Source organism: Theobroma cacao, chromosome 1, assembly GCF_053813885.1.
Source record: "Theobroma cacao isolate CCN51 chromosome 1, ASM5381388v1, whole genome shotgun sequence".
In the NCBI taxonomy this organism is placed as follows: Eukaryota; Viridiplantae; Streptophyta; class Magnoliopsida; order Malvales; family Malvaceae; genus Theobroma; species Theobroma cacao.
This window is the reverse complement of record NC_142639.1, coordinates 7,709,911-7,847,648: the sequence shown is the minus strand read 5'-3', so window position 1 is coordinate 7,847,648 and position 137,738 is coordinate 7,709,911. Positions and strand designations below refer to the sequence as shown.

General features: G+C 32.4%; 14 protein-coding genes across 23 annotated transcripts; 6 read left to right on the top strand and 8 right to left on the bottom strand.

The window, feature by feature from the left end:
- The first annotated feature begins 3,083 nt into the window (after positions 1–3,083).
- Positions 3,084–26,048, top strand: LOC18611913 (ubinuclein-1-like). Of its 2 annotated transcripts, none has more exons than XM_007048409.3 (11): positions 3,084–3,604; positions 8,148–8,218; positions 10,755–11,346; positions 12,995–13,094; positions 13,196–13,305; positions 13,448–13,534; positions 16,945–17,049; positions 17,523–17,663; positions 17,752–17,799; positions 19,388–19,489; positions 25,114–25,370. In XM_007048409.3, exons 1-11 carry the CDS (start codon positions 3,395–3,397, stop codon positions 25,174–25,176), a joined length of 1,629 nt encoding a protein of 542 aa, XP_007048471.2. In that variant the 5' UTR covers positions 3,084–3,394; the 3' UTR covers positions 25,177–25,370. The 2 variants fall into 2 exon arrangements, with proteins under 2 accessions (XP_007048471.2, XP_007048469.2); XM_007048407.3 differs by having other exon boundaries at positions 3,086–3,604; positions 25,109–26,048.
- Positions 26,049–26,800: 752 nt separating this feature from the next.
- LOC18611912 (RNA polymerase II transcriptional coactivator KIWI-like) lies at positions 26,801–29,028 on the top strand. The gene is made up of 4 exons (XM_007048405.3): positions 26,801–27,064; positions 27,252–27,357; positions 28,553–28,575; positions 28,656–29,028. The coding sequence occupies exons 1-4, from the start codon at positions 26,927–26,929 to the stop codon at positions 28,713–28,715; spliced, it is 327 nt and encodes a 108-aa protein (XP_007048467.3). The 5' UTR covers positions 26,801–26,926; the 3' UTR covers positions 28,716–29,028.
- Positions 29,029–29,778: 750 nt separating this feature from the next.
- Positions 29,779–33,128, bottom strand: AUG1 (HAUS augmin-like complex subunit). The gene is made up of 6 exons (XM_007048404.3): positions 32,701–33,128; positions 32,461–32,593; positions 32,225–32,359; positions 32,015–32,138; positions 30,887–31,024; positions 29,779–30,181 (listed from the first exon to the last, which is right to left on the bottom strand). The coding sequence occupies exons 1-6, from the start codon at positions 32,966–32,968 to the stop codon at positions 30,074–30,076; spliced, it is 906 nt and encodes a 301-aa protein (XP_007048466.3). The 5' UTR covers positions 32,969–33,128; the 3' UTR covers positions 29,779–30,073.
- Positions 33,129–39,191: 6,063 nt separating this feature from the next.
- LOC18611910 (GATA transcription factor 9-like) lies at positions 39,192–39,860 on the bottom strand. The gene has a single exon (XM_007048403.3). The coding sequence runs from the start codon at positions 39,858–39,860 to the stop codon at positions 39,192–39,194; it is 669 nt and encodes a 222-aa protein (XP_007048465.3).
- Positions 39,861–47,221: 7,361 nt separating this feature from the next.
- Positions 47,222–48,470, bottom strand: LOC148764494 (S-adenosyl-L-methionine-dependent methyltransferases superfamily protein). Its single transcript, XM_088809964.1, has 2 exons — positions 48,231–48,470; positions 47,222–47,929 (listed from the first exon to the last, which is right to left on the bottom strand). Exons 1-2 carry the CDS (start codon positions 48,378–48,380, stop codon positions 47,297–47,299), a joined length of 783 nt encoding a protein of 260 aa, XP_088666090.1. The 5' UTR covers positions 48,381–48,470; the 3' UTR covers positions 47,222–47,296.
- Positions 48,471–52,023: 3,553 nt separating this feature from the next.
- Positions 52,024–55,306, bottom strand: LOC18611908 (BTB/POZ domain protein, putative (DUF177)). Its single transcript, XM_007048401.3, has 3 exons — positions 55,173–55,306; positions 53,818–54,565; positions 52,024–52,662 (listed from the first exon to the last, which is right to left on the bottom strand). Exons 2-3 carry the CDS (start codon positions 54,375–54,377, stop codon positions 52,248–52,250), a joined length of 975 nt encoding a protein of 324 aa, XP_007048463.3. The 5' UTR covers positions 54,378–54,565; positions 55,173–55,306; the 3' UTR covers positions 52,024–52,247.
- A 50-nt stretch (positions 55,307–55,356) lies between these two features.
- On the top strand, positions 55,357–64,992 carry LOC18611907 (glucose-inhibited division family A protein). Of its 2 annotated transcripts, XM_007048399.3 has the most exons (13): positions 55,357–55,693; positions 55,787–55,938; positions 56,044–56,135; positions 56,572–56,685; positions 58,070–58,400; positions 58,859–59,038; positions 60,103–60,183; positions 60,741–60,959; positions 61,124–61,266; positions 62,840–63,006; positions 63,513–63,730; positions 63,908–64,000; positions 64,388–64,992. In XM_007048399.3, the coding sequence occupies exons 1-13, from the start codon at positions 55,501–55,503 to the stop codon at positions 64,580–64,582; spliced, it is 2,178 nt and encodes a 725-aa protein (XP_007048461.3). In that variant the 5' UTR covers positions 55,357–55,500; the 3' UTR covers positions 64,583–64,992. The 2 variants fall into 2 exon arrangements, with proteins under 2 accessions (XP_007048461.3, XP_007048462.3); XM_007048400.3 differs by lacking the exon at positions 60,103–60,183.
- Positions 64,993–66,482: 1,490 nt separating this feature from the next.
- Positions 66,483–67,067, top strand: LOC18611906 (Putative membrane lipoprotein). The gene has a single exon (XM_007048398.3). It carries the CDS (start codon positions 66,483–66,485, stop codon positions 67,044–67,046), a length of 564 nt encoding a protein of 187 aa, XP_007048460.3. The 3' UTR covers positions 67,047–67,067.
- A 7,006-nt stretch (positions 67,068–74,073) lies between these two features.
- Positions 74,074–84,441, bottom strand: LOC18611905 (uncharacterized). Its single transcript, XM_018129079.2, has 11 exons — positions 84,267–84,441; positions 81,505–83,283; positions 79,779–79,896; positions 79,612–79,697; positions 79,065–79,297; positions 77,517–77,603; positions 77,325–77,424; positions 77,024–77,225; positions 76,885–76,928; positions 76,231–76,436; positions 74,074–74,542 (listed from the first exon to the last, which is right to left on the bottom strand). The coding sequence occupies exons 1-10, from the start codon at positions 84,303–84,305 to the stop codon at positions 76,266–76,268; spliced, it is 2,859 nt and encodes a 952-aa protein (XP_017984568.2). The 5' UTR covers positions 84,306–84,441; the 3' UTR covers positions 74,074–74,542; positions 76,231–76,265.
- Positions 84,442–86,313: 1,872 nt separating this feature from the next.
- RGLG3 (Copine (Calcium-dependent phospholipid-binding protein) family) lies at positions 86,314–96,033 on the bottom strand. 7 transcript variants are annotated; one of them, XM_088807900.1, is made up of 12 exons: positions 95,871–96,033; positions 94,430–94,627; positions 90,898–90,982; positions 90,644–90,784; positions 90,453–90,566; positions 89,010–89,107; positions 88,830–88,909; positions 88,649–88,754; positions 88,254–88,381; positions 88,005–88,170; positions 87,839–87,895; positions 86,314–86,673 (listed from the first exon to the last, which is right to left on the bottom strand). In XM_088807900.1, exons 1-12 carry the CDS (start codon positions 95,898–95,900, stop codon positions 86,590–86,592), a joined length of 1,287 nt encoding a protein of 428 aa, XP_088664026.1. In that variant the 5' UTR covers positions 95,901–96,033; the 3' UTR covers positions 86,314–86,589. The 7 variants fall into 7 exon arrangements, with proteins under 7 accessions (XP_088664026.1, XP_088664030.1, XP_017969349.2 ...); XM_088807904.1 differs by having other exon boundaries at positions 94,430–94,605; positions 95,871–96,025; XM_018113860.2 differs by having other exon boundaries at positions 94,430–94,506; positions 95,871–96,020.
- Positions 96,034–96,759: 726 nt separating this feature from the next.
- Positions 96,760–103,320, bottom strand: LOC18611903 (uncharacterized). Its single transcript, XM_018114255.2, has 8 exons — positions 102,987–103,320; positions 102,574–102,682; positions 101,711–101,826; positions 100,601–100,720; positions 100,344–100,433; positions 99,518–99,666; positions 97,250–97,478; positions 96,760–97,109 (listed from the first exon to the last, which is right to left on the bottom strand). Exons 1-8 carry the CDS (start codon positions 103,206–103,208, stop codon positions 96,957–96,959), a joined length of 1,188 nt encoding a protein of 395 aa, XP_017969744.1. The 5' UTR covers positions 103,209–103,320; the 3' UTR covers positions 96,760–96,956.
- A 13,327-nt stretch (positions 103,321–116,647) lies between these two features.
- Positions 116,648–124,206, top strand: LOC18611902 (UDP-Glycosyltransferase superfamily protein). 2 transcript variants are annotated; one of them, XM_018129921.2, is made up of 17 exons: positions 116,648–116,977; positions 117,650–117,753; positions 118,000–118,033; positions 118,663–118,718; positions 118,808–118,948; positions 120,380–120,528; positions 120,608–120,697; positions 120,798–120,864; positions 120,945–121,008; positions 121,100–121,214; positions 121,689–121,855; positions 121,934–122,044; positions 122,128–122,189; positions 122,314–122,366; positions 122,482–122,557; positions 123,349–123,471; positions 123,736–124,206. In XM_018129921.2, the coding sequence occupies exons 2-17, from the start codon at positions 117,661–117,663 to the stop codon at positions 123,757–123,759; spliced, it is 1,425 nt and encodes a 474-aa protein (XP_017985410.2). In that variant the 5' UTR covers positions 116,648–116,977; positions 117,650–117,660; the 3' UTR covers positions 123,760–124,206. The 2 variants fall into 2 exon arrangements, with proteins under 2 accessions (XP_017985410.2, XP_017985409.2); XM_018129920.2 differs by having other exon boundaries at positions 116,650–116,977; positions 117,641–117,753.
- A 3,569-nt stretch (positions 124,207–127,775) lies between these two features.
- LOC18611901 (gibberellin 20 oxidase 1-B-like) lies at positions 127,776–130,098 on the top strand. Its single transcript, XM_007048384.3, has 3 exons — positions 127,776–128,478; positions 128,684–129,005; positions 129,652–130,098. Exons 1-3 carry the CDS (start codon positions 127,820–127,822, stop codon positions 129,922–129,924), a joined length of 1,254 nt encoding a protein of 417 aa, XP_007048446.3. The 5' UTR covers positions 127,776–127,819; the 3' UTR covers positions 129,925–130,098.
- A 5,898-nt stretch (positions 130,099–135,996) lies between these two features.
- Positions 135,997–136,662, bottom strand: NF-YB7 (nuclear factor Y, subunit B7). Its single transcript, XM_018120582.2, has one exon. The coding sequence runs from the start codon at positions 136,660–136,662 to the stop codon at positions 135,997–135,999; it is 666 nt and encodes a 221-aa protein (XP_017976071.2).
- Between the last annotated feature and the right edge of the window lie 1,076 nt (positions 136,663–137,738).

Below are 137,738 nucleotides of genomic sequence, written 5' to 3'. Positions count from 1 at the left end.
TTTTATGCAACAAATAATCGAATAAACAATAATTGAGAGAGTACAAAATAAATAAATTAGAAAAAAAAAACAAAATAATTACAGATGTGAAAGAAGAGTGAAACTGTGAAAGTATGGGATACTAAAATCAAATAGTATTAAAAACCAAATGAAGAAGTAAAAAATAAATAAATAAAGACACAAGAAAATTCAAAGCAAAAAGGTTAGCAAAATGCAATGTAATTTTTTAATTTTTGATGATATCAAATTGTTGATTTGTTTTTTTTTTTTTATCATTTACCGTTTCAATAGTCTTTCATGTTTGATCCTAGCATTATACTTGTGTTTTTTGTTTTTTATAATTTTTTATTAAATATATAATAAAAGAGGAAATCATTAAAAAAATGGGACTACTTTATTTTTTAAAATTTATTTATTTTTGACTGCACGGCTAAACCTCCCTATCAAGGCATTAGGTAAAGGTCGGCTCTAGGGTAAGACGGGCAAAACCCTTACTTTAGATTTCAAATTTTAATAGGTTTCATAATTTATAATAATATAATTAATTTATATTAAAATATATAAAAATTAAAATAATTAATAAAATATTTACTTATCCTCTTATACTTAATAATTATCTATTTTCTCTCACTTCTCACTTTCTTTTTAATTCTGAACTATTTATTTTATTTTTAAAAAAAAATCAAATAATTAATAAAATCACATATTTTCTCAAACTTTTTATTATGTGCTTAATAAATTTTAATTTTTTTTATCACTTCTCAATTTTCACAATTATATTAGTTATCAACTATTTCTCTTATACTCAATCAACTAATAATAATGGCTATTTTAATAAAAATATTTTATTTTCTTAATTTCAAAAAGAAACTTTAATTAAATATATTAGACCCTTGAAATTATTGAGTCACCCCTACATAAATGATTTGCGTTGGAGCGCAGATGTGGAAGTGAAAAAGAATGACCAACCATTTGAAAGCGCTCTCCTTATTTCTCTCCACGCCTCTCAAATTAATCATAGGCTTCAACCACTCAACATGCGAAGTGATGATGTTTTGATCATAAAAAGTTTTGGGAGAGCTCATGTCATGTACAACTCAAGAGAAGATCGCTTATGTTCCATCATCATCATCATCATGTTAATTATCTCTACCCATATGGTGAGAGGAGCTGCCAAAGGAGGAAGATGGTCATTCATCAAGTGTCATATTGATTGCATGCCAATGTGCATGACTCTAAAGAATGCAAAACTTTCTGAATGCAGGATTGCCTGCAAGGGAGGATGTGAACAGTTGCAAGGTAGAGGCGTTGTGCAAGCCAACGGTTGGCCTTTGCCCCAGATTAATCGTGTCCCCTTTCATAAATTATGATTTCTTTTATGTCTAAATCTATTTATCTTTGCAAGATCGAGTGTATAGTGCAATTTAATTAATTTTTTTTATTTTTAAATTTTTTGCTTGTGTCATATTATTCATTGTAAAAGAATTAAATTAAATGTTTCAATCTTATATCGAGTAGATAAAAAGATCTTGAAAAATTTATAAACGTAAACTTTACACATCTTATCAAGTTAAATTTTTTTAAAAAAAATAATGATCACGTGACATTTACACTTGTAAATTTAAAAGATTAAAAGCTTATGTGCCGTTGGTTTAATTTTCTATCGTGAATTTTTACACTGCTGTGATTACTTTTGTATTTAGTTTTGAGTTTCTCCTTCTTGAGTTCAGCTTTGATCCCAACGTTGACTTGGGATTGTTTATTGCTTCTTCACATGATGCATGTACCTATTTATCAACTAATGGTAAGAAAAAGGTTACACTTTATCCATTTCTTTATTTTCTGATGTGGCTCTTATCCATTTGAAAAAGAAAATCTAAGCCATTGGTAAAAGATAAGGAAAACAAGTAAGTCAGTTCATATTTCTCTTATTAGATATTAATTCCTTAAAATCACAATAAGTGTCTCTGATATTTAAGTATCATAAAAGGAATTCTAATAAGCAGTTAGGACTGACAACAATATTGAAGGTAGAGAAGTCTAGGCTAATTCTTAAACATTATACTAAAACCCCAAGAAATAAAATTAACATTTAGAATTATTATTCAAACTAATAAGAATCTATTAAAGGGAAAATTTTAAAGAAAGAAAAAAAAAATGAAGGAGAGGAAGAAAATTTTTTTGTTTTTTAATTTAATATAAAAGATAGAAAATAGAGAAAAAGAAAGATGTTAGAGATAAAATTAGAAATAAAATGATTAATTTAAGTTAAAAAAATTTGTTCCTCTCACTTTTGAAAAGAATAAATTCCAAAGAAGAAAAAATGTGCAAGTTTATCCAATTTTCTTTTATTTTCTATCGAATTAAGAAATAATAATATTTTTTCTGCTTTCTTTCCTTCCCATTTCAATAGATAAGGGTATCTTTTATTTTCAAACTACTTCAACCCAAATCTTATTATTTGATAAGATATCCAGACCAAATAAATAAATATATGATTAATTTTTCAAAAAAAATAAATACCTGATTAAATTTTTAAATTGTTATCTAAACTAGAATATATCATTAAATATCTAATTAAAATAAATTTTATGTATATTATTAATTAAAATTAAATTAATAAATAAAAGTTAATTCATAAAAAAATTAAAAGGTAAAATCATATTTAAAATAATTAATGAATTTTAATAAGTAATGTATTAATTATAAAAAATTTATAAACAAAAAAATAAAAATAAAATTTAATATTAAAAATTATTATTTAGAATCAAATTTAGATATAATGAATAATCCTACTCAATTTGTGATGAATAGCAACTTTAGTATTCAAACCTCTATAGGTACTCTAAACCGTCGGATACTGCAGGGAATCTCATTAAAAGATATCCACTGGCAACTTCCCAAAAAAATAATGAAAAAAAATAAAAGAAAAAAGAGAATAAAATAAATGAGAAATTGTCCAGTGCGGTGCGGACATGTTGTATTGGTTTTAAAATCCAAATAAATACTTAAAAAGGTAAAGGTCAGAAACCGCTGGTGGGCAGACCCTATTAATTACAAAATATTAGGACCTAAAGTGAAGCAACTTCAACTCACGGTCCGCGGCTAAAATGGGAAGTAACTGAATCTGAAAGGTGCAAAACGGAGCGTCAAAAAGGAAAAGACATCACAATTACACAGAGGCAAGAGAGGACCGATTCAAAAATCAAAACCAGCGAAATGCATATTCAAATCATATTCAATGGATTTCTTTGAATCACGTGACTACAACAGCTTAAACCCTTCTCCTCCCCGCGAAAGATCACAGCAAATTTCTTTTGATTATCGATGGCGTTAAATTGAACCCGAATGCTATAGCTATAGAAATCGTGAATTATTCGAGTGTCGATCCCTTATGGAGGAGGCTGATAAAAGCATTGGTGTTGATGGGGAAAGCTCTTCGAGGGTTTCGGCTGCTTCACCATCCTGGTTGTTTGCTAGCAGGCAAAGATTCAACATTGAGCTGAGGCCTGGCGAGACCACCATAGTTTCTTGGAAGAGGCTGGTCAAAGATGCTCAAAACACGTCTCCTCCTTCGACTACCCGAAAGACTGAGGATTCTCTGGTCAGGATTTTTGCTCCAAACCTATTTCTCTAATTTGCCTGCTTCTTCTTCTATATGTTTTTTTTTTTTTAGAGTTGCAGTTTGGGACGTTTTTTTTTTTTCTTTAATTAAAGTTAACATTTCTGGAGTGGAATGCGAATAATAATTTTGATAGTGTTGTTGTTGTATATTTTAATGGGGTCTTATTTATAATTGCGATTTATGTGATACTATTTTAATAATTTTGGGTCTGCTTATTTCCATTTTATGGATAAACTATATGGCTATGCTTGGAGCAACATGTTTTTGGGAAATTTATGGTTGTTTCGAAATTGAAACTACTTTGAAGCCCATCAAAATTTGGATTTCATAAAACTCCTTATTGTTTGGCATTCATAAAAGGAAGCTATATAAATTTCTATGTTTCAGTAATGGAATCTGATGTAAATACTAATTGCAGCTCATTGGGTCTAAGTATTGGCTTCTGCGTCAGAGGAAAAGATGTAAACATCCCTAATTGTCCACAATTTACCAGCTAGATGCTAAACATTTATACCTAATAGGTTGATAGATTTTATTACTTGTTTTCTTGTGCTTAGATGCCTATGAAAATATCACCTAGGATATTTTACCTTGTTAATGGCACTGTACTCGTATTAGCTCATATTTTTAAACATAATCAGATTAATATTGTATTCATTGTGGTTAGCTTTTTGAAGTAGAAAAGAATAATTTAGTTGCCTTTAGCCTGAATATTTATTGGAATATAACTGGTCTCTGTTTTCTTATCATGTTTGTAAAGTTGGGTGTTTGGAAACCATAAAGGATCAGGCTAGGTTATCCATTTTTAGCTATTGTACGTGATAAGCTCCAGTCAGTGCATGATCCTATCTTCTCAATCTCATATTTAGGCCTGCTTCTATCACAAGCAATAAGTGTTAATTAATACTTGATCTTGGGTCCTTGAACATAAAATAAGGGAACAAGCAATATCCTTAAACTTGTTTCATGCACATAAGAGATTGGACAAGTGATTTAATGACCACTTCTTCCAGTGTAAGTCACCTAGTAACTACAGCTTCACATGTTTTATATTGCGTGGACTTCTTAACACCCATTCTAAAATTTGAACTCTTATTTTTTTCCCTTTGGTGTTGTCTGTTACTAGTTTAACTAGACAATTGCAGTCTAGATGATTTGGGATGAAAGGATTGTTCAACAAATTAAAAGCCAAGCCGGGACTTGAGTTTGATCTTTTATCACATGCTTTAGACTGCCAAAGAGAGTTAGTCTCAAAGGCTGGTGTGAACCTTGGACTTTTACTGGTCCAAAAAATAACTATTAATTGTGCCAGCGGACTACAAGGTCTTAGAATTTGGGCACTTAGGTTCATCTGGTAGTTTTTTTATACTTTCCTTACAATTATTCACTTTTAGGAGCCCTTAAAGATAAGAAATTGATCTCTAATTTAATTTACCCTCCACATGCTTTGACAATTTGGTCAAGATATAACCCCATTTTTGCCAGTTGGTCGTTTTATCTTGATTATCTCAATATTGCTTGGTAACTTGGTGTCTAGGTTGATGTTGGAGTTGACATAACTAAATCATGGTGCTTTAGAATGCTTACCATTAACAAAGGTGAATGAGGATCTTAGTCTGAAAATGCTGTATTAGAAATTGTTTATGAAGAGAAGAAAGGAAATGTTTGTTTTAGCTAAGATAATATTTTCTCCTTTAGTAATTGTTATCAGAGCCTGTGTATGTGGCCTGATATCAGTAAGTTAAACTTCTAAAATGCTTATCATCTCTTAATTTTTTAAAATATACATTTAAACGTATACATAAGTATAATAAACATTCCCTCCTATTGTACATGTATACCTGTGTACCCAGACACTTTCATGCATGTTTATTTTGTTTATATGTGAGTGTGTCGGCAGGCTTGTAGGTGAATAAACCAGTCAAGCCTACCATCACTGTACTGGAGTTGAATGGAGTGACAAGTGATGGGGGATGTGGGGTTATTTCTCATCAATTTCTGCATTTGATAGAGTTATAATGTCAGATATTCTATCAGTATTTGGTTGGCACTAACATTAATTGTTTTATGTGCTATAAGTATGTTCTTTTTTTGTTTGATGCACATGCATGAGTTAATGTCTGGTAAAGATCTCTGTTAAATTTTAATTTCATTTAAGATAAACTTTATCTTTCGAACATTATACTTCCATTTGACCTTGTGCTAGTTTTGTCAGTTTTCACGAAGATACTGATACTTTTTCAATTTGGTTTACAGTGATCTTTCTAAAGGTGCACAAAATGTTTGTGGTGTACTTATTGTTCTGTTAATAACCATAGTTAGAAACAAGTGTAAAAAAAAAGAGTTGTATATTGTTAACACCAACTTAAACCCTGTGTAATATGCAAAAAGCGCAGAGATATGAAGTCTTTTAAGTTGAGAAAAATACTTATTTTTAATAAATAATTGGCGGCTGTGGGCTTTAATATGCTTTCCGTTGAGTTTCCAAAATTTTTACTTATGCGAGTTATTGACCCATAATAACCTTTGCTTATCATGTGAATTTCATTTTTACTGCCTCTGAGGCTTAAGCATGTCTACAGCTTTCTTTTAAAAATCCTGTGTTTTGAAGATTATAATGGTTTTATTTTTTCCAGGTTTTTGCCCATGTTTTGAGTTGTTGTATTTGTCCTCAAACTCAAGCTCCCTTGAGTTATTGTAGAATTTTTGACAAAATTTCTTGAATTATGGGTAATTATTTGTGGAGCAATTAGCTAAACATTATACCACCTTTTCATTTGTTGCAATGAAGCAAACAAATGAAAGTTGATTTCTTTATGTTATGTAGGATATAAGATGAGAAGGAAGTGACAATGTCTAACCCTCATATTGATGGTGGACGCTTTTAGTGTGTGTGTGTATGTATTAGGAAAGAAGAGATGGATGCATTCAAGGTTGTCTCTTAAGCTTGTCTTTTTCTTTATTTTGGGTTGTTAGCCAACAGAGGGGTGCTTGATTAAGGAAAGGATGTTGATACCGTCAGGTCTTCTTTCTTTCTGTCTATTTTGACTTACAATATTTGCTTTTCTTTGCTTGGTGTAAGTTGTAACCATTGGCTGTTGTGTACCCATTGAAGTTTTGTTCCAAATGAAGCAATAAATATACTTTTAAAGATATATCGGGGATCTAATTCCTTTATTAAGCTCGTAATATCTTGGACATGAATTCAAAATTGCAAAGGTGGTAGCTCTCTGAGAATTGGCTGTTATCTTGTATTTTGTTTTGTTATTATTATTATTATTGTTTGATTGATTTGTTATCCTGGACTGTTTCTGTTATGATCGATTTACTTTCCAATATAGTCTCTTAAAGGAGTTAAAAGAATTTTGGTTCTGTTTGGTTGATACTTTTGCTATTTGCCTTTTTCTTTTTAAAGAAGTGCTATAAAGAAAAAGCAATAGGTAAAAAGCAATTTCATAATTGATTTAAAATGGATAAATAATTAAAATATAACACTAATTATAACATAATAAATCTATATGGAAGTAGAATCATGTATTTAGTCATCTAAAAATATTACATGTTTTGTTTAAAATCCATCAAAATTTTATTTAGTTTTGTATCCGAACATGCTTTTTTGCTTTTTGAAGCAAACAAGCAGATATAAAAAGCGCCAACCAAATGAAGCCTAAGTCTCCTTCTCTTTTATACTTTTTTAATCGTGATTCCATTTGCTAAGGAATTAAAGCAATTAGTTTTTTTCTTTTTTTGGTGTATGTGTGTTCAGTGTTCAGAAAAATTTCGAAAACAACCCAGAGATTGAAGTCTAATTTGCAATGTCTATGGTTTCTGGTTGAATCAAGATTTACTGTAGACAAAAAAAATAGAGGGTACACTGCCTGCCACTTTCATATAACTTAACATTTCACCGAGTTGTTTGAAGTAGTACTTTAATTGAAGTATTTGCTGTTTTTTCGGAATTTATAGAGCTAGATGCTTTCCCATAATATTTGAGATTGTTGATATAATCAGCTGTATGGATGAGATTTTTCTGTTGAAATCATATAGAAAAGGAAATTTGCTGGGTCAGAACTCTATCTCATTTCCTTGTCCATCTTTTCCTTTTTGGAAGTCCCAATTTTTTTGTCCTTCAAATAGACATGATTTATTCTTAATTTTGCTTTTATATCCCTTGTTCTTTTATAAATTACAATTAAAGACAATAAATTTAGTAATTATTGAGGATAAAGAAGTAACCTTATCAAAGTCAGATGCATTTATTTCTGTTTCTTAATCGATTTTGTTAGTGGGCTTTTGGCCCTTGCCTTTGTACCAAAGTTTAATAGCTCATCCTGCTAATTGTAGGTCAAACAGTTTCTTATGATTCAATTGGGCTTCCATTTCTTGTTTGTGCTTTTGCTAGTTTGATTATATCTTTGCAATTGTACTTTTCATTACATTGCAGGTGGTTTTCATCTATTCTTAAGATATCAGAAGTAGTTAAATCATCACTAAAAGTGTTCATTTGTCTGTTGTTATGCAGGATGAGTGTCTTCAAGATGACAAGTCAACAATTAAACAGAACGGGTTACTTGTAAATTCTGTGGAATGCATGTGAGTCTTTTCCCCCCTATTTAAATTGTTCTTCTTTATATGCTTTTTGTGTCATGGCTGTTGGGATGATGCAGAAAAATGACAGTTTTTGGGATTTTCTAAACAAAGTGTATTTGATAAATGATACACCATTTATTAAAGTTTTTTGTTAATCAGTCCAAATGCTTTCAAAGAGAATACTTAGTATTATTTGTTTCCTTTGCCATAATTAAGAAGCCATTTCTTTTGGTTTCCACCATTCAAAGTTTATGTCTTGTAATGTCAAGACAAAATGGCTGTTAATGTTTCCTTCTTTATGTTATTTAACATTTGACAACATGTGCAAGAATATGCTCCCATTAAAGTCTAAAGCAAGCCTAAGTTCTTCCACAGCCTATCAAAATATCGTGGAATTGGAGTTAAAGGAATGATTTCTGATTTTTTATTTTTACTATGTTGGTTGTGCCAAATATCCTAATTTAAATTTTTTTTTTGGGGAAATACACCATTTTTCGTATGAATGTGTGATTGTTTGGAGTTTCACATCTATGGAAAGGGTTGAAGGGCTTTGTAAGCTGGGATTTATGAGTTGTAAAAGTGCGAAACAACAGCATTGAGGATTCTTTTTTTTCCATTGCCTACCACTCCGGGCTTCAATAGTTTATTGCACCTACCTGTTTGGGTTTGCAAAATCTATTACTATATATTCGTAAATTTGTAACTGAAATATTCATAAATTTGTCTTTACTGCAACACTGCCTAGGAATATTAGGAGGAGAAGTGAATTTAATTTTTGGTAATCCAAATGCAAAGTGGAATTGACCTAGTCATATACTAATGGTTTATGGCCTAATTCACTCTACTCCCAACTTTCTCTAAGTATTTTAGTTTCTCTATTGTTTAGCGGACAGCAAAACTCAGAGATCAGCTATTTCATCATCATTCTGGTATTCAACAATTTAGGTCACACAATACAGTAAACAAAACCCGTTTTAATATTTGGGGAACCTATGTCTAAGAAGTGAAGATTGCAGATTTCATTACTTTCTGGGAAATAAGGCTTTTCAAGGTTGTAACTGGACACTTCATTTTATCTACTGCTCAATGCCCTTTTGCTTGAAAGAACTCTTTTGTCCTATTCTAACTAGGAATAAAATCTTCTTTAAGTGCTAGTTGATCCTGAATATGGAAAAATAATTAAAGCAAAAGGAGGTTGAAGATGGGATTGATAAAACGGACACTGATGAAGTACCTGATGAGGACAGTGATGAATTAGACTGGTGGTGGCCCTGCCTATTTTTGATACCAGGTTGCATGTAAAACGAAAGAAATCACACTGCTCAAGAGATCAGCCCACCCTAGATATAGAAACCAAATAAACTCACTCCTCTAAGGAATTCACACCAAAAAAAAGAGTTTCCTCTCTAAAGCACAGAGCTTTGAATTTTTCTCGCACTCAAGTCTGAATTTTCAGCACAATGAATGGAAAATAAATACCAGCTATGCAACAACCCTTCAGGAATGGGTGATGATCAAAATATAAATGTTACAAAATAGCCAAGTAGAACTCGTTCTAGGCATTAGAAATGGAAAAAAGACACCTAAAAAGCTGAATTCTGCCTTAAGCAGCTTATTTTGGTTAAACAGTCATAACCCCAAGGAAACTCCAACTCATGAATGGTTTGATGATTTAGAAACTAGACTTATCAAGCTTTCCAAGTATGTAGGGCTTGGATTTTTTGGCCTTTAGATTGGTACAGTTTTGAGATTGAATTTAAGCCCAATCCTGCATCCGAATGGCTTGATTTGAAGCATGGAATTCCAAATTCTCTGTGCTGTTTTCTTCAATGTGGATGCTCTCATGTCAAAATTTAAATGTCTAGACTTAGAATTAGGAGCCAAGGCCATGGAATGGAAAGGTGCCTTAGCATTTTATGGAGCTAGGTAAAAACCAACAATTTAAATATTCCCTAGGAAGATGCAACTGACTCACATGCCCACTTGGTACCCAATATAAGGGAGATGTCATTCTATAAAATGTATTGTTTTAAATGAATATCTTGTTAACAATTACTTTTAAGAACTTGAAGTGTATATCTCTATTCATGTGGGGGAGTCTTAAACTCGAAGTTTCCATGGACCTTCCTTCTCAAAACCTTGTTTCCAATACTTACTAGAGAAGATACTTTAATGCTTAAGCTGTTGGACAAAGCTGTAACAACATATTTCCATGAATTTGTTGTTGTTGTTGCCATTTGTTATATGCTTAGGTCTTAGTCACCGAATACATTTTGATCTTTTTAGGAGTAATATTTTACAGTCAAAGAAAACTAAGGATTGTTACCACTGTAGGTAGAAGGAGAATGAGAGTACCAAGGGGGTGGAGGTGGGCATTGGAGTTAATTAATTTACCATTGCTTATGAAGAGCATAACTTTAATTTTTTCAATTAAACCATGAGCTATTAAAATCATAACTTTAGTTTTTTCAGTTATACTGTGAGTGTTAAATCGATTGTGGATTTGACACCTTTTTAATGATTTATTGTTTTGGTCCAGAAACAAACCTGAATTGTCAGTGGCTCAACAATCAAGAAAACGAAGTAAAAATATGGCCAAAGCTCAAGGAGAGAAAGTTGATGATTATGTACCCAGTAAACATGCAAAAGTGGAACTGGGGAGGCTAAATTTTGCTGCAACAGATGCATTGCCTGAAGAGCAATCTTCTGCTTTCTTGCAGAACTTAGCTGCTAATAGTGAACAGGACCAGAAATTGCATAACCTGTTGAGTTCTCCTGTAAGATCTTCTATTAAGAAACCTGCTGACATTGGAACTGCATCTGAGAATTCTTCATACACAGGAATCTCAAATAATGATGCTTCTATATCTCCTCTAAATTTAAAGGATGCTGGTAAGTGTAGGAGTGTAGCCATCCACTCTAGGGATATTGGAAATAATTCAAACTCTGGAGCAACACATCAGAAGCATCTGGAAAAACATTCTTGTAAACAACTTGAGTCACCAGTGAGAAAATTGATGACTGATATTGATGAGGTGGGAATTCCCAACAAAGTAGAGCAGAGGGAGACGAGGGGATCTTGTGGTGAACTTCCGGATCTTAATCTTCCTGTTTATCCTGTGCAACCAGAGGTAAGCAATTCTATCTCCAACTTTCAAGAAGAATATATGTGGACTTCTTTTGTATTGCCAATTGTCAGTTTGTCATAATGAGCCATCATGAGTAATTCAATTTTGAGGCCATTCCTTGTGTGAGGTGTTTCTGTTTTTATTAACTGTTCATATTTATAGTTCATACTTAAATTATTATACATTTAGCTATATTTTTAGGTTAGAGTCCTTTAAACTCATTCCATGATTAGCTGAAATACTTTTTGTAAAGATGATTTGTTTATATCCTGCCATGGTCTATGATACTGGATGGTTATGGCATTGCTTTGAGAGTTGATGCAACTGGAGGAGGTACTGGTGCTCAACTTTTGCTCAATAAATTTGAATTTGCCAGCAGTACTACATTGTGGGGAAATCATGCTTGATTGAGTTGACATAATGAGCTTGGTGCTTAAAACTTGACTTGATTGAGTTCTATTTTCTATACTTGTACTTGACTGCAGGAGATACTTGATCTAAGCTTGACTCAATGAATATTGACTGAAAATTTAGCTGGATCAAGTTAAAGCACAAGTTTGGAATAAAACCTCCATCAGCATGTAAAATTATAGATTGAGTATGAAATAGATTATTAAAAGTCAGCTACTTGAGTGGGCTTGTTAGCTGCTCAATAAAATCTTAGCAAACTCAAACTTAATTGGGACCAATAGTAGTTCAGTTGACTATGAGCAGCTACCAATTTTAGTCTGTGTAGATCGCAAGGAGATTAACTTACACTCTTAGAAATGTAGATAATTTTTTGTGGTTTCTTTTGATGATAAGCTCAAACAACCAAAGTTTATCCTCAACTTTTGGGGCATATCTCTAATCAGATCATACATTATGGTATTTGTCATTTTGTTTTGCTAGCAGACATCAAATGGAAACATCCATGACGTTGAATGGTTCTGATACGTGACTAAAGTAAATTGGCATGACCTAAGATACATGACTCATGGAAAAAGAAATAAAAAAGTTATAATTAGGGAAAAATTACTCATGCATGATAGATGTTCGTCTTCTTTCTTTTAATTACTAATGGGGGAAAAGGTAACTTTTTAAGTTGGAGCAGCTAAAAATTGATTTGTATCAGATCTTGGCTGTTCAGTGTTTTACAGTTTCTTCAATCCTTCTAGTTGTTAATTGTAAACAAGAACAAGACATCAAAGTATTGGCTATTTAATTAAGGAGTCAAAAGTTAGTGTGTATGAACTCTTGCATCGAAAAGATTCCTACACAAACAAACTAATAATGTTTTAATTAAAATTGTCACAAACATTGGTAGAACCCATGGATGGAAGACTTTCCGAGTTTAAAAATTGTTAAGCATGTAGTGTTAGACTTTTTTGCAAGAAGGGGGCACATTGTAAAGTCTTGCAGGGGCCAAAATTAATTTTTCTTCCTTAATTGTGGTGAGAAACAATGCCTACAAACTAACTTCAAAACATTAATGGGGGGTGGGCAGGGCCCTAGCTAAGCTCCTCTTGTCTATGATCTCTCTAACACATAAAGGCATGTAAATGTGACTTCTTATCCTGGTAAATGTGTTTTTCATCTTTGCAGTTTGATGGCTGTATAATGATTTGAATGCTTAGACTAATTAAGGTGATCTTATATCCAAAATTGCCAGAAAAGTCTCTCTGTGCATTCAAAGGATGTCTCTAATTTGAGGCCAAAAGGAACAATGCTTGAAAGGGCCATCAGAGAGTTGGAGAAAGTTGTTGCAGAATGTGAGTTATGTCGATACTTTAGGATATTTAATTTCTTGCTACAAAGAATTTTCATATATGTGCTATATAACTGGCTGGTGTCTGTCCAATATTCTTGACAGCGAGACTTGCAACTATGGACGTTCAGGATGTGGATGCTTCAGCTGCTGCTATCAAAAGAAGGTTGCCTCGTGAAGTGAAGCAGAAGCTTGCTAAAGTTGCCAGACTAGCAGTAAGAAAATTATATATTATCTGTATTGTTTGAGTAATTCCTTTTTTTTTTCTTAAGGGGGGGTGGGGTTGGGCACTTGTAGATCTTTAGTTTCATTTAAAAGTTATGATTAGTTTCTAAGCCATTTCCATGATAATTGCAGCAGTCAAGCCAAGGGAGAATATCAGAGGAGTTAATCAACAGGCTTATGAACATTCTTGGGCATTCGGTGCAGTTGAGAACACTGAAGGTATGCACTCAGTCACATAGAGCTGGAATATGCCCAGGAGCAAATTGCTTCAAAATGCAAAAAGTAACACTTTAGGAATGCCTTGAGAGCATATGTGCTTGATTATGTGTATGCATATACCTATTTTCTTTCTTTTTTTTATTGGATGTATTATTTACCTATTTTCTATATACTGGTATTTCGATATTGCTGTGTCTGTGCACTTGCATTATTATTTATTAGTTCTTTTCTTTAAAATGTTCTTATTGTGTCACACTATTTATTTATTCTATATATGAGCAAATCTTTCCAATTTAACTGTGAATTCAAGCTATGTGCCTTTGTGCTAAGGTGCAATGCAATCTAGTAAAATCAAACTCCTCTAGACTAGATGCCTTTATTGAGACAGCTTGCTTTTTGTCATTAAGTGTTTGCCTTGAAAGGCTAAAGTCACAAAAAAGTCATGCCTTAGTTGGTTCTTTTCTATAGTTGGGCTTTTGTTTGGAAAGTTTAGATCTTATTGGGCTACAATTTTTGAGCCAATAAAGCTTTTGAGCTGCTTTAATTTGATGTATAGTCAACCCAATTACTTCATAGGTGCATGATAAGATAATTGCATAAAGAAGTTATGTTTAGTAATAATAATACAAACATACATACATGCATGCATGCATACATACATACATCTATTTCTCTTTTGAGGGTTTAATATAGATCTCATATTAAATTGATAGATTTGCTTATGATTTAGAGCAAACTTATTGGAGAATCTCTAAAGAAATCTTGGAACGGAAAGAGTCTGTAATCCTTATATAATAATAAAAAATACATGTTTCTCTTTTGAGGGGTTTAATATAGATCTCATATCAAATTGATAGATTTGCGTATGATTTAGAGCAGACTTATTGGAGAATCCCTAAAGAAATCTTGAAACAAAAAGAGTCTGTAATTCTTATATTATGGACATGCATGGAGTAGTCATTTGTGTGAGATCTCACAAAGGTATGACTCAATGTTTCCCAAATTTCCACTGAGTATCAGCTTTGAGCCCTTATCTTTTTGCCTTAGTGATGAATGAACTTAGTGGGCATTTTCAAGTGTTGTACCTTAGTCTATGTTTTTGCTGATGATATAGTGCTAGTGGATGAAGACGAAGAAAGAGTTACTGCAAAACGTGATCAGGGAGATAAACTTTTGGAACCTAGGGGTTCTGGGCTCAGTCAATAAAAAGAGTGTTCTTTTAGTGTAAATTTCATCCAGATAGTAGTAGAAATGGTGGATTTATTGCAAAATGAGCAATATCTGCATCTTGGCTCAATTATTCAAATATATGGAGATATTAATACAGATCTCACTCAAAGGAACCAATCAGGGTGGATAAAATGTAGAAGTGTATTGCTAGTTTTGTGTGACAGCAAAACTCCCTTGAAACTTAGGTAAAAACTTAGAAGTTGGCGATAAGATTAGCAATGTTGTATGAGACTGGGTGTTGGGCTAAGATGGTTCTTGAGAATAAATATAACAAACTAACCAGTATAACAGTATGATAACATAACAAACTAACCAGTATAACAGTATGATGAGAATAAATAAATAAAAAGAGTTAAATATTATTTATATATAATTTTTTAATGTTGAAAAAAAGTTTTGGATGTCTTGCATAATTGATGAATGTGATTTTTATGGTGTTATGATAGAAAATTGTTGAAGATGGGTCATGATGGAGAATATTACATGATGATCCAAACAACAGAAAATACTTGACAGTTTATCCCGACAATAGAAAATATTAGATTTTCCAGTAAAATATTTTACATAGAAAAAAATTTTCTTTCAGTAAGTTATTTTTCAGTTACCAACCAGAGCTTGAAAATTTGGCACTGAATTTTTCAGTGTTTGACTAATTAATTAATTTTATCAAACAACACCTAAGTATCAACATAAGCAGAGAATGAGCGTGGTTAAGATGAAAATGTGATGTTGGATGTGTGGGTATACAAGGAAAGATAAGATTGTAACTGAGTGCATTTGGGAAAAGTGTAGGTCTTAGCCACTCAAGACAAAAGGAGGGAAACATGTTTAAGGTGGTTTGGGTACATAGAGTAGAGACTCATAAAGCTCCCATGAAAAGTGTGATTATGTATAGAATATCCATGTAAGAAAAGGAAAGTGAGACCAAAGAGGACTCAGATGAAAATCATAAAAATTGAAAAGACCTCAATTTTTGCTTACTTTATTGAGGATATGGTTTTATGTGGAATAATATTGCATTATGATCCATGTAGGTTATCCCCCATAATAGTTGGAAAAGGTTTTGTGTTTGTTATATATATATATATATTTTTGAAAGTTTTGTGTTTGTTATATATGCATATATCAAATTATAATTATTGTATCTTGTTGTGTTTGTATCTAAACTTTTCAAAAATTGCTGGTCATCGTGTCAGTACTTGCAACTTGTATTCTTAATCATGTGCCTTAGGTTCTTTTTTGTTTTCTTTAATTTTCTGATCTTTTTATGAGTGTTTTATTCAACAAAGAAGGATGATACATGCATGTGTCTTTGTCAAGAACAAGGAAAGTGTAATGTTGTCTGTGTATAACTTTTTATTGGTGATAGAAGTGGAGGGAACTTACAGCTAGAGTTTTATGATGCCTTTTACTAATGCTTGATCTTTATAAGTGTCAACCTTTTTTAGCTGATTAAAGAAATTGTATAGTACAAGTTTTCAGGTACAGTAAATATAATTCGTTTTTTATGCCCATTTATTAATCTTTTAAGAATTTGTACTTGCTTCCTGGTGAGAGCCCTTTTCTTTTTTTTTTTTTTTCCTTTTGCATCTTGTGCTTTCTACTATAATATGGTCTGAGCACTTTTAGTGCACCTTGTGCCTTTGGTTATTATAAATTAAGTGAAAAAAGAAAGTACTAGCAGTAGTACTAGTAGTAATTATGATTGAGATTAGAATAGCATATGATATTCTTGGGACAAATATTGAAATGTGACATAGAAGTGTTATCTTTAATACGGAATATTTGTAAGGTGTTGACTTTTAAGGACCTTTTTTGAAAGAAGTTTTATAAATAACTAGCCTTTAAGCTTAGAAGTTATGGATCCCTCTTTTTTAATTTGACTTTATTCCTTGCCGTAACATTTCTGTACCTTTGACACGCTAAAATTTGGAAATAAATTCTGATTTTGGCCAAAGATGAATGCAATTAGGATTGCTTCTGAATTTCATGTTTAAGTACTGTTATCGGTGATTGATTTCAAAGTTTTCTGGATAGTTGCATTCTTTCTCTTTCTTCCTCTCCGATAGTTAAGATGGTTGCATTTTCACTCACTTTTTTAAGTGCTTTATGTTGTTAATTATGTTCTCAGATATTAATTTTCTTCTTTAACCCTGCCCCAATCAATTGTTTGGATGCAGAGGAACTTAAGAGAGATGGTTTTACTGGGACTCTCAGCTAAGCGAGAAAAAGCTGATAGATTTCGACAGATTAAAATGGAGGTCACTGAAATGATCAAATTGCAGGTTTCCTCTAAAATCACTTTGAGCAATGCCTTATAGGTTTAGATGCTTTGGAGTCCTAGGTTCTAATATGGTTCAGATCAAATATGTTTGTCTTTTCTAACTGTATAGGTTATTAGTTTTAACCAAGCTGTGCTTTAAGCAGTCCTCTCTTTGATGCCTTGGATCATATTGGTGTTTCAATAATTTTACACCCTTTTGTTATCATCATTGATACTCAATATCAACCATAATGACAAATATGGTTATTATCACTTCTATCAACATCATCATACAACATTATTTCTCTCAAGAAGCAGCACTTAGCAAAATGTAGACTAAAAACCTCCTATTGTGCTGTGAGAATAATGTGTTTTCTTATGTTATGAAAGGCATTTTTAAGATGCAATAGATTATTTGGTATATTTGCAAATTCAGTGGCAAGTGATGAAAACATGTGTTAGTTCTTTGCTTTATGAACATGCATAACTTTCCAGGCATCTAAGCAAAGAGATGTAGCAACTGATGATTATCAGGAAGTGCTTAATTCTGAAGAACAAGTAGTCCTTAAAGAACAATACAGCATGGATAATGCCATGGAGGATAAAATTTGTGATCTCTATGACTTATATGTTCAGGTGCTTTTGTCAACCAACTATTCATGTTCTCTGCAATATTAAATAGTTTTATTACTTTACTAAGTTCTTTACATTATTAAAATTCTAGGGGATGGATGAAGACAAAGGTCCACAAATCAGAAAGTTATATGTTGAGGTACTCATTGTGCCTATGCATTTTCTTTTGGTTGCTTGTTCCAAGTTATTTGCTTGTCTTTTGCACCTTAGCTTTTCATGGTGCTGAAATGTAAGCATGAAGTGTAGCATTAACAATTATGACCTAATGTGTGAAGCATTGGTCTCAACTCTCAATGCTTGTGGCTTAGGTGTCATTCTTTCACTTTATTCTCTTCTTCAGTTTAAATACTTTAGTTCCCTTGATCTGCCAAATTTGTAACTACTGACAGAATAGGGGTTAGGATAATGGATGACAACATTGTAGTTTGATACTTACACCATGGTGACAACCAAGTAGTTAGATGGTTAGATATAGTTGCCAATCTGAAGAACTATGAATTATCCCAGAAAACATCATATCAAGCAAAGCTGTATTTAAGGTGCATGACTATCTTTGCAGTATGAGGAGTGTGATGTATATCCTAAAAGTATGGAAAGGCACCATGCATGAAAAAAAATGTAAAAGATGTAGAAGAATCAAAAGAGTTAAGAAGGCAGACCATTAGAGGCAAACAGAAGGAATTTATATGTGTGGCATACACATGCATGTGCACAAGGAGGGAAGCCAGGATTGAAAGTTTGAGGCCTAGTGCTTCTTAAGTTAAGAAAGATTGATGTAATGTTAAAAAACTGTTCATATTTAAAAATATGTATATATATATATATATATTATGATTTTAACTTTTTTATAAAAGTTATTATCAAATAACTTTTTTTTTTTTTTCTGTAACTTCATTTTAACAAAGTTTAATGTTTTCTTTTGTTTCTTGATGTCGGTAATGAATTTTTTGCATGTATCATCATATGTCATTAAGATATCCTTGTGTAAAATTTTCTGATCGAAGGCTTGGAGATTCTTCAAGTTTAGATTTCATGAGTGTGTCTTCAACTCATTTGGTTCTACTGACTTTGACTAGTAATTTTAATTTGTTTGTTTCTGCCTGCTTCATTTCATCATTAATATAATATTGTACGTTTGTCCCTGCCTGCTTCATCACATTGAAGGGGATCAATAATACTTTTATATCTTGAAATATGGGTGTAATTGCAATGTGTGCATATGAACTTTGAATTGAAGCAATGTGCCTCTTGATTTTGGTGGATTTTTAAGATCTGTTAAATTGCATCTGAAAATTCTGATAAAAGTTAATTACATTTTCTTGCTCCAGCTATAATTGGATAGGTAATGAGTCATTTCTTTATCTCTTTCAAGGGTCCACCTGCCCATTTGTTGATTACCAGTTACGTAAGCAGTTAATGGAAGTTTCCATCAACATTATATCAAATTTAGTATTGTGATGGGGATTTTGAAATGCCCTATATGTTAGGGGGAATATTGCTTCAGTTAGTTATTTGGCCATAACTTAAGATTGACCTCATAATTCAGGGGGTAGCAGATAATTGGCCACATCAACAAGTTTGGCCTTTTTCTCATGCTTGCTCTTTAGACAGGAATTTAAGTATTTTTGTTGTAATTTTTGGCAACCTACCTAGCTGGACCTTTATATAATTGCATTGTTTTCCTTTATTGGATGGTTTTATTGATACTCCATATGGATGCCATCCAGCTTTCAGAACTGTGGCCAAATGGAATCATGGACAACCATGGGATTAAAACTGCAATTCGTAGGGCAAAGGAACGCAGAAGGGCATTGTGTGATAATGATAAGGTATGCACGTGTCTTGTAGTTATAGCTTAATATAAATCTTTGGTTTAATCCTGCTTTAAAATATGGTATCATTAGATATTTAAAAGAGGAGATGATGATCACACGCATTGATTTAGTTTATTTAGTTCAAAACTGTTATTTAGGAAGAGAAAACTCAGCATATTTTATTCATAATACATCATCTATATATACAGCCTAAACATCTCTAAAATAGAAAAAGAATAAAGAAAATAAAGAAAATAAAATCCTTATAATTATGGTGGTTCCCAATCCCTATAATTATGATGATTTCTAATTCCTATAATTACGTTTATTAATAAAAGAATATTTACACATTCCTATTCTATAACACTCCCCTTCAAGTTGTAGCATAGATGTTAATCATGCCTAGCTTGCTACGATTATTATCAAATCGAGGTCCATTCAACGCTTTTGTGAAGATATCTTCTAGTTGGTCTTCAATTTTAACATATCCTGTAGAGATGAACTTCTGTTGAATCTTTTCACGAACAAAATGACAATCAATTTCAATATGCTTAGTTCGTTCATGAAACACGGGATTGGAGGCAATATGGAGCGCAGCTTGATTATCACACCACAACTTTTCCGGCAAAGAAGACTTAAGACCAACTTCACTTAATAGCTGATACATCCATACTACCTCACACACAGTTTGTGCCATAGCTCTGTATTCTGATTCTGCACTAGACTGAGATACTACATTCTGCTTCTTACTTTTCCATGAGACCAGATTTCCTCCAACAAAAACACAATATCCTGTAGTGGATCTCCTATCGCTCTTGGAACCTGCCCAATCTGCATCTGGAAAACATTCGATATTAGTGTGTCCATGATTTCCATAAAATAGACCACATCCTGAAGCCTCCTTCAAATAACATAGGATTTGTTCCAAAGCTGCCCAATGGTTAATTGTTGGAGTAGACATAAACTGACTTACAACATTAACAGAGTATGCAATATCAGGAAGAGTCACTGTAAGATAATTCAATTTTCCAACCAGCCTTCTATACTTTTCAGGGTCTTCAAACAATTCACCATCTTTTGTAAGTTGCAAATTAGGAGTCATTAGTGCATTACACGACTTTGCACCCAATTTTTCTGTCTCAGTCAATAAGTCAAGAATATATTTTCTTTGAGACAAGAATGTACCTTTCTTACTCCTTGTCACCTCAACACCCAAAAAATACTTCAACAACCCCAAATCTTTTGTTTGAAACTGGGGATGAAGAAAGGATTTGAGAGATGAAATACTTACAGTGTCACTCCTAGTAATGACAATATCATCAACATACACTACTAGTAAGATTATGCCTGCCTCAGACTGTTTATAAAACACTGAGTGATCACACTTACTCTTCTTCATCCCAAACTCTTGAACTGCCTCACTGAATTTGCCAAACCAAGCACGAGGGCTTGTTTCAGGCCATACAAGGATTTTCAAAGATGACAAACTTACCCATACTCCCCCTGAGCACCAAACCTAGGTGGTTGCTCCATATACACTTCCTCTTGGAGGTCACCATGTAAAAAAGCATTCTTGATATCTAATTGATGTAAAGGCCAATCATAGGTAGCCGCCATAGAGATGAATAAACGAACAGTGGTAAGTTTAGCTACTGGAGAGAAAGTATCAGAATAATCAACACCATAAGTCTGGGCATACCCTTTAGTAACAAGACGGGCTTTAAGGCGAGCCACTGATCCATCAGAATTTACCTTTACAGCAAACACCCATTTGCACCCAATAGCTTTCTTCCCAGTAGGCAAATCTACCAAATCCCAAGTACCATTGCCATCTAAAGCCACCATCTCCTCTACCATAGCAGCACGCTAGCCAGGATGGGACAAGGCTTCATGAACAGTTTTAGGAATTGAAATAGAATCTAAGGATGCAACAAACGAACTAGAAGAAAAAGACAAGTGATAATAAGAAACAAAGGATGAAATAGGATAAGTACACTGACGTTAACCTTTGCGAAGAGCAATAGGGAGATGAAGACTAGGGTCATGATCACTGGAGGCTGGATCTGACGGCGAAGGGATTGGTAAAAGGCATGTGGTTTGAGCCTCTGGTCGTCTGGAATAGACATGGACAATAGGTGGCCAAGTAGGTGCAAGATCAGGTGCAATAATATCTATGGTACTAACAAGATGGGTTACAGTATAAACTAGTAGATCATCTTCCTCCCCGTAACTATCATAACTAGAAGATGAGAAAAAGAAATGAGTATTTTCAAGGAAAGTGACATTTGCGGAGACAAGATATCGGTTAAGAGTAGGAGAATAACATCTGTAACCTTTTTGAAGACGAGAATACCCAAGGAAAATACACTTGAGAGATTTTGGATCTAATTTGGTGACCTGGAGACGAACATCACGAACAAAACATGTACTACCAAATATCCTAGGTTCAATAGAAAACAAAGACTTGGAAGGAAAGAGAACAGTATAGGGAATATCATCGTGAAGGACAGAGGAAGGCATCTGATTAATTAGAAAACAAGCTGTGGAGACAGCATGAGCCCAAAACTGTTGAGGAACTTTCATCTGAAAAAGAAGTGCTCGGGCTACCTCAAGGAGATGTCTATTTTTTCTCTTGGCAAGTCCATTTTGAGAGGGTGTATCAATACAAGAAGATTGATGGAGCATGCCATTCTGAATCATATAGGACTGAAATTTATTGGAAAAATATTCTTTGGCATTATCACTTCGCTATGTGCTCACAGAAACATTAAATTGTGTTTTTATTTCAGCACAAAAGGCACAAAAAATAGAGAATAACTCAAGAATGATTTTTCATTAAGTATAGCCAAGTGACACGAGAATAGTCATCAACAAAAGTAACAAAGTATTTACAACCAGATTTAGACACAATAGGACAAGAACCCCAAACATCAGAATGGACTAACTCAAAAGTGGACATAGCCCGTTTATTGACTCTAGACACTGAAGAGAGACGATGATATTTGTCAAACTGACATGACTCACAATCCAACGAAGATACATTTTGAAATTGAGGACGTAATTTTTTTAAGGAAGATAGAGAAGGATGTCCCAACCGACAATGCACCTCAAAGGGGGTCAATACACTTGAACAAGCAAGGGATCTCGGCACCTGTGTGTCAAGGTAGTAGAGTCCTCCAAACTCATGACCTCTACCAATAATCCGCTTCGTTGTAAGATCTTGAAATAGACAAAAATCGGGAAAGAATGAGATACAACAATTCAAGGCACGAGTGAGTTTACTAAGAAACATTAGATTAAATGAAAACTTAGGTAGATTTAAGACATTGGACAATGAAATTGATGAAGTTGGATTAATAGTTCCAGAACCAAGAACACAAGAGGTTGATCCATCGGCTAAAGTAACATTAGAAGAGGTTGTATGTGATTGGAAAATGGAAAATAGATTCGAATTACCTGTCATATGATCTAAGGCATCAGAATCAATGATCCATTTGGATGATGAGGAAATAAGACATGTAGTGGAGTTACCTGACTCAGCAATAGCCGTGATAGGAGAAGTAATGGATTTTAATGATTCTTGATACTGAGAGAATTGAGCAAATTCATCTGCAGAAACTAGAATAGTCTTATTAGAAGATGAAGTATTAACACCTACAACATTTGCTGATTGACCTCACTGAGACTTATTTTGGAGTTTCTTACCAAAACACTTTGTATGGCCCGGCTCATGACAATAATAGCACACAATTCCTCTTGACGCTTGACTACGACTATCAACATCTTGGTTACGATTGCCCGTTCCCCCTCCTCTGTTACCACTTCTATTATTCTGACAACTTACAAGAGCACTGTTATTAGTTTGAGCCAACGTGAGCTAGAGCTTTCTGTACGAAGTACTCTTGTAAAGGTGTCATATAGAGAGGAGATCTTGGAACCAGAAAAAATCTGAGATTTGACAGTCAAGCTCTGGAGGGAGACCTGCAAGAAAACTCATAATCGCCATTTGCTTCCGTTGAGCATGCTGAACCTTCACATCAGGACTAAAAGGCAACAGAACATTAAGCTCCTTATAAATTCTTTTAAAATCCATAAAATAGGTTGTGAGAGACCTATCTTGTTTCTCTGCACGATAAAATGCTTTACATACCTCATAAATACGAGAGATATTCCCTTTACCAGAATATAAAAAATCTAAATAATCCATCAACTCTTTAACAAACTCACAATGATTAATCAGGTTAATAATCTCACTATTAATGGAATTTCGAATCTGCAGGAACAGTCGTGCATCTTCCCTCATCCAGGTTTGCCTTGTATTATCAATAGGAGAATCATTAGTAATATGATCATCCTTATCCATTTGTTAACAAATGGAGGTTTCAATGAAGGGATATATTGGGGCAGGTTATGGCTCATACCAGACTTGTTTTTGGTCACTAAGTCAGGACTTCTGTTGTAGGTACTTATATTGTTAAAGGGCGTTTATGTTAATGGTTTCAAATTTCTTTATTGTGAATATAAAGGACATAGGGACTGTTTAACTAAAATTTTGAATAATTTTGAATAATAATGGACTCAATTCTGCACTTGAGCTTTAATCAATAGTTGCTAGTCATCAGGCAGCGCCTGCTTGTGCAGGAGTGAAGTGGGCCAACATAAACATTTCATGTATTTTTCTTCATTTATTCTGAATTTAGTATGTATTTAAATGTTTCTTAGTTTCTTAAAAGGTTATATATTAGACAAATCATTAGTTGCATGTTTTCCTTTGTTACTGTTGCCTATGGCAAGGGCTGCATTCTGATATGGAGAAGCAGCACCATAGAAACATATTTGATGCATTTTTAGGACCTGCAACATTTAATGTGTCATCCTGAGTGGAAGTTTCAATTTAGAATTTATGAAATGATTTAATGCTGGTTCTACCATCTGACTCAAATTTAAAAAACTAAAGAACCAAATCTTTCTGACGACTGAGGATCTATTCCAAGTTTCTCTCTTGTCTCCATTGAACCATAAAAAACAAAAGTGAAAAGGATTTCTCTCTTGTTTCCTCTTCTTTCTGTACAAGAACTGCTTTGAATAGTCCGTTATATTGATTTCTATTTATCAGTATCTGCTCAAGATGCCCCTAATACTCTATTGAGTCAATTCAGTACAAATATTATTTGTTTAAGTGATGCATCAAATACCTATAAATAAATTTCCAAAATTATTGCAGTAATGACCATGGAACTTTGTGAAGCACATGCATGTGATGGACTTCAGTATGCAATATTTAGTGCTCTGAATCTGTAGCCCTGATATAGCCAACAGACCTTATGTTGGAATATTTTGTTGTACATTGATATTGGACAACAATGCATCACTGCGCAGTATGCCATTGAAGTGTATAATTAAGATCTTGCAGAGAGTTTATGTAACCATGAGAATCATGATGCTGCGGTCTATTTATGATTTGATTTGCAGCATTTTCAGTTCCAACAGTTGCTTATACTGGCAGATTTGAGGCTTCTTACTTGTTAGTAACATAGAATGTAGTTCATAAACATTTCTTTTGATCTGAAGCTGAAAACTATTTTTGCTTTTCTTAGCTATGGTTTTAAATGTTTGGGCATATTTATTGTTAAGGTCAGAGAGAAGGACAGGAGAAAGAAGCCTGCACAGAAACTGGAGGTTGGTGTTCGAGGGGAAGCTAGTTCAATCTCTCAATTGCAGGCTGTGCAAGAGAAGCAGACTTCTGAGCCTAGTAGTCATGTTTTGGCATTGCCTTGTAGGATGATTTCCTGTACAGAAACCATGGATGAGCACCTTGCTGCACCTCTGGAGATTTCCAGCATATCACTGAAAGGTTCTAGCATGGATATTTCTAAACAAGAGGAGATTGAGAAAATGACAATCCCAATGTTGAAAGAGCAAACGAAGCAGCAGCAGCGGGAATTGGAGAACAGAGTGAAGAAATTATCCTTGAAACCGGAAAAGGAATCTCGCAAATCTCATAAGCGGGCTATTGGACACCCAGATACGGCGAAGTACGAACTGGCTGCCCCCCCAAGCTGTGGACGTCCCCTCTGACTTTTCTTGTCTTAACTGGAAGTTTACAACTTGGAGATGTGAGGCGATGTAAAGTGCAAATTTGTTTGTATAATTCTAGGGAATCAGCTGATTTTAGATGCTTCTTTGTTGGTCAGTTGTGTTTCTGCTCTTGGCATTAGGGTCATTTCACAATAGAGTAGATAAGTAGCATTACTACTGCTATAGTTTAGAGTTGCCCTTTGATAGCGATAGCAAAATGCTGTATTTTTTCTTTTTTCTTCTTGGAGAAAAAAATTTGAGGGCATTCAAACATTGCCGAGGAAGGATTCTTGAATTTGTCACAAATAATGAATTTATTTTATCTTGGAAAATACAGAAATTTTGTTAATATTTTGGGGTTAGGTGATTTTTCTCATTCTGGACTAAAGTCACAGATGTCAGGAACTGCTCCATGTGAGTAGTTTTCTATGTTGTGGGATTTTTGACACTCCAAAGTCATCTCAGGGCAAAGCTGCTTCAAGTTTTCATCAGGAAATTCTTCTTCCAAACGCTTTCTCAGTTTGCCTTTGAACTGTTCTGCGTATTGATATGACAATGCATGGTACATCAGTTGTTTTAACCTTACATCCGGCGCGTAGGAAATTTTGAAAAGAGTGTTATCTATTTTATTAGTTTAATTTTTCAAAAAAGGGGTAATGACTTTGCCATAAAAGAAAAATAAGTTATTTTACTCTCATATCAAGCATGTAAAATATTTTTTAAAAAGTGTTGAATATTTTATTAATTTAAATTTTTTAGAAAATATAATGAATTTATATAAAATGATAAAGTTGTATCAAAACGAATTTGATTTTAATTTGATATACGTCAGTTAAATTTTTCAGTTAATGTTTGTTTGAAAGAAAATTTTCAACCAATCTTAATATAAAATCATATTTTTATAATTCAGAAAAAGGACATGAGACATTTGGATAAAATAAATAAATAAATAAATTATTACTTTTTATTTTACAAATTGAATGTTAACTTTTGAAAAATTTAAAAATATTCACTCTGCATTGTTTTTCTACGAATTCTTTATATTAAAAACGGTAAGTTATTAAATATATATATATATATATTAAAAATATTATAACCATAGAAATTGAAAATTTTGTTATTATAAACTTAAATGAAGGTTTGTTACAGTATGGAATGTTTAATTTGAAAATAAGGGAGTATTTTTTTAATATATTTTAATTGGCTTTTGATTTATGTAAATGGTGAAATACCGACCTTTTGGTCTTGAGCATCTTTAGCCGAGTTTAAAAGCAAAGCAAAAGGCGGTCCTCAGTGTTTCGTCGAGGCTCGGGAGGGAGTTACTGAGATAAAACCAAGCTTGCGATTTGCGTAGAAGGAAGCGAGTTGGAGAGAATGTCTTATAGAGGGAAGAGAAAGGATGGAGAGGATCACGCTTCCGACGAGAACGACGACCACGCGCCTCCCAAGAAATCTTTCAAGACTACTGCTGCCGCCAACTCTGACGATCCCGACGGAATCGTTGTGTGCGAGGTCTCTCTCCACATTCTCTCGCTGTTTCTCATCTTATTTTCTATATTTTGTCTTTATTTTTCCAGACACATGCAATTCTAGGGTTTTGTGCCTTAGGGTTTTTGTTTTTTGTTTATAGTTTCTTATGAAAAATGTTAATGAAATGTGGGATTATTTTTTTTGGGGGGGGGGGGGGGGGGTGATGTAGATATCCAAGAACAGAAGAGTTACGGTGAGGAACTGGCAGGGCAAAATTTGGGTTGATATTCGTGAATTCTATGTGAAGGATGGCAAACAAATGCCTGGCAAAAAAGGTACCTTTTCTGTTTAATTTCCAAAGTGTATGATTTCAAGTCTTTGTTAGTTCTGTTTTTTTTATTTTTAGTTGTTTGACTTAACTTACCCAATCTCTAATATGTACAACAAGGGTGTTTTAACTGAGAAAGAGAGTTTCATTTTTGTGTTGTTGTTGGATTCAGACCTGCTTTCCTGCTACCTTGATATTTTGGGTTTGCTTGAGAGTTCAAGTTGTTGCATCGTATTTGCTGTTCATGTGATAGGCCTTTTTGTTTCAGTAAAATATTGCACCTAGGGGAAATGCTAAGCGATATTAGGAAGTTTGGTTTGTTGTTACTTTCAATTAGGTCAGACCTTTTTCCAATTGTCAATTGGTTTAGGTTGGATTACAAACATGGTATCACGGTACAATTTGTTATTTGTTGCTTATACTCTTCTGTTCTTTGTTCACATTATAGGCCTTTTTAAATGTTTTTAATGCTCTACTAAAGTTCACCATCTGTTAAAGCTCAATGTTTCCTTCGCTTTCATCTTCAACAAATCTTGTGCATGAATATTGTTTTTTGTTCAAGAGAGTTATTATTATCCTCTTTTTACTTTAAAAGAATAGCTATAATAAAGAAATTAAAAGTTAAAGAAAACAAAGGGTCACTTATGTTAGAGGCACTTTATAAGGCCTTTTGCCTTAACAAAAGTTTGCGTAGGCAAAGAAGGTGTGTGTTTGATTGAAGGTGACTCACCCAAAGTGGTAAGAGGCATTAAGTTGATTTGCTTTATGCCTGAGTAACAAGGCACATACGTTGCTAGTGCTGCCTGCCCCATATTACACATGGTATTCTATATTGAGATTAATGTACTTTTTTTTTTAATGTTTATTTGGTTAATGAGTTGTTGCTTCCTACTCGTTGAATTTCAACCAACATAAATAGACTTTTAAAAGTTGGAAAATCCCAGTTATGTGTATCCTTTATGGAAAAAACTTTTATTTCAAGAAGTTATAAATTGTTGATGAATTTTACGGTGGGGTAGTTTGACATCTCTCTCTGTGTCCATGCTTATCCTAGTGCCACACTGATAAACATGTTGATGCATAAAAGAATTTGAGTTTGTATTTTAGATTCTGGAGCTTAGAGTTAACAATTTTTATTCCCATTTTTGGTTTCCTTCCTCATTGTCAATAGTTATGACTAACACCTTTTTATGCTCTTCTAGGTATCGCTCTAAATCTGGATCAGGTAAGCATCACAAAGTTTATGCTTTCTATTATGATGATCATGGAGACATTTGACTTATCTTGATTGTGGTGTTGTTTCAGTGGAATCTTCTACGGGATCATGTCGAGGAAATTGACAAGGCACTTGCTGAGAACTCGTAGGGCATTAGTAGACATGGCTTACCATGTGCAGAAGATTATGGGAGTCTAAGGTGTCAGGGTTTCTTTTTATGCTGGAAAGTGAAGTTGCTGGAGGCCGAGGTTTTGCATTTTTGCGAGGGGTCTATCTGGACTTGTTTCTGAAGTTGCTAAACTTAAAAGAATTTCATGAGGCGGGCCTTCCTTTTGTGTAATTAGTTGTGTTGCTGTAGCTATTAGACTAATATATGCGTTATCTTGATGTTGGATGATATTAACATGGTCAGTAAATGGAGACATGGAGGAAATAGATTGGCCTCTATAGTTTTCAGTTGAAGATTCTGCCAATTTTCATGAATTTTTAACCCTAGCAGCACGAATTAAATCAAGGACACTGGTTATTTAGGCTTGAAAGATATTAGTCTGCTACCCAGAAAAAGAAGAGTAAAACTGCAATTCAGAAAAGAAAGGGAAAAGAAGAAAAAGAAAGAAACGAGTCAGTTTCGGCATTTCCTATACCAAATGTTGCTCCTTTTTTATTTTATTAGGAAAAACGTATTACTGAAAACAAGGGTTTCTACCAAAAAGATTCGAAATCCCTCTGATTTCGATATTTGAGTTCATATGCCATTGTATTTACAATTGAAGCAGGCATTTTGAGAGGATCATACACAATACCAAATCCGACGCAAGTTTAACCGTCCAAATTGGTGTAAAATCCACGAAACGATGCCAAATGGCAAATGGCATGCTTCCCCTAACCAACAACTCAAAAAATGAATCAATGGAAGAATCTTGCCTGCTTGCCCTTTCAAAGAGAAATAGAAACAGGAGAGACAATTCTATTGGCCTCGGCAAAGACATACAGAATGGCTAACCAAATTAAATTAAACTGTAGACGTTAATGAAAAGTGGCAAGAGCAGGAGGTAGACAGTTCTTGAACACCTTAAGCTCCTTTAGTTTGCTCGTGGTTTTAAAGAAAAAAAGAAAAGAAAAGGAAGATCTAAATACAGATTGAGAGCAATTTTTGCAAATTTGTGTGGGGTTCACATTGGAACAAGCATACACATGCACAAATAGAAAACATATACCAACTTGAAACTGGTACATCACATTAGAACTTGAATCTCATGGTAGTTTTGCTTGATGAAAGAGTTGCAGCACAAAGAAACATATCAATATACGACGCTGTCTGCATTGATAGAACATTACTATACACACTAAAAAAATAAGGAGAAAAAAAACCAAAATTCAATAAGAACTCAGCATCTTTCTTCTTTTGGCTTCAATCACCTGGGAAAACTCACCCTTTTAGAAGTTCTCCAATAATAATAAAATAAGATATGAAGAAGCAAGACAGCGAAAAACTATATCAAGGCAATCAATCTGATGTAGTAAGGGCTGAATGCAACACATCTTCAAGATATTTTTCAGCACCAGCATACTGCCTTTTCTTGTCCTCAATTGCTAAAGCGGCCAAAGCTTTATCCTGCACGGACAAAAAATGGTAATTAACGCACTTGTTAGAGGACCTTGCCTCATGATTAGTACAAACATTACTAGAACACCATAGAAAGAGTTTTAATTCCAAGACAAGTATCAAAGAGAATCATCCCCATTTGAAGGACAAGGATATGGAAACTATGCCCTAAACCAATAACAGACAAGACAACGAAGACAATAAAATTGAACTTAAACAGAGACCAGCTGAATGATAAGCATGTGGAATACAAATTACTATCTACATTATGATTTGTCGACAAGGATACAAGTGCTACATGACATGAAGTGCCAAGTAGAATATCCCCAAAATGTTAAAACACATTGGAAAAAGGATGTCTAATGTATGTGTTTTTCAATATTAAATGTATACATTAATTATTCATCAGCTATTCATTTGCTTATATTGAAACCATAAATGATATTGAGAAAGCAATATGCATGTGAAGTTTCATTGAAGATATGCATAGCAACCTCATAAATCTCAAACTACCTTTTAAATAAATTAAATTACCCTTCTAACTTTCCACAAGACATGATGGGCAACCCAATTGGACAAGAGGGTCCTCTACCCAAGTGTTTGATATAGGAAATAAATACTAAGTGTAATGTAGTAGAAATTTCAATTTGCATGGAAAAAACATGAACCCCAAAGCACGAAAATGCTTGAATGTTAATTATAATAAAATATTACAGGAGGCAGGTCCTGGTAGCTCCTCAAAGTATCTAGGATGGGCTTGGTCTTCTTCTCTAAATCCTTTCTGTGCTCATCCATTTCAACCAACACCCCATGGTTAATCTCCGGTGTGTAGCCCACACGATTCAATAATGCCTGTCAAACAAGATTAAGCATAAATGAAATGCAAAAAATCTTCAAGCAAGAAAAGTGCAGGTGATGATTTGGTCACCAAATGCTTGATACCAACAATGAGGGAAACGAAAGAGACTAGCAGTGTCCTTGTAGTTCTATGTCTAGTACTTTATTATTTAAATTCTATTACATGCACAAGTGAAACACCAACGAAGATGATTCATCTACTCAAATGATCTAATGGTAAATTTGCAGCGACTATCAACTTGAAATTCTAAAAGCAATCATTGACCATACACTGGAGGAGAAGAACACCTATCTTGCTTTTGGTATTAACAGGTAGGAGTGAGAACAAATATCTTGGTGGATAATGAACAATTTTACAGGATGCTGGAGATAATAGCTGAATACCTTCACCTATTTGGAAGAAACTAAGATCCTATAAAGCTCAGCAAATATTGTCTGAGTGCAGAAGTTTATAGATTGCAAAATGGTGCATATTTAACAGCTATACTGATGAGAAACTATGGCAAAATAAGGTTCAAGTTTGGACAAATAATACGAAGTAATCAAACAAACTATGGTCTGGCTCTAGCTTCTTGATAACAGGTCACACTAAGTTCATCTTCTGCTTCTACTTGAAGCCAAAAGCCCAAACCCTAAGAAAAAAAATTTCAAATGAACAACCACTTGAAAATCTATTTGGAAAAAGAGCTAACATGATAAAATAAGAAGAACAAACACTCTTAACAAGTCCGAATGCCCATCCATATTTCTATATGCCATTGAATAACTTTTGTGCTGCCAGTCAACTACAATATGAACCATGAATATACCAGTAAATTTCAACAACTTATCGTGCTGGCAGCTTGCCTTTTCATCCATTTGTATCCTTCTTCACTGGTATATAGCAAGGTCATCTCACAAAAAACAACAGCTTAAATTTCTGTAACTAGTTCTGCAACTTAATTTTACCCTCAAAATGATAATAATAATACAAAGGAATCATACCTTGTAGTTGTTATACTGTTGTATATACTGTCGCTCCTTTGATGCCATAACTCCTAAGTTCGTCTTCCAATTTTCCATTTGAGCCTCACAGGGAGACACATCATCTTCTAGTTGCGCTAACGTCCTACACCACAAAAGCCAGTTCTTCTCTAATAACCACCACTAGATTCAAACCTAGAACTAACGGGTGGCAAATGTACACAATTTTACCTTTTCAGATAGGTTAGCCTTGCAATCGCCTTTCTAGTATACTCAAGAAGAGTTTTGGACTCTTTGTGCACTTTGGCCCTCTTCTCCTCTACCCCAGTTTTTCTCAAAGAAATATCACCCATTGCTACAAGAAAACTAAATTTGATATTTTTTCTCAATTAAATTCCGAATATAAGGCAAGGAAATCAACATCAAATATGGAAATATTAGAAAAGGTATGCTTAAGGAAATCCTACCTACTAAGTTCAGTGTCTCTAATATTCAACAAATTAGCTACATTAGCCAGAACTTGCGCCGACGCAACCACATTTGACGGTAAACTCTCCTGCGCTAATCCCACATTCTCCAATATCTCTCTAATCCGTGCCGCTACAAAAGAAATTTTCATTTTAACAAGAATAAGACAAAATTATTTAAATTAGAGAAATTTAATTCAAAAAAACTAATGATTTTCTCAGCATGAAAAAGGGTGGGACCTTGAGAACGGTACTCGGCTGCTTTCTGGCGAAAATCGTTGGCAACAATGTTGGCAGCTTGAGTCTTGGCCTGGGAGACGGTAGCCAGATTGTACAAATAGGCAATGCTTCGCGGGGTGTATTCGAAATCAGGGACGTCTTTGCCGGCAGCATCAAACTGAGTCGCGAGCCACGCCTTAACTTCCGCAATTCGAGAGGCGTCTGATCCTCCGCCCTTTGTTGCGTCTGTTGCCACCGGATCACCCACTCCGGAGATCATTTCATTCATTTTTTTTTTTGCAGTGAGTCGACTCGTGAGTTGGAAGCGAGTACAAGTGATTCCGATTTTAAATTATAAGAGATTTCGGTAATATGTCGTAAACGGAAGAGACAACGTTCCTTTTAAAGGCTAAGCTCGCCTGCTTTCACCTTGACTTTTTTTTTTTTTTTCTTCAAGCACTGTTTCGTGTTCACTATCACGAATAGGAACTTAAGCCAACTCCGTGCGACTAATTCATGTTTATATACTTAACATGTATCCATCCTTATTGATTTGGTATCCATAATACTCACTCAATTATGTAATACATCACTAATATAATATTCGTGATACTCATTTTTATCTAATCATGCAATACTTATCATTGGTTGAAATTTAAAACCTCAACTTATGCGCCTTTAAGTAAATAAATCTATAAATCACAAGATTATATTTTTAATTTAAAAAATATATCTAATAAGTGATGAAAGATACAAATTTATATATCCAAGATCTATTTTATACCTTAAATATGTAGGATTCGTGACATTCATTATCTAGTTAAGATTTAAAAGTGAAAAATCAAATCAAATACTATTTTTCAATTTTTAAAATTACTTGCTCTGTTTGATTTTATTATTCATGTCCCAAAAATATACTATTTTTTAACATACATTACTCTTATTTTAAAATTTTTTTCATAATTTGTTTTTTTACTTTTTGACATAAAACAACCAAAAAAGGTATTTCATGAAAAATTTTAAAATTTTGATATAAATATGTTATGAAATAAATTTTAAGAGAATAACTATAGAGAAATATATAAAAAAAAAAGTATTTAGAGAGAGGGAAAGTATTTAGAGGAGTAGGAAGATTTTATTTAAATGTGTATTTATAAATAAAGTGAAGAGGTCTATTTATAAACTAATAATCCCTTATTTAGATTGAACTTATAAGATGAAGATAAAAATAAGAGATTAGATGAATTGATTAAATTTTAATCTTCATTTAATATAATTTACATTCAAATCAAGATATACTTAGTATAAATAGATATTCATAAAAATATTTATAATACTCTCTTTTGAATATTCATTGTATTAAGAATATATCTCATTAAAACTTTTTTACAAAAACCTCATAGGTAAAATTCGAGTGAAAGAAAAAAAATATATAATTTTTTTTAAAAATACGTTTTTAAAATATTATCTCATTAAATTTTAACACTATGAGCTATGGTTGGTCGTAGACTTTTTGATTTAAGAATAGAAGTTCTTCCTGTGAGTATGAGATTGATTTTTCATGCGTATTTGTTTGTTGACCAATTCTCCTTTTAATAACGAAAACGATTTTTACTGACAGTTATCGGACCATTAATGATAGTAGAAACCGTTAATAAACTTAACAAATTGTGAAAAATATGAGTTGATGGTGAAAATTGAGTGGCATAAAAACATAAACGAAAATAAAGACATGAAAAGCAGACTCGAACATCATGTTTGCATGGTATCACCAAAAAATAAAAGGAAAAACATACAGCACAAACCAAATACAGTAATTGCAATAAATATGAATAAATCAAGAAATGCCACTCTATAGTCAGCTGCTCTCAGCTCTCGTGATGGCTGCCCAAAAGAATACCGAGATGTTAGATAACAAAAATAAGTTGGGGAAAATAGCAACGCAAAGATAATTTGGGTGATGAATAAATGGAGGTAAGAGTAAAAAAAATCATGTGATTAATTAGTGAAGGCAAATAAAAATTCAAAACAACAAATGTAATTTGAAATTACAACAAAAGTAAATCACCATCAACGACAAATATGTTATACGCATTTATAAGAATACTGCAGACGAAGGTAATGTCTATGGGTAAAACGTTTTATATGTTCATCACAAACAGATTGTCATTTATGGTTTGTTAACATTAACAATAAAAAGTTCTGTAACCATGCTTGGTAACATTAACTTGACAGTTAATGATATTTAGCATGTAATCTTGTAATTTTAGAATGAATAAATATTATTCATGAGCATTACATCATGATTCCATAAAAAAGAAAATGTTGATATATGTTCTAAATCAACAACAGTAATGGGGAAAAAAACCATAAATAGAGTCTAATTTTTTATAACATACTGCTAAACAAACGTAGGAAAACCAAAAATACAAAACTTGATTGCATGTGCAGGGAGAAACTTCCAGAGAAAAGCATGAACTGGATTTTAGAATTGGTTGGCATCAACGTAAAAGGAAATTCAGCACATATTTATCTAGCGATTGTACCAAAAATGAAAAATATCCTATAACTATTGAACTATGGGACAAAAAAATTAAGATTGAAAAGTTATCCATACAATCAACTATGAACAGTCAATTTTTGGACATCATTATGAGGTAAAAAAAACCAAGGTGATTTATTTAATAAAAGTATGCCGACAAAATAAAAATATAAGTACACATTATAATCATATTATAAATTATAATAATCAATCCTCCGTATAAACCAACATAAAAATAGATAAAATTAAGAGAAAATGGTAAGAAATAACTCTACTCATAAGCTCATTTCAAAAATAGCTTTCAATATAAAGTTAACTATTTTTACCTAATTTTAATCATGAAATTATAAAAATATCCTTAAAATTATTTCAAACAAATTAAATACTCTCAAATTTTCTCTCCCGCCATTCATTTGCTTTGCTCCTTATTCTTTTGTGCTCTCCATTTACCAACATCACTATCTCTCTCTATCTCTCGTCATCTCGTTATCAATCTACATATCAAAAAGTATGACATGAAAGATAATAATATATTTTTGGATTTATTAGTTTACATTCATAAAACCGAAATGAATGAATGATCGAGAAACGAAACTGTAAAAAAATGAAAACATGAAAAGAAGGACCCACAAAAAGAAAAACTTTAAGAAAAACCCATAAAAATACAAAACAAAAAATAAGAACCAAATATATATATAAATAAGTAAAGACAATGCATGCTTGTAATATAGTGTAAAATAAAAATAAAAATACATATTTCTACATTCAAGATGCCAAAAAATGGAAGCAAATACATAACTAGAGAAGCAAACAACAAAGAGAATGAAAACATAAAATAAACCTGCAAAGAAGGAAACCAAAAAAACAAATAAAAAAAGTACAAAAGCCAAAAAGAAACAAAGAGAAGAGAAAAATAAGAATGAAGAGCAAAAGTAAATGGGTGGGAAAAGGAAGAGTAGATTTTTTGGAATCATGTGGGGAAAAAGACAAAATTATCTCCTAATTTTCTTCAAAACCCAAAACGTCCTCAATTAACACATGACGCCATAATATAACCCTGATGGGGCTTCATTCCTAAAGACCCAACTAGATAAGTCACTTCAGCTAGAAAAATGCATGGCTCGAGGCATGCACGGTGTCCAAAATCAACCTCTAAAAATTTATACTTGAAAGAGCTGCAAAGTGGGCACATGGACTAAAACCATTGACATGCCTGCCCGCTTAACCTGACTCAACGCCAAAACCCACTTGAAACCCAGTGCATGGACCCTTTTTGAGAACACCACATGTCAGTCAAGTGTCAAGCGAGGAGTCTTGCTAAGTGTCAAGCCAAGAGCCCTTCCGGGTTTCTTTTAATATATAGTTATATATGATATGAGATTAGTTATATCCATTTTTCTTTTTGTTGAGATTTTCATTTGACTTGGTCTCTTATGTAGCCAAGAACAAATATGAACATTATATAAAAACAACGTTTTAAAAAAAGTAACAAACTTCGTGACTACTTGCACTTCAAACTTGTTCACGAGTGCGTGGATGGGTATTTATACCAATCTTTTCAAATCCTTTTTATTTTCTCCAATTTGGATTTTGATTAGATCCCTAACTATCATTGATGGATGCTACATTTAAGGTTAAGCATTGGTCGGCCAAAACTGCATGGTCAATCAATTATTGGACATCGATTGTGAAGCTGGTTAAGGGTAGTGGTTATTACAGTTATTCGGCTCGATCGTTGATGAAGAATCATTCTCTTTGAAATTGATCGAATAATCGACAGATTTTTTTTTCTTAATAATCAATTTAGGTTTAAAGCTTTGGTGATCTTAGCTCTACTTTGAGCTTCCTGCAAAACGGTAGCCATATTTGGAAAAAACATGTAACCTTTAACAAAGCATAGAACATTAAATCTAAGTCACCATTATCAAATAGATAAACACTTAGCTTCTCAGTTGGGTAATCATAAGCCATAACTAATTTTCTCATTTTAGTGTATTAGTAGCCTTGCATGGCTCATAATGCAATAATGTAAACACTTGTAATGTAATGAAAAATTATTAACAAAACTCTTATATTTTCTTATGCTCTCTATTTGTCCTATTAAACTAGTGTTATGCTCTATGTTTGCCCTTGTTCTACATGTTCATAATAAAAGGCTTCACTTGCAGCTATTATACAAACTAATATCATGTTGACATTTTTCAGATAAACTTAAAACGCAAGCAATAAGGTTTTCATTCAGGTAGTTTGTAGTTATAACACCCTATGGTCATATGGATGGGAAGTTCATTCAAAAATGCGATATTTGATAAGCATGTGCAAGTAGATCAAGAAAGGCTTAAGAGTTTATACTAAGAGTGCTGCTTCTGTTGCGATTTAGAAAGGGAGAGTTTTACGCAATGCATTTGTTCCGAAGAGATTATTTCGACAACAAAGCTATGCTTGTTATCTAGTTTTGCAAAAACAAGTCAACAAAAACCATTCAACTATTCAACAACATACAACCTCTGTAGCAAAAATCATAAAAAAAAAAAATCCAAACCAAAAATCACCAACCGACCTTGTAACTGTCATAACTGATTGATTGTGATTGGTCACAATTTGGTCGATTCTCCAATAACTTAGATCGGTCGATTCTCCAATAACTTAGGTCGATTCCCCATAATTTCGATCAGTGGCAACTGGTTCCACCACTTTGGTCTGCTTGGTCAGCTACGGCCTTCTCCATGATCGAAATTGACCACCTCTATGACCGAAACCACCGAAACCGACCACACACCGACCATCTTCACAACTAAAATCAAAACCAAAACCGACCCGAGATACTTTGGTTGTTTTTTGTAATAAAAAATCTCAAACAGAGGAAAAAATTAAAAATGTTGTACAAAATTTGCACAACTAATGAACACATTTAAAGAAATATTTAAATATCACATAAAATATTGAATTAGGCATTGAAATCAGAAAAATGTATTCATCTATTCAATTCCTTTCTGTTTAATATTTTCTTGTGAATGTTGGAATGTTTCGTTATATCAAAAGTTGGACTTGCAGTAGGCCAATACTCAAGCACTAATCTCCCCGATTTATATCGCACCCCACAAGCGTTGCATAGCATTTTAAGCCTCGATGGCCCCATCCTCCATTGTGGAGTAGGCCCCAATGGCCCCATCCTCCATTGGGGAGTGTTCTCGCTCAGACAGTGACTACAGTGACTGCATTTTCGCCTCATATTTCTACAATTCCACCCTTCACCAACAACTGCCACTTATTTATCATCAACTACATGTTCGCTCATGTTCGTTCTACATGTTCATAACAAAGGCTGCACTTGCAACTATTATACAAACTAATATCATGTTGACATTATTTAGATGAACTTAAAACACAAGCAAAAGGGTTTGTATAGTTATAGTACCTTACAAGCTATAGTCACATAGATGGGAAAAGGCGATATTTGATGAGCAGGTGCAAGTAGGTCAACAAAAGTGAAGAAAAAAAAACTTAAAGGTACCACTAAGTGTGCTGCTTCTGTTACAATTCAAAAGGGAGAGTTTTACACAATGCATTTCCTCCAAGGAGATTATTTCGACAACAGAACCTAGTTTTGTAGGAGCATGTCAACAAAAACTATTCAACATGTAACCTCGGCAGCAAAAACCATAAAAAACATCCAACCCAAAAATTGCCAACCGACTTTATAATCGTCGTAACCGACCGATTGTGATTGGTCACGATTTGGTCGATTCTCCAATAACTTAGGTCTGTTCCTCATAACTTCGATCAATGGATATTGGTTTGCTTGGTTAGTTACAACCTCCTCCACAACCAAAACCAAAACTGTTATGCCACAAAATTAAAATTTTTATACAAAATTTACACAATTAACAAACACACTTAAACAAATATTTAATTATCATACAAAATATTGAATCACATATCAAAATAAAAAAAGAAAAAATATATTTATCTATTCAAATCCTTTCCTCTTTAATATTTTCTTATGAAAGTTGGAATGTTTCGTGATATCAAAAGTTGGACTTGCAGCAGGTCGATACTCAGGCATTAACCTCCCTGATTTATATCGCACCCCACAAGCGTTGCACAGCGTCTTAGGCCCCGATGGCCCCATCCTCCATTGTGGAGTGTTCTCGCTCAGACAATGACTGCACGTTCGCCTCACATTTCTACAATTCCACTCTTCACCAACAACAATCGCTTCTTTATCATCAGCTACTAATGCAAAGTCCCTCGTCTCCCACACACGCTTGCCCCCACGCTTCCTCCGCTTCTTCTTGGTGAAAGTAATACTTTGTTCAAATACTGATCTTGGCCTTTTGCTTTCCCAACCACTGTAATCATCGTCTATATCTTCAGTCGTCTTCTGTTCCGGCACCTCGTAGGAGTTTGGTGAAACGTAAGAGAAGTTAATTTCATGTTCCGGAGTTAGGCAAAAGCCATCGAGAGAGATGATTTCATCAGTAAAATCAGGGAGCCAGTCTAAATCCTCCAAGGGGTCTTGTGGCACACAAAGCTTAGTACTCTCCAAGCTGGAAAATTCTTCAATCTCATCAGCTGACAGTGACAGGACGGTATTGTTATTATTACTATCACTACAATTGATGTTTTCAACAGCCATTGAACTGCAAGAAACAAAGCAAAAGGCAAAACAAAAGCAAATTACGAAGCACTGGGAGAGAGTACGAAAGCAAACCATACGACACAAGTAATTGATTGCTGTGTTATTTGTATTTAAAGAGGAAGAGAAGAAGCCACAAAAGGAAATGCAATTAATACTGAATTATTTTCCTATAAGTTTGACGGGTAATTTTGCTTAGTGATTAAGTTATTACTTGGAGACGTTTACGTAAGACTGCCGGATAGGTGCAAATCTGGTTGAATACGAATAGGATTCGGACTTCTTATACGACAGCGTTTTCAATAAAGTTTTCACTATAAGGTGCCTCTAACATATATTATATTCTCTGCCTACACCAATGACAATTAGGGATTAATTGCTAAAGTCCACTCGAATTTGATTTCACGGACATTAAGGAGTTTAATAAAATAAAAGTTCAATTTTAGTTGGTCACTCCAAAACCAGTTCGGACTTGGTTTATATAATATTAATTTGGTGTGTGTCCAACATAAAATTAATTAATGATTTCTTACTACAAAAGAGATTAATTTCAAGCCTTAATTTTAATTCTCTTAAATTTTGGCTATTTTTCATACATATATTTTGAATGGAAAAACATGCACATAACTAAAAAGACGTGTCTGATCTTAAAGGAATTATCAAAAAATTAAACTTTGAAAATTTTAATTTAAGGATTTAAATTCATATTTTAAACAAAAGTAAAAGTTTATAAAATGCACAATTTAATTCGCTCTATCTAATTCATAATTCAATGAATTTTTACATATAGACAAAAAAAATCGAAAGACATAATTTTCTCCTTTGTATATGAAAAATAAATAGAGACTTTTACGAAATAATTTACTTTATAGTTTAAGCATATAATCAGCACACAACATAAAATAACATTGGATTATAACTTTTTCAGAATTTATTACAATATTGAGAAGGAAAATAATATATTAAGAATTAGTATTATAGCATTAATTATTGAAAAAAAATTGAGTTTCTAACATAAAAAAAAAGAAGAAGATGGGGATTAAGAAATTTGAAAAAGGATAATGTCTTATTATTGATCTTTTTAAAAAGTTAATAATAGACAATTAATTTGGAAAATGATAAATATAAAAAATTTAATTTTTGATACACGTGGCAATCAATCATTGGATGAAACACGTATATTTGAATTAATTTTGACTATTTTAAGTATTATTTTAAAACTAATGATTAATTTGACGGGTGTTGAAAGATCTGGTAAAATATTTAATGTTTGGTACACGTGGCAATTAGTCAATGGATGAGACACGTATACTTGAATTACTTTTTATGTTTTCAAAGTATATTAATATTTTCGACAAAAACGCGTGGATGTAGCTGTAAACAGGAAACCATACACCTTCTCTTTTCCTACTTCGGTTTTCTTCAATTCTTTCTCTTCCTTCTGAAAAGGACAAAAAAAAATCTTCCTCTTTTCTCATAAATTTTTAGACATATTTTTGTACAAATTTTTTTGAAAGAAGGTGATTCGAATTCATATTTTTTTTAAATAGAAAAATCATATTCTAATTAATAAATAAAATATTCGAGTATTGTACAAAATTTTTAATATTTAATAAATAATTAATTCAAACTTTTATTACATAAAAATTAAAATTTTAGTAAAATTTAATAATAGGTAATAAATATTTTTTTAATTATTTTTAAATTAATATAATTATGTAAAATAATTTTTTATGTTAAACTGAACATATAAACAAAATAATTAGTATATTCTAGATTCATATATATTTTTTAAAATTACATGAGTAATTTTAAACAACTCATACTTAATCTTAAAGATTACTACTTTATCTAAAAAATGAAAAAAACTAAGATTCAAATCTTTATTTGTTTGTTGCATTCGAGTATTTGATTTATTGGTTGATACATGATAAAAAAATATAATTTAAATCCTTTTTTTAAATATAAAAAAAATCCCTATTTCTTTCTTAAATTTTTTGGAAAAGAAAATCTCTTTTCAAGTAATCGTGAACTATGCTTGAACACCATAATTTCATGTAAATTAAAGCTGTAGATCTCACATTTGAGTATTTATTCACTACAACCCAACTAAATCAAAGTCATAAATCAATTATTATTTTTTATGCTGGAAGTTGCTGTAAGGTCCAACTACCCTATAAAAGTTTTATTAATAATGAAAATAAAAGGTACATATAGGAGATGGACATATGACCTTACCACTGAATTTACATGAACACAAAGTAATTTAAGATTAAGTCATAAAGAAGGTTTTACCTTACGTGCTTACTTATTGGATGCTATCATAATGATAAAAACTCCCTTTTTACATGATTCTATAACATAAGAAAAAAAATAGTAAAAATAAATTAGGAGTATTACTTTTTTATATTTATTTAAAATGAACATATGATAAATTTAATTTATTTAACATTCCTCTAAGCTCACTTTGTACGTGTAACAATACGTGGAGACCTTGGTGTATGTATCCACGGTTAGACAAAAAGTCAACTGCTTGGTTTCTTTCTTTACGAATGTGTGAAATCCGGAAGAACATATCTTGCAGACACTTTCTGATTGATTATAGCAAATACCGTATTTGATGGGATACTTTTTGGTCATGCAGGTTCATTTGAACAATAACCTTAGCATTCATTTCTATTCTCAAGATATATAAGTAAGTCTCTGTGTAATGCCATTAGTTTTGCTTGTAATGAATTATTTGAATCAAAATTTTCAAAAAATAAAAAATAAAAGTATTTGTATGATTTCTAAAAACATCTCGTCCAACAATTTTTTGAAAATGCTCTTTTGAACTGCCATCAACATTCAGCTTAAATTCATTTGTCAATGGTTTAATCCTACATATAATTTGTTGTGAGACCTGTCTTTGTTGGGTGTAATTAAAACCCCAATGAGCTGCAATATCTAAGTCTCCCTTCCATTGCCACCTATGTAAAAGGTTACCTTGAAAAAGTTACCTTAATAGTTTCAAAACTCTCCATGTAATTTTATCAAGATACATGCCAAGTCCTCTACGTTTCTCATCATTTCTTTCAACTCAGAAAAACCAGCAAATAAGTAGTGGCAACAATATACGAATGTGACTTTGTCTAGTGTAATCTCCGGAGTAGTATCATGAGTATAGAACATGAATAACATTTGAAGGATTAGTAACATAGATTTGAAAGAATTTTACAAAATAATTATCAAACTCTCCTATAGGACATGCAATAAAGATTCCTCTTATTGGCAACAAAGACATTTAGATGCTAAATGGAAGCCTTTGCTTTTCATTTGTAATTTTTTTATTTAGCATAATACTTAAAAAAAATTTATATTATATAATTTTTTTTTATTTTTTTATTACATTCAATCAAATTTTTATACTTTTTATTTTAGGTTGAATAGGTTTTTATGATTTTATTAATTAAAATGTCACTTGTTATTTTATATCACATAGTATTAGCGAGGGATATCGACATGTTATAATGAATTATGATATTATATGTTGATATGATATAATAATATGATTACATGATATTTTTCATTTTTCACGTTAATTTCACTTTAATAGCATATGATATAAACCGGTAGTCAATTGTTAATTATAAAAACTTATTTGATATAAAATAAAAAAAATAAATTTGATCAAAGATAATAAAAAAATAAAACTTATTTTTTTAAATAATTAAAAAACTTTTTAAAATATTATAAATACATATATTAAATGATAATATATTAGAGGGCCAATTGAGGTAAAAGAAGTGGGAATAACACTATCTTAAAAGCGATAAAACTGATAAAAACATTACAGTAGAGCTTTTGATTTGAATTATTGTAGATTTATTATTTCTTACATTTAAATTTTGAGTAAATGACACCGATTATACCCTAATTTAAGGGGCACTGTCGTTTTTATCTCAAACTATAAATATTATTTGCAATCAAGGCCCTCGCCATTAAAATTACCACAAGTCTTTTAGAATTTGTCACATAGAAATACCTCGAAGATGATTTTAAATCGTTAGCTTCCATTTTATTTTTGTGATTTCAATTTTTCTCATATAACATTTTATAATTTTTTTATTCTCAATTAGTATTTTATGATATATATACACATTTCATTTAACACTTTGTGAATAATTTTCGTTCTCTCAAAAGATTAGGTTATTAATTTTTCTTATTAAAATTACAAAAAAAATCCTTAACTTTGGCCTCGCATCCAAGTAAAGATCTGCTTGCTAGAGAAGCAAAATTGAGTACAAAGTATGCTCTCTTTGTTTAAAAATTCAAAAGTACTTTAATTATTATACATCATTGATTTGCATGTTCCTTTAGTCAAATTAAAGAAGTAGAACATTATACTTATTTAGAGAGTTCAATTTAAAATTTTCTTACTTCAAAATTGTACATGATAAATAAAGAAATTCTTTTTTTTTATTTGAGGAAGATAAATAAAAAGGTTAATGGTAAATTATTATATTTAATTTAATGGATTTTACACTGAAATATATAAATCCCAGAGTTTTTTAACTCCATAATATGTGTATGAGAGATAAGTAATAATTAAACCACTTCTTTTGTTCGTTTTTGACAACAATTATAAGCAAAAATTTTAATTAAAATCAAATAATTAATATATTTTTATCTCTATATAAATATTACACATTATATTCATGAAAGAAACTAATTAAACAAACCAACGTAATAGATAGTCTTTGTGTAAAATTGACTTCTCTTTAGACAATCCAAATTTATATCCTCTTTCTTTTGTATAGGTTGGTTAATATTATATAATTTATAATAAAAAGGACATCAAATACATTAAATTTGAAATAAAAAAGTAATCACTATTTAGTTTGAAATGAAAAATGATATTATTCCCGTTCTCATTTTCTTTGTCCATCATTCTTTTTCTTTTTAAATGTTTAAAAGTTATGTCATTGTTACTTTTTTTGAACACCTAACACATTTATTATGTTTTATATTTCGAATTATTTTCATATATATTTTTTATAGTTTTTTGGCATAAGAAACCCTAAAACATCAATTATATAAAACATTAAAATTTTAATATAAAATACACTATAAATAATGATTTTTTTATTAATTTCTATAAAAATCAAATGAGCACTATCGAAATGAGAAGGAAGGAATACTAGATAGTAGAATATAAGATAAATCTAATGATAAAATCTTAAATTATTTTAATGGCACGAGGATAGCAATAATATCCTTTTTTTATTTAATAATTATAAGATTATTAAGTGTCGTTTGACATTATGATTAGAGTTAACTTTAATTGCAAAAATTTCAATTGTGATGATTTTATTGTGAATCGCAGACATAAATTATGATTGCAATTTCTTACTATCAGAATTAAGAACAGTAACAACCAAGATTATGACACTTGGGAGGTCTCTAATGTGTTAAGGTTGGGGCTTAGGTTCTTAGTTTCATCAATGTACTGTCTTTGTAAACGTTTTGGAATAGTAGGAAGCTGATTTTGTTAGCATCATAATGTTTGTTACTATAGTTAGGATCTGGCATCTTTTTTATTGGTTTGGCTGGTTGCGATGTCTCGTCTGTTCCGGAGCATCGGCACCTTCTCCTTTTTGGTGTTTTGATCAGTCACAATTTTTGTGAGTGGCAGTTTCGAGGTTCTTGTACAGGTTCTCTCCCCAAACCGGTTTGAATGCCACGACAGTTTTTGGTCAATTAAGTGAAAGCCTTCATACGACATCCCAAGTTTGAGATTAATAAAATCACTTTAAAAAAAAAAAACAATTCTAAACTATATCAAGTAAAAGAATATGTTTACTCCATATATATATATATATATATATATATCAATTAGTACTTTGTGGATAACTTTTTTTCAATTAACACTTTGTTGATAAGTTTTATTATTAGACTATTAATTTTTCTTAATAAAATTACAAAAAAAATCTTTAACATTTTAGAAATCTTCTAATCTTGCTTGTGAAATTTTAAAATTCCATGTACAGTGTTAAATAATTCTTCGTACCAAAAGAATACTATTTATTAAGTAAATAAAATGCTAAAATAAATTAAAGAAAATAGATTCATATTAATACCACACCTTATAAGTATAATACTAACTGATTGCCACGCATTACTGCAGATATAATTTTCATTAAATAAATTTAAAAGATTATCAATATAATTTAACTTTTAAAGTAGTTATACTTTGTTGCATGCAACCAACGTACGTATATTCATTTTTTATTAATATAAATTCAGAAATTTTTATATTTTAAAATCATTCCCCAAACTTACCAATGGTAAAACTAGACTCATGATCATCTTAATACATCTATAACATATATAAAAGATCTAACACTGCTTCTAGATTTGACGCATCACCATAAGGGAGTGGGGATTCGGTGAATAAGAGTTCATGATAGGTAAAAAAGAACTTACAACTAAAATGATCTAAGAAGAGAAGAATCATGTTAAGCCCGCTGACCAATGGGGATCGGAATAGATTGAATTCTAAGGTCTCATGTATTTTTACTAATGCCACTCTTTCTATTTATTATTATAATTTTGAAGAAAACCTCTCTCTCTTGTACTTATTAATCGAAAAGGCAACAGCGGCTGCATCTTCTCGTGATTACCGAAGCAACCGACTTGCACCTTATTTTGTTTTTAAGTTTCGGTGATAATTTTACGTGAATTTATTAATATTTAGAATAAATTATTTATCACAAAAAAATATATTTTGTCGAACACATAATTTCTATTATTAGTCAATCATTGATATTTTTATTAATCTCATAACGAAATAACATTTTTAAGATAATTATTCTTTATTAATTAAAAATTATCATTATATAAAATAATTTTTTTTGTATAATTTCTTTTTGTCCCAACCCAAGCATTCTCTCTCCTTCTCCCACTCAATCCATTGTGGACGGCGGGGATGGACGGCATGGAAAGCATCCATCTGACATTCCTCGAATGGATCTAATAGCAAAAACATTAAATCGGACGTTTCTCAACCAGTTCCGATCGCAAGAAACTTGGATCTGGCACTCCGTAGCCAGCTTTGGCATTGTTACGGCACTGGGGAGCATTGGCGAGTGTGGAATTGCACTGGAGGGGCATGATCCAACGCTCTCGCGACAGGACCTAGTTGAGGACCACTAAATTTGACCACAAGGCCAGTCAACTTGAGAGAAAAGAAAAAGTGAAAAAGAATGGAGAAAAAATAAAAATATTTTAAATATTTCACATTTACTTATTAATGTCGGTAGACTATATATATATTAATGAATCAGGGTGAAATTATTATCAAAATTTAAAGAGACAAAATATTTTATTTTTTATGAAAAAAACTATTTATTCTAGGGTACAAATGTTAAGCTACATATTACAGTCTCGAAGAAAATTTAGAGTTTGACTTTTCCTGCAAGCATGAAAGCCTTGTAAGCTACTGATCTAACCAAATTAGAGCCACCCCAGGCACTCTCAAACTCCTTAACAACCATTTGAGACAGCAAATCCACACCCCGATTTTTTGCTGTAACCACTGCAGACCAAGATCGCAACATCCCCAGAAATCCCTCAAACGACAGTTTCTTGGGTATGTCCAATGCCAGTGGTTGCCCCTCGGAACCTAAACCAACGCTCTCAAATGGGAAGGGCAGTGTCCTATAGCCATCAAATATGTACTGGATGTTGGGGTTCCAAAAAGGAAGAGTCGTGTCGTGAAAGCGCTTCATCACAGGATCAAAAGTAGGGCTAACGGCGATGTCGTTGTAGCCCCAGACAGCGAGCACACCGCCTGGCTTCCGTAAAAGCCTCGTGACAAGAGAGTAGAACTTTGGCAGATCAAACCAGTGCACGGCTTGAGCCACAGTCACCAAATCAACTGAATTTTCACCTCCGATTGAAGCTAGTAGTTCATCATTGGAGATTGATAATGAAGTATTAAGATATTTGACTCGTGGGTGCGGTATCGCGTGTTTTAATTGGGCTTCACTCACATCAGTCCCAATCACATGCTCATAGTGCTCAGCAACCTGAAAAATTAGACAATACATACTCATCAAAGAATTTACAGAACCTTCTCGGACTCATTTGGACAGTAATTTTTTTGGATACTTTGACTTCCTCTGTTATAACCCAATTGTGGGCTTTCACCTAGAAGTAAAATCAGAGGATGAAAATTGTGCAAGGTTAATATGACCCTTTGTAATTATCACCGTTAAATCATATGATTCATAATCCATCCACTCATTATCTTGTAGAGGATTATGGCACAATAAAGTGGAAAATGACAGATGGTATTTGGAATATGAATACAAGAGAGGGAAAACTCACACCAATAGCAGCTTGGCCATTGCCGGTGCCAGCATCCCAAGCCAGATGATGGTGAAGAGTGCGAGCTGCTAGCATCGAATACCATTCGCTTGGATAATTTGGCCTAGCATCCAAGTAAAGATCTGCTTGCTCGTCAAACAATCCTGCCATTTTCTCAGTTCTGCTGCTTTTGGACTTTTCGCTTGTTCTGCTGCTTCTAAACTTTTTGCCTTTCTTTTTTTGATAGTGTTAGGTAAGAAATGAATGTCTTCCCAGTGAAATTTATAGACGAACTTTATTCTTGCTTGTCAAATAAAAATTTATTTTCAAGTAGCAGCGGAAGCTTCGTATCACGAGTCATGCCAATATTCGTGTATTCGTGTGGTGTAAAGTATTAATAATTATATAAATAAATATATATATAATATGATTAATTAATCGTATTAAAATTTTAAATATATATATAGATATCTTTAATAAACATATAATATAACACAATACAGTTAACACATTTATTAAACGTGTTGAGTTTATTTTTTATGTGATACGACACGATTAAAATTTATACGATTTATGATCTGTTTACACGATTTATATGATTCATACATGATTGATAAGATTAAAATAAAACATGTATAAGTAAAATATGATTATATTATTCAAATTTATCACAAAATTATAAATATCATAATATTTACCAAATATAATAAAATTTAAATCAATAAATCTTAATCATCTTAAAAATATTAGTATTTATATGAATCAGTAAATGAATCTTACTCGTGTACTAAATGTGTTTACAAGACATATGAACACAATCAATTAAATGGGTAATAAATGATAATAAACGAGTCATAGATTATACGACTACACGATAATACAATTAACTATATGTATCTTAGACAGATTAAGCGAGTTTGACATAGTTAAAACATGATTAATTCGTATTTTAATTATATCGACACGATTAATACATTAAACACAATTAACCTAAACTCAAACCTGCTTAAACCCTTGTTGTGTTATCATGTCATATATAAAATTGTTAAGATTAGCCATGTACTTTCATAGGAAAAGAATAGTATATAGTAGAATATAAGAGAAATGTTTTAGAATTATGTGATCTTTACTTTTTGAACGCCTAACACTTTTATTATTATGAGCCCTTTTTTTTATGGTTGAAAAAGTCAGTGTAATGAGCAAAATTGGGTGAGGAAAAATGTCATAATAGAAAAAAAATAAATGAATTTAACTTTATAAGCAAAGGAAAAGAATAGTATATAGTAGAATATAAGAGAAATGTTTTAGAATTATGTGGTCTTTACTTTTCTGAACACCTAACACTTTTATTATTTTTATATTTCAAACCATTTTCATAGTTTTTTAATTTTTTTATATTGAAATCATAAAACATCAATTATATAAAAAATAAAATTTTAATATAAAATACACTATAATTATTTTTTAATTTTTTTTTAAAAAAATCAAATGATAAATATAGAAAATGAGAGGAAAAGGATAGCATATAGTAGAATATATGATAAACGTATGTCAAATAATGATATTTTCTTTTTGAAAGTCAAGTCAAATAATGATATAATATATTAAATTATTTTAATGGCACGAGAATAACAATATATATCTTATGTTTATTTAATAATTGATACTTGATAAGATTATTGAGTGTTAATTATGATGAATTTATTATTGATCGTAAACGCAGACAGAAATTATGATGACCATTGCTTTCAATTACAATTAAGGATAATAACAACGATCCTAAACTATACCAAGTAAAAAGCTATCTTTAATAAAAAATCAAACTACAATTTATTTAAAGGAAAATGAAAACGAAATGAACTTTTTTAAGTTAGATGGGACGAGCTTAAATCATCTCGCTTATACGTGTTCATTATCCAAAAAAAATTAGTTAAATAATGAATTAGACAAACTGAATTCAGTTAGATCACTTATGTTGGTGTTCGTTTCTTGTATGTTCTTAATAATTTAATAACACAACTTTTATATTTTTTATTTGTTTATTCCAAGATAATTTAATTTACCAATTATGAATTCTATTGAAGTGTAAATTTTTAATTTCAATGGTTGAGAGGACTTATTTGAGGTCATGGAACAATTACATGCACTCCACCCATTGTAGGTAGGCTTAGTTCTCGTGATATTTTATTGTCAATCATTGTTCAACAGAATTAATTAGAGCATCTCAAATTCTTTATTTTCAGATTTAAGTCTTCAATTGATTGCTTTTATTCTTTTATTTAGTTACTTTTATTTTTTAAAAAATTGTCAAAAAAATAAAACGTAACAGCAAGAAACAACGTAAATGTTTGATTAAAAAGGAGCAAACGGTTAAAATATAACTTTTATTGAAAAAATAATAATTCTATGCAAAGTAAATTCATATATGTTGTTTTTGGGTTTGTAAATCATGGATTTTGTTTAATTCTTCAAAGATAATGGTATTTATTTTTATATTCAAAACCTATGTTGCTTACAAAAGTATAAAGCAAGCAATATTTAACATGTACGAGTATTTAACTGGTAGTCCTTAGGATAATTGGATATGAGTTTGAATAGTAAGTCAAAATTTTAATCAAATATATATAGGATTTGGATATCTATTATCTAGTTTGAGTTAAAATATCTAAAAAATAACAAGTAATATTTCGCAATTTTATAAAGTAAATTACAAATTTGCCCTATATTTTAGAATATTCACATGATTCCTTCGAGTAAGGGTGGACCTATATTCATAGGAGTGGTGTCACAAGACACCATTCATTTACAAAAAAAATATTTACTCGTTATATAAGTTATCTAGAATTTTATGTACTTAATATACTAATGAACTCACTAATTATTTTCCAATTTTGTAAGGGGTGGGATCAAAAACTCCAAATCAAAGTAGATTTATTAAAAAGTAATTAATATATTAATATTTAAATATTATATAAAAAGAAAAAAATTTCTTATATAATTTAAGATTTTAGTAAAAATGTCAAAATCTAAACTACTCTCCCTTTTAAAAAAAATTCAAATTTTATGCTTGAGACCTCCTTTGTGTTGGTTCTTGGTTATGTTTTTTACTTTTTCATAACTCATATACGTTTCAATTGTAAGTAATTTTCAACTTAAATTAAGTTTTTAAATACTTCATGTCTATTTTTTTGATTAATTTGATAGTTTGGATTCATAATTATAATCTTGCTAAAAAAATATAATTATGAGTCATTTATTTATTTATTTTGTAGATATATTGTTTGATTATTTGATATTTGTATTTAATTTTATGTGTTTGTAGATGTTTATATTTAATTTTGATCAATAAATAGAAAATTGTTATATTATTAGTTGTTGAATCTATTAATTTGTTATGTAAGATCATATTTTATTTAATTTTAATATTTTAGTTTATGCTAATGAGTAGCAATTTTTAACAATTTTTTATAATTTTGGATAAATAAGTCATGAAAAGATAATTTAAAAAAAAAAAAATTGTCTTACAAGACTTAGATTTTGAACGGCAATAAAATTCTACTAATGATATTACTTAATAATCTTTTAAGTAAAATTGTGTTGAATTTGATTTAAGTATTCTTCAACAGATCTGAATTGGAATTTTTTTTTTAAATAATTATTATTATTTTAATTATAACTTCACTTAAAAAAATTTCTGATTCCGCCCTTATCTCGAAGAACTACTCTAAGCTCCCACATTCTGAGCCAATGTCCCAAGGGACTGATCTAAGCTCAAAAACAGGAGAAACAGTTTCAAGCATACACAAGAAAAACACCATGCAACATTGAAACTAGTTGAATCAAATATGATTCGTGAAAATTGCTCTCGAACCATCCTCAGGTTTAGGTTATTAAACATTGTTCAAGTGCTAAAATACAAACAGCTTCTAAGTTCTTATGGTTCTATGTGACTAGTGAGAATCACATTAAACATAAAGAAGAAAGAAAAAGAAACGCTGCACAAAAATGCTGTTCCAAAGGGAGTCTGCATTACACCAACTAGGATAATTTTTGCTGAATTTGTTTCCCTAAATTTCCAAGCGGGCCATAACCTTTCTCTTTTACCTCTTCGCTACAGTTACAACTACTAGTGTTCAAATTTGTGCCACATTTAAGACATATACCCTTGCATCTTGGATCACAAACTGCATTAATCGTAATTTCCAAATGCACCATGTCTCTTATGTGCTTTGAAATATCAATTTCTTTTTCTTCAGGCGGAAAATAAAGCCGATCGTCCCAATCGATTGATGCATCATCATCTTCCTCCACCTCTTGGTTACTTCCATAAACAGATTTAAACCCTTCCTCAAAGGTTGCACCCATGTCAATGATTTCAGGCTCTTCAATGGGCTCTTCACTTAGCAGAACTGAGAAGTTGGAGAATATGCCCTCAGCAGCAGGCTCACCACACCTAAAACATAAAGTTCAATGCAGAGTCAATTAGATTGAGGAGGAAAAAAGTAAATAGAGGTAAAATTTATGCAGTTGAACAATAACAAAAGAGTGCCTCAGGCCAATGACACGTCACACAGATTTCTTTCTGAATATGACCAGTGGATGTAATTCGCAAAACATGAAACAAAGGGACATTTGAGGGATACAAAGAAGTCACAGGAACCCTGATAAGTGTTAACAATCACACAGGTGAACATAAAGATAAAAATAAATGAGAGAAAAACCACTCTTTCATTCCTTTATTTCTTCCCCAATCCCTGGGTATATTTTTTCATATTTAACATTTGAGCGTTCTGGGTGCGTAAATACCATTTTAGTAGACATGAACTGACAGAAATTCTGTCAAGGCACCTACTTCATCTTCTTTTCATCTTGCCACATTTAACATTTAAGCTTTCATGCTAAGTAATATCATTTTAGTTGTTCATGAACCTGGAAACCATGTCAATGTCAAGGCCCTGACTTCACCTTCTTCTCATCTATGTCATATATTTCCATTTCCTTTCTCTTTCAATTTCTATCTTTTTCACAAAAAAAAAAGTAGCTAAGTCCATGATTGAGCCGTAACAAGCCAGCTTAGCACAAGCTCACTGAAACTCCAGCTTAGTAGAGCCATCTATGATTGAGCCAGGCCTAAAAGAACTAATTACTCAGCTTGGCTTTGCTTGAAAACAGAATACACCATGGCTGCCAACAGCAATGACTTTTGTCAAAGCATAAAACTCAAGGCCCTATTAAACATATGATCATACAGGCATTGGATAATTTGTTAAATATCTACTCTGAGATATACAATCACATAAATGCTTCACAAAAATCTAATAAAATTTGACAAGAATGTGCTTCTATTGCTTCTATTATGAACTAACAAACACATTCTATCTCATACATAACCAGAAATGTGTTTCCCACATTACAAAGTAACAATACATAACTTAGATATGAGTATAAAAATGTTAAAAAAAAGGACTTTTACCAATGAAATTTTAAAATAGTGAAATTGAAAAAAAAAGGAAAGGACATTAATAACAAATAGCAAGTTCAAAGTTGATTGGCAAACTTTAAGAAAAATCAGAGCATGAGCAATCGAAAGTAATTGGGAAAAAAATACCTATTGCAACCGAGAGTGATGACAGTTTTAATGATCCCATCAAGCCTCATCTTTTGCTTCTTCCTTGTCACATCTATGGAGATCTGAACAGGGGTTCCATTTGGATAATCTTTCACAGCTCTTGTGACCCGTAACCCCATAACCGAAGCCCTAGATTTTGAGATATCACTTGACAGTTTTCCTAATCCAAGCCTCTCTAAGGTTGTGCAATATTCCAAATGGGTAATAGAAGGGTTTCTCCTGTACATAACCGCCCCTTCCCATGGTGACCCTATGTCTTCAATATCTTCTTGATCTTCCCAATCAAAAGTTAGTGTGCTTTCCTCAGTGAAATACTCACTATTTTGGTTGATGGAATCTCTGACAGGCTTCAAAACATTCAGTGATTTGCTTCTGAATTTTTTTTGGCTATTTAGGGTCACACTCCAAGGTAATTTGCAGTGAACAACAAAAGAACACGGAATTGAGAAAGCAGGTTGCTGGAATTTCTCATTACACGCTTTGAATAAAGTAAATTGTGAGGAAAAAGTTCCTGAGGATGATGATATTACAAGGGACATTTAGGGTCCTTAATATTACTGGAGCAAACTAATACTACAGAAAATTGATAAAGTTTTTGCGTAGACTAACTTGAATGCGGGAAAGAAAGGGGCCAAGAGATATGCAACTTGGAATTACTACAGAGGGTGAATCATGTAAAATATGGAGATAAATGATGTAAATATAAAAACCTGAGTCTGCAAAAGAGCTGAGCACACATTTAAGACAAAAAATAAATAAACAAATTAGTCAATATATATAACAGAAACTAAAGATGAAGAAATGCATACTTATTATAGAATTTAGAAATAATCTAAGAATGGAATAGAACCCTTTTAGCATGATACAAACACTTTAATCTGAATACATACTTCAATGGCTAATATAATTGAAAATGAAAACGGAAAAAAGACCCAACACAGGCAGCATTACAATGTAATCCTAGGGAAGGAAGCCTAGTGCTCCCGGCGAAAATTAGTTATTCATAAGATGACTATATCTTTTAAATTTAGTTTTTTTTTTGTCTCTGTTTTGTTTGAACATATTATGCCTAACTAGTTCTAGCTGGGATTATCTCTAAGTTTATTTATCAGGTGATTTTATCTTTGAAATATATTAAACTAAATACTACAATTAAAACAGAGAAAAATATCAAACTACAACAAAATTGCATGAGGCAACCCAACATAATTTCATGAGGATGAAATTTGATATACAGTCAACAAAAAAAAGCTGAAAGAAACCATATATTTGGTTAATAGCAAAGTAAGAAAATAGATTAGACGATAGAAAAATGAAAAGATTGGTGTATTTACCTCAATAATGAATGGATAAGGAGAAATGGGAAGCTCGAGAATGGCCTGAGAGGAAGAAAGAAAAAGGTGCAGCAAGGATAGAGGTAGGTGACGAGGCAGGGAGAGTAAGTAAGGAGAGACTGGGAAAAAATATACATATATCCTATTTAACACAATCTATTTTAAGTTGACCCGAAAACACAGCCCGACCCGACTTGTATAATGCTTAATCCGATAGCATTGCCATTGCCGAAAGCTGCAGCCTCACAAGCAAATTGAGCAGAGTTTCATTCTCTCACTCTTCACTCGTGAAACATTGGCACGTTCAGAGCCCCACGACACTATAAAAATGTCAATGTTATCCGTCCACCTCTCTCGCCTCACCCGCCACCACTTCCCTTTCCCTTCCCCTTCTTCCCTTATCTCTCCTTCCTCTCGCCGTCATCACCATGTCTTCGCCCCCTTTCCCCGCAATATTCGTCTCTCCACGCTCAAAAAATCCTCCCTCCGGTGCTTTTGCTCATTCTCCGCTACCGGTTCGAGTATGTATTGGTTCAGGCATTTCATCGAGCAGGTTTTGTGTTGGACAGTTGCTTACCTTTTAATTTAAAAATGTCTTATTGGCATGTTTTTAGATTGGAATGGCCATGTGGGGGCTGGCGAAGAAAAGTATGATGTTATTGTGGTTGGAGGAGGACACGCAGGTTGTGAAGCTGCTCTTGCGTCCGCTCGGTTGGGGGCCAAAACTCTGCTTCTCACCCTGAACATTGATCGGATTGCGTGGCAGGTTATCTTTTTCTTCGTGTTGTTTATTTCGGATCAAAGTTAAGAAATTACAGGCTATGGCACGAAATATTTGTTACTGACATAATTTGAGTTTTGTTACTTGCAGCCTTGTAATCCAGCGGTTGGTGGACTTGCAAAATCACAACTTGTGCATGAAGTGGATGCGCTTGGTGGTGAAATTGGAAAGATTGCTGATAGGTAATGTCCTCAAATCTCCAAGGTTTTCATTTTTGATCATTGTTCTTTTGCTTTGGGAAGCTAAAGCCTAAAAGCAAAAAGTGTATGTGAATATAAAACCAAATATAATTTTTTTGAATAATTAAAAATTAAAAGAGTTGACTATTGTGAGATTTAAATTTTGTATAGAACGATTATGTTTGAATGTTGTGTTACATTTTAGCCATTTGCTCATTTTTTATCAAATATGATTTTGTTTTTTAGCAACATTTTAGGACGAACAACATCCATAGTAAAAGTAACAATCTCATTTTAATTGTTGATTACCATATTAACATGTTTTAAGTAAAACATAATCCTATCCTCAATCTCATTTTAGCCTGGATGACAATTAGTTTTTCGTTAATGTTATAGAAACTGTTATAACCCTCTTCATGTTTTACCTTTTTACCTTTAGGTGCTATTTACAAAAGCGTGTTCTCAATGCTTCAAGAGGTCCTGCTGTTCGGGCATTGCGTGCACAAACTGACAAAAGGGAATATGCAATGCAAATGAAAAATGTGGTGGAGAGGCAAGTTACTTTCGGTTTATTACTTTTTACACTTCCATTTGTAGCATCAATTATCAAAATTGTATTTCTAAACTGTAGTTTAATTTGTTTTATTGAAAGTAAACCTCAATTTTGGAACAGCATTAACACTATCTGATCAGCTGATTAACTTACCTATTCATGATGTTTCCCACTTATAGTTGGGCAATATATCTTATGTGAGCATTTATGATTGAATTGTTATAATATTCAAAGGCAATTGATAGAGTTGATAATGTTGATATTTAGAAAATTGTGATAAAAGGTATAAGTTCACATAGAAAAGATGGAGATGGGGAACTTAGAGAGAGTTCCAAATACGCACTCAATCTTTACAAACCATCTATATCTTGTAGGAGACTAGGAGTGACACGTTTTGATATAAGTATTTTATCTTAGAGATACTGACCTGAGATAAATCAGATGTTGTGATGAAAATATATGTAATTTTAATTAATCAACTTTGAAAAGTTGACTCTGTTAGTCCTTCCTTGCCTAGTGTTTACAGATTCAATTTCTGAAGGAAAAATAGTTCTGTATAATGGATACCATGTTTCATATAACAAACAGAGGCATGGCATTCCTTTGTTTTTAATTATCTGATATTTACAGATTTAGTTTATGGAGGAGCATGTGCTTTCTGTTTAGATGATGAAACTGGGTCATATGCTCTCTGTTAAATGAATGAATAAACAAAGTAATAAATAGACAAGAAGGGGTGGAAAGAAGAAGCAAATTATGAGAAGGAAACATAGCACTAGAGAGAAATAGAGAGAGGGCATAGATAAAGTCAGTTATTATAGTAGCCCTTTTCTTACTCTTGCAGAAAAGGCATGTTGTTCTTTTTACGTAAAATTTGAAGTACAGCTAAAAAGATTTTAAAATTATTTAAAAAAAGGGCGATATCTAAGACATGGCTTTTGCCATTTCTTCCCTTCCAAATAAGCATGCTTGAGTTCCATAGGCTTGCCACTGAGCAAGGGTGCCTTGCCTGGAGAGTGCCGAGGTGCTTTTGATGTCTAGCGCTTGCCTTATCATCTGGGGAATGCCTTGACTGCCTCAGTTGTTTATTTTTCACATTTGTAGTTTAACTTGATTTTACTGATATATTTTTTTTTTGAAAGTTGATTTTTCTGATATTGATTGGTCCATATAGTTATTAGAGAAATTGAAATAGTATACCAACAGCTTTTGGTAGTTGAGATCTTTTGTTTTCCCAAATCAGGTCCTATCAACTTGGTTTACCACTTTTTGCCTACTTTGTGCCAGATATCTATGTCATCAATAATTGAACATGCCCACATTCATGGATGAATATTTTGTATATTTGCTTTTTTCTAACCAGTGGGTTGGCCTCTATTTTCAGCACTCCAAATCTCTCAATTAGAGAGGCAATGGTGACAGATATTTTGCTTGGAAAGAATGACAATGTTGAAGGTGTTTGCACATTTTTTGGAATGAACTTCTATGCCTCTGCTGTCATCCTGACAACTGGAACTTTTATGAGTGGTAAAATATGGGTTGGTAGAACTTCTATGCCTGCTGGAAGAGCTGGTGAGTCTGCATCTCATGGGCTGACTGAAAACTTGCAGCATCTTGGATTTGAAAGTGATCGATTAAAAACTGGAACCCCGGCACGAGTGGACTGCCGTACTGTTGATTTTTCTGGATTGGAGCCTCAGCATGGAGATGAAGAGGTCCTTCCATTTAATCTCATAAGTAGGTTCAGTGGATTAAAATTGTATGATTTAAGATATTAAATCATGCTTCAAAGTTTGCAACCTGCTAAAAGATGCATAATTTAAAAATTCTGGGGCCACATAGTAAAATTATCACATTCATGTAATGAGATAGGCAAAGTTTCTAGTTTCACCGAAGTGAGAATAGAACTTTCTAGTTTCAATCACACATAGCACTGTATTTGGCCCAGAAGGGACGGGCTGATTCCAGGAGCAGATAATTTCTGGTTTATGTTTTTTACTTTGATTAGAAGAACTACCTATTAACAACACAAGGTTTCATCATGCAATACTGTTAACTTGTAGGCTGCTTAGAACTTATTGTACCTTTACCTTTTAGTGGTTAATTGCAGTAGAAAGTTACTGCTATTTGTTATTCTTATTATTGTTTTTAAAAATGTGAATAATATTTGCAGGTCACCTGGTTTAGTTTTGATCCTGATTTCCACATTGAAAGGGAGCAAATGTGTTGTTATCTGACACGAACTACGAAGATTACCCACCAGCTTATTAAGGACAACTTGCATGAAACGCCTACCTATGGAGGATGGGTTGAAGCTAAGGGGCCTAGATACTGCCCTTCCATTGAAGATAAGGTAAACTTTATATTGTTTGGGTTATACTTTTATTGGTTGAACTAGCATTGAAAAGTCATTTTATGCAGTGTAGTACTATATTTATGCACGATTTCAGTTTTCCCTATTGGAAGTCATCCTTTTTAGTTTTTCACTCTTACCATGTGCTTCTTGGAGTTCCACATGATATCTTAAGTTCTTAAAGCGCTAATAATTTCACTTGTATTCATTATGTTTTATGATTGTACTTTTTTTGGTTGAACTGGCATTGAACAGTCATGTTATGCAGTGTAGTGCTATAGATATGCGTGGTGTTTCATGTATCCCTAGTTGAAGTATTCCCTTTTATGTTTTCAATCTTACTATGTGCTTCTTTGAGTTCTACATGATTTCTTAAATTTTTTAAGGAGCTACTATTTTTGCTTGAGTTCATTATGCTATAAGATTGTGAATTTTCATGTACTTCAGTTTAAAACTATTAGCAAGAATTCTTTGTCATACGGTGTGGCTAAACTCTAAGTTGTGCCTATATATATTATATGTTGACAACTTATGCTTGAGAAGATTCGTTCTATCACTGGAACTTTTATATGTTGACCATATGCTCATCTGATAGTTTATCTAGAACTCTGGCTCTTCTTACTCTTCATCTTTTTGAGATGCACGAGCAACCCATTAGCTTACACAAAGCGACTGCATTTTTTTCCTTCCCATTGATCATCAAGTGTTTGAAAAAGAAATGCCGCTGATTAGTTTTTGCTAGGTGCTGTGTAAATCCATGCTTATATAGTTTTATGGACTTACCTCAACTAGTTTCATGCAGTTATGAAAGTTATTATGGAATTAAAAACTGCAGTATCTCATCAAGCTATATTCTGATAATAGATTAAAGAATCTTCCATGTCTTTTAGCCTTTTCAAAAGAGTAATGTTTTTAACATGGTTTAAGGCTGCTGCTCCATTGCTGGTTCAACCTTGTTTGTTAATAATGTTTTTCAAGAAAAGCAATTTTTCTATTTAAGCATTTGAATTTTCTGAATAATGTAACTCGCTTTTGTTACATATTTTTCCCATTGGTTTCCATAGATTGTGAGATTTCAAGATAAAGAATCTCATCAGATTTTTCTTGAGCCAGAGGGTCGGACTGTGCCTGAGCTCTATGTCCAGGTAATGCTTTTGTGACTCTACCAATAATATGGGGTAAATGGGGCAAAGATAATTTCCTGGCTATACCTTGTGACTTGGTGGTACCTATCTCTTCCATTTTGTGTGGAGAGTTAGCATTTATAGATTTTTAGCCTAGGCAAATGGGTTAAGGAAAGGAAAAAAAGGATGACATTTGACTCCTTTTACAGGGATCCTATGACATTTCTTCTTTTATTCCTCTTAACCTTTCAAATTATGAGGAAAGTTTGATTGAAACCACGTTCATTGAAATATCTCTTTTCTACTGAGTTTCTGAAACTGGTTTGATTCATGTAACTACAATATGTGCATAGTTGCTATGTTGGGTTGTCCCATGAATGTTTTGGTTTCTGGTGTTTTCCACTGCTTCAATTATAGTTGTTGCATTCTTTGTTTAAGTGCGCTGAATATGTACTGGATTGCCCAAATATCATGTTAAAAGAGTCAGAGGTTACTTTTTAATATGTCCGTATAATGTGTATTCTCATGCATCTTCTTCTCTTTAACATACATAGTTCATTGTTTTATCACCTTCACAGGGTTTCTCAACTGGTTTACCAGAAAGACTACAGTTACCACTCTTGAGAACTTTGCCTGGACTTGAGAATTGTTCAATGTTGAGGCCTGCATATGCTGTTGAATATGATTATTTGCCAGCTCATCAGTGCTCTAGGTCTCTTATGACAAAGAAAGTTGAAGGTCTATTCTTCTCTGGTCAGATAAATGGAACTACTGGCTATGAAGAAGCTGCTGCACAGGTTTTCATATTTAATTTTCTAATTTTCTGCTGTACTTTATGGTGCCTTTACCAAGTGGAAAGAAAATATCTTATTAGACTTTTTTAAGTTTTCTTTATTAAATATCAACAAACCCTTGTGGCTCTTTTTTATTATTTTTCTTTTTTTGAATTTTTTTTGTACAGGGCATCATTTCTGGTATTAATGCTGCCAGACATTCAGATGGCAAGCCTCTTATTGTTCTTGAGAGGGAAAGCAGTTACATAGGAACACTGATTGATGATCTGGTCACTAAGGATCTTCGAGAGCCTTACCGCATGTTAACAAGGTAAGCAACCCAAATTCATGATATTGTTATGATTGTTTTCTACGACTTATCATGCTAATCCTTTTTGCTGTTGCTCTCATGTTTGAGAATAGGGCAATTTGTGGTTAAACACATTCCTCACATTTGCTGTTACATTTAGTTTCTCATGTTCAGATGTATATGAACTTCAGAGATCTTTTAATCCTCATTCAATTTCACAGACTGTTTTTATAATCGGTTGTTTCACTGTCATGTATTAGCTGAAGTAATGGTGCTTTCTGTGTTCTAGAGCTGGTGGTGATGCATGTTCAAAAAGGGATTTATTATCTTTTCTATATAATCATGCTTGAATCTACATTTATTTAGAGCTACTTTGCAGTCCTTTTAAATAGAGTTGTACATGGTTCGCTTTGTTTTTTCTTTAAAAAATTTTAAGTAAATTGAAGTATTCAGGTTTTCAATGAAAAAGAAAAACTGAAATAAAATAGAATTGTGGAAAAATCTGAATCAAACAAACCAAGTTCTCATGGTTTGGTTGCTCAGTTTTTTTATTAGCTATTTTTTTTTTGAAAGGCTTTTTATTAGCTATAATTTTATGAGTTTATCTTTTTAAATTATAAAAGAAAATGCTTTTTTCTATTTTGTAAAAATAAAAATTAGTATTTCAATTAATAAAAGTTCAATTTGGTTTGGCTTAGATTATTTCAGTTTTTTTATTTCACAAGATGAAAATGAACTGAACTGAGTATTGTTATTGAAACCGATGCATTAAAAACTGTTCAAATACTAACTGCTTTGCCAAATCTTGCGTAGGGAAAAGAGGAGGAAGGAAAAAGATATGTCATTCTATCCATGTGTGTCTTGAAAAAACCAAAACTTAGGGTTACACTTTAATTTTCTTGCTTGGTTTTGTGGGATCCCTCCTGCGTTGCAAACCCTGGAAAGAAAAAAAAAAAAAAACTGAGGGAGAAAAGAAAAAAGCGCCAGCAATATTTCATACTAAAATCTGTTTGGTTTGAATATGCTCTGACAAATTTTATGTTCTTTGATATTTGTACCATACCGAGCAAGATGATGAGTCTTGTTCTCCCTTACCTAGCATGTTGTTCAATAAATAATAGGTAATGAACTCGGAATAAATTTATATAATTTTCATAATAAAAATGATTATTGGTTTCTGAAGTAAATGCATAAATTTAAATTGGGGATGTGTTAACATTTTGAGGGATAGGAATCATCATGTAGTACTTAGCTATATTTAAAAAAGCCATCAATCCCAATTTTCTGAAATTCTTACCGGACTATTTTGAGACTAAGAAAAAAGAAAGGGAAAAAACTTTTGAAGAGTTCTTTCTATCAGCTTGACAAATAAATATCCTTTGTATCTCATACTCATTGTAGATTGTTAGCTGGATGTTTTCTAAGGATGTTTTAATAGTCTTGAGCTGCCTGCTACTTTTTGCTAGAAAAACACAATTCATCTGTTGACATTGAAACTAGGTTGATGTATATTTGACCTAGAAAAACTTGGCTTTAGCTCATCTTTATAAAATCTAATTGAGTCTTTTTTTTCCTCCTTTTCTCCCCTTTCTAGCCGTTCAGAACATCGATTACTTCTTCGATCTGATAATGCTGATAGTCGTCTCACACCTTTGGGGCGTGACATTGGGTTGATAGATGATAGGCGCTGGAAAATATACCAGGACAAACAAGCAAGAATTTCAGAGGAAAAAAAGCGACTGAAAACTATCAGGATTTCAGGTTTGTATTCTTTCCCTTCTTTTTTCTCCTCTTCCTTGACAGCTGGGAGCTTGAACTTGTAGATTTTCTATCAGGAACATTTTTTTCAAAGGGAAAGAAGACTAATTGCTGATGCATTTGGGAAGGAGTTTAACTTTTGTGGCATCTCTTTACTTGATTTATACATGGGGAACATTGCATGATAGGACCAATGAATGGCATCTCTTTCTTCGCAGCTACCCTTAAGAAAAATTTAACCAGAGCCAAATTGAAGAGAATTGCCATCATAGTGTATGGATAACGTTCCAAAACAATAATAAATTGAAAGGTTTGGTTGCAAATTTCGTGGCTCTTGTCAGTACCCTCATCTTTTCTAGTATGGTTAACTGCTGAATTCTTCTTTTCATCAAATTTCATCATTAATTTGAGCTCAACTTGATGTAATTCTTGATATTGTAATAAGTAATAGTAGAAGTTTGTGATTTGTTGGCATTCCAAAATGGGGAACATTTTCTGGTTGCTTTCAGGTGGAGACTTGGCTGCTGATGTTTCTCTTCTTTCTGGTCAACCTGTGAAGGACTCTTCAACACTAGAGAGTCTTCTTAAGAAACCACACATAGAATATAAAATTCTTGATAAGCATGGATTTGGGAACAAAATGTTATCAAGATTGGAGAAAGAATGTGTTGAAATTGATATAAAGTATGAGGGCTTCATTATTCGCCAACAAATCCAACTCCAACAGGTATGAATTTATAGTTGCAGCCTGAAACATCATTCTATTGCACCATAGCTCAAGGTATCCACCTCTATATACAATCATTTACATCGATACATTTTAGGGAGGGATTTATTTATGAACAATGTTGCCTCTTTTTTTTTTTTGTCAAATTTTCAATCCTTATCTTTGTTGTGCTTGCAGATGGTCCATAAACAACATAGACAGCTTCCAGAGGACTTGGATTACTATGCCATGACAACTTTGTCTCATGAAGCACGTGAAAAACTCTCCAAGGTGAAACATTCACGTTTCAGTTCATGCTATAAAAGATGGACTGGAAATTCTTTCCCTTTGGGGATCATTTTTAGGCGGTCATCTAGTCGAAAGTAACTTGGCAAGTGATTAATGTGTGATCATCTGTGTGTGTGTGGTTGGCTTCACAATGTTTCACACTCAAACAATATTTAGTGATATTTCTTTTCCAGTTTTACCCAGAGTGGCTTGAAGACTCAACCATTAACCTGAATTAACTTGTGTTGTGGCCCAAACTAATTTGCTCATGGACTGAGTTAACAATTGAGAATTTGCCTGGATTAATTGTTCAAAATTTTGTGAAATCTGGTTCTCTGCAGATGAGGTTTTGATCAATTTGTAATTGACTTGAAATTTTAATCCTAACAGGTCAGGCCACAAACTATTGGTCAAGCAAGCAGAGTGGGTGGGGTAAGTCCTGCTGACATAACAGCTCTTATGATCATCCTTGAAACCAATCGAAGGAAAGGTCAAGAACAGAAAAGACACCAGATGCTTGCTTCTGTCATGGCAGATACCGTTGAAAACATGTCTGATACATTAACAGAGACAGTTAGCAATTAGTGGCAGAATTGAAGCCCCCTTTAACTAATTTGAACTTATGCATGTCTCACTGTCGTTGCAAGTTATGAGGAAAAATTGAGGAGTATGGAAATGCGGATGGGATGTGGACTCTTTAACAATTATACCCTCGAAGACCAAGTGTTTTGAAGATTTTTGGAGGCTATAGTTCTGCATTGGGACCAAGAATTGGAGGTTAGTTTATGTTTAGTCTACTCCTGAAATTTTAAGTGTATATTATCAATATTTTATCTTGGCACTTAGGTATTTTTTGTATCATTTAATGCCGTCTGTAAGTAGCACGAATATTCAGTCTGTAACTACGACACTTACTCTTGAATAATTTGTTGAAGCACTTTGGATTGAATTTACATTAGGGTTCTTGGGCTACCAATGCATTCCCATTTTATAAACCTCACTGCACATCTTTAGATATTCTCTTCTTGGCCCGAAGATGTAAAGTTAATTTTTCTTTTCTTATACTTGCATTAACCTTCTAGATTGAATTTAATATTAACTAATTAGTGGGACGAGAACAGTTCTATTCTGTCGGAGAAAAATGCACGTATAGAGATAATGAGCTTGGTTACTCTTTAGCTTTTCTTTATATTGAATGCATTATATTTTTATAATTTTTTTCTGCACTTTCTTTTTATGGATAGTTCTTGTATTTGCAGTGAAAACTAAAAATGTGTTTCCTATTTGAATTTTAGTTGCAGTTTTTTCTTCACAAATGGAACAGGTATCGTACAAATACAATCATTATTAGTGTATGCAAAATCTCTTTAGCTGCTTTTGTTATTGAAAATGCCATTGAAAGTGTTGAAAGAGTGCTGCTTCAAAGATTTTTTGTGGCACAAGTATTTTTTTTTTTTTTTTTTTAAAAGAAGATAAATTTGTTCTGGTCCAACCATCTGGTAACGGCTTACGTTTTTTTTCAAGTAAAGAAGCAAATGATTGATCACCAAGGGAACTCTTTTCTGATAGTAGCATATCATTTTCATTGAGAGTTTATATTTGATATAAATAGCAATATATAAAATTTATATATTATTACTTAAATTAAGTGTTATCTTTTCAAACCGTTTTTGCTAAAATTTTTGAACAAATACTTTGAAAAAAATTTATTTATTATTTGTGGAAAAAAATGTTTACAAGCTTACATATTTAATGTGACCAAAATGTTTTAGATTTTTGGTAAAAGAAACAAAGGGAGGAAGGAGGAAGAAAAAAAAATTGAAACTTTTTGTCCTTATAATTTTTTCTTCTTATTTTATTCTTAAATATTTTCTTTGAAAATTTAAAATTTAAATAATTTGTTCAAAAATAATTAAATATAAAGAATCTCAATCTCTACTTTTAAAAATAACAAAAATAAACACATGTTAGTGCATACAAAAAATGTATAATTATTTTACAAAATAAATTTCAATAATAATTTTCAAAATATTATTTAACTCTGCGACAACACGCTGATAATTTACCACCCTCATTTGGTATACAGCCAGAATTTATGTCAACAAAAGTGACAAGCTAATAATTTTTAAGTATAAATTAAATTAATTGGTAGTCATAGGAGGCGAACATCAAGGTATTGCATGAACAAAAATATAATATAAACCAAACACGTTATCTTTCTCTTTCCCCCCCCTCCCTCCGTAGTCTCCTTGTGGTTTTCACACAAATTAACCATATTTTACGTAAACAAACTTTTGAACACGTCTAAGTTCTAACCCAACCTAGGATAATCCCACCGTAGCCCTGCAACAACATCATCACCAACAAAACGCCCAGCAAAATCCCATCTCTAAATGGATCCATCCTTCCGATCCCATTAATCAGCAACATGGATCATGATGACAAAGAAACTCAGATTATTTGAACCTTCTTGTAGATTTCCCAAATGCCTGAACCAGATCCCAAGGCTGGCCGCGCATACATATGGACCATCAGTTGCATTTTGTTTATTTGTATAGCTGCAGGAGGTGGCTGCCTTTTGGCCTACATGACCATTCCTGATTCACAATCCTCTGTATTGCTTCCTGCTCTTGGTTTTACCCTTGTTTGCCTGCCTTGGATATTTTGGATCACAACTGTAATTTATCGGATAACTTCGAGGGCCTTTGGATTCAGGATGGTAATTGGTAGCTTGTATGTTAATGGTAGTGTCCACAGAGGTGGTGGCGACCGTGGTGGAGGAGGCGGCGCAGCTGCCACTGTTAATGATATTAACGATGCACAAATTCTTGATGTCAGTGCAAAATCTCCACAGAGTTCTCCAGAGAATGACGGAAGGCACGTTCAATTTGGTGAAGCTATGGTGCTTGGTAATGAGAAAACTGGTGATAATATCCGGCAGGAAGGAAATATGAAGAGACCCGGTAGCTCTTCCTCAAGCAGTTCAAATGATATATCTGTTACTTCTCATGAGAGTGAAATGCCATTGGCCTTATCAATGGCATCATGATCAAACATTTGATATTGAACCGTTTACAACGTTAATTCCAATGACGCATGACATGCATTGCAATGGGTTGGATCTCAAGCCATGATTACTACTTTTCGTCAGGAAAGGCTTTTTTCTTTGCTTATATATATATATATATAGATATATTTCATGACTGTAGATTATACTTATTTTTTAAGATCCATGTTGTGTTTTGTTGCTTGAATTCAATATGGAGATATAGCCCTTTTGCACAAACACAACTTTTTCTTCCTATGAAAAATGCACATTTGACCCTAGAAAAGAATGCATTCTTGTTGACCTTTCAAACACAATTAGACTAATTTTTTGCTTTCTCCATCCTTTTTTCTTTCTTAAACTTGTCCTAATTAATTGTCATTAATTCAAGGAATTTTTTGTAAGATGTAGTCTTTAGAAATCAAAGCCAATGTGACATTCTTATCTTGTATTATTGAAGAAAGTTTTATTATTGTTTGCAAGGAAACCAACTGATTTATTACAAAAATTATTGCATGAGGTTCCTTCTCTGGATTCTATACTGATATTCAATATTGTAAATTTCTTTTGTTGCTTGCTTTTCTTTTTTTTTTAAAAAAAAAGTTATTCATTAATATAATGAAAGAGGTAATCACGTTACAGAAATGAAACGAAGCCTATGATTAAAATGCTAAATCAAAGCTAGCATGGTAATCATAAGTCTTTCAAAACCCTAGACGTTAAAACAATAAACACAACTACCCATTACCAAAGTTGGATAAAGCATAAGCCACAATAATCACCTTCCCTGTTAGAAGGTAGTACTACTTACAGCCAAGCACATACACAACCACATATCATAAATATTGCAAGTCATCGGTTAACCGTAGAAGTCGAGAACCTAGCTTGTCATCACCATTTACCAACCCCATCCTGGAAATTGAGAAAATCAACAGTAGAATACATACAAGACTAGCAAATTTCCATCCTAAAACAAATCGTTAAAGAAATGAAAGCACCATCCTTAAGGAGAAATATGAATAAAATCATTCTCTCGTAACACTCCCATCTTTAATTGGCTAGTTGGTCAGCAACCATTTTTGCACTTCTCTAAGTATGAATAATCTTTCAACTTTAATTTTTCTTTTTAGAGACTCTATTCTAAGAATCCCCTATCGATATTTCCATGACGTTTTATTCGCATCTCCGACTTATTTAACGGCATCAGCAGAATCACTATGGATTATCAAAAAATGAGAAGGCCGCCATTTAGAAGATACAAAGATGATAAATGTTTCAAGTATTGCTCTAAGTTCTACGAAGTTTGCATCATGTACCTTGCGGATTTTGAAAACATAGCCTTAACTTTAGTCAAATCATTGCACACAACCCCACCAATACGCACCTCTCCCGGATTCCCCCTAGCAGCAGCATCGGCTTAAGGGTAAAGCCACCAAGGCTTCAGGTCCTAAATTTTTAGTAGGTCTCTTAATTTTATAATAATAATATAATTAATTATATTAAAAATATACAAAAATTAGGCTAATTATTAAAATATTTACCTATCTCTCAGGTCTAATAATATTTTTTTTAACTGTTAATTAACGGTATTAACTGTCAAAGAACAAAAATATCATTTTAAAAAAAAAAAGATCAAAGTGTCTGCTTAAAGTATTTTGAAGGGACTTTTTGGATTTTACCTCTCATTGCCAACCCAATTCCTATGCTCACATGCTCTTCTTTTCTTTTTCTTTTTTTGTGGTTAACCGCAGCATACATTCTAGAAGAATTCTCTCTTAATAGATACCACTCAAGCCACTCATTTCTCAAAAAAGTGTACTTTGCCCATCACCCACAATAACTCCAAAGGCTGATGTTACCTGGTGCTTCCCAGATGGGGAGCCTGATGCTCCCTTAAGAAGACCGATCGATGCTCTCCTCCCTTGAGAGCACTGATTAGTGCTCCTTTTTTATTTTTTCTTAAATAATAATAATATTTTAAATTAATAAAAAAAAGTATTTTAATTTTTTCATAATTTTTGTTAACGATGTTTGTGTTCTTGGGTCGAAATATTTATTTCAAAAACTAATGAATTTTCGTGCGATTTTGATCATAACTTAGAAAAATCAAGGTATTTTACTCTTTTTTTTTTTATCTTCAAGATAAAAATGCACTGATAACAAGAAAAAATGATGTCATTTCAAGAGGATAAAACTTAAGAGAGAAGAGAGCAACTCAAGAGTAACTTGCAAATCGTTTAAAATAAGACTCGATATAATTTGGTGAAATAGAATCCACAGAGGTGGTGGCGATGGTGGTGGCGGAGGCTGCAACAGTGCATCCGTCGCTATTAATGATGTTAATGATGCACAAATTTTTTATGTAAGTGTAAAATCTGCACGGAGTTCTTCAAAGAATGATGGAAGGCATGCTCAATTTGGTGAAGCTATGGTAATTAATGATGAGAAAAATGGTGATTTCATTGGGTAGAAAGGAACTATGAAGAGACTCGGTAACTCTTCCTCAAGCAGTCCAAATGATGTATCCGTTAGTTTGCATGAGAGTGAAATGCCATCCGCCGCCTTATCAATGGCATCATGACCAAACATTTGGTGTTGAACCATTTGCAATATTAATTCAAGGATGCATGACATGCATTGTGAAGGGTTAGATTTAAAACCATGATTACTACTTTTCGTTAGGCAAGGCTTTTTCTTTACATTTATATATATATATTCATGACTGTAGATTATATTGATCTTTCAAGATTCCATGTTGTTGCTTGAACTTGATATGAAGGTATAGTCATTTTGCACAACTTTTTCTTCTTATGAGAAATGCACATTTGACCCAAGAAAAGAGGCATTCCTTTCATTCTAGCTAATAAATCATCTTTGCTTAACCTTTCAAACAAAATAATAGACTATTTTTTGCTTTCTCCATTTTTTTTTTGGTCAAAATACTCACCAAGTCCTATACTCATATATTTTGTTCAATTTAATCTATATACTCAAAATCAAAATAATTTAATTCTTTAATTTTAAAAATTACTTCAATTTAGTCTCTCCTTCTAATGGTATCCAATTTTGTTGTTAAAGATAATGACGTCAACACTGATATGACATTGACATGGCACTTTTGGTAATGTGATGATGTGGCAATGCCACGTAGCATTGACATGCTGACATTCGGTGCCATGTGGCAATGCTGACATGGCATATCAATAAGAATTTTTCAAAAAAAGCTGTATCATGTCGTAAAGATTAAATTGAATAAAAATGTATAGTACAAAAATTAAATTGAAAAAATATTGAAGTGTTTGGAGACTAAATTGAAAAAAATATTTGAAAAATACAAAACTTTGAGTAGATAATACATATATTTATTAATAAGTTAAATGTGCAAGTGTAAAAGATTTATGGTGTTAAAAAATATATATAAATATTTTCTTACTTGATTATTTGATTCCAGAATAAGTACATTAATTTATCTTTTTCACAAAAATTAAATTTGAATTCTCCTTTTAAAAAAAAAACCTAGTATTCCAAAAAATAATTTCATACCTAAAGCAAGATTTGGATGAATAACTTGCATTATATTGGAATAAAATAATATAAAAAGACTAAATAAATTCTTTTTTCTTTTATTTATAACAATATAGAAATTTAAAATTTATATTTTAATTTAACTTAATTTTTAACTTTAACTGAACTAAAATTAGTAAAATAGGTTGATTTAGTTCTAAATTTGACAATTTGCATATTCATTTTTTTGGAATTATTCAATCCTTACTTAATTTGCCTTTTATTTAAATTTACTCAAAGTTTCTAATAAAATGATTTTATTAAAATTCAAAAACCTCAATCAAATTCTACTAAATTTAAATTTAAATTATTAATTTTGATATACAAAAAATTCATAAATACAAAATAAAATGATACAAATATTTACAATTATATTTAACTCTGTTAACCATAAATGTAATTTTTAATCTTAAAAATTCCAACATAACAAATATAACCTAAAATATTAAATAAAATAAAAGCATAAAAATAAACAAAAAATTAAAAGAGTGGAGTTGCTCAGATTCTATGGATATAATAAGAGGCTTAGACACACACAGACGTTATTATCAGAAAGTTGTTTGGTCCTTGAATTAAAAGAATTTAAGAAAAAAAATCCAAATCAGATCAAAAAACGTAAATTTGTCATCATTGCCATAATTTCGTAATAATTAATCGATGAATTAAACTTTTGATGAGAAAAACAAAGAATGGAGAAGAAGATTAAGGGGTGGCCAAAGACAAAAGTAACTATGGCCTTTTATAATTGCGAAAATGAAATTCTAATTCTAAGCTTTTTAGGGTTTTGTATAAATGATGATGTTGTCATTCTATAAGTACATATCTAAAATAATATATTAGAATTTTTTTATAGAAGTAAAATTCAAACTTACTTTTTATAAAAAAGATAAATTAATGTAGCTATTATAGAATCAATAATCAAGTAAAAAAATATTTATATATATTTTTTAACATCACAAATCGTTTACACTTAAACATTAGTTTATTAATAAATATATGTATCATCTATTCAAAGATTTGTAGTTTTCAAATATTTGTTTCAATTTAGTCTCTAATCACCTCAATTTTGTTCAATTTAATCCCTATAATATATATTTTGTTGAATTTAGTCTTATGATCTAGCACAAATTTTTTTTTAGAAATCTTTTTTCTTGATCTGCCACGTTAGCGTTGCCACGTGACACAAACATGTTAGCATGTTAGTGTCACGTCATTATGTCAATGCCACATCATCATGGTGATGCCATGTCAACAAAAGTGTCATGTCAGTACCACATCAGCGTTGATGTAATCACTTATAATAACAAAATTGGATGCTGTGAGGAGAAGAGATTAAATTGGAGCAATTCTCAAAATTAAAAAATTAAATTGTTTCGGTTTTGAGTAAAGGTATTAAATTAGATAAAATGTATAAATATAGGGATTTGGTGCGTATTTTGAACTTTTTTTTCTTTCTTAAACTTGTCCTGATTAAGCCATTTAAGGAATTTTTTGTAAGAAGTAGTCTTAGCAATCAAAGCCAATGGACATTCTCATCTTGTAATTATTAAAGAAAGTTTTATTATTGTTTGCAAGGAAGCCAACTGATTTATTACAAAAATTATTGCATAAGGTTGCTTCTCTGGCTTCTATACTGATATTCGATATTGTAACTTTCTTTTGCTTGATTTTGACGATAAATCGTTAGAGCTGGATATGGTATAAATCTGAATTTTTTTTCAATTTCAAGATAAAAATCCACTGAAAATAAGGAAAAAAAATATTGTTTTTAGAGGATAAAACTTAAGAGAGAAGAGAGTAACTTAACAGCAACCTGGAATTGTTGAAAATAAAACTCGATATAATTGGCTGGCATAAAATGTTACAACCTTCCTTCAGCTGATAGGTAATTTTTTTGAGTTGAAAATATGGTTTCATATTAAGTGGTATCAAAACACGTATAAAAGGTATCAAGATCGAAGTAAACCTAAATCAAAATAGATCTCTTCTACAAGTGTAAAAAATCAATGTAACAAAAATGTTACATAATTGAATGAGACAGAATACCACGATCTTCTTATACTTGATAAATACATCTATTAGTCCGTTCTCATATGTCTCAAAAAAAGGGAAAAACAAAACTTAACAACAGCTCAACCATTTTGCTTTTTGTATTTTTTTTTTATGAAAATTGCTTGTTTGTTAGAACTAAAGAATGGGCTGAGGTTTTAATGTATTATTACTGGAGCTTGATCACAAAGGTGCCTTATTACACATTATTTAATTTTGTTCCTTAATTTCTTTTAATACTTGTAATTTAGAAGTTCATTGCAAGACTGTACATTTTCAATTATTTATTCATTTTAAAAGTAGTCTTTTTGAAATATTTTTATTTGTGGTACATTTTATTATATTTATATTGCGTAAAGTAAGAACCTTTTAATTTTTTTTTTTGAAATGTATGAATATTGATTTAATTATTAATTTTCATTACAAAAAATTAGCATAAAAAGGTAGTAAAACAAAACAATACAGAGGCAGAACAATTTTCTCTTGTATACACATATACACACATATATATATATATATATATATTTAATTTAAAAAAATTTAAATTTTATTCTAAATAAAAAATCATGCATCAATTAATAAGTGAAATGCTCGAATATACTCGTGCATATGACCATGAAAACTATCTATGAGATCAAACTAACGCACTTTTCATCACTCCCAGCACAACCAAAAGTTAAAGAAGCCCCTTTACAATGTCTCATCCATTTAGAACAGAAAACCAATGTAAGTTGCTCGCATTACCCCCAGCACTGTCAGCAACGACAACATTCCCTTGCCTTCACGTCTAGTCACAAACAAGAGCCTCGATGGTAACGCTCACAATAATAACACCTTAATTACTCCAAATTAAATCCGATCCTACTTAAAACTCTTTTTTTTTATTTTGATCTTAACTATTTAATCCACACATTGTGTGGTTATTAATTTCTTAATAAAATTGGAAAATGAATCACATTTTTTTGAAAATTATATTCAACATCAAATTATATTGAGGGTGAGAAGAACCTGGTTTTTTTTTTTAGATTTTTTAATTATATAATTTTTTTTTGCAATTAACAGTATAAATAGTAAAAATAGAATTTATGAATTAGGTTTGTAATTTTAGAATAATTGTTATTTCTCTTATTTTGTACCAAAAAATAATTAGAAAGAGATGATAATTTTAAAATTTTAAAATTATAATTATTATTCTTATCTTGAAATATAAACATTAGATTTTAACCAACAGTAAAAACCTAATAAGATCTATGAGCAACCCAAATGAAGATTGTCAAATAAGTGCAGGCACCATTTGCCATTCCATTGACAACTCATTCTTCATGTCTAGAACAAAGATTCTTACAAGTAAAAACAACTATAATAATAATACTAATGATGATGATGATGACCGTGGATATAGCTTCAAGATCAAATCTAGAAAAAAAGTTTCTGGACTAACAGCTTGAGCGTTTCAAATTACATTATTAAGTGCAAACAGTCCATCTTAACTCATCATGAATCTGCAACATGTAGCTAGCAAACATTATTGCTTCAGCAATTGAGCATGGATGGGCAATAAAGAATCAAATGAATGGGCAAATAACAATTCTGGACTACAGCCTGCAGTCTTACTCACCATCAGTCACGCAAATTCTGGAACATGAAATACTTCATCCCAATGAGTATGGTCACCCAACTCTTGTTGAAATACTCAATGTCTACAACAGTTATATCAACAAGTGGCTCACAAGTTTTACATCTTGGTAGAAGACCATAGTTTTAGTCAAATTACGCAGGCACACTTCTTCAAGGAAAAACTTTGAGGCATCAACATCGAATTTGGTATTTAGTATCTACCACAATTTCCCACAAGTTGACTTGTGAATTCACATCCTGGTCCAAAGCTGTACTTTCAATCAAACTATGCACACCAAGTTCTTGAGAGATAATCTTTGCATATCAACTCACGATACTTTCAAACATACAAGGGCTACTTTTTAAAACTTATCGACCACAAAAAAATATAATGTCAAATCACTCTAATACTTTAGGCAACCCACCACAAAATCAATGCAAAGGTCCTACCATGGTTCATGTAGACAAGTAAAGGCATGCAAAGTCTAGTATCCATTTTTCTTACTTTGGTCAATGAGTTATCATTTCACAACACATCACTTCAACCTAGGCCCATAGCAATGATTTCAAAGAATATCACTTCAAACCACGGTTACCATTCACGACATTTAAAATAACAATCCACATCTCTAGAACAGAGTTCCCACATGCCTTGCTCTCAAAGTATCGAGTACAAGTTCATCCCTTCATATATATAATCATGGATAGAAAAACCCAAATGACATAAGCCACTAGCCTCAAAAAATTCAGTGTGTATAATGCTAGAAAATTTAAGAGAAGCATACCTTTTCTTACCAGAATATCAAACTCAATCACATCAAGTCACGTGAGTAAGAATTCGGTCTACTCAATATAATGCATCTTTTACCCTAGTTTTAGTTACAACCTTGTATATCAGTGACAATGAGTATTATTAGAAAGAAACCTATTTGCCATGGTCAGTACTCAACTTCGTTTGGTAATTGATGTACCTCAACATCTCATCATTTGAATGAATTCATCACCTCAATAATAAATTATCACCAATGATATAATCTTAGATCATTAATGATTTCATCAAAGGTGACGCTTTATCACCTTGTTTGATATAGAGTTAGGTTTAGAGCCTCACCTCTAACAAAATGAACTATCTTTTCTTAATGAAAAAATTGCCCCTAATTTGATTTATGTATGTGTATAATCAAATACATTCCTATAATACAGAAATGGTTATACATATGTGTGTACAATATGTATACACATACATTTAATACATTTATTTCTATATAATAAACCTCATAATGCTATTTATGCAATTATTATATATTAATCTATTACATACAGTAAATAGTATAAATATGTGTATTTATATTGTACAGCTAATTTTGTTTGAACATTAATGTTAAGGGGTGATGTAGTAACAATGATAATTTTGGGGGTGATTAATCATACTAAAAGAATATTTATGCAATAATACCTTGTTTGACAGAAAGGATGACTGGCACATAGGATCACCTGGATGATACCAAATGGATGTGATCCCATAAGCAATAGCTAATAGAACACGACTCGAATATGTATTCCCATTTGCCAACAGAAGTTTATATCAAATTCAGTAAAATAACATGCATACAGAAGCTATCTAAACTAGAGAAAAAGCTGATAAATGGAGATACAAATCAATACTGCTATCTTTAAAAACTACTCTTATTCAAAAATCATTTTATTCTGTTTATCAGAAGTAAGAGTTTGCATAATTCAACATCAGGTGAGAGTTCAATATTAGCAAGTCAGACAGCTCATAATTGCACAATTCAAGATATGGTGCAAATTGTATGTTTGTATGTCACATAAACAAAATGGGTGACTAATGTCCACTAGTTATATTTGAAATTTTACTGCAATGGCACTGACGGCAGTGAACAAAATAAGTCATCGAACTGCATTTTGCCTAAAAGCAGAATAGATAGATGTTCACCTTTGAGTTCTTAATCACTGCTCCTCATCAGTATTTTAATCCCTGCTAGTCAGTATTCGTCTCCGCTTGTGCAAATTCTCAGAAAGTTGTGTGAGTCCACCACGGTTGTTGACCAAATTTTCTTTCCCGGTAACTTTCATTTTCGGCCTACGCTTGTAAAACAAGCCACAGAACCTGTCCTTGCTAACTGACCCTTGCTTGAGCTTCTACAACATTAAAACAAGATTAAGATCAGAACTTTTGTCAGGAAATAGATTCTGTTAGTAAAATCAAGACAACTAGAACACCGGCATTAGCACTGAATTTGATAAAATGTTCAAATTCTAAAATTACCAGCAGATAGACAACTGATTTACAAAACAAAAACTTTGCAATTGGACCCAAATGAAATATGTAGTATTAATCAACTTCTTAAAGTAAATTATATGGGGAAAGAAGTTTGAAGAAACTGCATATACATATACATATACATACATACATACATACATACATATATATATATATATATATATATTAACATAAAAACAGCTTACACTAATTTAATGAGATCCAGAACAAAGTGCTCAAATAACAAGGTTGTGAATTTATGGAACCTTAAAATGAAATATTAAATTATTAATGGCATAAAAGAGACAACCAAAAGATAAACCTTACCATACCGACATTTGACGTATTTCCTCCCAAACCAAGAGATTTTCCTGCAAAATATACAACTAAGAAAGCCAGGAAAGAATAATAAATATTAAAATATACAGTTGTCTCTCAATAATAAGGCAAGCTCCATAAGTGGTACCTCTCATCTCCTTATTATTCATAGGGTTTTTAAGGAATTTATGTAACATTATGGTCCCTTGAAAGGCCAAAAAAGGGTAGCCCAAGAATTGCAGCCTTTCTGAAAGAGGCATTTCCAAGAAACCAAAGGACTTTTCCCATGTTTCTCTCAGTTGAGGTATCGCAGGCAGGACTAACCTCTCAATCCCCAATTGAGTGAGCAGCTGCAAATGAAAATATGTCGCATTCATATTCACTATAGAAATATTTGACCATTTTCCACACAAACAAAAAACATGGAAGAGCAAGTCCAAGGAAACTACCTTCTCCAACTCCTGCAAAAGAAGTCGGCACATACCCTGCCGACGATATTGGAAAGGCGTAGCAACTAGAGGCATCTCAGCAGCCTTTAGTCCATGGATCCTGAAAATCAAATATAATGAAAGTGAAGCTTATGGGTGAGTACTTTCCATAACACTCTATAAAATCAAAATAAAAGAGAAGAAAGCAGTTACCTCACAGTGGCTACAGATAAAATTTCATCACCATTATGGAGAACCATGGCATAGAATCCACGAAAATCCAATCGTTTCAGTTTGGAACTTCAATGAGAGTATGAGTCAGACAAAAAGAGAGAGGATAAGTATCAGTAACCAAAAGTTCATGTAAGATCCAGCTTTTACAAATGACTAAGTAATAGGATTTTCCTCTCTGCCTGGTTTAAAAGGATTTCAACTAAAGGGGGAAAAGGATCAAATTTTGCTCAAGCTTACAAAGTTTTAAGGAAACTTACAATAAACAGAAACCATAAATTCCTTAGTTTAAAGTGGAGTGTGTGTAAATATACGTATGTGTATATATACACATACGTATATTATACACACACACACACACATAAAGAGTTTATTTCCAACACAGAAAGTGTTAATCCTGTGTCCAACAAAAATTAACAGAAAGCAACTCAAAAGGAGAATTAATGTAAGCTCTTAAAACCATTCCAAAGAGAAGCATTACAAAGAACAGAACACTAGATACTGAAACCCTTTTGTTTGCACAGAAACCCAGGCCTACAGAATAACACTGTGAACAGTTAACTACCAGTGGCAACCCAAGGTCTTCAAACCAGCAGATTGACCAGCCAGGAAACATCAAAGGATGATCAAGCAAATAACTAAACCGAGTAAACATTACCAACCACTCGTTATTACTTCCAACGTTAGGTCCAGATCAAATCACCTATCAAAGCTCATAAGATCTAAATTCCTTGGGAAAAAAAGGCTTAAATGCTAATTTTAAGATCTAACATTTGCCAAATTTTGATTTGAGGATTCAACCTATTATTTCATTCAAATTAAGATGCAACCTTTTTGATTGATTTATTAAAACAAATTGATGATAAAAGTTAATAAATTACCATTAATAGAACTAAGGGATTCAAATTTATATTTGTTAAGGATACCTTCACAAGGCAATCATTAGTCTTACTAATTGTATGCTAACTTTTCCAATCGCTTTTCCTTAAATGGATAAATCCAAAAAGTTATATACTTGAACAAAAAAATAGATTGAATACTAAAATGAAAAAATTGACAAATGTTAGATTCTAAAATGTGCATTTAGCTGAGGAAAAAGGGATAGCTAGAAATTTCCATTTTAAAAATGTACATAGCCACCAGGGCCTAGCTAAGGTGGTTGAGAGCCATAGGCTGAGGCAGAGATACAAGTTTGAGTGTGGTGCCCATTTGTTGTGAGCAACAATAAACTTAGGCACAAATGACATGTAGAAAATATCTTTTACGCTCAAATTTGATCTAGGAAATTGCAAGCAACATGTAGTAAATTCTGGCAACATAGACAATGCCAATCATGACAAGAATATGATAATAAGCCAACATTTTCATGATCCATGAAAGAAGATGGCAAGTCCCTGGCTGGATTATGATTACAGAATGATCCAAATTCTGGTGTCATTTAGCAATGATCTTACATAATATATATCCTTCTCAGTAGCAGTATTTATTTAATCATCTCCAAACTTAAATAATTAAAAAAAAAAAACTTACACTGAATTGAAAAGAACATCTCTGACCAGATCTCTCTTGGTATGAGGCTCCTTGACAGGTTCAAAACACTCATGGATAACCTTTAGTACACTGGATAGCTTAATCCAGGTGTGAGTTTTTGACATATCAGGAAATTTATACACAGTTTTCAGCGATCTCATCAGCGTCCAGCTTAAGCCATCCACAGCAGTGGGATTTGAAATTCCCAAAAGTTGATGAAGTTGAGAACACAACTGAAAAGGGCATTATATGTTGCCACATATTATAACCATGTTGAAATATAAAAAAAACTCAGTCTACTGTTCTCACTAAAGCAGACAAGCAAATTCAGCAAAATTGCACTAATAAATCCAGAAATAACACCCTGAACATAACTCAATTCAGGAATTCAGCAAACCAAACTTTTCAAAATCATTTGAATAAGCAACCTAGAGCATGAAAAAGAGAAAGAGACTAGTACAGGATCAGGGTGGATGGATAAAGCAGCTCCTAAAAGCTATTAAATCACAGCCTTAAAGGAGCTTAGACACAATAAAGGGAATTATACCTTATAACAAGCCTCACTACAAAAACTCCCGAATGGATAGTCTGCAGGAGATAGATTCTGAACTTCACTCAGGCAAGCAACATGATCTACAAGAAAAAATAAAAATTTGTTAAATACTCGGTGGTACAAATGACAGATTTAAACAAATTCCAATGAACCAAACCCACATTGACGGGAGCACTGGAGACAAGCATTTGTAAACTGCTCACTATAACTCTTGGAATCTCTCAAGCCACAAAGTCCACAACAGCAAGATGGACAAAACCACTTTTTACTAGGTACATCCTGAAACAAGAAAAACATGAAGCAAAAGTCAAATCAAAATGAACCGTAAATCCTATTTAATGCACCGATACTATAAAGTATATACACTAAGGGATTTAGAAATTCATAGTATATCAGCCACAATCCCTTCATAAAATAATGTCTTATGTATTCATAAAGAAAGAAAATCTCATCCATTTCAGCGCCACACTTAACTCAAAGGACAAATTGAATGAACAGATTAAAAACCCCAATCACAAAGAAAACTTACTCAATGATGATTTATCCTGGCTGCTGCAGGAACCAAAAACTTTCTGAAAGTGTGCATGGAGAAAAAAAGCCTATAGTGGTACCATAGCAAATACTGCAGCATGACACTGCAATACTGTGTCATGTTTTAATTATAAGGGTTTTATGCCTTTTTGGGACAACCAAGACTAAGAGTCAATTACAAACTAGGATTTAATCTTATCAGGGTTTTATGCTATACAAAGCACTCTTATTGATGTAATCAAAGAAATTCAGGTTTTATCTACTACTAAATTCAAGAAGGAGCTGTTCTCTCTATTCCCTGGTCTTGGATACCAAGGGACCACCAATGCCCACTCCTTTACCTGTCCCTCTACCAGCCTCTCTTTCTCTCTCCCTTGGTTACCTTTCTGCCAAGAACCCAAAAGAAAAAAAAAAGGTAAAAAAATCCTAAATGCCTATACAACTTGATAAAATAGGTCATTTTTTACCTTAAAAATTTTTAATTGCCAACTGTGTCCTGAGGGCTCAAATTTATTAATTCTAAGATACTAAACTTCATAAGGAAATTTACCATATTCATATGCACGATTGTACACATTCAGCAGAGTTCTAGAAGCAGTTTTTTTCTTTCAAATAAGTTTGACGACATCCTAATGCAGGAAGGTAATCAGTTGGGCAGGGTAATAAAAACTCAAAAATAATAATAAAATGAAATAAAAAGCTCTGCATGCATTCAATGAACCTCGCCCATTTTAAGGGGATTGCAATATTTTGTCAATTTCGTCAGGTTATATCAAGTTTGGCATGAGCAGAAGAAACCAGCAGTCTATATTATAGGTATATGATCTAACTAAAGAACCAAAAGTTTAACTTGTTTCAACAGCTTCTGCGTGCATTAAGCAATGCTTAAGAATAGCAAGGTTAATTAGTTAGTATGACCTACTTCCTTGTACCAGAAAGGGAAAAGCAAACGTCACTAGCTAGCCCCTAAATTAATTTTATTACTTATATTAGTTCTTTTTCTGATTCCTTTTCCCTGCACATAAGTCAGGTTTCTATCACAAGCTTCCTCTTTCTTCTAGCACCCTAATGATCTACCTGACTGCATTCCTCCCAGCATAAAGGAAAGCACTGGTCCAAATAACAGCAATAACTCTTTCCAAACCTAAAAAATTTTTTTGTTACACCAAAAACCAAAAATTAGCATTAGATATAACCCAATATTTTACCATATGAATTTTAGCATCCAAAAAAATCAAAATGCATGTGCTACTAAGTATTTAACTTGTGGGATCTGTAAACAAGTTTTTATACTGCAATTAAATTAGCCACAGAAACACAAGAGTAAATAGTCCATTATACAGGAAGAGAATAGACCTTGAAGTTAATGCAACTTAAATGATATGAGCATGGGCAGTGATCACAGATAATAAGATCTCCGCCATAGTGACAGACACTACAAATTGTATCACGCAGTCGGGAGCCACGACATCGCCACTTCCTCTTGCGCCTACGAGAACGAGACACCATGTCTTTAAGCCTCACTTTTTTTCCACAATTATCAAAAGGAAGATTCAGATGATGATGACCAGAAATTAAGTCATCCTCTTTCAGTATGGCATATAGGCCTTTCCCCCTTTTCTTTGGGATGGCTTCAACTTTTGAATCAGCCTGCTTAGGTTTCTTTGAAAACCTTTTCCTCATCACTGAATCACTTTTCAGCTTATAAACAACAAAAAAAGCCTTGTTATTCCCCTTGCCCACCTTCAATGGATTTGTAACCTTTAAATTTGGTCGTTGATATTTATTAGAAATCCTTTTTCTCATTAATGAAGATCTTCTCTTTTTGTGAATAACAGAGAAGAACCCTTGCCTGCTCACCTGCACTTTGCTACAGTCAGGAAAAATGCCGGCAAGATTATTATCAATCTGCCCATGCTTTCTGGAACTCCTGCAAGCTGATTTATTGTCTTGAACATGAGAAACAGCATACGAAATGGTTTCACTTCCTCCTGAGCTGTCAACAGAGAACTGATTACCCTCATTTTCACAAACTGTAGAAGACTTTTGCTTGTCTATTTCAGATTCAAGTTTACCAGACTCCTTTTGTATGGGAAGAGGAGAAGAAAGTATTTCTTTATTAGCATCAGTAAAATGATCGGGTATCTGATCAGACTCATTTATACTGTAGTTACTCTTTATCAAAGATACACCTGATGCCATTTGCTTTTCCCCACATGATTTATCTGCCTGAAAACTTTTCCTAGTAGATGTATTTAATGTAGATAGCTCCTTATGTTTCAATTTTGACATTACAGACCGTTTCCTACCTTTGTGCTTACCAAGAGGACCTCTTCCCTTTCCCTTTTGACATGATCTAACAGCCTTGAGATCATTGCAGCTCCCTGCCTGCATGAAAGTATCAGATAAATGGGGATTTGCTTCCACAGGATCCTTTAATTTATTTCCTTTCTTTCCTACCATCCATGCCAAAATTTTGCGATTAGCAAGATTGCGCCGGCTTGACCCAATTGCAATCTCCTGAACAACTTCCATGAAGTACTTCTTCCAAACAGTTTGAACACCACAAGTCCACTCAGAGATCATCTTTATGAACCCATAATTTAAACGTAAGGAGGACCAAACTTTCTTTACACAACAAGCCAAAGGAACATCACCTTCAAGCTCCTTCGCTAACTGCACCATTATCCATACACCTCGTTCTCTCCAAATGCCCATAAACTCATCCCACTCATGAGCTACACGTAATTGACTCACACTGAATTTGCACTCATCACCCTCATCAGGAAAATACACAGACCGCTCAGATGCATTATCATCATTATCCAAAATAACCCCTTCCCACCATGCATCTTCAAACAACGCATCAACACAAACCCCAAAACCCAACTTTTGATCAGAATAAGGTTGAGACAGGGGAGGCAGAGGTCGTATATGCCCACGATAGGTTGATGGAACGTGGCGACGGCTATGAAGACCTTCAATTGCCTCCGTCACAGGTATAGACTCGATGAGCTTTGAGTCACCTGCTTCACACAAGAGTTCATCATATTCAATTGATCGAAATAAGTTTGAAACACCAACAACCACCCCAGGGTGCCATGACCCCCGCAGCCCTTCCTCAAACTGGCGAACCTATAAACAAGCCACAATGGAATTCATATCGGCACAGCAGCAAACCAAATAAATGCAACATTTTGTGAAAAAAAAAATCTAACAATTTGATCAATGCAGGAACCAAACATCACTAAAACTCATAACATTCATTTACATACAATCAAGATAGGTTAAAAGAAAAACCTAAATATACAAAAAACCTTTTTAACTTGGAAACAGGAATAATTACTTGTGAAGAACTTGCATATTCAAGCTAAGAACTATTCCAGTTTTAACTTAATCTCACTGAACTTTTTTGACAGTGCAGAGAATGGGGATATTAGCTTGGAACTTCTCTTGAATTTAAAATAAAATTAAATACTTAGGAGATGCCTTAGCCTCCTTTACTTAGCTTTTCTCTAATTTAAAAAAGGAAAAAGAAACATTTATTTGTGTTCACGAATCAAATCTCAGTATCTCACTCAAAAAGTAATTAAAACCAATAAAGATTTATGCACTAACTCAAATTCAAGTTTAACAAACTATAATTACAAATGATTTTAAAATTAACAATCGCCAGCGAAAATGCGCTCTCGAGTGGTTACTCAGAAATTGCGGGAAAATTTACGAAATTTCAGATTCGAAACCTTAATTTCTCAAAAAATCAAATGAAAACAATGTAAAAAAAGATTTCCAGGCTTCGGCCAGGAATCAACTCAAACGCATGTAATTTTTCGATATTTCGCTAAGAAATCACAATTTTCGAAAGAAACAACGGACAAGTCTCCCGCTTGGCTGCCAGGGAAATGCAGGATAAATTAGAATGACTTCTCAACTTGCAGGTGGATCAGAAAAATCAAACAAAAATTAAAACTAATGTCAATTTTGAATCAAATTTCCCTCTCTTTTTTTAGTAAGAAACCAAACAGAACAATAAAAACCGAAAATTAAAGAAAAGGACAATAAAATAAATCAAATTTTCCATTTAAAAAGAAAAAAAAAAAAAAAGCGGCAGCAATTACCTCTACTCTCTCATTGAGAAGAAGCTTCCGCCGGTTCATGAATTCAAATTTTTCTTTTTTCTTTTTTTTTTTTTCCTTTCTGGAGACAGAGAGAAGCAGTTCAGCTAATGGGTCTTACTTTAACAGAGAGAATGTTTGGGTTTTATTTAGTACTATATTTTTTTTTTATTTTCTTTCTTATTTATACTTTAACTAAATAATTTAGGGTTTTATAATTTATGGCAGAGAGGAATTATTCTGCTGCTGAAAGGAGTTAGAGTAAGTTGGTGGGCCTTTCGTTCTCCACCGTGGATAAGATCGATGTCTGTTTTAAGTGCAATACAACAAGACCAACCCTTAATCTTGTGTTGTACACCGTGTCAACCACGTTTGGAGGATCCTTTAGTTCTCAGCCGTCGATATGTACTAACTTCAATAGACCGTCCAATAGCTTTCCCGCGAACTATGCTATTTTTTACCTTGAAAAAATTAATAGCTAATTACACTGGACATTTTGACTGAGCGATATTACATATGTCCGACTCTATAGGAGTTCGGTTAGAGTCTAGACCTTGGGCAAGAATTTAAGAAAGGTATAATATTTGAAATTTTTTTGAATTATTTAATTTGATTAAATTTTTATATTTTTATTTTTATCAAATAAATATGATTATCAGTAGAGTCAGCATAATTTGAAATTTTGCTTAAAATTTATTATTTTTTAATTAATTTGCAACAACTTTTTGAAATCAAAACACTGGAAAAGCTGTAATTTATATATGGATTTGATTCTTTTTTCTTGGATTTCTTCTATTTTCTCTAATTTTGCAACTAACTTGCAAAATTAAAATATTATGAAAACAAACTTATTTTTATTGCTTTTGTTGATAATGACAATTGATTTTGTTGGATTGAACTAAAAAAAATTAATTAGGTTGCATTTGTGGAAATTGGTTCTAAATTCTATTGGACTAAATCAAAATTAAATTAAAAAATCTTAGTTTTATTAGCTTTTATTTTTCAAGACAAGGAAATAAAACCCTATGGAAAGTAGGAATTATGTAATCATAATTTGGTCTGTGATCTTATCACAAACATTTTAAAGCTATTTCCTTGTAAGTTTGTTTGCCTCTAGGTTTGATGTGTTAAATAATTAAAAATACCAACTCATGAAAACATGAGGAAGATCGTGCATTTAGTCACATCATTAAAGAATTAAATAAATTTTGATATCATTTGTGACATATTTACACCTTTAACTCAAAATATATATTTATTAAGTAAAAAAAATACTTTTATATATCCAAGAGTTTAAATAAAAATAATGCTCCAACATATATATTTATAAATTCAAGATTCATCTCATTTTTTCTTTATATAATATCTGTAACACTTGCTTTAGACATCAATAAATAATAAATCAACAATTGAACTGATTAAAGCAAAGCTCCCGATCCAATCAACTTAACCAAATATTTTGATTGAAACATAAAAGTTACTGACAATACAATTCTATATTGAAATAAGAATTAAAAATGATGAATGTCTTTAAAAAAATCTATTTAGTTAAAATTTAATAAAAATCTAAAATTTTAAAAGTTTAAATCTCAATAGTTATAAAATATTTTTATAAGATTAAGATATGATACTCAAAAAAAATCCTTAAACTATGTAAAGATATTCAAATAAATACTTATTCTTATATTGCATTTCATCGAATTTTTATATTTTTATTTTGAATCAAATAAATTCTTAAAACGAACGATTGACCAATTGTTATTGTCAAATAAATTCACTTATTATTTTAAATCCACGTGACGTTAACATAATTTTGACACGAGTAAAATATTATGATATCATCATGTTATATCAATATATTATATCGTCATCTATTATAACATAAACATGTCACGTCAATATCACGTGAATATAATAACTAATAATATTTTAACTGATAACAATTAGTTAATTATTAATTATAAATATTTATTTGATTTTAAATAAAAATATAAAGACTTAATTGAACATAAATAAAAAAATAAAAACTTATTTAAATTTTTCTAAATAATTCAGAAAATTTTTAATATTATGTCAAAACTTAGATTATGGTAAAATCTGATTTAACAGTCCGCCAACCATCCAGTTTTAAAATATTGCTAGGCATTGCAAAAATAAACAATTACTTGTAACAAAATAAATGAAAAGAACTTTGTGGAAGCAAAATATTCCAAAGTGGGACCTTTGAAAGGGAAGAAAAAAACCAAGCTTTGTTCCATGAGATGTTGTTGGTGTCCTGATATGTTTCATAGCATTCAACATCTAGAACCAGAAAGCACTCTCTCAATCAGGTATACAGTCTCAGGCGTGTCGTTATCGGCTGCCGGCAGATTGGGCATGATGAAATTGTCCCTCCGCAATCCTTGCAAGTCTTTGAACAACAAAAGATAAATATGATAAACAATTTGTCTATTATCCATAAATACCATCCACATGAACTGTTCGAGGTGCATACAAAGTATTCCATTTAGCTTTGTAGAACATCTGCTATGATTTATGGCAGATTTCATTAGCCATTTCATAGGCACTTAACCAATGCAATTCAGGGCATGATGAAGTAAAAATCCTTCAAGACTGCTAAGGCACTAACAATATAATTCAAAATGAGAAAAAATAGATTTATATGAGAAAATTTTCTAATTTGCATCTATTGAACCTTAAAACTTGACAAATTTGTAACCTGTCTCACCGAACAACACCTAAACTACTACTTAAGCATGTTGAATCAGTACAAAGTCCAACACTTTGCTCATGTAGCATCCCAGTATGACACAAGATGAATGAAGTCCTTTTACGATTGATGCTTGTGGCTGATAACTTGAAATATGTGCTTTATGAAAAACATGGAGGGATGTGTTGGTGGAGTCATGTGACAAGAAAATTTAATCTATGGGCTTTCTAAATATATCAGGTTACCCTAAGTTGCGCCAACATCTGCATTGCTCCTCAGAAGCTTGAGGATGGTCAGGGAGTTAAAAGATTAAAAAATTGGATGTTAAGGGCATGGAGCAGGCCACATGAGGCATGGGAGGTTCCTATATACACATTTGACAGTTTCCTTGTAGCATTTTCCATTTTAGTTATCCCTCTTTTGGAACTTGTAGCTGCTCTTAAGGGTGCATTGGGCATCTTTTGTTTGTGACAATAAACACTTATCATTTTTTGTTTTCTTTTAAGAAAAAAATTACTTAAGGGAAAGCTTATTGCTTATCAAAATCAGAACAGCATCTCTAGAAATATGTTCCCAGTGCGTCTACCTAGACCTGTATGCCCAATACTTTATTTTGAATAGAGACAGCAACCTAAAAGTTTATTACAACAAGTGAGAGCTACCTAGACATACAAATACCAACCTCATATAAAAAGCTTTTTAATGAAAAGAAGTTGAAGGTGAAAGCATATTACTAAATAGTTCATTTGAAGAGATTCTCTTTAATATGTTCCCAATGCAGAAATCTATAATGTATACCAAACACTGTATTTTAAATTAGTGATAGAAATCTAAAAACTATATAATTTGATCAAGATGCACTTACTGTGTGACCGCATCCAAAAGCCATGTCCTTTGGGTTTGTCAAGCAGATAGGGCAGACCTTGAAGAACACAATGCACATCTCAAGACCAATCTATGGATTTTAATAGAATTTTGTGCAAAAAGGAGGAAAACTTAATTGAAAAAAAGAAAGAAAGAAAACCTATTACCGGTTCTGCTTGGGAACCCATTACAGGTTGTGCTGGGGCTGTTGGTTCCACTATTTCATAGTTTGTCATGTGTGGGATCGATTTAACAGCATTATCGTGATCAATCACTTCTTGTGGAGGTGGAAGTGGTGGAAGTGGTCTTTGATGTCCACCTACTGATTCTCTACTGCATAAGTTTTAACAATTTTATGTTTGCAATTGTTCCAAACTGAAATTAAATATATACTGAAAGCTGGCTTATGGCCTTACTTATCATAACGAATATTCAGGGTAGCTCTGTACTGATATGGAATTTCCATGAGGGCAGCAAGAGCAAAGGCTGCTTCTTTTTTTGATGGTTCTGTGTTCTCAGACATGATTTTTGTAAAGTTGACAAACTGCAAAGAAATGGTGGCACAGAACACTTTCAGAGGTTTCACTTACTAGCACAAAATAAATTGGATTAGACAACCCTTTGTAAAGAGACCACTATATGTAAAAAGCACATTGCAATTGCAGGCTCAACTCTCTGATGGTGACCAAGAATGCCATGAAACAACATTAATAATAACAATTATATATGTACTGGAAAGTAAAATACACAGTAAACTTGTTAGCAGAAAGGTTGCTCTGTTCATATTGATTCAAAGACATTGCTTGCATACCTGGAAGTTGTCAAAGCTGCGATGTGGAATATTATCATCAAATTGTTGCATTGAGTCCCAGGGTCCATCACCCACTCCAACCAAAATAATTGAGAGAGGATAATGGCTGTTTACCAAAAGCCATGATCAAAACAACAAGAACACAATAAAAACGTAATCACTACAAGTAGCACTTCTTTACCTAGCAGCAACAATGGATTCTATAGTTGCTTGTTCTTGTGTACTAAACCTTCCACGTGGTGTGTCAGGATGCCTTGTAACCTATGAAATCACATAAACATCTCAAATGATTGATGCATAGAAGAAAAAGGATACATGATAAAAGATTTAAGACTGAGTGCACAAAGCATGTTTTATCAACCTGCCCGTCTGCAATAATGACAAGAACATGATACTGCCCATTACTTCCATCCACAATGTCAATTGCAGCATTAATAATTGGAGCAAATGAAGTTGGACCTGGTACAAGGGTAAGACATTACCATATTCAAATCTCTGCAACCATTCTGAAGGTTAAATACGACTGTAACTAAAGGATTAGCTCAAACACATAGCATTTAACAGAAACCTCATACTCTGGACTGAAAACAGAATGCTAAGAATGTGACAACATTGGGAACCACACAACCTAAGATCTTTGAGATTAAAAGACTGTAATTTTAGTATAAATTAAATATCTTTGAGATTACAAGAAATACAATCAAATTCTAACATTCAATGTGTATAAGGCGTGCAAGAGTGAATGTGTCTAAATAAGTAGATAAATAACTTCACTCTTGATTGAAAATAAAAGACATTACAAAATTTAATTAAAAATTTGTAAAACTAAAATTGCAACCATTTCACATGAAAATTATGAGCAAAACTAAGAATTTGAATAAAAAACTGAAATTAAAAATTTCATTTTAAAATAATAGAAAAAATTATGTAATATTGTATATTATCTCTTAACTCAAACAACAATGGGCCCCCTACCTACCATTCAATCCTGACTCTGTCCCTGACCTACAGGATAAATTTTTTGGACAGATTTATACAGTTATGAAATTAAAATATGCATAAATGCAGGAATCTCCTAGAATTTTATTCAAAATTTCACCCTTTTTTTTTCAATTGATATCAAGAATATTCTTTTCTTTATCCTTAAAACAGCAAATTTGGACATGACCAAATGTTGGGAAATGACGCAATAACATACATTAAAACAAGCATAGATAATACGAGAGTGTTACATTGGGATATACATGCCTATAAGAAAAGATAAGATTCGGAATGAGTACAAGAAACATAAGCCCCCAAGAAATGATATTATTCAATATAGGACAGCCATGTCAAGAGGGAAGGAAGACCAAAAATGTTATGAATGGAAGCTATTAGAAAAAGGAACCCACTTTTATTGAGTCTACCAAGTTTGGACTTGTACAGAGCCACAATGGCACAATGTAATTTATATAGCTAACCCTACTTGAAGGGAAAGGCTTAGTTTGTTGCTGTTGATCATATATGTATGTTTATGTATGTGTGTATTCGTTATTTATATGTTCATGCCAATAGGGAAAACCTTTACATACTTATGATACATCGAGTGTTTCATGAGTAATAACTTGTTTCATACAAGTTATTATTTATAAGCATTAATATCTTCCGAGCAATAAAGTTCGATGATGACCATGAAATTAAAAATGACAATTCCTTCAACTAAAGGCATTAGAATAAAACAATAGATATGTAAATCAAACATGATGTAAGGCCTACAAAATTCTTAAAGCAATAAAACAGAATAGAAGGGAAGATCTTCAAAAACCTGCCAACTTTAAGTGTGGAACAATCTCTCTGTACCGTGCAAGAGCTTCCTCAAAACCATGACAAGATCGGTGATCAGGATAGAAGCTGAATACATTTTTATCATGCGTTGATGCTACCCAAAAACAAGTATAATAAGATAACTAATTCAAGAGGTAAACCATGAGGCAAATAATATACAATGGTACTAACCGTCGCCAAAACCAAAACAAGGTATTAAATTATCTTCATCAAAAGGAGATAAAGTACGGCCAATTATAGAGATTGCTTGCTCATATGGATTAGGTGAGCTACCAATAGCATGAAGGCTTCTTCGGTTGAATGAATATTTTCCTATAGTAAACAAAATGTGAGCTTCTTTCGCAACTAATTATTTGTACAGTTTCATAAAAACCATAAATTAAGATAAAAGGAATCAGCCAAGGAGCGGGAAGAGGAGAGATTACCTGTCCACTCATTGCTTTTTGTGAAGTCAATACCAAGTATTAAATTGGATGATTCAAGTCCTGCCTCTCTCAATGCAGAAATAACCTAATTCATGTGTATTATACTTCTTGTTACCAAACATATTCCATTCAAAAACACATATAATAAATGAAATAAATACCATACATACATGCGCAGATGCATACATAAAGTGACCCATCATATTCATAAATCAGAATAAAAAAGATGAGAAATAGAAGAGAATGCATCCTAATTATATCTTTTACGATAATTAGATGACATTGCAGTTCAATTGCATTTATGTTTTCTAATGGTATAATGACCTCTAAATTTTCATATCCTTTTCGCTCAAAATCTGTGCCAATTTTAAATCTGAAGTACTAATGTGTTCATTGCCACATGGAGTACTACCTGATGCTTATTTAACTCCTAGGAAGGTTACGTTGTCACAAGCAATATTACAATATTGCATCATTTAACAATCGAACCCTACATCAAAATTTTCATGCTAAAATTAGGTCATCTCCCATAGCGAGTAACCATCATTCATCCAACTTAAACACTTTCAAATAAGTTATTATCATGTAATTTTCCTATATCCACCTCAAACTTTGCGTCAATATTGATTTCCCAAGTTCTTTACAACAACTTTCAAGTTTCTTTTAAGTTTCTGACTTACCATCCGATGCTATGCATGAAGATATACCACATATGCATTATAAAAAAATCATGGCTTAGTTTTGCAGGACATGTCCGTATGTCATGTTGCAATAGTTGGTGCTGTCATCCAGGATGGAGCTAGGAATTCTTTTCAAGAGGGCCAAATTGAGTTTCATATTTTTCTTTCTTATCTTTAGAGAAATAGGTCACTATCATAGAGCTAATATACTTCTAATTACACCATATTTAATATGCTGTTATCTTAAGAAAGTAGGAACATCCATAACATGGGATATTGGGCACTAAAAATAGGAATTTAAATGAAATATTATCTCCATAAAAATTAATCCCAATTCATGGAATTGAGGTTCTTGATATGTAGTCTCTTAATAGAGCTATGTACATGCTTAATAGAAAAGAAGTATGTGCAAAACTGTCATGGTTGATTTGCTATCTATCTTTCTCTCAAATGCACCTGCAAGCAAATATAGAATAATACTAACTCAAAACCGTGTAGCTATACCTAAATATTCTAAGTTTTGAAGGACAATAAGTATTAGTTACAATGTTTTAACAATTTATATTAATAAAAAGAAAAAATATGCCACATTGGAACCTTCTTGTGCAACTCGTCACCTTAACAATTCTAAATAAAATTGCATGAACAAACAATAGCTGAGCAAATTTGGGAAAGTTTACCTACTTACAGTTTGCAGTTGCTAGGTTAAGAAAATTAGGCATTTTAAGGTTTATGGCCATGGAGGAATTAAGGCTAGGGTTTAAGAATCAATTCGGTTTGACTAAATGTAGTGAAAGAGCGTTGAAAATTTTAAGCAGCAGCATTAGTATAAAGCAAATTTAAGAGGCAGTCCCTTGTGCTGTGAACACTAATCCAAGAATACTTATATAAATACAGAGAGAAAAGAAGAAGAGAGGAAACAATCACACAATCATAAGTTTCCTAAAAGAATTCTCAATAACTCACATTTTTATTTAAAATAAACTCTAGGAAACCTGGAATACCAAGAGTCCCGTAACTACAAATACTGGGATTAACAAAATCTAGGATTCAAAAAATCATTAAAGCTAGGAATAAGGGCAACTTATGCAGATTAAGGGCCATATAAAGCCCCAATAACTTGGCCCAAATTTAGACCCAACGGACCATGGCTAAGGCCCAATCCAGCAACATGAAAATTACAAAAATATACCTAAACACCCAAAACTTGATCAAACTGATAAATTAATGTACTAATGACTTACTAACAACCAAGGGAACTTTCCTTTGGACCAGAAGGTCTTCTTTAAACAAAGAACCTTTGGCTTCTGAAGAGGACAAAATTTAACCAGCCATAGATGCATCATCACCAATTAGATGCCCAATTTTCAGAACTTCAAGTGAAGAAGGGTATGCTAGAAATAAATTCAGATATATACAAGGAAGCTATGGCCTACCTAATTGCAGCCCACAACCATCACTAAAATGCTGCTGTACACTATAATCTCTTAAAAATTGTTTCATACTCCTTTCTTGTTTTAAGTCAAGACGTGTTAGCCAACCAAAGGGACTATTGTTGCAAAATGTGCCACATGCTTATAGAAAAATAAATTATAAAAATTCTTAAGAGGTTCTTTCTGTTTTTTTTCCACTCCTTAAACCCCCAAAATCCTCAAGAGAATAGCAGTTCAAGGTCACAATCTGATTCAGTTCCCATTCACTAATACCCTCTTTTGAATCTATATTTTAAGCTCTAAAGTCCAGCAATTTCATAATAATACGTGATTTTATATTTCAAATGCATTATTTAGTAAAAATAATTTGCAAGTTAATTTAAGGAACCTCCATTCCTGTAACCGCTAAAGATACCTTTCAAGCTCTATAGTTTTTTTTTTTGAAAGATAATGTGATATGCACTCATAGTGTCTTCTGGAAAGTACCTGGTCGTACATAATGTTTTACACACCAACATTTCAGTTCAAACTAATATTTCTCTTTTGAAGTTTCTTCAATAACTACCAAAAGATGACCCTGTCCTTTAAGTAATGCCCAAAAGCACCAAATAAGGAAGAAATGAGTTTCCATTTTACTAAATGACGGCAATAAGTTTGTTCAGCTCAATTTCATAAGGACTTAAAAATTGATCTGTCCTGCTATGTCACAGCTATATCAGATTAGAAGGAAAAAAGATAGAATTTAAATGAAGCTTTCCTAACCCTTCTAATTTCATCTATTTTCTTCATTCCACAAATCCAGGACAATGCTCTCCAACAGTTGTATGGATGTCAAATCCTTCTTTACTGCTTCAACATGTGATCTTAGCTCTACCTCAAACCCTCTTCATCTCTTCTTGTATTTAATAACCAGCTAATGTGCATCGTTGGCCTACATTCAATATTTTCAAACCATTCAAGTCATCCTTTAAAGTTTTATTAGCTGGACGAAAACCGATAATGATCAACATCATCAATACATAATGCATTTAGTTTTTAATCATCTGCCCAGAGACTTGAGCAAGATAAATTGACTTCATATTATTCTTTCCAGGATAACCAACCAATTCTAAAACTGATTGTTTGCTATTTCACTAGGTTTGAATTTAATCAATCAGTTCAAACCTAGACTAGGTCATATTTCAATTGAGACTAGCAATGCGCTTTATATAAAAGTATTGCTTTTCAAACAAGCCTTGCTGTCAACAACTATAGTTAAACATGAACTTACTATACCGTCAGGTTATGCTCCATGTTGGCATCTCATGTCTAGTGACTACTTTTCGTATAACGAATTAACCAAAAACCTATTAACAGATAATATCTCCTATGACCATTGACCTCAATCTACAATTCAAAGTTAAGAGTAACAGCGAAAACCTGATCCAAAGAGCTGAAATTGTCACGTATATATGTAGCTTGCTGCCTAGGTTGATAGTTGTGATCCATTGAACTTCCTGCATGGGATGGAGGTTCATAAGAAGGTTGATGCCAAAAGTCAGCATGAGAATCATCATATCCTGATTCTGTATTCCCCATTCCAGAGGAATTGGTACCTTTATCCACACACAAACATGCCTTTACAAGCGTCAGGAAAGACTAGTTTATTTCTTATACACAAATCCCTCAAATGAAAATCACAGCAGAATGAGCTTGTGAGAAACAAAAAAGAACATCTAAGTATGCATTGAAAATATAAGTAATTGATTTACTGCAACATACGACTTAAGCCGGAAGACATAGTTTCTATTTCATGCATCTTTTGGAAACTAATACAGGTAAAAAACCATGACAGTGTGGATTGAAAGTTTCTACTGCATCATGTACCACTTATTTTAGAAAGAGTTCTATTCCAGCTTATGCATTAAAAGTTAAGACATAAATCAACTTCAACAACTGAAAACCCTGCATACTGAGATGATTTTACTGAGAGTTTGAATACTAAAGCAAACAATACTTTTGACAAATTTTAGACTAAAACTTTAACTTTTGAGATAATAATATGAACGATCTTACTTCTATATGGAACAATTCTATTAGCATTTTAGTCATTTGTTCACTTTTAATGAATGATTTTGCGTTTCACCAATGACTATTGCTCCATGGTAACTCTTGCGGTGGTAAAAACCAAATAGCAATCAAAAGCAAGCAGAAGTAACGGAAAAAGAAAACAGAGTTGAATTCAGAGAAACCAATGTATACCCCTAAAAAGTTCAAAACTGCTTAACAGAATAACATTCATCACCTATCTTAAATTCTTTTTATCTATCATAAATCATATAATTTCCCTTTTAAATGCAATTGGAAGCTGAGAAGCTATATCTACATTAACTACAGCTGAAAGTTGAATTAGTTTAAAATTTTCCTTTCAACTTCTTCCATAATCTTCTCTCAGCAACCAAATAGAAATCTATGGAAACAGTTAAAAACTTTTCAGATAAAAAGCTGTTACTTCGATTAGATCGATTTTCTACTTTCCCTCCAACTTAGTTCCCAGCAATATCAAATTTGTATCTAAATTAGTTCAAATTTCATTCCATTAATAAAATCAATGGAAATTTATTACCAAACCAAAGAAATGAAGTCAGAAAACAGATCAAAGAGAGACTAAATGTACAGCCAAAAAAAATGCAAAAATGAAAATAATAAAAAAGAATCAATCCATTTGCATGGAAACAGAGATCAAGGTTACCTTTCTGATTAGAGAGAGAGAGAGAGAGAAAAGAAAAGAAAAACAAACACTTTGGATTAAAGACTTTTTTGAGTATAAATAAATTAGTCATTCATGAATAAAGATACTTTTGTTGACGACTTTCTTTACCTCTTCTCCTTCTTTTCGTGTTGTTGACATGGCTTTTCTTGTCCGAGCGGTTCACTAGTTTGATTTCCGATTCCCCAACTAAACAATCGATTCTTACAGGGCTCTTTACATCGTCCTCCGTCACAGTCCAGTAATAGCCGTTGGATTCATACTCTTCGGTTCGTTGTGATGGTCTCTGACGGACACGTTGACTTTGCTAGTTGTTAGTACAGGGAACGTGGATGATTATTTGTTTTTGGCCAGATATATAACGCGGATGATCAATTATTAATCCACATAGTACTATATATTTTATTTTATTTTATTTTATGATTAATTCCGGGAAAATGGTCCTGATTGAAATTAGGCAGCAGCCATGAATCTTGAGTTGTTCCATTTCCATAATATTCGCTTGGAATTTTGGATTTCACTAGTTTCTAAGCGTGAGCTTGGGGCAACTTTACTTGTCTCAAATTGTCAAATTAGATTTTATTTTCGGTCCTGATTTTATCCTTGTGGGCAAACACATGGGATAAACATGATAGCTGATTGACATTTGCTTTATTCAATAATGAATCTTGGCATAATTTTGGATCATACAGGAATCCAGACTTAATCATGGCATAATAATTATTGACAATACCATGCTAAACCATCATGTATTAAACCCAGTGCAAAAATGTCATAGGTAATGGATCTTACATCGACTCTATAGTAAAGTGAAATTGGATATTTTAAATATTCACATCATCTTTAACCTGTAAGTAATTTTTTGTGACACAAAACTGTAAGAGCGGACAATACTTTATAAGTTAGTTTGAACCGTGACAGCATGGCTAAGGGTGATATCCTGTTCCAACATCAATGTTTTCAAGTATGAAGCTAGCAATTAAGATACCAGATGACAGAGTACACTAGATAGAAACAACATTCATATCTCAGTATATCAAATCTTTTCAGCAACCCTAACTTCAATACAATATTCAAAAGCTTGACATGAAAGAGGTTAATTAGCATACAAAATAATAAGTAAACAGGCTAGCTTCTATCAAGAAAATCATACTTCATTTTCCCGATACATGAGTCAATTATAGGTGATGACAATGGTTATCTCCTAAACATACCAGAACTTAGTAATGTTCTGCTATACTCGGAAATTATAGGAGAGCTCTTCACTAATTCCCATATCTTGGCAGAACTTTTTAACCAGTCACGTTCAGAAACATTCCTCGTAAAAGAAGGGCAGGTCATGGATAATACCTGTGAAGAACACTTGTTATAAATCTGATAACATGAAGCAAAACCTTTTGACTTATGAAAAGCTAAAATATTGCTGCATTCCTGAGAAGGCAGAGCAGACGGAGGCACTGGTGGAGGAAAAAAGATGTGTAAAAAGAGACCTGATCCCGTAATTTCCACAGTGAGGAGACGTAGCTTTCACACTGAGCACTGGGAGAATCATCTTTATCCTTATATGGGATCACAAATAAATTAAGCAGTTCTGTATCTTTAGCATTAATCTTAGTATTTCCACATTTATGTCTCATAAATGAAGAGGAACTGAAATATCGTAAAAGTGCCTTCCGCATTTGCACAATATTAGGTGGAGAAAGATCTTGATCTTGTAGCCTATAAACATTAAGAACACGGGCAGATATGTTACTGCTGTGGACCTTTAACTATCTATGAGAATAAAAAATCTACTCATCTATCACATACTTATAAAATATGACAAGACTATGAAGTTCTAGAATGATTTCATCATATAATAACATTAAGATCTGTTCAAGGAAAAAGTAAAAAAAATACAATCCTAACTCCTAAATGATGCACACAATATGCCAAGATTCATCAATATTCAAAAAGGAAAACCGATGTCTTCAAAAACTGGCCCTGCCCAGCTGCTTGATCCAGTTTAACCAGGACCCAAAAAGCTCTCTAGGCCAGACATCCTTCTTGACCAAGAAGTGGTAAAAACCCAGAAAAAATCTGAGTAAGATATTTTATATAAGAAAAAAAGGGAGAAAGAAGAAGAATAATTATTTCCTGGCCTGCCCATATCAACCATCAAAAAGTTTTAAGAAAGAATATTCGTGGATGATGGTTATTTAATGAAGACAAACTCTTTTCTAGTGGCCAAACTGGTTATAGTCATAGATCTGATAAAGAAGTTGCTTAGTTGAAAAAATTGCAAGCATAAGCACCACATCTTCTCTGAAAAAAGATACAAAATGAGAAAAGGAAAAAGGACCTCGTAAATTTAAGTAGTGCTCAGACAAAAAAAAAATGGTGAGTGATTTATGAAGACAAAAGAGATATAGAAGAGATAATAAAGATGAAAACAAAGAGGAATCCTAGACAAAAGAGGAATAGGCAGAAATCACAGAATCAGATGATAAAAGAATCTAAACACCTGAAGATGTAAATTGGGTCCCAGCAAATCTTTATATAATGGTGGTAACTATAATGGCTGGGAGGGTTAATAAAACTTCTATTTTCTAGTCATAACTTCTTTGTTTTTTTTTCTTTACAAGAAAGGTCTGGTGGATCAACATGTTCACAAATGTCATGCTAAACTTGGTGGGTTGGCCTCTGGGATGGATTTGGAAACCGAGAGGAAACCAAAATATTTGTGTACGTATCCTGTATATTATCTGGACCACCCATATTTACAGTGTACCTGAGGGATTTTCTACTAATACTACTGAAATAACAAATATTTAGAAAATTTATATGAGATGTGCACAAGTAATATGGATAATGAAATAAATATTAAATACCAAATCATGCACCTTAATATGTTCACTTACAAATAGTTTTCCTTAAGAGTCTTAACAATTGTCTGAAAAATGACATAAGCAAGAAATTTGGGCAATAACAAGTTACTGTTTGTTCACAATATTGTTGGTACTTGGTAAGTTGCAGACAAAATTACAGAGTGAGATGATCCAAAATTAGCTTTGAAAACACATTATGCAGTTTGCTTTAGTTCAACCTTGAAATATCTATGGTCCTGGAAATATAGGTCATAGAAGAGGGTACTTGAATTAGTCCAAAGTACAATTATATAGCCAATAGCTACACTGCCAGGCCTATATAAGCAAGAGCCATATACAAGCACAAGGTAAAATTATCATAAATAGGACAAATAAGATTACCAGATTCATAGATAATAGTTACATGACCTACCATTACCGAGTTAATGGCACACAAGAAACTTCTGAAAGCCTAAAAGCTGTCTTCACTCTACACAATTAGTGGTTGCAAAAGCACTGTAGTTAAACTTAACATGTTGTAGAAGCAGCATTGATCCTATTAAGTTCTCTACATTAGCGGGAGTATTATTGGAGGCGGTGACAAGTGATGTGGGAGTGGCAATACTAGTGGCAAGGCTTGTGGTGGTCAGTGCCTGGAAATTGTGAGAATAATGGAATAGTCATGGTAAATGTCAATTGTGACTCAAAAGATAAGAAAGACAATATAGGTGGTTCTGACATAAAATAATAAAAATGCACTACAGATGATTTCTCATTTTCTCCTCACACTTCTAATGTCTTTCTCCTTTGCTGTGTCATTCAAGGCATCATTGACTACTAAGTTATAGTATTATCCATTTCTTAAACTTGCAACATGATTCTAACAATATCATCAGGAAAAATATAACTCACTTTGTATGCACAAAAACAGGAGTAGCCATATACTCTTCACCCTCATGAACATTATCTTTGCCCTCTTTGTCAGGCCCCACAGTAGAGCTCTGTGAATGGGGAGGGGTTATTAAAGATGGATCAGGAATGCCATGTTTCAGTAAGTCAACCTGCAGAGAGAGTAAGAGATTTAATAATTAGCATAAACAAGAATACGTTGCAAGAGTTTAAACCATTATACATATATAATCAGATTATTTCTTTGCTTTTTGACCAGCAATCAAATTATTTCTTTAGCATAGTTAGATTTGAAGGAGACAGAATTTGGGACATATTCTCTTCTAAATCACGGGTTGTAATGTCTTACTCTAATCACTAGCATCCTCTTTTGCCTTTTCTCTTGTTCTAATAGCATCTTCAAGTGTACAACTTGCATGTTTTTCCCATCAGAAATCCAAATTAGTAAACCTAACGTAAATGACACTATAAACCAAACAAAATCCCTTTTGACATTTTCTTTTTTCATTTTCTTAAGTGGTCATCTTAAACATCATACAGATTTTCTTGAGTATTGACAGGTCTCCATTCAGATGGCAAAATACCAACAAAAACTCGTATGGCTTACTGAAAGATCTAATCATCATCTCTCTATCCAATAATAAATATAGAGCAGCAGCACCAGAAGATTTCTTGATTTAGATAATGCATAACTATTAACATACAACAACAAAATGCTAAGTACATAAATAAGCTGCTGATAAGAATTACCATTTTAACATATTATCAGCACTATGGACACAATGGAATGTATAATAAAGATGTAAAGTGGTCAAGACAAGAATATTACCGTCAACATCAAGTGCCACATGTTGTTATCATGAACTCCCTCAGACACCACCAGCAAAATGTGACAAATGGATGCTAAGAGAACACCAAGCTAAAAAGATTCCTTGCAGCATGCGGAGAAAAAATTATAACATTATTAGACATTTTACTTTCCATTATTGTCAGAATGGGCTCCTAGCAAAATGGAAAATATAATGAAAAAGAAAGGTACAACACTAATATCTATAACAAAAGACCCAATGGATGCAATTTAGTTACCTGGATATTCATAATTTCATGAGCCAGCTCAGCAGAGAGGGACTCGCCACTTAGTACTGAAACAGTGGATGATCCATCAGGTCTCATCATCTCAGATAAAACCGAAGGACTAAAAACAGACTGCAAGACAAGAATAATTACAGTGATGACCATCATAACACACAAAACAGCATTGAAACCACCCCCCCCCCCCCCCCCCCCCCCTCCCCTCCCAACTGAACATCGCAGTATGTAAAACCGGAAACCATGGATTGGAGAAGGGGGGAAAAGACTATAGACATCAAGCATATTCAGGGCAATCATCCCTGCAACAAGTACAAGTGCAGGAACATCAATAAACAAAAAGACACATGTGAATTAAATGATGTCAAACCTAAAGTGGACACCAATCCAATCGCATAGATATGCACACAAGAATATGCGCGCTCATGCATAATATCTCCATGCCAGGAAAGCACACATATCTAGAATAAGCAACAGCAACTAGCAGGTATTGAACTCAACCAGAAGGCCTAACACAACTGGCAGGTAACTGACAAATGGTTACACGAAATAAAAACAAGAAAAATTTCAGGACTGAGAAGACTTTTTGTAGCTTATTCCCAGTTCATATTACCTTCATTTTCTCAAAGCTTCCCATTAGATTAAGTAATCTCCATAAATAAACTGGCCTTCAAGCTTGATCTTATAAATGCACTTGGGGAAACAATGTGAATATGTCAATATATTGCAGGTCCTAACCAATTTTGGGAAATGACCTCTAACCATTAACCTTTCAATGTCAAAACATATGAAAAGAAAAAAAAAACCCCATCAACAGTCAAATACAATTGCAGCAAACGTATTCAAGTTTTTCTTCCAGTTGATCTTTGTTCCCACTAAAATGTATATTGATGGAAAGAGCTTTCTCATAATCTTCTCCAATCAAGAGGACTTTATAGTAACATCAGAAAGACTATCAATTTATCATAGCTTAACCTTAACTAGACTTCTGAAACTCAAAACATACTTCAAAAACACACACACACACATGTGTATTGTTTGACAAATATGGTCTATAAAAAAGGAAAAAGAATACAGTCAGACAAAAGGGAGTAGTAAGATTGAAACCTGCGTATCGAGTAGTATAAGCCGTTCAGCAGAAATCCTTGGTTCAATACCTACAGTACAATGCCTTGCCATTGCTCTAGTGTCTTCTGACTGTATAGCGAAAGGTGGCAGCATACCTATAAATTAGAATGGTAAAGTTATCTGTTGGATGTAGCCATGTGCATAGAAAGATTTAAACTTCAACAAGCAATAGCATGTCATTCAAATACTATATGCAATTAGTGAAACAAATGATCCTCCTCTTTTATCATTAAAAAACTAAGTTTGGATATAATCAGTCTTCCAGAAGAGGACACGATCACTTTGTTATAAGCATAACCAACTAGCAGGGAAAATCTGTTAAACGGCATACCTTATGAATCACAAAATTATTGGTTTGATGTAGAAAAAATGAGAAAGTCTGCCTACTTAAGGTTTATGGTGGGCTAGGCATAGAAAATAATGCTTTTAAGGTTTACACTTGTGGTAGGATGTAGGACTAGGTTTAGGGCTTAACTAAGGCTTGACTACAGATATGATGTCAAAAGAATGCCAGAACTTAAGGGTACAAGTGCCAGAAATTCTGGAAAGCTGCAGAACTAAAACAAAGCAAGTTTAAGAGCTGTTCTTGAGTTGTGCACAGTATTTCAAGGTGTTGTAACAATAGACAGAGAGAAGAAGAATTTCAGAAAGAATGCACATATTATAATCACAAAACTACAATTTCTGTATTCTCCCAAATTTCTCCCAACAGTTGAAATCTGAATTCATCATAAAATTTAACTCAAAAATCAAAACAATTTTTTAGTGCAAGAAAATAAAACACTTTCATTTTGCTTACTGAAGAAGAAAATTAAGAGACTAAATTATGAAAGAATGCACACCAGGTGAGATCCCATCAAAACCATAAAGCTCATTCATGATCATCGACTTGCCCACACCGGGTGGACCGATGATTCCAATCACCATAAAATCAGTATTCTCAGTCAAAAACTGCAATCAACAAAAAACAACCAATAATTAATTTTTTTTTAAATAACAAAATGTACTATTCCAACTCGTATTAAATTTAGTCCCTCCTTCATTTTGAGAATTTATTATAGTTTTACTTTCTAGCATTCGCTAAACAAAATTCAAATAGCAAAATTTAAACAATCATACAAAGCCTAGAAAACCGCAAATAATTTAAGCTTAAAACAACTATTTCCACTTCCATTGCATCTGAAGCTTTTGCATCCAAATAAAACATAAAGACTTGAAACGAAATGGGAATTTCTTTTTCTTTTCTTTAACTTACGGGCAAAAAGCGATCGATGTGGAACTCCCAGGAATCAGAGAGGAGGTTGAGGGAACCAACGGGAGGGAGACGGGCCCGGTGTGGGGCCGTTTCATCTTCAACACCTCCGCGTCCAAATTTACCAGGGACCGGCCCGGCCGACGGCTTGGCTAATAGGATTTTGGGGGCAGAAGGGTTCGGTGAGGGATTGGAAGAACCAGTTCCGCCGATAGAACCCGCCATTGATGTTGGCAATGTAAGCTGGCTCGCTTTAATTGCGGCGGGAGAAAGAAAGAATTTTACTAAGAGGTCGGATAGGAAGGAGCAAACGAAGAGCTAGCGACGAGCGACGGTATCAGTTACTAATTATTTATTTATTTTTTTACCGTGAGTTTTGGTTGAAAAATTTACATTCACTCGTTAAAAAAGATAAACATATTCTCTATTAATTATTTATGTTTTCTCTCTTTTTTATATATACTTTTTTAACTACAAAATTAAGAGATTTAATTAATTTTAATTAATTTATATTCTAATTTTATTACATACTAAATTTGCTTAATTCAATTTAAATATATATATTAATTTTGATCTAAAGCCAAACACAATATCAAGCAAAGCAATACATTGAAGGAGGCATAAGCACTGCTAAGACAAACACCCCCAATGCAAGGTCCAAAATGAATGGGTGGTGTGTTAGTGGGACAAAAACTTCAGACACAAGGTCTGAAAGGGTCGATCCACCGATACTATCTCCAGAAAGTGCAGGAGTGCAAATACTACTGATCCACCGCCACTTAATTCGCCGTTACTTTGAGAAGTTGCAGACACGGACGGATCGAAAATGGTGGTGAGGATTGGTAGTAGTTACCAAATGAAGTAGTATATTTTTAATTTTGTATTATTATATGTATAAAATTTGAAATATATAATTTCATCATCTCTAATCAAATCAAATATTATATTTTAAAATAGTGTAATCAAATAATTGATTTGATTTATAATTTTGTATAATTAACCTTTAACCACTTTCATGTACAATCTTGAATTTATCACTAAATATAAAAATATAAATATTAATCCATTGTTGTCTCTACTACCACCTGAGTCACTTTTATCGCGAACAAAATCATCTCCATGGCCTTTGTATCCAGTTCACAACTTAAGGAGTTGCTAAAAGATAAAACAAGGTTTATCATGAGCCAGAGCCACAAGTTTCATGAGCTTAGCTGTGGAGGAAGGCATCATTGTCCTTCCAACAAGTTCTCAATATGCTACCATTGCTCCTTAATCAGCACAGAATTCACTTATCTCTTACTGCAATTGGTTAGTGTAGCTAGCTAGCTAGAGTTGAAAAGCACCAGAGTGCGGAGGGGATTATTTTATTTATATAGAGGGCGAGCAGGAGACTCAAAAAGGCTTTTCCCTTAGAGCGATTACTTCATAATTATCAAACAGATAAGAATTAGTTATGTGTATCTTTTTAAACTCTGGAAAGTCTAAATTAATTCGATTTAGCACGTCTTTAATCAACAATCCAAAATTGTAAAACAAGAGAAATCAATCTGTTAGAAATTGACATCCAAACACTTAACTCATTAATTAGTGCATGATCCATCTACTTAAAGAGTAAAGTTCGAATCTCTCCTCCTCAATTATAAAAAAAAAAAATCTGTTAGGAATTGATCATACTAACTACAATATGAAAAGTTAAAGATATATATTTGATCCTCTCTTACCTGAATAGCAAGGATTCATAAATAATTGAGTGATAATTAAATTTTTTATGATATTATATTTTTATAATGCAAAACATAAATATTAAACATTTATCATCGTCTAAGATTATATACATAAATATAATATATTTTATATGTATGTACAAATTTATATTTAAATTTGAACAAATAATAGAAAGCTCAAACCTTAAATATAAGACCTCAATAATATAGCACGGTAGAATGTGTGCTCAATCACTGTAGAAACTGAATTAAAACTCCAAACTATTAAACTTTTTATTACAAAACACTAATTATTTGAAATCTACTATGAACTAATCATAGTGAGATTTTAATTGTCTACACAATCCAAATTTAAATATATTTAGTTAAACTCAAACCCTAGAAAAATAATTTAAAGCGGGCAGTAGGTACCATGTACCATCTAAATATATAAACTTCCCTAATGCAAATTGCACTTCATGACCTCCGATTTGACGGAACATGCAATCAATTTCCTCGACATCCCCCATCCTGACCTATAAAAAAAATTCAAATTATAATCAAAGTGTTAGTACTTATTTAGTAACTAATTATTTGATTAAGTAGGAAGTATATGCTGACTAAGAAACAAGCAAAGAGGTAGTAGTGGATGTATATGCAAAAAAAAAAAATTAAAGAAATGAGACCTGCTCAGGCGTTTGATTTGCAGGAAGGCAATGACCCTTAAACATGAACACGACAGTATTCGGATCCAGTGAATATTTGGAGCAATAAGCATTCATCAGCTTGTGCAGTTGGCTGGTACGCTTCATCTTGTAATATGCTACTTTCAAATTCTACATATCAAAATCCACCATAAATATATATCAAGTAATTTCAATGCTTTTGTTATGAAAAATGAAACCCAAGAAAAAAAAAATAGTATTAAATATTAAAGAAATGGTGCAATATACTTATATCTACTTACAATTAATCATAATTCGCGCAAAAAATAACATCATTTTATATATATAATAATATTTTTTGAGCAACTATGCATACACTTGTGTATTATTAAATCAAATATTAAGGTGAAAACAATATCGCATATTTATGAATATAATATGTCCCAAAATGTAAATAGGCAATTTACTATTGGAAAACTTATTATATCAATTTCTATTGATTCCACAAACAAATCCAATAGTTAAAATACGAACACGACTATAATTGTATGAACAAGCAAGAGAAATGGTGGTTGCGCCTAAGGATGGCAAAAAACTCAAATTCAACGAATCTTAACTCGTCTCAATTCAATAAAGATTAATTTTTATTGTTTGAAAACTAAAGATCAAGTCGCTTTAAGTTAAATTTTAAATTAAAAAAATTTAAATTACTTTCCAGGTGGGTTTAGGTTTTCCTTATCTCAAGATATATATAAAAGTGATATATATTATTTATTTATTTAATATTATATTCATAAATATATATTATATTAATAAATTTATTATTTAATAATAATTAAAATCTCTTGCTGTATTTAAATAAATCAATAAACTATTATAGCTTATTGTTTTTAATATTAATAAAAAGAATGTCTTTCAAAAAAAGCAAAAGTATTAATTTAACAATAAAATATAATTAAAATGTAATTTATATTAAAAAACAAGTTAATTATTTTATAAAATATATTAATATAAAAATATAAAAAAACTTTTCTAATGTTAAGAATTTATTATTAAAATAATAATAGTTACAATAGATTTTGTAGTAATAATAAAAAAATAATAATTTTCTTATGCTTAGGAATTTGATGTTGAATTAGCAAAACACTACTTGTATGTAAAAAAAAGGCAGAATTGACCCTGACAATATTTTTAGAACACTAAAAGTAAAAATAGGAAAAAAAATTATAGGAATTAAGAAACAGAGTCAGAACCTGATTCTTAATCTTGATGTAAACACGATCATTAGGCAGGTTCTGTGAGGAAGAGGAGGAGGAAGACATTTTTGTTCAAATCTATTTTTTTCTTTATCACTTACTCGCTAAGATTGAAAATTTGTGTAGAAAAGTTTGATATGTTTATAAGAGTCCTTCTGTATTTATTGGTATATAAATTTAGTAAATAAGTTGTTGATTTCTCAAGTCAAAGCAAGATAAGTTGTATTTTACGAGATTACCATTTTTAAAATTATTTAAATCTATCATTTTCTTTTAATACTAAATAAATTTTAACTATTATATCAACCTTTCGTTGGCATTTGATTAGTACCTCTTATAGTCATAGCAAAATCTTAACACTAAGATAAAATTTATTTCTTTTATTCACCTACCACCTTCAGATGACATTCAATGTTCAACATTTTTAATAAATAATAAGTATGAGACACAATCTTATATTGAAAAAAAAAAAAGATGTTCTTTAAATAAAAGGAGTAAGTCTTTAATAGTTGGACTAAAGTGACCTAAAGTGGAAATTGACCATCCTAGACTTTACAAACCTTGATTGGTATTGTAATTTAATTATTTGTAATTAATTAAATATTAAATTATTTTAAATTTAATTTTTGGAATTAAATGATGTTAATTAACTGTTACAATTGTGTTAATAGATTTGTTTATACAAATAGACATTTAGGTATAGGGACTCTTCTAGTTAAATATATGGTGGCATTTGGTATTTTGAAGGCAATGCGATTGTTAGGATATGTGATTATTGAAAATATGATTGTTAAGAAGATAATTTTATAATATTTGGTATAACATGAAAAAGTAATGCTTGTAAAAAACGTAATGGCTAGAAATATTACATTATAGTGTTTGGTTTAAAAGCATTTTATTAAAAATGTAGTATAAATTTATAAAATTACCTTTATATATGAAAATATAAAATTGAATAAATATAAATTTTTAACTTTTCAATCATTTCTTAAAATAATAAATAATAACATGACAAAAATAATATTAAAATATGTAAAATTACTAAATATTTATTTTTAATAAATTTGTTAAGTTTTAAAAAATTTAAATTAATTAATTTTAAATTATTTTATAAATAAATTAGTTAATTAGTTAATTTAATTAATTTATAAACCTTTAATTATTTTTTATTTTACTCAACAAATTAAAATTAATTTTTTTTACACATAAAACTCCACTTTTCTTTTTTCACTTCTTCTTTCTTTCTCTCTTTTCTTGGACCTATCTTTTCTAGTGAACATTGACTTAAAAGAAAGGTAAAAGAAGAAGAAGGAAATAGAAGAAGTTGGGGATAATTTGAAAAAAAAAAAATTTAACTTCCCTTGACTGCCATGAGTGAAGGGAATGTGACATTCCTTTAGCTCATTGTAATGACCTTCCCTTTGTAAGTACATTCCTTTCAATTTTTATAAACTAAGTACTGCAAAATCATTGCAGTTATTTAAATTGAAGGGAATGTGTTCCACTTCCATTGAACCAAACACTCCCTATGTATAAAGAAAAACAACTTTCATTCAATGTCTCATTCTTCACCAAATATTTCTCTAGATTGCTTCTATGTTTTACTCTAGAATAAGTTTTTGAGAGTTAGATAATTTTACCAAACATTGGTGAGTATCTAATGAATTAGTTTCATCAATGCAAAACACAATAATGATAGGATTTCATTAAATTTTCAGAATTTATTGCCCATAACTCTAACTACACACCATCAGTGGAAGTGAATAAAATTTTAAAAATAATAACACTGTTACATGCCTTTGGAGTAATTTATTACTTTATGTATTTTCAATCTATGCTCTAATATTCAATTGTTTATTGTAATGGTTACAAATAAATCTTGCACTTAAAAATGAGTTTCATCTCTTTTGTTCACCCACAGCTTTCATAGCTTTTGCTAAACAAGTTTTAGAGTGTTATGAATATTTTTTTTGAATATCTATTTATATTATATAAATCTAGATTTAGATATAAATTAGATTGGATGAGATTATGATTTAATCTATTCATCTAATCTCTTAGTATTGTGTTCATATTGTAAATCCAATCTAAATAATGAGTTACTAACCTATAAATAGATCCCTTCACTTCATTGTAGATACACTTGAATAAGATCTTTTTATTCTCTGTAAATACTTTATTTCTTTCTAAATACTTTTTTTTTATATTTCTCTTATAGTTGTTTTCTTAAGATTTATTTCATAACATGTTATCAGCACGATTCCCTAATTTCTCAAGTTTTGGTATTATTTTATTTTCATCATATTCAAGTTTCAAAAGGATTTCAATGATTTGGTTTTGATTTCTAGTTTTAGCAAATCAAGTAAGTATTGGTATTATTTTGTTTTCATCATTTTCAAGCTTTAAAAAGATTTTAATGGTTAGTCTTTAATTTCTGATTGTAACAAATCAGGTAAATGACTTATATTTTCATTCCTTTAAAATCAATCTTAATATGAATTTTAATATCATATAGTATATATTATATTTTATCCCTTGGTTGAAAAATGAATTTGCTATTATATAGCTATCAATGAAAAATCATGAATGTCTATTCCCTACACTGAATGTGACAAACAAGCTACTGATAAAAAATTAAAAATACATCTATTCTCTAAAGTGAATGCAATATCATTTAATAATTATGGTCATGATCATGAATTCATCCATTCCCTGAAATAAATGCAACATCATTTAATAATTATGATCATGGATATGGAAGAGGTCGCCATAAGAATTTACACTATCACTATTTTAATTCTACAAGAAGTGAATGGATAATTTTGCCAATATAAATGTATTGATAATTTTACGACTAGAAATAGATGGATAATTTTACCATCAGAAGTGAATGGATACTTTAACCCACTAACCCACCAGAAGTGGATAACCCATCAATAAATGAATGAATACTTGTAACCCACCAAAAGTGAGTAAATACTTTTAACTCACTAGAAGTGGATGAATAATGCAAAGATAAAAACGGAAAGAATAAAAAGAATATAGAAAACGTATCGTCACTAATGTGGCATGAAAGACCATTGGTCACGTACCTATTATATGTCTTACATTTTATCAAGCATTACCGAAAACTAAAACATATTGTGATGATTTTAATCATGGTCAAGTTGATATAGCACATCAAAATGTTTGTCCATCCTTAAAGGGGAATTGATTATATGATTAGTAATGGAAACATCCATTGTTGCTTTTCTTGTCCTAAAAAAAAATTGATCATTTGATTGGTAATGGAAATATCAAGAATGAAATTTTTTTTAATAATTTGCTAGTATATTCTAGTAGAACTCTATTATAAAGATACGTTTATATGTTATCATATATTTAAATGATATGTTTTTATTATGTGTTTTAATTCTATATTTAATGTTCTTTTATGTTAACTTGCAAGTTTCTTATTGTATATACCATTTTTTAATTGAAAAAAAAGTATGAATATTCATATTGTTTGATCAAATATCTATGATGTAAGTATATGTCTAGCAGACATTACTATAACGCACATATAATTAAAGATAAGAAATATTTTTTTCACTTGGTAATTAAAATAAACCAATATCAATACAATATTTGGTAGTACAAGATTAATTAAGTCTTAATATTAATATTTTACTACCGTAAGAAATAAAGTTTATAATAGAGAATGTATTATTAAGTCTCAAATAAGTTTATTATGTTTTAAAGATATTCGTCTGAATGATATCATGTTGAGACAATGAATACCTCTATATTACATCTATTATCTTAAGTACAAAACGTGTGTTGAAAAAAAAATTACTCATTTTGTTTTTTTGGATTAAACTATATAAATATTAGAATAATTGAAACCCATAGTAAACCAGAAGTTTACTAATGATTTTAATATTTAGCATGACCGATTAGACCATTCTAGATCAATAATGATGTAAAAAATTATTGAAAATTAATATGATAATTCATTGAAAAATCAGAAGATTTTTTAATCTAATAAAATACTCATGTGCTACTTGCTCTAAAGACAAATAAATTATAAGGCTATCACCAGCTAAAATTGGGACTGAATTCTCTATGTTTTTGAAACATATTCAGGATTATATGTAGATTTATACATCCATTAAGTGAACCATTTAGATATTTTATGGTTTAAATTGATACATCGACTAAATGGTCAATGTGTAGTAATTATCAACTTGTAATTTGATATTTGCAAGATTAATCACCCAAATCATTTGTTTGAAAGTATATTTTTCTGATTTTGTAATCAAGACAATTCGTCTTGACAAATCTGGCAAATTTACATATCAAGCTTTTAATATTGCATATTAGTTGGAATAATTATTGAAAAACCTATTACTTATGTTTATACATAAAACGGTCTAGCAGAATTGTTTCCAACTAATTGCAAGACTACTACTTATGTAATTTAAACTCTCAATTTCTATTTAAGGGCATGCCATTTTGAATGCATCAGCATTTGTATGCATCAAGCCAAACGCGAGTTATTATAAATTCTTCCTTATACAATTGATTTATAGTTATGAACAAAATATTTCTCATCTAAGAATTTTTGGGTGTGTGATATATGTTTTTATTGCTCTATCACAATGCACAAAGATGAGTTCTCAAAAGAGGTTAAGAATATGTATTGGATACGAATCTTCATTTGTAATTAAATATTTAGAACTATCAATAGGAGATTTATTCATGGCAAAGTTTGTCGATTGTCATATTAATAAATCAATATTTCCAACATTAATGGGAGAAAATAAGTAGTTGGAAAAGAAAATTTCTTAGAATGAATTATCATTATCTAGTTTTGATTCTTGCATAAATCAATATAAACTTGAAGTTCAAGAGATAATTCTTTTACAAAATATAGTAAATTAGTTGCCACAGGTATTTACTGACTTAAAGAGAATAACTAAATTTTATATACCAGCTGCAAATGCTCTATTATTATTGATGTCCCTATAAAATAAGGCACGCCAGAAGCATGGAGATCAATCTGTTCCAAAGATAAAATCTTTGAAAACGAAAATTGTAGACACTAAAAAAATTTATAATAAAATTTTATAAACGAAAATAAACAACAAATAAAAAAATGAAAAATGAAATGAAAATGAAAATGAAATAAATGAAATAAAAAAATAGAGGAGAGAGAAGAGTACGATTGACAGGGTGCGGACGCACCTTACCAGGCACCACCTTCTCTCTGCCATACGCGAAAAACTCACGTCTGGCAAAGTAGTGGGAAGACACCCCTACAGAAGCCAAAAATCGAGTATAAAGGAGGAGTAATCGGCAATACAAAAAAAGGGAAAAATCTTAGCCTCTAGCAACCAAATACCACAACAAAAATTTTTCTCTACTCTCCTAGCAACCCAAAAAAACCACAAATCCACAGTAAAAAATCAATCAAAAATATGTAGAAAAATAAAAGAGAAATAGGAGGTTTTTCAGATTTTGTTAGTTTGGGGTTTTAGGGAAGGATTTTGGCTTTGGGTCGCGGATTAGAAGATAGATTTTGGGGTTTTAGTGCCACCGGTGGAGGTGTCAAAGCTTGGGTTTTATTGTCGCCGGTTACAAGGAGGAGATGTTGGGTGAGGGAGCAAAGAAAGATTTAGCCGACGGCGAAAGGAAGTAGAAGGAGAGGAGAAAGGTTAGAGCGGCGTCGGTTGGAGAAGAAAGATTTTGCTGCTAGCGAAAGGAAGAAGGGAGAGAGAAGGAGAAGGAGATTAGGTCGGCGTCGGAGAAAAGAAAGGGAGAAATTCGATCAGTTGGGTCGCGTCGTTAGCGATGGGAGAAAGCCCCACTAGCAGCCGTCGGGTAATGAGAGAGAGAAAGGTGAGTTTTTTTTAGAGATAAGTCAGAGTGTTTGGTTCTAGAGAGAGAATTTGAAGGGAGAAAATGAAAAAGAATGAGAATAGGGCAAAATGATGAGTTATTCAATTTAAATAAGATAAGTAAACAATATCGATGATGGGATGATCGGTCGGGACACGAGAAGTCGCAATCCCGAGCCCATATTCTCTAGGTTCGAAATTCGAATCAAGGCTTCACCAATACGATGGGAGGGCATCGATTTCAAGATTCTGAAATTTTTAATAAATAAAGAATTTGACTATACAAAAATTACTCAATAAAAATAATAAATAAATAATAATATATAAAAAATGATGATAAAAATAATAATAATAATTCAAATATATAGTAAATAATTAATTTGTGAAAATGCAATATAAATGACATTAAATAAATAAAAAAATAAATAACAATAAAAATCTAAGACAACAACTAATTTAAAATTAAGTATTAAATGGAATCATAAACAATTTATCTAATTATAAAAAGAAAATATAAGAGTAACCTCGAATAAAAAACGTAAAGTATAAAAAAATAATAATTAAAAATAAAATAGAAAATATGATAATAAAAAATAAAATAAAATGAAAATAATAATTAAATAAAAAAAATGACAAAAAAATAGATAATTGCATTATCATAGCATATATATATGTTGCATCATGCATATCATTGCATATAAATATTTTTGTTTTCGAGTTTAAGCCCCAATGATGGGATCTTCCGAGAATTTACGAAAGCAGGTATTCATCGAAAAGTTTCCTAGGTGAAAAGGTGTCCCCGGATCCCACTAGTATGATGGGAGAGCTCGAGAAATATATTTAATAAAAGGCTTTCGCTCGTATTAGGTTCATTATTCACGAAAACATTATTTTTTAAAGAAAAACGTATGATAACCCCGATGATGGGATTTATTCGTCGAATTTACGAAGGCGAATTTCTCGGATAATTCCTTAGGTAAGAGAACGCCCCGGATCCCGCCAATATGATGGGCGGATCCGAGAGAACATCCTCGATAAAAGGTTATTCGTTCGACATTTTTCATCTCATACCATGCATTTCATCTTACCTCACATTTGCATTCCATTTTAGGTTGAATAGGAGATAAAATAAGGGAATAATAACTAAGAAAATATAGTGAACTTAAAAAATTAAAGCCTAATAAAATAATCTAAAAATGGTACCGTTCATGGAACGGGCGTCCCGGATGTGCTAATCCTTCCCCGGGCGTAATCATACTCCCGAACTTAGATCTAGAAAAACGTAGACCAGTTTAAGATTCTTTTCGGTGGGTTTAAAATTAATTTAAGACTTCATCGATTAGAATCGAGTTAATAGGTGGCCAATCGCACCTAGTAAAAAAGATTGATGGCGACTCCTAGTTTTTAGAGTTTTCATCACGTCTGGCAGTCGAGTTTTCGGACCCGCACGTTACGACAAAAATGAGTAAATATTTAAGATGGTTAGAAAGAGAAAGTAAAAACTCTAAAAGAGACCCCTGACATAATTAATAAAATTTCAAAAGAAATTCAGGTACTTAAAATCATTGAAAATGAAGATATCTCAATTAATTATGTCATGACAGGAAAAGATAAAACTAGAATGAAATAAAACATCGACGATATTTTTGTATATAATATAGCGTTCAATATTATGAAAGAAAAACGAGGATCTTGAACTTATATTTATTGAAGACTATAAATATATAAATGATTGACCAATGTGGAAAGACACAATCAAAGTGGAATTGAATTTACTTGCAAAGCGTAAAGTTGTTGAACCTGTAGTCCGTACACCAAATGGTGTAAAACCAATGGATATAAATGGATATTTGTGTGAAAACGAAAAGAGAAATATGAGATTGTGAGATGTAAAGCACAACTTGTCGCACAAGATTTTTTCAAAAAACCTGGTATTGATTATAAAGAAATATATTATCCTATAGTGGATACAATTACATTTCGATATTTAATTAGTCTGGCAATACATGAAAAGCTTGAAATGCGTTTGATGGATATAATTACAGCCTATTTATGTGGCTCACTTGATAATGATATTTATATGAAAATCTCTTAAAGATTTAAGTTGCCTGAAGCAAAAAATATGAATTAGCGAGAAATTTATTTCTTTTAAATTAAATAAATATGTTATGGATTAAAGCAATCCATACACATGTTGTATAATTGCCTTAGTGAATATTTATTAAAAGAAGGCTATAAAAATAATCTTATATCCCCATGTATTTTATAAAAGGATTTATATATGAATTTATCATAATTATTGATAACTTAAACATTATCGAAACTTCTGAAAAGTTATCAAAAGCCATGGGTTATTTAAAAAGAGAATTTGAAATGAAAGACCTTGAAAAATAAAATTTTCTTTAAGTCTTTAAATTGAATACTTAACAAATGAAATTTTATCCATCAATCAATAACAAAAGTACTAAAACAATTCTATATAGACAAAGCATATCTATTGAGTTCACCAATGATTGTAAGGTCACTAAATGTGAAAAAAAAATCATTTTCCGATCTCGTGAAGATAATGAATAATTTCTTGATCTTGAAATACCGTATTTTATTGCAATTAGGGCACTAATGTATCTTTCTTGCAATACACAACTTGATATATCATTTGCTGTAAATTTATTAGCAACATATAGTTCTTCTCCAAGTTAAAGACATTGGAATAAAATTAAATATATATTTCGATATCTCCGAAGAACAATAGATATAAGCTTATATTATTCAAATGCATAAAATCATATTTAATTGATTATACAGTTGCAAAATATTTATTTGATCCACACAGGGCTCAATCTCATACATGTTACTTATATGTGGATATATAACTATTTCATGGTGTTCTACAAAATAAACTATAATTGCTATTTCTTCTAACCTTGCAGAAATTTTAACAATTCATAAGGCAAGTCGTGAATGTGTCAGGTTGAGATCTGTAACTCAAGATATTCGAGAAATGTGTGACTTGTCAACTAAGAAGGAAATTCTAATAACGTTATTTGAGGATAATACCGTTTGCATAACATAGTTAAAGGAATAATATGTTAAAGGCGATAGAACAACACATATTTCACCAAAATTCTTCTTCACTCAAGATTTTCAAGAAAAATGGTGACATTAGTGTTCAACAAATTCAATCAAGTTACAATCTAGCAGATTTGTTCACCGAAATCATTTTTATTGCAATATTTGAAAAGTTGGTACAAAAGATTGAAATGCATCATTTTAAAAATTTCTATAATCTAGTTATAATGGAATTAAAATACGCACTATACTATTTTCCTTCATCAAGATTTTTCTTGCTGGATTTTTCCTGATAAGGTTTTTAATGAGGTAGTATTTCAAAACCATATTCTTGAAAAGAATTATATACTCTTTTTCCTTCACTCGGATTTTATTCTATAAAGTTTTTTTCTTATAAGGTTTTAAAGATGTATATTCTTAATACAATGGATATTCAATGAGAAATGTTATGCATATTTTTGTAAATATTTATTTATACTATGTATATCTAGATTTAAATATAAATTAGATTAGATGAAGATTATGATTTAATCCATCCATCTAATCTCTTAGTATTATCTACGTCTTGTAAATTCAATCTAAATAAAGAGTTATTAACCTATAAATAGATCATTTCACTTCATTTGTAAACACATTTAAATAAAATCTTTTTACTCCTTTTAAATATTTTGTTATTTTCTAAATATTTTCTTTTATATTTCTCTTATTATTATTTTTAAAGATTTATTTCACAACATAGAATAAATAATCTAATGATTTTTACCCATTCCTCAAAGAGATTAAGGTCTGAGTTTCGAATCTCCCCTTCCCACTTGAAGCTCTCATATGTATTAAAAAAATTTATGCAATAGTTAAATTTAGTAATTAAAAAAATTATACAAAAGTGAATTTGAGTAATTAATGAAAGAAGAAAAAGAAAAAAAAAAGTCGGGTAATAATGTGAGAAAAGAGGTAAACCCAGTGATATTGATGAAAATTTTAAAAACTATGGGGAGATTAGAAATAACAAAAAGTCATTACAAAAAAACCAAAAATAAATTTCCTTACACAATTTCAAGCTATTGAATTATCAATAACCAACCACTAATAAAAATAATAATAATCTTATAACAATTTGATTTTAAAGTAAAAGAATTATAATAGAAAAAAAACCATCATAGTATGATTAAAATATTTACGACCTTTTGAAAACTTTGATTGCAAATTCATCCGTCGACCTTGTTTTTGATAAGATGGAAGTGGGAAGAGTTAAAGAGTTAAGATCCGTTTCCCCTTACTTTCCATTCTAAACCTTCAGCAACGTTCCAAAGGTGGTCTTTAAGACGGATCAGCACTCTCGGCAGGGTGTATAGGCTGCAAATTCCTCCACTGAATCAACAGTCTTTGGTTTTTGAAGAGTTCTTCTTCTCCATTGATTAGCAGGTACTTATTATTTCATTTTCTTTTTCTCTTTGCTTGTTGTTTAGAGTTTGATATGGGTAGTTTCGAGATGTAAATCTATGAGATGAGAAACTAGTTGGTAATTTGATGCTTAGAGTCGGTTAAATGTTGGAGATATTACACCAAGTGTTTGTCAAAAGTACTACTCCAAATGATCTTAAGCAGAAATATGTACACTGGAATACCATTTTTAGTTACCCACCATGATATATTATGGATGAACATGGTTCAGATAAGATATGAATTTTATTAATTAATCTTTCAATTTCGAGTAATATAGTAAAAAAATAAAAATAAAAATATGATATAAAATTTAATTTTCACATGAAAATGTCGTTAATTATGGTTGGGTTAGGACAAGGCCACCTACAGATCCCTACTCAAACCCATGATGGGTACGCATACATTAATCAGGTCGGGTGTGGATAGCAATTTATAGGATGCTATTGCCATCTGTAATTTTTAGTTATAGTCTTCAAACCTCCAAGATGAGCAAGTAATTTACCCTAAACAAAATTTTCAACACTACAGCAGAATTATGTGCTGTACACAGCACAAGCATTTTAGTTTTCAAACTTTACAGTTGAATTTTATGAGAGGAATTACTGAAATTTTGGGATATGTGAATGACGAAAAACTTTTCAGGACAAATAGAAGAAGGAAAGATGGGGAAGAGAGGAAGAGCATGTGTGGTGGTTCTAGGAGACCTTGGCCGTAGTCCACGTATGCAATATCATGCCCTGTCCCTTGCACATCAGGTATTCCAGCATTTTCTTTTGTTATCTAGATTTAGTTTTGAATAGTTATTATGGGGGCTTTTTTTTCTTTATAAAATTTTTGGTGTTTTGTGCTTTATTTTGTTATAACATTGTGAATCTTAAGTTGAACTTTCCTTTTTAATTATTAATATTTTTGTAAGTTGCTCATTCAAAAAAGAAAGTTAAATAAATAAACAATAAGATTTTCATTCTTCTTATCTACCTGTTTTTCAATTAATGTTGCAGGCATCTTTGGAGGTGGACATTGTTGCATATGGAGGTATACCTTTCTTTGTAATGCACGAGTTAAATCATGTGTAACTTTTTTCTTTTTTCTGCTGCGGAATATGTATTCTAATAAAATTATTCGGAGATGATTATGTGTTTTACTGGATATCACTTTTCCATAGGAGTAGATGTGGGAAAAATTTCCAGCAGAATGTTTATATACTATGAACCTGAATTTTGCATTATGCAGTAATATGAAAGATTCACTTATGCAGATGGTAATTTAAAGAGATTATCTTAGTCTTAGGCTCCATTTGGTTGTTGCTTTTCTATTTGCCTTTTTCCTACTGGAAGTAAAACAACAAAAAGCATGTTCGGATACTAGAGCAAATAATACTATTAAAGAATTATTAATATTATATGTAACTTTGTTAAATAACAAAATGCATGATTCTTCTTCTATATAGATTATGTTATAATTGGTATTACATTTTAATCATTTGTCCATTTTTAATCACTTATGAGTTCACTTTGAGTTTTTAGTTTTTGCTTTTTTGGCAACTTTTCAAATGCAAATAGAAAATAGCAAAAAGCAAGTAGCAAAAGCAACGAAAAGGAACCTTGATAATATATTATATTGTTAATATACTAATTGAATGATGAATTTGAATGTCTTGATAGGTTCGGAACCCCATTCTGCTGTTTTAGAGAATGAATCCATTCATATTCACACGATGGTATGATGTAGATGAATATTATTAGGCTAAGGTATCATTACAAGGCTATAAAAATCTATTATTTAGAGTTTTTTTTTTCCCACTCGCAGATGCAGTGGCCAAAGCACCCTCATAGCATACCAAAGATACTTTATCCACTAATTCTCTTGCTCAAGCCAATCATTCAGTTTATAATGCTTCTTTGGTTTCTTTGCATCAAAGTTCCTGCTCCTGATGTCTTCATGGTGCAGGTAAGCTTTTTTGTTCCACTATAGAGAGCTGAAACTCCCCCTTTAACGCTTGCTTGGCGCATTCAGTCTTAATTGCTATTGACTTTTGCCTTGGCTATTCCACCAAAACTCATCGTTGTATCCTTTTGATGGAATCTGTCTTTCAGAGTTAGTTTTGATATCTTATCAGGGTATATCAAAAGTTTTACTGAATATTAACCTCAATTCACTCCTTTGATTATACTTGAGAGGCTGAGAATAAATGTTTTTAGAAGTTTGGTTGATTTTGAAGTGGCAGGCTTATGGCTTTACTTTATTATAAGCTATGAACAATATTTTTTAATAGATAGATTAGGTGGATGAATAAATAAAGTAACATGCAAATGGGTAGGGGTTACTTCCTCTCCTTGGAACAACAATTAATTAGTTGTGTTCTTTTTAAGGCAGAAAAAGAAAGAAGGGAGGGGGAGTGAGGCCCTGGATAACATCCACATCATTCATGAAACAACAAGGGATGTTGTGCATACTATCTGTAGTTGTTTTCCGAGTGATTCTTCCTTATGAAGCTTGTTATGCTTTTCACACAAGGAGCTTAATATGGAGCTCATCTCATGATCACTACTGCCACAAATATTTATGTCCAATGCAATTTTTCACTTTATTTTTTGCACGAGGATACATGTGGTTGGGTGTGCATTTACTGCCCCTGCTTGTGAATGATTTTGGCCACTCTTGGCAATTTCAAACTGTCATATTGACAATGACGTGAAACTTAGACTCTCCTCCAATTCAGTAGCTAAGTTCTAGTAGGTTTTTTTTTTTTTTGAAATGATATGTAAAGTCAGTGTTCTTTTTTATTATTTTTATTCTTTATTCTTTTAAATATGATTGCCCCTGGTAGATTCTTAGACAGGATTCATATTCTTAAAAAATAAAAAAAATTGTGAATTATGTATAGATAATTTTTATGCTTATTCATGAATATAAGGTGTTAATGTCAGCATTAGATAAGGCCAATATGGATAAATGACAATGAAATCTTACTATTATAAACTTTTTGCTATGTATGAAATCTTATTAAGATATGGGCTACACAATGAGAGGTAATTCTCTCCATTGAATATAAAGCCACCCCTCTCATCAAGATTCAAACCTAAGTTGAAAGTCTGAAGTTCTCACGTGAAACTTTGTAATGCTTGGTCTTTGTGTCATGTCATTTGTTAAGCACCTTTCTAAAAACGTATCAGTATCATCTTCTTTTTTTTTGAAAAGCCAGTATCATCTTTTTCAGTTAGCTGTTTTTCTCCCTGTTGCAGGTATTACAGTTTCTTATGCCTGTTTTTTTCTAGATTATTTATGCTAGAAATCTTGCCCTTTTATAATTTCCATGAGCATTCCTCTATTATTTTTTTACTTATAAAATTATCATAATATTTCATGCTTTTGCTGTAGAATCCTCCTTCCGTTCCAACATTAGTGGCTGTAAAATGGGCAAGTTCATTGAGACAGTCTGCATTCATTGTTGATTGGCATAATTTTGGATATACCTTACTGGGTTTGTCACTGGGAAGAAGCAGTCGATTTGTCTCAATATACCATTGGTAAATATAGTTGCCTTCTAATTTCGGTCTTATAAAGAGGACCTGCATGAATGGATGTGATTTTTCAATATCTGCTTAGGTTTGAGAAGCATTATGGGCAGATGGCAGATGGTTCCTTATGTGTAACAAGGGCAATGCAGCATGAATTAGGTCAAAATTGGGGAATTAAGTAGGATTTCTAGCTCTTGGTTTGTTGCTTATTTTCATTCCACACTATGAAATTTTATGGGAAATTGTTTGATGGCATTCTATTATGGTTAAATCAACAGAGCTACAGTTTTATACGATCAGCCTCCTGAGTTTTTCCGTCCAACTTTGCTTGAGGAGAAGCATAAGGTGAGATTTATGTTTTTAAGTTTAGTTCCCATTCAGATTTCTGATGTAAGAATTATTTTTACAATGTGTTTCATTCATAGTTGTTTTGTAGATTAAATAGATATCTTTGTCACCCTCTTGGTATTCGAGATTGCTTAAGTGCTGGTAAGTCTCCATCTACTAAACAATCAAATTTAGTTTTGATTGAGCTGCATTGTAAAACAACACTGTTGGCTGATTGATACCTATCATGCAGAAAGTACAAATATAGGGGGAGATGACCAAAATGAAACACTATTTACAACCCAGGTTGGCACTGGCATCTTGTTGAAGCCGAATAGGCCAGCCCTTGTTGTAAGCAGTACAAGCTGGTGAGACCGTGTTTTTATGAACATACTATTTATATGCTTCATGCGGTCACTGTTTCTGCTTTCTTTTTTCTTCTTTGTTGTATCCATTAGTTGTCCTGGTCTTGTCAACTTTTACCAAGTAAAAGTGATAATTGGAGAAGAAGATGCTGATAATTGTTAAGACTATGGAATATGGAAAATGCTCAAGTTGGATCCAATTTTGTTTCCAATATTGACTTTTTACAAGATATCTTGTTTTCTAATATGTTCAGCTGACTTAGAATTGTCTTATGATAATAACTTATGACTGAGATTCTTTCTGGGTTTTGTACATATAAGAAGTTTATCTCCTCTTCTATTTGAATATCACTTAGTTATCACTGTAATTGTCTTCTTCCCTTTGCTCAAGGATATATCATATATGTGCTACTGTATGAATAAAGTACTTATAAAAGTCTATTAAGTGGTTCATTCTAGAAAATAACCTATTTCCAGGACTCCAGATGAAGATTTTGGGATTCTATTGGAAGCAGCAGTAATGTATGATAGGCGTGTTGCTGCTCTATTAGATGAAAATGATTCCACTGATGAAGGGGTCCTGTGGAAGGAGATCTCTGGTGGAAAACAGTACTTGTACCCCAGATTGTTGTTCGTCATTACAGGTAATGGTTCTGTATGTCGTAGAAGCATCAGTTTTTTTTGGACTTCTTTTAGCTTAAAATTTTCCAATATTCTTTTAGGTAAAGGTCCTGAGAAGGAAAAATATGAAGAGAAAATAAAGAAGTTAAACCTCAAACGTGTGGCATTTCGTACAATGTGGCTGTCAGCTGAGGATTATCCATTGCTTCTTGGTATGATCCTTGTCATCAAATATCTGTTTTCTTCTTCCTTCCTACTACCTTTTTGATGGCCATATTCTTGCTTCATTTTACAGGGTCAGCAGATTTGGGTGTTTGTCTGCATACTTCCTCTTCAGGATTAGACCTTCCCATGAAGGTATGTTATTCTGGAGCTCCTGCTATAGCCTTCTTAGGAAAGAAAAAAAGGACAGCAATGAAGGCTTTTTCTCATGTCACTGAAACCTTTTGCCATTACTAAAATTACTTGTATTGGCTAGTAGGTGGTGGATATGTTCGGTTGTGGACTACCTGTATGTGCTGTTTCATTCTCTTGGTAAACTCTTGTTGCATCTAACTTATCATTTAAAATGGTATGATTGGCTAATCATTGATGTGCTTTAATGCTAAAGTCTCTTTAGTAATTTGCTACTGGCTTGACTTTTCTGAAGCATTGAAGAACTTGTCAAAGTTGAGAAAAATGGTCTGCTCTTTTCATCATCATCAGAGCTAGCTGATGAACTCTTGGTATGGTTTTTGTACCTAACAAAAACGCTTTATACTTGTTAGTAAATTTGGAAGATGCACGATATCTTGTATAGTTCCATGTCATATTTAGAACTTATATTTCTTTTTAGAAAAAAAGGAACATATTTAGAACTTATGTTAGTAAATATGGAAGATGCACGATATCTGGTGCCCCCTTGAGACCCCCAATTGGGGAGCTTTTTTTTTAATTAATAAAAAATAATAAAATTATATAATAGTAATTATAAAAATTAATTAAGGGCAAAATTGTCTTTTTATTCTTACAACATCAGCAAGTTGACGGAAATACTAACGGTTGATTAATGGCTGGACCTACGTGTCAAACAAGAAATATTTTTTTGGGACGGAGTGTTCATTTCGAAAATTAATGGACTTTCGTGTAATTTTGATCAAAACTTAAGAGAGTAAGGGTATTTTACCCAAAAAAAATGAATCCCCTAAATTGAATTTGTTTTTGTCTGCAAAATCCTTCAAAATCATCTCCCATTCTTTACCCCTTGTTATTGGTGCATCATGAACAAAACTATTGAATTTTGTCCCAAGTGCCTTGGGGATGAATATACAATGCCTTTACCCCCACAAATTCTTTGATTTGGAATTTTGTGTGTAAATTTGATCTCAGTTTTAATGTCTTTAGCTGTTGAACCTTAATGTAAACTAGAACCAAAATAACTAAGTCAATAGTTGATTATAATTTTGTAACATATATGTGTTGCCATGACACTTTCTAATGTTCCTTGGTCTTCTGTTTCACTTATCAACCATGGCAGATGCTCTTCAGAGGCTTTCCAGATGACTGTGAAGCTCTAAAATTTCTCCGGAATGGAGCATTGGAATCTTCAGCAAGATGGGCAACCGAGTGGGAAGAACATGCTGAACCATTGATATCAGAGGTGAGTTGTACTCATCCTTAAGCCTTTCTTTGTTTTCTTTAGGGGGGACTCGGTCTATACTTTTCTTGATTTTGATTCCCTGTTAGCTGATGTTCTCTACAAACCAATGTCAAAATCGAACTAATATGATCTTTTAACCATGTAATGATGGTTTCTTGATATCTGTGCTGCCTGTATTTTATTCTTTTCTCTCCCTTTCCTGTGGTGCCTGGGTGTTTTTTAAGTTTTATTTGAATAAATGGATATATGGACTTCAATTTGCAGGTTATCTCCAGAAACTTGAAATAACCTCAAGTTTCAGCTGTCTTTTGTCAAGGTTTTAACGATAGCAATCCCAGCATCTGTCTCATGTGTTGGGATAATAGGAGGTGGGCTTAGTTCACATGCTGACTTTCACTCTTCCTGGGAATATTACCGTCTCCTTTTGTTAGAAGGAAACATGGTAGATTATACAGTCCTTCTGATTCCAAAATTGACAGTAAATTTTGATATATGGCAACATACAACCAATCATGTGGTTCTGCTCTCTCATTGCTTAAAAGGGTTTTCGATTAGACTGGTTCTACTGCTTATATGTGCAATGAACATTAAATTGATATATACGCATAGTTGCTAGTGAATTACTACCCTGCTGATCCTAGTGAAAGATATCAGTGCTCCATTTTTAATACTTGTATATCCCTGTTGATATCTATTTTATATTCCTTTCAAGGTAAGTTTTAATTTTTTTTTTAATTGTGCCATTTTACAGAAATTAATTATCTATATTTTGTTTTATGCAGTCTTCAGCTATTCCATCACTAATTTCTGTAGTTACTGTGCTTGAAATGATTTGTTACCATGCTGTGCGTCTTGGCTTGTTTGATCTTGACTGGGATGATGTCATTATATGTTTATTGATCTCTCCTAATAAAAACAAAATCAAGTTTTTTTTTTTGAAAATAAAAACATAATTAATAACAAGCTTTTATTTTTAAAAAATAAAAAAATAAAGTTCTCAATATTTATAAACAACCCTAACATGAATATGAATTAAATTATAAATTTAGTATCATATTTAATTGAATCTAACTCACTTAAAGAGGATAGGACTCAAAATTTATGGTGCAATAAAATTAAACAGAAAAAAAAAGAAATTATTGAGGGATTGAAATAGCACAGGAATGTGGAATTAGAATGAGGATGGCAGTAGTGTTTAATAACTTTTAATGCAGAAGCATACACAAAAACAAAATCAAAATCAAAGGGAAAGTTATATAAGAGATGAGTGCGGAATTAGGTAATTAATAGCCCAAATACTAATAGTAGTGGATGACAAAAGAAGCAATAAATATTGATGCAGAAGGGAGGAAGATGATTTGAAATTTGAAGGGAAAGAATTAGGTAGGGAAAAGTCAAAGAGAGAGAGGCCAGCTGGATAATGGGGTCCACCGTGCATGCTCAGAACAAAATTCACGTGCTGGGGACATGAGATCCCGCACAAACTCCACGCTGGAAGAGGTTGGAAGGGGACATGCAGACCAAATGCGGGAAGGAATGAGGCTATCAGCCCACGTGAAGTGAGTTCCCCTCTCTTTCTCTCTCTCTCTCTTGGGTCTTTTTTTCAAACCCTATGCAAAACTGAAAGAAACAAGGAAAGAAAAAACACTTAAAACTTGACTTTGCATTGGATGTCCATGTCGGCCAAGGACAGTTGGGTTTTTTGCGAGTCTTTTCTGCTGTCTTTTTTGAAGATTTTAGGCACCGTGCATGGCCCCCATTTGTCTATCAACCATACTCTCTTTTAACTTATTCCCAACTCACACACACACACGCACAAACAAACCAACCCCCAAATCTTTCTTACGAATTGCCAATTAACAACATCATTCCTTCCAATAATTGAATTGTTTTTGGATTGTGCTATCTACCTAAAGGCAAGCATCATCTTTTCTCATTTCATAAAACTTGTATTGGTTTCAGTTGATGCAGTGTAATCATCATCATCATCATCATATATATATATATATATATATATCTCTCTCTCTCTCTCTCTCTCTCTCTATATATATATATATATATATATATATATGTATATAATGGATGCTATAATCGAGACATGAGTAATGTCGCAGTCTAATCCATCCACTTAAAGGATTTAGTTGTAATTTTAATGATTTTTCACACTTCTTATCCCCAAGAGGGCATTATGATAACAAATTGAAAAGGACGAGAGATATTAGTTTCTTCTACCCATGCAAGGCTTTACCGGAAACATGCTGTTTTATGTTCTAAGGTCGCTCTAATTCCTCATGTTAATAATCATAAATAAAACTCCTTTGGGTTTACGTTAAAGAACAATTCAATGTTTTCCACGTGTATCAAAACAAAAAATAAAAGCAAAAAAAAAAGGTACAACTTAACGGATTTTAATTAACACTAAAATCATATAGTTTGCTTTGCCATATATAATTAGTAAAAATTAAAATTTATTTTTAAAAAAATTACTTATCTAAACTCTTTTTTTTTTACTTTTTACATCTAAGAAGGCAAAAAAAGAAAGAAATAATAAAGTAATATGGAAAATGGGGGCCCTTATTAACTCTAGAAATTTAAAAGTTGCACTCAAAAGAGTGATAAACCAAGAGATCCTTTGCACATGTCAGCTTTGCCTTACAGTTTTGGCCTAGTGTGTGGAAAAGGGTGGTCACATGCCTCTTGTGCCATGTACAAGACAAACAATTGTTGGAGTTCGGAAATTGATTCTCGCAACCTGAATTTAGGTATTACCCTCCTTCACTTTCATCTATATATCTTGAAAACCATGCATTTTGTCCTGTGTCTTTTCGTTTCTTTAATTTGGCAGCTGTTTAACGAATTTGATCCCTCTTTCTTTTCCTTTTCAATTACCTAGTTGGACTATAAGATCAAGTGTAGTACCAATGAGTTGGACTATTTGACGTTTATTCTTTGTTGTATAAGATTTTTGAGTTACATAATGAAAATTGTTTACGTAGTTCTGTATCGCACATTGTGCTTTGTCTATTTCAAGATACAAACCTAATACTTTGGAAAATAAATCATAAAAATATTTCGAGTATGTATTTTAAAATTAAAATAGACAATCAATTATACATGTAGATAAATATAAAGAGATGACTAGATTAAGATTATTGAATATATTTAATTAAAACAAATCTTAACACTGGTGTAGAAATTGAAAGAGACCGAAGACAATGACTCTTTCTAATAGAATACAAAAATTCTGAGAGGGAGAGTTTTGTACAAATATTATAATGATTGCACTTTGCATCTTTTTAAAATAATTATATATATATATATATATATATATTCTAAGTTGTAACAAGTCGAAATGTTTCTATGGCATTTGATAACTACGTAACATTAGCAGATACGACAATGTAAGAAGCAACAAGTTCTATAGTATTTTTTCTTGACAAGAATTTAACAGCGGTAAGAGAGAGGGTAATGGTACTGCTGATAGTGACATGGAAATATTCCCTTGAAAAAGAAAAAGAAAAAGAAAAAAAAACTATTGAACCAAGGGAAATTATATATGAGCTTCAGAAAATGTTTTCATGAATATTGAATCAGGAATAGGTTGTGTATCACCTTAACCAGTACTAATTATAGTTGGAATCGATTAACATTTTTCTTACACACATAAGGAAAAGGCAGTAGTAATTACTACTGCTTAAAAGCCAGGAATTCGCAGATGTGTTTAAACAATGATGATGGAAGAATTACTGGCTTTGGTTAACTAGAATCTGTCTGTCTTTATGCAAATGTGTCACCCTTCAGGGCATCTATATATATATGTCCTAGTCAATGGCAAGATATATACTGATTAAATAAGAAAAGCATGTATAATTAAATTAATACACAAGAAAGGAAAGGAAAGGAAGGGAAGGGAAGGGAAGGGAGGGGGGACTTGTCCTTGGGAGCAAGCAATTTTCAATTAGTAGAAGAGACAAGAAGAGGTAGGAAGAAATAAAGAAAGGAAAGCGACAGCAGGCAGCAGCAGCAGCTGCATGGTGATTGTATGTTTTTTGTTCTCAATTCAAGAAAGTGACCAAAAGGGTTAATGGGCGTCCACTCGTCTCATGAGTTGTTCGCTCCTTAATTAACAATCTTCCAACCTTCGCCTTCGACCTTACCAATGGACGGCCCTTGGCCTTTCTCTCCTCTTTCACTACTACAACTACTACCACTACTATTCCCAAATACTTTTCCATTTATTTTTCTACTCTTATTCATCCACTCATCATCTTATTTATCGAATTTTTGAATTATACTTATTTTAAAACAAAAAAAAATTCTTTGTCTTCTCTCTCTGTAATATATATGGATGCGTATATTGTGTTCTTGTTCCCTAGCACTCACTTTCTCTTTACCTTGGTGTTCTTTAAGACAGCTTTGTCTTAATTTTGGCAAGACTCTCTTTTATGAAATGTCTCCCTCTCTCCTAATGGATTCGAGTTCTTCAACCCTCCTTTTGCGTCCATCCATTGAACCAAGAGCTGAGGATAATAATGTTGTTCTTTTTGACCCATCCAAGTTGCAAAAACAAGCAAACATACCCGCAGAATTCGTTTGGCCGCATGTGGACCTGGTTCACACTCAGGAAGAGCTTAACGAGCCCTTGATAGACTTGGAAGGGTTCATCAAAGGAGACGACGAGGCTACTTCCCATGCAGTCGACCTCGTCAGGTCTGCCTGCTTGAACCATGGTTTCTTCCAAGTTACCAACCATGGTGTGGATGCAACTCTCATTCAAGCTGCGTACGAAGAAATTGATCCAGTGTTCAAGATGCCCCTTAACAAGAAGCTAAGTTTCCAGAGAAAGCCTGGCGATTTCTCAGGTTTTTCCGCTGCCCATGCGGACCGTTTTTCGTCCAAGTTGCCGTGGAAGGAAACATTTTCTTTCGGGTACCATGGAAATAACTCGGACCCTGTCGTGGTTGATTATTTTAGGTCTGCGTTGGGGGAAGGTTTTGCACACACCGGGTAGGACTTTATTTTTTAAATTAATGGTCATTAAAAGTAAACTGATTTAAAGACATCTTATTAACTTGTAATTATTATCCGTCACGTATCTAAACATTTAATTTAATGATTAATACATTATTTTTAGTAAACATTTAAGTTTAATTTCCTCATTTTTATCGTCTGACAACAACTTTAACGTATGTTGATTTTGATATATTTGAAGGTGGATTTACCAAAATTATTGTGAAAAAATGAGGGAATTGTCTCTAGTCATATTTGAGCTGTTGGCAGTCAGCTTAGGAGTGGACCGTATGCACTATCACAAATTTTTCGAAGATGGCAACTCAATAATGAGGTGTAACTACTATCCCCCCTGCAATAATTCTGGTCTCACCCTTGGCACCGGCCCTCATTGCGACCCAACTTCCTTGACAATTCTTCACCAAGACCAAGTTGGAGGGCTTGAAGTTTTCGCGAATAACAAATGGCAAACAGTCCGACCTCGGCCAGATGCCCTAGTCATTAACATTGGTGATACTTTCATGGTAAGTTTTTTCCATACCCAATAAAGTTTTCATCCAATGGTCTTTCTTCAAACCTCTTCCCTTCTGCATTTCTTTCCTATAGTAAAGCTTCATAACAATTGAAGTGACCCTGATAATGATAATTAATAAAATTAGTCTACATATATACTGTTTCGACTGTGTAATCTGGTAGAAATATGTAGGAGACAAGGTAGGTCATGGCATTAATTAATTATTTTCTATTGAGAATGAATATTATAATTGATAAGCTTTACAATAGGACATAAATTTAGATTTTAGGGCAGCACTTTTTTTTTTTAATTAAGATTTAAGGGCTGCAACCCAACATCCATAAAGTTTATTATTATTATTACAAAAAAGATATTTAAGGGTTAAAACTTGAATATCTATTTGGAAGTATATATGTAGTTCAAAATCTTTACGTATCAAACTAAAAAAACGTGAGATATTTGTTTTTTATTGTGGGAGCTGATGGGGGGGGAATATATACAAGGTTTTTAGTTTGAAGATAAGAAAATGATGTAAGCAAAACATTTTTGTGGAAGGTTGGTTTCCAAAGCAGATTATTAATGCATGTTTGTCGATATATATATGTGGATGAAATTATGACAAGGAAGTGACGAAGTGAAATGAATAAAATTTGTAGGCATTATGTAATGGGAGATACAAGAGCTGCCTGCACAGGGCAGTGGTGAACAGCGAGAGAGTGAGGAGATCATTGGTTTACTTTGTGTGCCCCAAAGAGGACAAAGTGGTGAGACCCCCGCAGGATCTTGTTTGCAGAGATGTGCCGAGACTGTACCCCGATTTCACATGGTCCGATCTCTTGGAGTTCACTCAAAAGCACTACCGAGCTGACGTCGACACCCTCCAAAGCTTCTTCCCATGGCTCCTCTCTTCCAAGCGTTCCAACTTCTAGTTGCTTTTATTGCTTGCTCTCTTCTCGCTCTCTCTCTCTCTCTATCTATATATATATATAATTATCTTCACCACTGTGTACTCTTTCCCTCTTGCTTGGCCTAATTTCTCATATCATATGTATTCTCTCTCTCTCTTTTTTGGGTTAAGTCAAAATATTAGTTCATTGATGGAATTTCAAGATTCAGCCAATACAAGTAACACATACTTACTGGAGCTCTACTAACAACTGCCCCTTCCAGTTTTAACAAGCACATGGGAGAAACTAAGTGGAGCATACACAGAAAACTCTGTAACTTACAAGCACCTGGGCATACACTTAGTATACAACATTAGTATACACCTAATATAAAGACCCACCGCCCAGAATGCATCACCCCCCTACACGAATAATATACAGAGGCTCGCAATTACGTAAAATTTCCAGGACCCTGCAGCCATCAGATTAGATAAAGTTCAGCAGCCTACAGCCATGGGATGAACAAATCAGTAGGGTTAACACCCTGTTTTGGAAGCTGGACTGCGAATTGAGTAAGTCTTTCAATTACCCAAAAAATAATAAATAAAAGAGTAGGGAGCTCATGTGTGTATTCAAAATCAAGTCAGAGTAGTGTTGGGTTGAATAATTAAGACTCAATTGTTTCGACATTCAGTTCTCGGTTGGCGATTCTAAACTCAAAGCAGAAAAGACAAACCTTTGGCTTTTATATTTTATTTAGTCACATCTCACTTGTCTATTGAATTACTACATGATTTTATATTCGGATAGGCATAGCGCTGTCCTTTTATATATATATAGTTTTTATATTTTATGTTGATAACGAACAATTTCATAGGTTCAATGTATGGCCATCGATGCAAGTGCTTGAGCAAGAAATTAACTTGCAAGAGTAAAATAGATAATTAATAACAACAAGCCCTCGCAAATTAACCTCAACTATTCAACCTAAGAGCCTCACAATATCCAAATATTAAGACTACAATCAAAGAATGTATTATGCTCCCATTGAATGAATTATCATCCCATCCTTCACAGTGTACTTGATTATACTTTGAAGGGACTTCCTTTATGTTAAACCTCCAAAAAGAGCTCTTCCCTCGTGCATTTCCTACCCCCATGTACTTTCCATGGAGATGCATTTGCAGGGTAATTGAATGCCAAGTGCACCAAATTACCACTTTTAGCATGTACTTTTGTACGTGTGATTCTCCATTTCTTAGGCTCGGTCAACTTGTATTCAATTAAATTCTTTATATAGAGAGAGTATATTTTTGAAATTTTTGCATTTAGGTTGCCTTTTTACAGATTTTAGTTTTATGTTTTAACAAGAGAAAACATAATGATTTTACGAAATCTAAACTCAAATCTCATTTCATTTTATCATTGAGTTAAACTTAAACCATGTGACACGATGCTTAACATGTTTAAGTATAAAAGTCTATGTACTATTTGTATATACCTTTCTAATTGACCGAATGACTAATTAGTCTTTTTTTCCTTTGATTATTAACTTGTTTATTTATTGATACATAGTTGGCAACACAATTGGAGAAACCCTCTCTGTTTCTTTAAAATAACGTTCATTGTCCCTTGCAGAGAAGCTTCGGAATACTTCCACAGGAAAAGAAGAAGGGATATAAATCAAAAACCTGAAGATGCATATGTTGTGGTCAAGGTGAAGCAACAAACAAAAGGAGGCTTCTGGTGACATGCCTAAACTTTGAAACGTATCCTGCATAATGGTGGCGACTATAGTGTGGCATGTCTCAATGAGACTGACGTTGTAGGTCTATAGTAATTAAAATGGTAAGCAGCGTTGGTCATTGTCGAGTTTTATTTGGTGAATGTTGATGCATGGCTGATTGATATCCAATGAGCCTGGCTGCATGATGTCAACATGTCACGAACTGGAAAAGTTGGAACATCAATTAAAGCCAAAGGACATGATCAGAAACAAAGCTTTGTTGACCATCCCCAATTGTCATTTTTTTAGGCTGCTCCAGGTTTGTACATTGAATTTGGAGACAACATCCTAATAATTGATCTTGTCCTCTTTTATTATTTTAAAAAAGTGGCCTCTTATAAGCATGTAGCGTAGCTGAACTTTACTTTGTTTCTACATCCGACCCAATGAACATGGCTGCCCACTTGAAGAGAGAGACAAAGATTAAAGAAAAAAATGGAATTGATTATATTATGGCAGCCATCAGTTGCTAGGCTTTGGCCCCAGTATCTTTGAGAAGTTGCGGGAACTCAAGGCAATGGGACCTCCCCATGTTGTGGCATGTTTCATATATATGCGATAATTTTAGACAAAGGGTTTTGGCCTGCTGCCTCTTTAGGCTTCTTTCTTCTTAAAATTTCTGCCTGCGAGGGACTCTTAGCTAAACAAAGTCTATTGAATTAATTAAATGGTTGAAAAGAGTGTCACAATTCAAATCATTGAACAGATACAAAAGAAATTCACCTGTAAGCATTCAAAGAAACACCATCCACTGAATATTTACATGTATATAGCGCTAGAAAGAAAAGAGGACAACACGTACGTCCCTCCAAAAAATCACAGTAGCAAAAAAGAAGGGATATACAAAATAAGTCCAATCCTATCTAACATAGCCAAATCCACAGCATCTTTCTCATGTGAAAATCAGCATCGATTTGTCCATGGATAGAATGCTTCCTGACCTTTAGCAATATTTCAAGACAAATCGGCAAGGTGTTGGAGATTTAATCTTTTTTAATTTTTAACTAATTAATCCCTTAATAATTGGGTTGAAGTTGTTCAACCTACAATTTTTTCATTATAATTTTATAATTATCTAATCACAATAACAAATTATATAAGAGCACTGCACTATTGATAAGTGTAGATTCTATATTTCTTGTAAAAAAATGTAGATTTTATATAATATTTTAATAGATCTTATAATAATTCACAATTATTATAATATAATAATTATAGGAGATATGTCCCACAAAATATCATTTCCTTTGAACATGAGTACAAACATCTGTCATCAAATCTTTACTGGCAAAGTCAATATTTGCCCTGCACAAGGGGTGTCGTGGCAATGATAATAAAAGACGCAAGAAAATCAGCATGATTAAGGGACCCATTGGAAACAAAGTGACAAACCAAAAATATTTTCCAAGGATCCATTTTGATCAAGGAAAGATTTGTAATGCCACATGAAGATGCAACATAGCCTTGTGGTCCTTCCCTTGCCTTAGTCGACAATATATTTTCATCTCTATTCACATGATTGGACACCTTCCATAAACATACACTCATTTCAATTTTCCGTGTTGGCCCTCGTGCGTGCATGCATGCACGTGTGCTTGGAAAACTCATGCATGCCTGCCGTCGATCCGCTGCTCATCATACCATCCCCCGCTGCCACATGAGCTTATAATTTTTCCACTGATTAAAAGTTTCGGGAGCATTGGCGACAACCTCATCTTTCTAATTTGAAACTTCCACGCACGTTTTTTTTTCTAAAATGGAAAAAGAATCTTTCATTTTTTTATTCATTTCCCCTAAATCACATATTCTAGTTGATAACTTTTTTGGGATATTTTCCTTTTTAACTTTTAAGTACGAAATGACATAAATGGAGTAATTAATCTCTTATGATAAACCCTCTCTTGACGAGAGATTATACACTTCCACAAACTTGAAAACACATTAATATCAAGAGGAAATTAGTAAAAGTGCTTGCTGCAAGAATAGGGTCTTTCAAACAAGTTGAATAGAATAACCATAAGTTGATCCATCTCAATCCAAGACATAGAAGCGAGGAAAATTGGAGACCCAAAGTAGTTGGCTCCAAATCCAAATTCTTTAAGATAAACAATTCCAATATAGGAAATGATCGTGGCCATTATTTCAAACAGTAACGTAATGAAAAATAATTCTCTTTCAATCATAAATTGCACCTTTCACATCCCATAATTCAAATCAAAACCTTCAAGTTGAAGTATTAAATCTTATCAAATAAAGTGCTATTCTTATCAAATAAACTACTATTCATTCCTAGTTTCACAAAAGTCGAATAAAAAGCATGCAATAGGAGTATGTACGACATAAATCATGCATCCTAATTAATGTGGATATCGATTATAATTATAGATATTGATCTTATATGGGCCGAAATTATTGCTCTTATACTATGGATCGAAATTTAAACCCAACTTCAAGCGATCTTAAGCTTTGAAAATAGATAAATAAGTTTATAAATCACGAGTCCACATTCTCGACCTAAAAGACATACTTGATAAATGGTGGAAGATCTATGTTTATATATTCAAAATCCATCTCATCTCTTACTGATATGGGATCCGTGATATTTTACCTCACTCAATTGTGCAACATCTTTATTGCACTGGCTCTTTATCGTAAAAGAGAGAGACCCTTATACTAATTCAGATCTACCTCGACCATTGGATCTCTCATGGGGATCCCATATCAGTAAAGCCTCGTGCGGCCTTAAAACTCTAAAAATAGAGACCTCGACTCTTTTATCTCTCATGGGGGTCCTATATCAGTAAAGCCTCATGTGGCCTTAAACTTTAAAAATAGAGTTTAAGTAAACTTTAAAATCCACAAAATTGCAAAAACCTCATGCGGCCCTAAACTCTAAAAATAAAGCTTAAGTAAACTTTAAAACCCACAAATTGCAAAAGCAAAAGAAAAGAGAAAAGAGAGCTTTTGAGAAATAGAATACTTTGGATTTCTCTAAAGTCTTGTCACTGATCGAAATGAACTTAAGCCTAACTCAGTGAGGTCTTAAGCTCTGAAAATAGAGGTTAAGTAAGCCTATATCATGAGCCCACGTTCTCAACCCAAAATATATACTTGATAAGTGATGGAAAACTCGTGTTTATATACTCAAGATCTATCCTATCTTTTATTAATGTGGGATCCGTGACATTCTACTCTAGCTTAAGAAAGTCTATATCATGGGCCTACGTTCTCAACCTAAAAGACATACTTGATAGGTGACGAAAGACTCATGTTTATATATATCTAAGATCCATCTCATCTCTTATTGATGTAAGATCCATGACATTTTACTCTACCAAATTGTGCAACGCCCCCATAAGCCTATATCATGGGCCTACGTTTCCAACCCAAAAAGCATGCTTGATAGGTGGTGAAAAATCCATATTTATTTACCCAAGATCCATTACATCTTTTACTAATGTGAGATCCGTGATATTTTATCCCACCCAATTGTGTAACGCTCCTATTGCACTAGCTTTTTTCTTATAAAAGAGAAGGACTTTTACACTAGTCCGAGTCTATACCATTTGTCACAAGCCAAAACTTTCACGTTCTCAACCCAAACCCAAAAGACATGTTTGATAGGTGATGAAAAACTCATGTTTATACTCCCAAAATTCATTCCATCTCTTACTGATGTGGGATCCGTGGCATTCTATCACACCCAATTGTGCAACACCCCCATTGCACTGGCTCTTTACCCGTAAAGAAAACAAACTAGTTCGAATCCATACCATTTGTCGCAAGCCGAAACTTAAGCCCAACCTTATGTGACCTTAAGCTCTGAAAATAAAGCTTAAGTAAGCGTATAGATCATGGACTTACGTTCCCAACTCAAAAGATATACCTGATAAGCGGTGTAATACCCATATCTATATACTCAAAGTCTATCGCATTTCTCACTAATGTGAGATTCGTGATATCTTATACATACATATGCTTCGTATATATATAACAATGTATTACAATTCTATGCATACAAAGATAATTGTGAATTTTTTATTTAAAAAAAATTCAAACTTAACTCTTTAAATAAAACATATTTATATACCCATCATTGAATCATATGCTTTTATGACTATTAATTAATTATGATTTGCTTGTTCTTGTAAAATCTTTAATATTCTTATAAGTGTATCTTCGCATATGTATCTTTTAGACACAAAAACGTATAATGTTATTATTACATAACATTACAATATATATTCAAGTGTGTATATCAAATTAATTAACAATATAGCAAAAATAAAAATAAAAAAGGAAAAAATGGAAAACAATATTTGTTGATCTTACCAATGCCCCACTGAATCAATTTGGTCTTGCTGCTGTAATTGCTTTTGAATGGAATTGGATGAGAAAGGCAAGGAAAATGGTTGATCAGAAGGCACAAAAGATGGGTGATGAGACAATAAGTTTGTTGAAGAATATACACTGCTGTTGTAAGGTAAGTTATGTTCATGTTCTGATTGTTGCTGCTGAGGTTGTTGCTGTTGCTGCTGCTGCTTTTGCTCAGATCTTTGTTGCTTTGGGATGTTAAGCTTCTCTCCTTCAATGTCTCTATATTTGCTTAGGTACAATTTCAAGGGCCCTACATATTCCTCAAATCCTAAGGTAGTGATTGCCCATATGATATCATCTCCATTGATGGTCTTCCTCTTTTCTCTTTGGCATTTATCCGAGGCTTCCCCTGTGACAAAGCTAATGAACTCGGACACACATTCTTGAACAGTTTCTTTTGCATCCTTGGAGATTTTCCCATTGCTCGGAATCACTTTTTTCATAATTCTGCCGACGTTTGCTATAGGGAGGAACCGATCTTGTTCTTTACTGTTGTTGTCAGGGTGATTGTTGTTTTGATTATTGTTGTTGCTGCTACCACTACTTTTTACACACGGGCTCTCGGGGCTTCCTTTTTTAGGCCCATGTGGCACATTGCCATGGCTCTCCTCTTCCATTTCTTTCCAATAATAGTAATAGCAATATCTCTCACAATCACAATGCTTGGGAGAGACTAACCAGGTTTCTAGTTTTGTCAATGGATGGTTTGGGATTTTATGGGAGTGAAATAGATGGAAAGAAACGCATAAAAGTAGGCAGTTGAACAGGAAACCCAAATTTTGCATTGTTTCTTAACCAAATGAGTCCCCGGGACTCGCTCCTATGTTGGGAGTATAGTTAGTTAATTAACTGTTATGACCCAATCCAACTTACTTTCTTGTTTAGGACAAAATTACACTTAACTTTGTTAATTTTATTTTCCGTCACAATTCAAAGCTTTTTATTTTTTTTTAATTTCATTGACTATAATTGACCTCCTATTGTATGACATACAATTAATATCGGCACGAGAATACAAAAATCTTGATATGTGAGAAAAATTAAAATTTGTGAAAATTTGGATGTATTGCTTGCCTCCAACACCTCAATCTTACCTACACAAACCAATGAGGTTATTTGGATAAGCAAGGGTTGTGTTAAATTGTCTTGGAATAAAAAAAAAATCGTAAGAACAAAATAATAATAGTATGCGTAAATGATACTTTTTGTATTAATTCTTTTTAGGGTTAATTATACTTGGTACTCAAATTACAATCAAAATTTTAATTAATACTTAAAATGTAAAAATTTATATTTAACTATTTGAATTTTACTTCCATTCATATCTAATTAATTTACACTCAAAATTACTATCAATAATAAATGACGTGTTTAAAAACAATCAATAGAAACACACTTACATGTTTTAAAATGTCACATCATATCACATGTTTTAATTTTTTTTGAATGTTTAGATAATCACTCGTTTGATTATAAACATTAATTTTATATGTATATAGATAAATAAAAGCAAAATTGAAATTTTCAAACTTATTGTAGCATCGGAAGTATTAAGAACTAAGATATGAGTTTTTTTTTTTTTCTTTTACAAAAAAAAAAACAACACTAAAAAAGGATCTAACGAACAAAACCTTTTTTCGTCCTTGCCACTTGAATTTAGCCCGGGTTGCGGTCCAAGGGCATGTTGAGCAAA

Coding starts and splice junctions, on each gene's coding strand:
- AUG1 (XM_007048404.3), bottom strand. CDS start 32,968: ATGAATGAAATGATCTCCGGAGTGGGTGATCCGGTGGCAACAGACGCA. Junction 32,139..32,224: donor AGGCTAACCTATCTGAAAAG/GTAAAATTGTGT, acceptor TTTGTGGTGTAG/GACGTTAGCGCAACTAGAAG. Junction 31,025..32,014: donor AACAGTATAACAACTACAAG/GTATGATTCCTT, acceptor CTTGTTTGACAG/GCATTATTGAATCGTGTGGG.
- LOC18611901 (XM_007048384.3), top strand. CDS start 127,820: ATGCGTATATTGTGTTCTTGTTCCCTAGCACTCACTTTCTCTTTACCT. Junction 128,479..128,683: donor GAAGGTTTTGCACACACCGG/GTAGGACTTTAT, acceptor ATATATTTGAAG/GTGGATTTACCAAAATTATT. Junction 129,006..129,651: donor ACATTGGTGATACTTTCATG/GTAAGTTTTTTC, acceptor TAAAATTTGTAG/GCATTATGTAATGGGAGATA.
- LOC148764494 (XM_088809964.1), bottom strand. CDS start 48,380: ATGGCAGGATTGTTTGACGAGCAAGCAGATCTTTACTTGGATGCTAGG. Junction 47,930..48,230: donor ATGGCCAAGCTGCTATTGGT/GTGAGTTTTCCC, acceptor CTAATTTTTCAG/GTTGCTGAGCACTATGAGCA.
- LOC18611912 (XM_007048405.3), top strand. CDS start 26,927: ATGTCTTATAGAGGGAAGAGAAAGGATGGAGAGGATCACGCTTCCGAC. Junction 27,358..28,552: donor ACAAATGCCTGGCAAAAAAG/GTACCTTTTCTG, acceptor ATGCTCTTCTAG/GTATCGCTCTAAATCTGGAT. Junction 28,576..28,655: donor TCGCTCTAAATCTGGATCAG/GTAAGCATCACA, acceptor GTGTTGTTTCAG/TGGAATCTTCTACGGGATCA.
- LOC18611910 (XM_007048403.3), bottom strand. CDS start 39,860: ATGGCTGTTGAAAACATCAATTGTAGTGATAGTAATAATAACAATACC.
- RGLG3 (XM_007048391.3), bottom strand. CDS start 95,832: ATGACTAATTTATTTATACTCAAAAAAGTCTTTAATCCAAAGTGTTTG. Junction 88,382..88,648: donor GCAGCTTTGACAACTTCCAG/GTATGCAAGCAA, acceptor ATTTCTTTGCAG/TTTGTCAACTTTACAAAAAT. Junction 88,171..88,253: donor CTGAATATTCGTTATGATAA/GTAAGGCCATAA, acceptor AAACTTATGCAG/TAGAGAATCAGTAGGTGGAC.
- NF-YB7 (XM_018120582.2), bottom strand. CDS start 136,662: ATGGAAGAGGAGAGCCATGGCAATGTGCCACATGGGCCTAAAAAAGGA.
- LOC18611906 (XM_007048398.3), top strand. CDS start 66,483: ATGCCTGAACCAGATCCCAAGGCTGGCCGCGCATACATATGGACCATC.
- LOC18611903 (XM_018114255.2), bottom strand. CDS start 103,208: ATGGCGGGTTCTATCGGCGGAACTGGTTCTTCCAATCCCTCACCGAAC. Junction 99,667..100,343: donor TGTGGCACTTGATGTTGACG/GTAATATTCTTG, acceptor CTCTCTCTGCAG/GTTGACTTACTGAAACATGG. Junction 97,110..97,249: donor TGTGGAAATTACGGGATCAG/GTCTCTTTTTAC, acceptor TGTTCTTCACAG/GTATTATCCATGACCTGCCC.
- LOC18611908 (XM_007048401.3), bottom strand. CDS start 54,377: ATGTCCCTTGTAATATCATCATCCTCAGGAACTTTTTCCTCACAATTT. Junction 52,663..53,817: donor ATCACTCTCGGTTGCAATAG/GTATTTTTTTCC, acceptor TTTATGTTTTAG/GTGTGGTGAGCCTGCTGCTG.
- LOC18611905 (XM_018129079.2), bottom strand. CDS start 84,305: ATGAACCGGCGGAAGCTTCTTCTCAATGAGAGAGTAGAG. Junction 79,698..79,778: donor TCTCCAGTGCTCCCGTCAAT/GTGGGTTTGGTT, acceptor TTTTTCTTGTAG/ATCATGTTGCTTGCCTGAGT. Junction 76,437..76,884: donor ATACGTCAAATGTCGGTATG/GTAAGGTTTATC, acceptor TTAATGTTGTAG/AAGCTCAAGCAAGGGTCAGT.
- LOC18611902 (XM_018129921.2), top strand. CDS start 117,661: ATGGGGAAGAGAGGAAGAGCATGTGTGGTGGTTCTAGGAGACCTTGGC. Junction 120,529..120,607: donor TTTGTCTCAATATACCATTG/GTAAATATAGTT, acceptor ATATCTGCTTAG/GTTTGAGAAGCATTATGGGC. Junction 120,698..120,797: donor GGTCAAAATTGGGGAATTAA/GTAGGATTTCTA, acceptor TTAAATCAACAG/AGCTACAGTTTTATACGATC.
- LOC18611907 (XM_007048399.3), top strand. CDS start 55,501: ATGTCAATGTTATCCGTCCACCTCTCTCGCCTCACCCGCCACCACTTC. Junction 56,136..56,571: donor ATTGGAAAGATTGCTGATAG/GTAATGTCCTCA, acceptor TTTTACCTTTAG/GTGCTATTTACAAAAGCGTG. Junction 60,184..60,740: donor TGCCTGAGCTCTATGTCCAG/GTAATGCTTTTG, acceptor TCACCTTCACAG/GGTTTCTCAACTGGTTTACC.
- LOC18611913 (XM_007048407.3), top strand. CDS start 3,395: ATGGAGGAGGCTGATAAAAGCATTGGTGTTGATGGGGAAAGCTCTTCG. Junction 13,535..16,944: donor TGCAGTTGAGAACACTGAAG/GTATGCACTCAG, acceptor GTTTGGATGCAG/AGGAACTTAAGAGAGATGGT. Junction 17,664..17,751: donor TCTATGACTTATATGTTCAG/GTGCTTTTGTCA, acceptor TTAAAATTCTAG/GGGATGGATGAAGACAAAGG.